Source organism: Cricetulus griseus, chromosome 7 (assembly GCF_003668045.3).
Source record: "Cricetulus griseus strain 17A/GY chromosome 7, alternate assembly CriGri-PICRH-1.0, whole genome shotgun sequence".
Lineage (NCBI taxonomy): Eukaryota > Metazoa > Chordata > Mammalia > Rodentia > Cricetidae > Cricetulus > Cricetulus griseus.
In genome coordinates this window covers 80,741,047-80,885,225 of record NC_048600.1, presented here as the reverse complement: position 1 = coordinate 80,885,225, position 144,179 = coordinate 80,741,047, and the positions used below count along the sequence as shown (strand labels likewise).

Genomic DNA, 144,179 nt, shown 5'->3' with positions numbered 1-144,179 from the left:
TTATTCATCCTAGTGTCCAGGAACAAACAAACAAAAAAAAAGAAGAAGAAGAGGAAGCTGGGGTCCTGCCATCTCCTTCAAGGCCACAACCCTAGATTCAAGACCTCTTATTAGGTCTCACCTTCCAAGTTTTATCGACTCCCCTGCACCACTCAGCTGTGGACTGAGCCTATAACAGGACCTTTTGAGGACATTCCAAATCCAAAATCCAAGCTGTCAGTGCCCCAAGCTCTAGACATTACAACTTTGGATGCGGGGATGGATTAGTTCAACTAGTGAGAGAGGGGCTGGCTGCCCTCTCCTGACTATGTGCTGTGTGAGAAAGAGATCTGGTCTACCCAGAGGAGCCTAAGGATGACTACAGTAGATGAGGTGTGTGTGTGTGTGTGTGTGTGTGTGTGTGTGTGTGTGTGTGTGTGTATGTGGGCATGTGTCAGAAAGAGGGGAGAGAGAGAGAGAGAGAGAGAGAGAGAGAGAGAGAGAGAGAGAGAGAGAGAGAAAATGAGAATGAGAATGCTCTGGATTATGGAGTTTCACTTGAAGGTAGAATTATTTCTGATCCCCTAAGATTTTCAGTGATTACCTTTTGTTAGCCAGTTTTCATTGGGCACCCAATTAGGTCACTTACAACTCAAGAAATTCTGAGACAGCAGCCAGCAACCAGCCAGCTAGCTAACATTTAAAGGGTGAGGGCTCTGTGCTATGTGCCCTAACCTAGATCAGTAGTGAGCTTGGTTGTATGCCTTCATCTTCAGGCTACATCTTACTGGGAAAAGGACTATAAATACAATGATAATATACCATGACCACCCTACTACCATAAGGCTGTAGGAACATTACACTGTGTCTTTATACTGGTATTTACTTATCTTCATATATACCTGTGTATAGGATAGTGTCAGGGGACTGTGACCTGTAGGTGTAGAGATAATATGATCTTCTCAATCCTACACTGTGCTCTATTTTTGCCATGAAACTTAATGACTCTAATGATCAAGAGGGGAAATGCTAGTAAAATAAAAACGATAAGCACCATAGTGGAAGGTTGGAGAGGACTGGATGCTGTTAGGAGCACTTGGCAGGCATAAGGTCTGGGCCTCTGCATGCTTGTGCAGGAAGCAGCTGTAGGGAAGTCTCCTGAGGTTCTTTTGTGCCTGGGGACCCACCTGCCTCTGCCTACACTCACACTCACTTGGAAGGCATAGGGTGTGATGGGGTCAGGGAAGCCAGGTGCAGAGTCTTCCAGGTACTTAACTTTCTCCAGATCCAGTGGGGGACAGCATTTCTGAAGCTCATTTCTCCACCTTAGTGGAGAGCTGGTTACTGGAAACACAGGGCCCTTTGCTCTGAGGCTCCAGGAGCTGAACATTAAGAAACCGTTGCAAATACAGTAATTGCTCAGAATGAACATTAATGTCCTATTAAGAAGAGCACTGAGCAGGCTGCAACCTCTAATTCAGCAGCTGAGCACCATGCTAATGTGATTTGAGCTCCTTTCCTCCCCAGTGCCTGGGGCCCAGGCCAGAACTGTCTCACGTCCCTGCCCTCCCTTTATCTTGGCAGAAGCTCAAAATTCCCAAGTTCCCTCTTTCAGGGCAGGTGTTCTAGAAACATAGGAAGCACAGCCACCACACCACCATTGATTGTTGCCTCTGCATTAGACTTGGTGTCTGTGTGTTGGGGGCGGGGGGAGCTCCAAGAGATTTATTAAATCTGGAGTGCCTTTGGAACTGCTAGTATTTGTCTAAAAACTCAGGATATTCAAAAGATATGAGAGTTGGAGGATTAGCACACTGTCTTAGTTTGCTTTCTGTTACTGTGCTAAAACACTGGCCAAAGCTACTGAAAAATTTCTACACCTGGATAAGCCTCTCTGCCAATGCAGCAATCCAAATCCAACCAAACCAAACCAAACCGAATTAGAAAAAGCCCATGTTTAATGGATACAACGCTCCCAGATGGTCTTCCAGTTCCCCAGAGAAGATACAGGAAAGGGAAATACCTTGTGGGAGTGGTCTTGAGCATCTCTGGGAGATAGGTCATCATTTGGCAGTCTTTCTGAGATGCAGCAGGGTTTGAAGAGAGACAGGAGAGGGGGCTTAGGTGGAACTTCCACCATAACAAACAGCTACTTGGGAAGGAAAGGGTATATTTGGCTTATACATTCTGATCACAGTCCATCAGCTAGGAAAGCCAAGGCAGGAACTCAAGAAGGGCAAGAACCCTACTTTAGCAGTCATGACAAGCTGAAGAAAAGACTCAGCAAGATATAGGCCTTTGACTCAGCAATATGTGCTGAGCTTCCTGACTTTGCCCAACTTCCTAATCACTAGGAGATCAGATACCTTCCATGTGGCAAGGAACCAATCAGAAGTTAACTGTCAGACTCTGGATGTGCTTTACAGTAACAGTGGCATAACAATGACATACAGAGCATGGCAACCGCTCTGGGAGGGCCTATAGGCCATAGCAACCAGGTGACCAATCAACACAGGAAAGGTCGTGCAAGCCCAGATGTGTGCCAGTCCTGAGTTCCTCATCAGTCTGACATGGGGGGTGGAGCAAGAAGGGCCTGGAGGGACCAAGGGGCAGGGAATTTATTGGGGTAGAGCAAGGGGAGTGTCTGGGGTCCACTTTCCCATCCTGCTTTCTTATATAACCCAGGACCACCTGTTCAGGGGCGACATAACTCCCAGTGGGCTGAATTCGCTTACATCAATCATTATTCAAGAATATGCCCCCATAGACTTGCCTACAGGCCAATCTGATAGAGGGACTTTCTCAACTGAGGTTCCTCTCCCAAATAACTCTATCTGTGCTAAATTGAAAAAAGTGGACCAGGACAGCCACACAAAATGCACTCTTGGTTAGCTGTTTCTTTCTGGCGATATACTAGTCACTAAGACAACTCCAGTCCCTCTATTGTGGAGCTCAAATCCCAGTGAGACAGATACGAACTAAATCAGCAGTTACACACTACAAATTTTAACTATGATAGACACATGTGCAACACATAAAACAGGGGTTCCTGATGTTACTGCATTTTTTCATTTGAAAGCTGGGCCCTGGCAATCTCAAGCAAGGTTTGATCACCCATCCTCAATACACCAAATAAAGAGAAAACAGTAAAAATCAGAGAAAGGGGATTTATTCAATGTGGCCACACTGGGAAAAGGAACCAATAAAGAGGTCCAGTGACCCTCCCTGCAAAACCCATCTTGGGAGTACTGACCTAAGGTTTAGATTTTAATATGGGAGCCAGAATGCATCACTAGCAATCCTGGTCAAGGTGTGGCCCCATCCATCACTGACTCGTTATTTTCTTGGCTCCAGTCTCTACTATAAGTGGTCTGATAAACTGCCAGGACTGTGTGGCATATTTTCTCAGAAGACATGTCTCTCCTCTGGTTGGCACCAGGGCTTTAGCTTTTTTCTTCTTCCAGCATGAAATTGCTGGGGAAACTGCACCTTTTGGGAGCCACTGTTTCAATTAGTCTGATTGCTATGGGGAGGGCACAAGTGTCTCTCTTCAGGGTATCTTCTCTCTTCTCGGGGATGAGAGGATAATGGGGTGGGACTGAGCTAGTCTGGGAGTCCAGGAAAGCTTTCTAAGGTAGATAGGTGAATGCTGAGCAGGGATGAGGATCCAAGGGGACTTGGCAGGCTGAGAGAAGAGTTGGTACTGCTGGAGGACACAGGAGGCTTCCTGCAAGACAAGGCTGGGTAGGGCCATTTCCCTGCCTCACTGCCAGGAACAGCCTGGTATGGTGCCCAAGGCCAGAAGTCAGGAGACTTCCAGGGAGACTGGGGTTCTAGTGCCCCTCTCTGTCATTAGCTTTGCATTGATGTACAGTATTCTTATGTGACACTGAGAACTCCCACTTTGCCTGCATGAGTCTCAAGTCCTCCGTTTCACTTTCTTAACATTCTATGTTGAAAAAAAAATATCCAAGTATGTCTTCTCTTCCAGTCTCTTTCATCTTGGTGGAGGAAGCAAGATGATAAAGGGGATCTTACCATTTGAAAGCACCCCCACAATGTGCTATGCTGTGGCTCTAGGGCTTATCACCTTCAGAAGCTGATCTGTAGCAAATGTGGCTGCCCCACTAAGTGCAAGAGAAAGCGTAACTGGAGCGCCAAGACTCAGAGACAAAATACCACCGGGACTGGCTCCTATAAATTATCTGTCCCCTGATTAGCTAAGGTTTCTGTGAAGGAACAACAGCTAAGCCCAAGACGGGTAACTGATGAAGTATCCAGTTCATCTCAAGGGTCTCAGTGATTGGCTGTAAAGGAAAGATGCATCTGTGATATGACTTCTAGGCTCTGGGTTGGGACTAGTAGGTCAGAGGATGAAGTGAAGCCAAGTTACACTACTAGGTTGAGGGGTAAAGGGAAGGGTAACCTACCCCATGACCAGGGGTGAGATCTGTGCTCTTGCAGACCTTGCAGGGCAGGTCTGTAAACTATGGTGGAATTTTTTTTTTTTGTCCGTTCTTCACCCATGCAGTTTCCTAGGTTACCCTGGATGCCTTGGAACCACAATCATGAGCTCACTCAAGTTCTGATTGGCATGAAGGCTGAGGCTTGACAGAGGGAAGGGGCTATGCTGAAACACTGGAGTGGAAAGGGGCTATTTCCAGCTCTGTTCTTCATTAGTGAGTGACTGCCAAATGCTATAACCTATGCCTCAATTCCTCCTCAGGGATGTGGAAGTTATTTGTCCTGTACTATCACAGGTGGCTCTCAGCAGTCAGCCTTGACTTGCCTCATGTGCCCAGCCTGAGGTCATGGCTCCCATAAGGGGCAGTCCATGACAGTGATGATCAAAACCAGGTTCTGAAAGCACAGTTCCTTCTTTCTTGCTTGGGGCAGCCCCCACAGCACTGGTGGAGCCCTTAATTTCAACTACACCATGGTTCCCCTTTTATTCACTTAACATCCCACCCCCATACACTTTGTCTCATGTCTGCCTTCCTGGAATGCCAACCTACCACAATGGCCTTTAGTGAATCTCTCTAAATGGTTAAGTCTGGGCCCCCTGAATTGCAAAAACAGGATATTAAAGTCCATGCCTTAGGTTGTGAGAATTAAAAGCGCTCATCCTTGGTCACACAGATGTGGGAAGACATTTATTTATGGGCTGGGCAAACAGCTCAATGGTTGGTTAAGTCCCTACTGTACAAACATGAAAACCAGTGAAGACCAGAGCTTGTATCTCTAGAACCCATGTGTCTTAGTTAGGGTTACTAGTGCTGTGAGGAAATACCATGACCCAAGCATCTTGGGGAGGAAACGGTTTATTTATTTATTTATTTATTTATTTTTTTATTTGTTTGTTTGTTTGTTTGAGACAGGGTTTCTCTGTATAGCTTTGGAGCCTTTCGTGGCACTTGCTCTGGAGACCAGGCTGGCCTCGAACTCACAGAGATCCGCCTGCCTCTGCCTCTGCCTCCCGAGTGCTGGGATTAAAGGTGAGTGCCACCAATGCCGGGCAGAAACGGTTTATTTTTAATGCTTCCTCATCACTGTCCATCATTGATGGGAGTAAGGACAGGAACTCAAACAGGGCAGGGAAGGAACCTTGAGTCAGCAGCTGATGCCGAGGCCATGAAGGGGCACTGCTTATGAGCTTGCCCTCCTGGTTTGTTCAGTTTGCGTTCTTGTAGCACCAAGGACCACCAGCCCAGGAGCAGCCCCACCCACAATGTACTGAGGCCTTCTCCATCAATTACTAATTAAAAAAATGCCCTACAGACTTGCCTACAGTCTGATCTTATGGAAAATTTTTCTCAATTGAGGTTCCCTCCTCTCTGTTGACTCTAGCTTGTGTAAACGTGACATAAAACTAGCTAGCACACCATGTAAATGTTTGTTGGCTTGCTTGTTAATCCAACCTCAGAAGGCAGAGACAGGGGGATTCCCTGGAGCAAACTGGTTAGGGAGATATCTGTATAGGGGGCTTTGGTTTGGATCGAGGCATCCAGCCTCACTGAATAAGGTAGAAGAGTGATTGAAGATAATTTGTCTCATCAACCTCTGGTATCTACATGCATGCACATTCAATACACACGTGTGCCCACACACATACAAAAATGCATATGTGAGGGCCAGGTGGTGGTGGTACACCCCTTTAATCCCAGAACTCTGGAGGCAGAAGCAGATGGGTCTCTTTGAGTTCGAGGCCAGCCTCATCTATAAAGCTACACAGAGAAACCCTACCTTAAAAAACAAACAAAAAATGCATATATGCACGTGCACAGCACACACACAATGGAAAAAGAACAGAGGCATCTATGTGTGCTATATACATCTTTAGTGCTAACATCAGATGAACACGTGGCCAAGGTGCTGAGTGGCTTCACCTCTCAGTTATGATGGGGTTCACACTCAGGAATGAAAGTAGATTTTCCCCACACTCTGGAGACCACACCCATGTTTTGTCTGGGATATAGAACCCTGTGGTGAGGGAGAGTGAGGCTGGCTTCCTTGAGTCTGTTGAGTACTTGGAGGTCTTACTTTTGGATGAGTACTTGCTCTCTGTCCCTCTTTACTCAGCCCAGGTGGAGGAGGTGGCCATCAGTGTCTGTGGAGAACAAGAACAATGGGGAACCCTTCCTAGTCAAGACTTCATTCCCTGAAGGTTGACTGATGAAACTGGCAGGAGGATCTTGATTGGCAGCCAGACTGGGGTGGAGTGAGGGGGGTTTTGAGGGGAGTTAGACTTGTAGATAGATGACCAGCAGGGTCTGAGACCACCCCCATTTCCCCTAACCTTATTACTTCTTCCCTCCATTGATTCCTGTGTGAACACAACAAAAGCTGTCATGCTGGCTGAGGCTGGATTCTTTCTTATCTTACCCAATAGGAGTGAGTTCCCAGATTCTAGAATTTCTGCTCTGTCTCACCATTTCATAGCTTCCCTTGATGGCAAAGGAAAAGGGGGAGTATGGAGGGACCCAGGACAGTTTTATTATCTGCCCTTTAATAGTGAAGGACTGCAGTGTATCTAGTAGGACTCCTGACACAGTAGGTGCTCAATGGCTGCTCTCTCTTATTTCTTCCTATCCCTGCCTCTGATCCACCGTGGTGATAAGCATGTGTTATGTCTTCCAAGAACTTAGAGATACAAAGTGATGGTACTATAGAGTCTCCCACTTTGATGTAGCTCTATGAGGTTGGTTATATGCCTAAGCCCTGGTCACTCTCAGCCCAGGTGTCTCAGCATTGATGGCATTTTGGGCTAGGTAACTCTTAGCTTTTTTGTTTGTTTGTTTTTCCGTGTGTGGTAGGTTGGTTAGGCAGTCTCACTAGGCGTCAGATGCCAGTAAGATCCCAAACTCATGCTGATCAAAACTGTCTTCAGATGTGGCCAAATGTCCTGGAAGAATGATGGAGTCAAAGTTTAGAAGCTCTGGTGTCAGCTGTTTGGAAGAAGACAGAAAGTATTCCCCCACCTCCTTTGGGAGAACACAGCATGAAAATGGAACCCCCCCCCCACTAAAAAAAATCAAAACTTCTAGATATGTCACCATCTCCACTGTCATCCTAACTTGTATCCACAGCTTTCCATCCTGATCTGGGAAAGACTGGGAGCAGAATGAATCCCTAGGTAATATAAGCGATACCCCAGGTGAGGCACATCTGGTCCCCTCACAACCCTTCCAGGTGCTGCAGCAGGCGGCAGACATATATTCAGACTGCAACTCCAGCTGGTAATGCTCTGGGTTGCCTAGCAACAGCACAGGCCCACAGCAACCCCAGGGAGTACAAACTGTGGACAAAGAGCAGAGGAAACAAAGAGTCATGCCCTGCCCTTTGTGGGCTTTGTATAAAGTGTTTGCACTCATGATCCTCCTGGCCCCATTCTTGCCCCTGGTCACCCTGGCCTTTGTGCCTCTCACAGAACATCAGCCTGAGTTCTGGACTGCAACCCTGAGAAAGGACCTAGGGGAGAGTTTGCCTTAAGTCTCCTTTCAAGCATAAGCTCCGTGTAGACTGAATTCATTCATTTATTCATTTGTCCAATCACTCATTCAGCAGATAAATTTTGTGCTTTGGCTTTGTGTTTATTAGGCCACTCTGTGTGCGTGTGTGTTTCTAAAAATACTGAGATGACTAGGGCATGATCCAATACTCTGTGCAATGGTGAGGAATATATATATATATATATATATATATATATATATATATATATGATTTATTATTAATTATGTGTATGTATCTGAATTGTGTGTGGGTATGTGGATGTGAAGTCCAGGTGCCCATGAAGTCCTGAAGCTTTAGATCTTCCTGATGCTGGAGTTACAAGCAGTTGTGAACTACCTGATATGGGAGCAAGGAACTAACTCAGGTCCTCTGGAAGTATGTGTTCTTGACCACTGAGCCACCTCGATAGCTCCTCCATGCCTGCCACATCCCGAGAGGATTTTAAAATGTAGACCTTGACTCTGAAGAATATTTTAGCCTGACTGAAAACCACACACTCAAAGGAATTGCAGAGGAAATTACAAGGCCACTTTCCATGTAGTCTGGGACACGGGAGGCAGTGGCTTTTTCATGTGCCCATGTGTGGGAGCCACTTAGCATCTGTAATTGTCCCATCTACACAGAAGTGCACATTTCCACTGCGGAAGGCAAAGGGGGCTTTGGTGAGTTGAGTATTTGGTTTCCTTCAGTGTTAGCTCCTCATTGGCTGACTGCAAAAGGTTTCTGGCCAAACCTCACAGTTGTAGGTCATAGTATCAAGGTTTGGATTCAGAACTGCACTTAAGCTTGGGGCTGATGGATTCACTCAGGCCAGTCTGGATGTGCCATATCTTCCTCACATTTGCAGGCTGACCTCCTGATGTGGGCTTGGGTGGAGCTGGGAGGTGTATGAGTCTTCTTGTGGGGGAAAAACAAACTAGAAATGACCTGCTTCAGCACATGGGCCTATTTTAGACCCTCTTTGTCCCCCAAGAAATGCACCAATCCCTCTCTCTGTCCAATAATGTGTGATCCACGCCTGCCCTCCAGTCAGGTTGGGGCTTCCTGAGCAAAGGACAGTACACACTTGGCACTTAATTCTTCCATGAGCAAAAAGCTACCTGTTAAGGAAGCTAGCAATTTCCTCTCACCCAGAAAACAAAGGATAGTCAGGCAACTTGCATCCAATATAGCCTTGTTTCTTGTTAATCCAATACAGTCTACAGTCATGTTTCTTGTTAATCCAATACAGCCTTGTTTCTTGTTAATCCAATACAGTCTACAGTCATGTTTCTTGTTAATCCAATACAGCCTGTTTCTTGTTAAATGAGTCCCAAGGCAGGATGCCTTCATCATTCAGGCAGTGGGGAGGGGTCTTCTTTCTGGTAGTGGGTACTTGCTTCCTGGTAGAGCAGAGCAGTGGGGCATGATCCTTGGGAAGACAGTGACTGGTGATCCATCCTCAGTGCTAATCAGACAACAAACACATTTTGTTGGAGGCACAAAGATAATAATCTTGAGATCTAGCAGAAAGTAGGACAGGGAGTTTTATTTACAGAGAAAGAGTGAGTGAGGGAAGAGTATTTTCTTTTTCTTTTTAATTTATTTTACATACCAACCACAGTTTTCCTTCTCTCCTCTCCTCCCATTCCCCCCACCTCTTTTCTACCTCCCATCCCCGCCCCCATCTACTCCTCGTCTGTCTCCATTCAGAAGGAGTGAGGCCTCCCATGGAAGTCAGCAATGCATGGCATATCCAGTAGAAGGCAGGACCAAGCTAGGGAGGAGCATTTACTAGTCTGGAGAAGGAACATGGGATGACAGGGAGGAGTGGGGAGGGGAGAGGTCGTCTGATCTCTGGCTATAGCCTTGTGAAAGCAAAGACTTGTAAAGGAAGCCTGGTGGGGGAAGTCCTTCTGTGTATGTTTATCTTACTGGTTGTTGAATAAAGCACTGTTGGCCAATAGTGAAGCAAGATAGGTGGGACTACGAGTCAAGGAGGATTCTGAGAAATGTAGTAAAGAGAAGTCTTGTGATCCAGGCAGGAAGTGACATAGCAGGCAGACTCAGAATATAAGCAGGGACAAACAGGAAATGGCTCTTTCCTCCTCCTCTCTTTTCTGTGGAGTCGCCATGTGACCCCGGGAAGAGGACGCATTCCGCTGGCATCCTCGATAAGTATTTATAAATATATAGATTAATGGTTATGGTTGATACTTAAGATTGAGCTAGCCAATAGGAAATCCTAGTCATTGGCCAGCAGCATTGTAATTAATATAAGACTCTGTGTGTTATTTTGGGGGCCCTAAAGCCATGCCAGAACCTAAGCAGCTGAGTTATCATTACACAACCCCCATCTCCAGGGGTCATGCATCTCTGCTACATGTAACAGTGGTTCATCTCAGTAGAATGACCTCCAAGAGAAATAAGAATGGAGATAGGAGAAGGTCAGAGAGGCCACCAAATGCAGGGCTGCTGGAGACACTATGGTCATTGCTACAAATGGATCTATGCCTGCTCATTTCCTGCAGATGAAAGACATCTCTAGGTAGTTCCTGATTTCTAGATGCTTCCATGCTTCAGCAAGGGATAAAATTTCCTTTGTCTCAGAGGATTCTGAATCTAGATTTTGCTGTGTGCCTTTGCAAAGTTAACTACTCATTCCGAGCTCCAGTTCATTGTCCATCAGATGGAGGCAACAGTCAACCCAACCTTTCAGGATCATTGCAACAGGAAACTGAGAGCATGAAGGCTGAACCCTGTGTCCCCTTCCTTCTTTTCATCTGGAGACTCTTCTCCCATTTTCACTGTCCCTCTCCCTATCGGCTTTCTGATACTGTATGTGCGTGTGGTGACTCCATGTCTGATCTGGGCCCCTCTTCTGATATGGTAGCCCAGTGGCTGTCAGTGTCAACTCTACATCCCGTGCCTCATGTGTGGAAGGATGAACAGCCTATCACCCTCTTCAGTATGTTCCTAGAAACCTCTTAATGCCCAGAGGAAATGATTCGAGAACTCTCAAACTCTTCGAGCCATTCCTAGTGTCATCACCAGGGCTGCACATGCCACAGCAAAAATCCTTACCAAGGAGTGTCCTGTGCCTGAGTCCAGGCTGCAGAGAGGACAGGGCATGGGAGGGAGTGAGGGTTTGTCTCACTTAAAAGAGAGGCCCATCCTTGTACAGGTTCAGGCCTGGATAGGTGGAAATCAACAACCTCTTGTTCTTTCCTCTATCAGCTCCCAAAGTTTAAGGCCAAAATGTCACTAGAGTCCCGTGGCAGCTACACACAGCTCTGTTGTGTTTCTGCTTCCAGGTCTTTTCCCCAGGAGACTCCAGGATGCAGGCATATGGCTTCTCTGAGCCTGGATATTCTCATGTACAAATCCTTGCAGATTCTCTGAATAACCACCTAGAAAGGCGCCCCAGAGTCGTATGAGAGAGGAGAATTTTGACCTTCTGTATTGGGCTTCCCTGTCTTTCTCTAGCACTTGCTCCCACCTGCATGGCCACTTCTAAGAATCTTTGCTCTCTTGCTATGATCAGAGTCCCTGAGCTCAGAGCTGGTTACTGGTTTGTTCCAGTCTGCCCTCCTGCCCTTCTTCATGACTCCATCCCCTTGGCCCCCCAGACCTGCTTTTAGCAATGTTTGTCTAGCTGTAGTGAAATCACAATCAACCAGAAGGAAGGCTTGTTAAAATGTAGGTTGCTGGGCAGCACAGAGCTCTGATTCAGTGGGAGGAGTGGTGGCTAATTAGCAATTCTGATAACTACCCGGGTGATGCTGACGCCCGTCCTGGCACTCTGAAGCAGAGCTGTTCAACTTAAACTATTGACACTTGAGCCATGGTACATGCTTGTTATGAGGACGGTCCTGCACATTAGGGGATGTTTCATAGCTTCCTTGGCCTTTTAAGAGGAGAGAAGATAGTTGAAAGAGAGACACAGTGCCTCTCTTTGTTCTTTCCTGACAGGTGAAGCAATGGATGCCAAGAATCTGTCTCTAGGAATCTCATGCTAGGAGAAGGGAAAGCCTGAAGCCTGGTCCAGCCTGGAGGAGCTTGTCTCCAAGAAGCAGTTTCAGAATTCTGAGAACTTATCAGACCACCTTGCAGGACAGACTGAGATTCAGACAGTGATGGGTCAGTGATGGGCAGGGACATAGCTTGACTAGGACTGCTTAGCTATGCAGGACTCCCTTAAATGTAAACCTTGTGTCAGTACTGGGTCACTGGACCTCTTTGTTGACTCCACTTCCCAATGTAACCACATCAAATCAATCTTTTCCCCCTATTTACTGTTACTTGGCTCTTCAATTGGTATATTGAGGATGAGTGAATGAACCTATCTTGTTAAAACTGCCACAGAACAGACTTGTATCCTAAAACCTTCAGTAACAGACCACCTGCTAGATACCAGTAGTAACCTTCCATGACGTGTGATGACTAGAAAAATCTCCAGACATTGCCAAATGTCTCCTACAGAGGTGGCAAAATTACCCTGGTTGAGAACCATTGTTGTAGATCTTAGATGGTGGTAGGGCTTAGAGTGGGTAGTGCCCAGAGGCTTGGCAGGTCTACTAACTACATTCTAAAATACACACCCTGGAGCCTAATTGAGTTAGTTGGAACATGAAGCCCATGCACTGACGTGTTTTATCCATTACGTTTCTGCTGCAAAGGACAGAGCTGAGTGGCTGTGACAGAGACCATCTGGTTTATGAGGTCTGAAGTGATTACTATGTGGTATTTTACACGAAAAGTTCAGGGTCCTCTCTTTAGTCTTCAAAGGGGTCAGGTGGGATAGGCTTGTGTCAGGGGAGACACAGATTCACTGAAAGGAAAGAGTAGATTTTCTTCTCTCTACTCTCCATAGCTTCCTGCATGTGACAACTGGGAGCTGTGGCCAGCAGGTTTGGTGCCAGGCTGGAATTTTCCACTGCTGTCTGGTTCCTGATCAAGCTGTGCCCAGCTCACTTTGACCAGCCCTAGGCTCTACTTATCTCTAGGGTAAACACTCATGCCCTACACAGAGCCCAGGGAGGAACCAGGCACAGGAGTGTGGCAGAGGGTACAGGGTGTCTGAGTCTGATCTGTCAGTGGGAAGAAAGGAAAGGATGATTGATTGACTAAAGGAGGAAGGATTGTTCATTCATTTGGCGTTTACAGAGCACCAGCTGAGTTCTACTCACTATGAAGAACATAGGCAGCAAGATGAGGTCCTTGTCCTTTCAGATTTGATAAGGTTGGGGAGAAAAGCAGGGAAGGCATGAATACCCTGGGGAAGTACAGGGGGATAGGAACATGCAGGAATGAGCTACCCCCAGTCTTATTAGAGGTCAGAAGGGCTTTGAGATAGGACATTTGATGCCCATGTGTGAGCTCCAAGTCTATCCTCTTCCCCTTGTTCTAGCTGGGCAGCCTGGAAGAACCCTAGATCCATAATTGTCAGCTCTCCACCATTCAAGTCTGTGCCTTGATTTTCATGTCCCCTTGTAGTTGAGATCCTAGTCCCCAAGGAAGGGCCTCAGTCATTTCCATTTCTTTTCTACAAACCATGAGACACGCAAGGCTTTGTGACCATGTAGCCCAGTAGAGCAGCCACTTTTAGGACTTGGCTCATGACAGGCCCTCAGCATAGTCAACATCCCTCTGTCTTCCAGGGGAACTCAATAGAAACCCAGCCAGTCTAGCTGAGCCTTTTCACATTCTCTCTCATTGTGTTGGGGGATCATAGGTTATAATGCAAAGTGGGTAATTGTTCTGCAGGCAGCTGCCTTCAGGTCCTGTATTTCATAAGGAGAGCATGGATGAATCTCTGAAGGGCCTCTGGGTGAGGGTGGTGTTGTTGTCAAGCTCCTATTATTCACACCTGTCCGGTGCTTAATAGTTTGCAAAGCAGTTTAAAAGTACCTTATGAATCACACCACAGGAGCTTTATGAGGCCAACAGGGTGAGTGCTATTTATCAGTCAGGCATTTTTCGATGCTGAGAAAATGACTTTTGCTTTATGGGAGTGAGGAAATGGAAATCAACCAAGAGGGCTCCCGAGGAAAGGCTGAGGGAGGCTCACAGCTTCTCTGGGGTCCTAAGAACAAGCTCTTGGGTCTCAGATAAGGGACACAACTTTTCAGGGCCACTTGACAGGGTAGGTTGGTCCTGGGTTTTTCTGTTCAAGGCTTCTTCCTGGGGGACAGTACTGGATGAACCTGGTTTAGGGCAGGTGCACACGTCCAGTAGACAGAGCCCTGGAGATGCCCTTAAGTATTATGTCTGGTCTTATATCTACAAGCTCCATTTCCTTTACAGGCAAATATACACGTCATCCAGGGCCCAGCTCAACTCAGGAACCTTCATCGTCCCATCACACTGGGGATGGAGTCTTTTCCTCTTTGTCTTCTTCCTCTGTCTTCATTGAAGTTGTATGCCTTTCACACCTTTGGCTTCTAGCTCCCCACTCCTCTCTATTAATACAATTATCAGTGGAGTTCAGCCCCTCTGTTAATTCCCAGTTTTTGATGAACAATGCCCCTTGGGCTTATCCCCAAGGACTGTTATATAGTCAGTGGCAGAATGAGGGTTGTATGTTGTAAATCCTATCATACCCTTGTCCAAATGCTTCTTGAAAAACCTTCAGACAGCTCTGTGCTGCCTGTGACATGGCTCTTCACTTCCTGTGCCCTTAACCTACTGTAAAACTCTTTTCAAAGATTGCAGTTGACTTTTCTAATGCACTTATTTATATAAAGGAAGCCAAACTTACATGAATCAATACTTACCTGTGTTTCTGTTATAAATCACATTTGAGAAATGCCTATCGGAATCCACTAAATTGATTTCACTATCTGCTAGTGAGTCATCTGTTTGGAAAATATTGATTCAAGGAATCAAGTTGAATTCCTTTGGAATGATGGAGAAGATCCCATTCACCTCCTGTGCTCACCTGTCTCCAGTGTTTCAGTTTCTTGTCCATCTGTTTCTTTTGTTCCTCTGTATACTGCTGATTATAGGTGAGTTTGCTCACTTCATTCCCTTTCCCTCTGCCTCACTTCCTTCAAGTCTTAGCTCACCTCCTTGGCATAGGTTACAGCATCTTGATGGTCTCAGGGTACCTTGTGTGTGGTGCTGGGGTCTGCTTGGATGTTTATAGTGTGGAGAGATAGAATCATGGATATTCCCAGGCCTGAAAGAACCTATGAAATCCATCTTTTGATGTGGTGTGGTTTTACTTCATGACCCCAATTGACTCTCATGCATGCAAACATTACCACTGAAGACTTCCTGATCATAAACGTGGACAGGCCCTGCTGTGCTACCTTATGGAAATACTGCATCTGTCTCAAGGAAGGGGCTTCTGCAAGGATGTGCACACTATCTCAGACAGGGGATAATTAGTCCTTTCTTAGCCCATCTTCAGGTGAACCAGCTTTCCTGGGGCATGGAGCAGGGTGATTGATATGATAAGCTGGATAAACTCTTAAATAAAGAGTTAAAATAAAGGAGGGGATAACAGTAATGTTCTGCGTAGCTTAGAATGCCAAGTGTCCATCCAAGGCCAAGGGTAAACTTAGACTCTAGTTTTTGACCAGGAGGAAGGAGCTTCTTAATGGGCCTCCACAAAGCACAGACACCTTCACTTTTACAAATGGCGATTTCAGTCCTAAAAAGTGGCAAAGCTGATGTTGGCTTGTCTAGGGTTATGTGTCCTGAAGTGACCATGAGGGGGAAGGGTCATTCTCCATGGCCTCTAAGACTTTTTTTCCTGTAATAATAATATTTGTGTAAAACGAACAGAATTCATTATGATGTTTTCTCACATGTACACAGTATACTCTGATCTCATCCACCCCCACTACCTTCCCTAGTCCCCATTCACATCCCGATGGACTCTCCCTCACTGTCAAAATTAGAACCTGTTGTAGTTTCAGGTATCTCTTTTTTAAAATCTAAATTTCATATATGAGAGAAAATATGTGATATTTGTCTTTCTGGGTTATTTTAATCAATGTGATTATCTCCAGTTATAGACACTTTGCTGCAAATTACATGATTTTGTTCTTTAGAGAACAAAAAGCTTGTGTGTGTCCTCATGAGTGCGTGCATGTGTGCGTGCGTGCGTGAGTGTGTGTGTGTGTGTGTGTGTGTGTGTGTGTAGTACATTTCCTTATTCCTTCACCTGTTTATGAACACAGAGGCTAATCCCATCACTAGGCTATTGTAATAATATCACAATAAACATGGATGTACAAGTTTCTCTATAGAATGCTGACTTTGTTTCCTATGGGTATGCTTGGCAATTTTGTCATGCAACCTAAAACCATTTTTTAAAATTACATTATCTATTTATTTGTATGTGTGTGTCCTAGTTTGGTTTCTGTCACTGTGATGAAACACATATCAAAATCAACTTGGGGAACAAAGGGCTATCTTACAACTCTGGGTCATAAACCATCACTGTGGGCAGTCAGAGTAGAAACCTAGGGCAGTGAGTAAAGCAGAGATGGTGAAGGGTGCTGCTTACTGGCTTGATTCCAGAATCACATTAAGATACTTTCTTGTAAAACCTAGGACCATTTGCCCTGGAGTGAGCCCTCCCTTGTCAATGGGCAATAAGGAAAATGTCCCACAGACATGCCCATTGGCCAGTCTGGTGGAGGCAATTCTTCAACTGAGGTTCCCTACTTTGTGCCAAGTTCACAAAAATAGCAGAGAGAGAGAGAGAGAGAGAGAGAGAGAGAGAGAGAGAGAGAGAGACTGTCTGTCTGTCTGTCTGTGTGAGCCATGGTTCATGGGTAGAGGCCAGAGGATAACTTTAGGGAGTCAGTGCTCTCCTTCTACCATGTGGGTCCTAGGGCTTGAACTCAGGTTGTCAGGCTTGGCGATAAATGCCTTCCTGTTGGACCTTCTTACTGGCCCTGCCCTACATCTTAATGGGAAACATTGTCCATTATCCGTATATGCCCAAAGGTCCAGAGGTCTAGCTACTGCTTTTTCATTTCCTTGGCACAGAGAAATAAGGCAGGTGGTCCAATGTCAGCCACATTGTTTCACACACTTGTGATTTTGAGTCAGGAGCTGGTGACGAGAAGCAGAAGAGATGAGGATTCAGTGACAGTGACATCTGCAGACCACTGAGAAGAATGATAGGGGACCCCTGGGTTTGCCGATAAGATCATTGATGTAATTTTGCTTAGCTTCCCCATTTGCTTTGTGTGTTCAGAAACTGACTCCCCAGTGTTTATGGTCATTAGGGGGACCCACTAAATATACTTTGAATTAATCACTTTCTCCTTAAATCTACCAACGTTGACTCCTTTGCCTCTTGCAAGTACAAACCCTCATGAAAGCACTTTGCAGGGTAAATATTTGCTGACACAGAGGATCAGTCACTCTATGACCCAAATCTTCTTTCCTGGCTTTCACTTAGTTATCTTTCATTCCACCCTTGCCTCCATCCCAAACACCTAGCAACAAGCCCTTGGTCTTGGCTATCTTTTCCACCAGGGAGACCTAATATTGACAGAGACACAGCTGGTGTTCATTCCCTAGGGAGATACAGTCAATCCCTAACTGACTCCAGGGGTGGCGGGGTAGGTGGGTGGGGGCAGGGAGTGCGGCTGCTACTAGGGCAGGGAAAGTAGATTCAGGGTTTTAGTGTGGTAGTGCAAGGCATCACAAAGAAGCTCTCTGGTGCAGGCTTGCTAAGGAAGTGAATGAGCTTGTTTCCAGAGGGCAGGGATTCTTGTGGAGAAGACACATTTGTCCTCACTGCCAATTATCTTCACACTCCGTGTGAGTGACTGGTGGGAAAGCACCAAAAGATGGAACCATGGAGAAGGTTCCCGAAAGGTACTGTCCAACACAGAGGAGCAGGATGACAAGAAACTATGGCTAATGTGCCAGGAGCCACTCACTGCCAACTCTAGACTTGGCAGCAAGAGGATCGAGTTTAAACTTAGAGGCAAGACTGTATGCATGTATGTATGTATGTATGTATGTATGTATGTATGTATGTATGTATATATTTGTGGCCCTTTTGATTACAATACTATAATACCATGGACACCCCATAATAAGCAGATACATTTATAGCAAGAGTCAGGAGATGTGACTGGACAGTCAAGACAGTCCTATCTTTGCCATGTTTCAGAGCTGTGTGTCCTCAGAGTGATTGAGGTCCTAGCATTCTGTGCTACATCAGCTCCCAAGACAACATTCTCAGCTGGACTTAAGTGACCCCCAAATACTTCACATTGACATCAATACACCATCTTGTAAATGCCCATCACTGGTGCAGAAAACGATACTAGTTCTACTCACTGAATAGGTTAGAGATGAAGGTCAGCCCTGTGCAGCCTGTAGGAGGAACCATGCAGAAGGGAACGTGGTTGGTTTCAGATGGTGATATATTTTTATCTTTGTGATTTTTTTGGTATAAATTTCTTTCAGCATAAATTTGGTACAAAATTCGACCAAAGGGGCAGCACAGGATGACCACAATTGGTAAGTCCCGGATTGTCATAAAGCCCCTGGGGTTCTTAAGAGAAGCATAATTCTTCCAGGTGGGCAGGATGACTCTGGGTAACAGTTGTTTGAGAAGCACAACCTTGGTGTACTTAGGGACAGCTCTGATAATATCTTTGTTGTGTAAATCTCCCAAAGGACGAACTTTAAGTCTCCTGTTTCAGTTTAAATTGTTCTAAGTATCATCTGAAAGAGATTTAAAGATGACAGACTATGTGGAAGGTATAAGCCCAGTGTCTGTATAAGACAGTAAACGTTTTTGTTTGCTGCTTCTTCCTCTTTGGGCATTACCATCGTCATCACTGTAATCACCATCATTACAATCATCACCATCATTACAATCATCATCATCACCATCATCATCATCACCATCATCACCATAATCATCACCTGCAGGGGATGCTGTAGCCACGCCTGTGAGGGTGTGGTTAGGATGGTGGAGGGAAGGTTTAAGAGTGAGGGATGCTCAGTTGGCAGCCCCTTCTTTCGCTTTCATCTTCGGCTTGCTGTACTTACTGCTACCCCACTGGCTGGCTAGGTGGCTCTGTAAGTAAAGCTTTTCCCTATTAAATTCCCCTGTATTTTTACCTGGCTCCGTATTGGTAATTTCCTACAGTCACCATCACCATCATTACAATCATCATCTTCACCATCATCATCACCACCACCACCATCACCATCTTCATCATCCTCTACATCATCCTCATCATGGTCATCCTCATCATTATCATCATCCTTATGATCATCCTCCACCTCATCATCATCCTCGTCATCATCATCTTCATCCTCTTCTTCCTCCTCCTCCTCATCCTCATCATATCATCCTCATCATTCTCATCATCCTTATGACCCTCCTCCTACTACTACTCCTCCTCCTCCATCTCCTCATCCTCATAATCATACTCATTGTCATCCTCCTCCTCATCCTCCTCAGCAGCATCATCCTCAGCATCATCACCATCCTCATGATGATGAGGAGGATAAGGATGATAATCATGAGGATGATGAGGACAATGATGATGAGGATGATGAGAATGATGAGGGTGATGATGAGGATGATGAAGATGATGATGAGGATGATGATGTTGATGAGGATGATGATGAGAATAATGAGGGTGATGATGAGGATGATGAAGAAGATGATGATGATGATGATGTTGATGAGGATGATGATGAGGATGATGATGAGAATGATGAGGGTGATGATGAGGATGATGATGATGTTGATGAGGATGGCGATGATGATGATGTTGATGAGGATGACGATGATGAGGTCAATGATGATCAATCATCACCATTTTCACCATTATCACCATTGTCAGTATTAATAAAGAGATTTTTTTTCTTATTTTTCCTGAGTGCATGGAGTGAATTCTCACTGGGGACACATTTCTTTGCTTTACTTCTACTCACAGATACATATGTGTGCACCTAAATACACACACACACACACACACACACACTATGGTGGCCTCAGCTACTGATGACTTTGCTCTCTAAGAAACACTGGCCAACTATTCGTGGGGAGGAAGGTGTGTTTTTAATTGACATATTGTAGTCAGAAACCAGGATGTTGCTAAATATTTCATAATGTGTGATATAGTTCCTCGCAAAGCAACAAAAATCACCTGGTTAAAAATATCAGAGGCTGAGACTCCCCTCAACTTCCTGGATTCCTTCTGGAACCCCCAAAGGCCTCTCTCCCTTGGGTGGCCCAGGGTGGATGTACGGGGGCAACGGTGATCATTGATCAGGTGGCTACTGGGCCACTAGCAGTTGGTAGAAGTAGCTTCCAGTAAAGTGTTACTGTCTCCAAAGGGCACAGAGAGCAGCCTGACTGGCAGTGTAATCTGGGGACAGGCACTTAACCTCTTCATGTCTTCACTGGCACTGGGAGGAAATTCAGTTATATGGAAGAGCAGAGTCCTGCAGGCCTGACTTGCAATCAACAGCCAGAGACAGCAGCTGTCCTAGGAACAAGCCAGAAACCTGGCCTTGACCTCATTGACTGAGTCCTGTTAGTCTCCACAGTCCTACTAGCTACAAGGTCTTGGGCCTGAACTTCAGGTGGTACTAGACTTTTTGTCGGCAGTAGTTCTATCTGAGTGACCTCCTCAGGGTCATATTTGGCCACGTTAGGGCTTTGTAAAGACACTATACATGGATACAGTTCTGTATTGCCCACACATGCAGGCTAAGGAAATGGAGGCTGCTTTTCCAAAGATACAAAGTAACAGGATTAGATTCTAAGCTCCCCTCGGTAACTCTAAAGCACATGATTTTGGAAAAGGTTGCAAGTACTGGGATGCAAGTACAATGCCTGCAAAGCACTCCCTCTTCTGAGTTAGAACCAGAGCATGTTCAAGGGATTGCTAGAGGATCAGTGTCCACTCTCTATAGCACAGAAGAGGTCCTTGATACAGAAGATTTCGGTGGGATTCTGGCCCCTGCAATCTGTCCTGTTGGGCAAAGTGATGTCTTGAGTATTGATCTCTCAAGAGAAGTGCCTTTGCGAGGTGCATGTGCACTTTGGTCCCCGACAGATTTTCTCCTCCTATATGACGCACCATGCTTTCCAAATAGTTCTAAGACCTTAGAAGAACCATTTCCATTCTCACTTTGGCTTCTGGAACCGGGCCATTTCCTCAGTTTAGAGGTGAGGTTTGTGTGCTTGCTCCTTGAGACTGCCTCAATGAATTTTTCTGCAGGAGAGATGCCAGCTGACTTTGAACACTGCTACCATGATGTAAGAAAGCGCAAGTTGCACAAAAGTGACCTGCTGATGCATCAGCTTGGGCCTAAGCCAGCGGGCAGCATCATTCCCCAGTAGCATGAGAGAGTGAGTGTCCAGACCTTTCTAGCCCATATCATCCAGGCTTCATGAAGCAGAGACAAGGTACCTCTGCTGAGCCCTATCAACTGGTAAATCTTTGCATTAAATGATTTCTGTTATTATTAGAAGCCAGTAGAATCTATCTATCTATCTATCTATCTATCTATCTATCTATCTATTTATCTATATCAACTATAAGTGGAAAACCATGGCATTCCTGGGCATGCCCACCCAGCTTGTGTGCCATGGCCCATACAGGTCTGGGCTTTGTTCATGAAGCCTGACACCAGTTCAAGCTTTCACCTGCAGAACATGGCTGTTTTTGGACCTCATATCACTACAGAGCATCTAACTCTGTTTACCTGCCTCCCTGCTCACACTAACTGAAATGCCTAGAATATTTTCTTGGCAATGGCTAAAACCTCTTCATTTAAGTTTCCATTCATTTTTCCTGATTCTATTGTCCGTAGAATTAACCTAGTTTCTTTCTGTTGTTTTGATGGCTATAGAAGTCCCCTAGGATCTTCAGGGACTTTAGCCATCCCCTTGTATGGCTAAAATGTCACCATTATTTTGGTCTTTTATCTTAGAGGAGAATTCTAGATCCTTCTGTGTTACTGCTATCTCATCCTTGGTCTGTGGTGGAGCAGGCTCTGACTTAAGCATCTCTGTCCAGGTAGGATCTAGCCTGCATCTGAAGCACTCAGCAGCTCCATGGGGGTGTTAGTCAGCAGTTTAGAAAGGGCAGTTCAAATAAGGCCTTGACAATTGGCTTCTGCAACTGGAACCCGTGTTGAAGACCTCTTACTGCCCAAAGGACACAGCCACACACCTTGATCTGGGAGAACAGACCAAACATGCACCAAGGTTGCTCTCAGCCACCCACCGTGTCTCTCTCCGTTCCTGGGATTTTAGAGTAGTGGCTATCAGCTGCATCTAGTTTTAAAACATTTCTCTCAGCTCCCGGGGAGACCCTGTGCTTATCCCTTGCTACCGAAGCAGTTGTCTGTCGGTCTATGCATCTTCTTGTTCTGGATATTGCGTGTAAACAGAATCATGGAACAGGTGCCTCTTGTGTCTGGCTTCTTTACTCCATAAGATGGCTTTGAGGTTCATCCACGTTACAGCATCTCATTTCTATGTCTGGCCAGTCAGATATACCAACCCTGGTGAGTGGTGGTTCCTGCCTTCTGCCTTTTGCCCTGGCAGACTTTAGATCTATGACTGGCCTGGGATATGAAGGCTCAGTATTTGTGGATCACTGTCCAAGGGCCAGGCCACCTTCTCTTCTGGGTGAGGAAGATGGGTGGTGGGTACCTTTGATGATATCAGGTCCTCTCTTCATATGTGAGAAGGGATTGCTGGCCTCTGGTTACTCAGACTGGAGCTTGGATAAAGCTTTCTGAGGTCCTGCAGGGGATTGACTGCCACCAGGGCTGTGCTTCAGTCTTTTGTGTGGGTACAGACATTTTACTGGGAATTAAGGGAAATTGCCCTGAACTTGGACTCTGGGAGTTTGGTACTTAACTTCTGTCATCCCATCTTCTTTAGCCTTGATCAGGTTTCTGGGTCTTTTTGATCCTGATGCTATTCTTTGGTAATGCCAGCCCGTGGTTGAAAAGTCCTATGTGCAAAACAGCTTTGTAAATCTCGAAAGGCTATACAACTGCCAGAAAGAAATGGTTAGAATTATATGTGCTAGTCTTTTGTAGAAACCACAAATGGACGTGTGTTCACAGGAAGGCTGTAGTGAAAACAAAGCCATGGTAGGCTCAGTTCAGAGTCAGCTTTTCAAAATTTGTTAAAGCCAGAAAGCAACCATGCTTGTGATTCTACTATTGAACACTAGGTGGCGCAAGCTTAACGGCACAGCCACTAGGTCACGGGTGAGGAGGAGCGATGATTTTTCTGCCTTCCCTTCGTTAAAATGCAATTATTTTCGGAAAGAATTATCTAAATACCAAGATTATAGGTCATGCAGCCTTCTTACGCTATCCACGCCCAGTCAGTTGGCAGATTCCATCTTTTCTAGGCCCTTTCTTCCATTCTCCCTCTCAATATTTCTAGTCAATTGTAATCAAAACTCTCTTTGGCCTGGCGGGTTCATATGCAAGAGCAACATCAAAAAGCTTTGTGTCTGGCAGAGAACCAGGAAGGAGGCCTTTTGGCTCCTCTGAAGACTTAATTAACTCCAGAGCTGTTCCTTCTCTCATTCCAGGCTCTGATGACCTCCTCTGGGCTTTCCGGGGTGAGGGTGGAAGTGTGTTTGAGGCTGTCGCATTTCCTGCCTCCCCCACCTCCCGGGTGGGCCCATTCTTTGCCCATCACTATAGGATGATGTAGATGTCACGGAGGGTAATTGTAAAAGCTGAGTGACACTTTCATTCTGCAATTAAGGAAGCAGAGACTTCTAACTAAAGAAAAACACACACACACACAACACTGCAGCTTATGTTAGTTTTTTTTTTTTTTCCAAGACTAACACTGTTGAGTTTTCCCTGTCTTTCTCTGCTGTTTGAAAGCACATCTGAAATGAGGACATCTCTATGGCTCAACTGGTGTGAGTGCAAACAAGTATTTCAGAGCAGTACACAGCAAACAATTTCCAATGGCTGTCTCTTGTGAGACAGCTATGTGTTGAGCTGGCCCATGTTATCACACAGTCCTCTGTGACAGGGAAAGCTGGAGCTTTCCATTGGCCCCAGTAATGTGCTACTCCTGGCCCTAGAGAGCAGGAAAGGGTGATAAACTGGGGGTCCACTCATATTTCCATCCCACTATCACCCTGGGTCTCCAGATGTCCAATTTTTAGGCTTATGGGGCATGAAAGGTGAGTTTTCTAGATAAGGTACTGAGGCAGAAATACGAGAAAGAAGCCGCTGCACAAACTGCTGGCTAGTGGGGTGATGTGACATCAGCCCAGCCACGTTGAGTGCAAGAACATGAGTAAAGCAGGGAGAGGTATTTGGTTGGAATTAAGGTGGGCTGCACAGTGTTGGTTTCTAGAACAAGGCAGGCCCCTGCTGTGGCTGTGTTTGGATTTTCCTCACTGTGTGCCCTCCCTATTCTTGGGTAAGATTCCCTGGGTTACTCATGCCTCCCCTCTCTTCCTGTCCTGCTTCACAATACCCTTTAACTTCTTTCCTTCCTTTTAGAAACCCCCTTTTCATCTCTAAGGAATCCTTCTTTTCCAGAGGCCTGTGTGCCCTCTTGTTCTTTGTAGATTGTGATGGCCTATTTGACTCAATCCTAAATCAAGTAAACTTTTTTCAGGTGGGCAGGAGTCCATCCCCAATCATTTTAGCAGGACAGACATTCTAGGTAATGAAAGCAAAGTCAGGTCATAGTTCATAAGTCATTTTAGTGAAAGCCACCTGCATATAATAGATGTTTTCAGTCAAGGTAGGTCTGCTTTCTTTTTGTGCCTATCATAGGAAACAGTCGGGAACAGCTTTGGCTGTCCTGCTTCTGCCGTTTCACTTCTCCAAATCTTTCCTTTTTCAGGGTAAATGGTTCATGTCTTCATCCCAGAAGAGCATAACTCTCCAAGTTATTTGTTAGCATTTGGCAAACATCATTTAAGTCATGAATGACATCTGGTGAATTGTTGCAATAGTGGTTCCCCAATTTATTCACACTTCCCTGTGCCCATGCCTTCTGCCTGGCGACCTGATGAGCTTTGTCCATCAGAACAATAAATGAGGTGGAAGCAGAGCATGAGAACAAAAAGGTGTGTATATTTTGTGGACTTGTCTTCACTTGCTGATCTTGGAAACCAGCAACTACCATGTGGAAAGCCTGGGACAGTCAGCTGCTGGAGGACAGAAATACAGAAGCGATTGTCCTCTTGCTCTGGTCAGCAGCTGGCCAAACAGCCCACACAGGGCAAGAACACTGGGCATCCTGGTGCCCTGCTACTTAACTGTAGATGCACAAGCTCCTTTCTTCTGGAGTGCTTTGTCAGACAATGGAAGCCAAAAGAGAACTGGATTATTACAAAGAAAAGTAGCTGGTGCTTTGACACTGTGGAAAACTGGATTTTCCTAGTTAGCTTTAACTGTCAACTTGTTACAACCTAGAGCAGTGGTCTCAACTTGTGGGTCACAGCCCCTTTGGGAGTCAAATGACCCTTTCATAGGGGTCATTTAAGACCATTAGAAAACACAGATATTTACATTAGGATTATAACAGTAGCAAGATTACAGTTAGAAAGTAGCAACAAAAATAATTTTATGGTTGGAGGTCACCACAACAGGAGGAATTGTATCAAAGGGTTGCAGAATTAGGAACCACTGGCCTAAAGTCACCTGAGAAGGGTGTCTCAAGTGAGATAGTTCCTGGATCAGTTTGGCCTGTGAGTATGCCTGTGGGAGATTGTCTTGATTGTTAACGGGTGGAGGAGTCCCCAGCCCTGTAAGTGGCACTGTTCCCTTGGGCATCTGAATCTGGGCTGTATAAGCACCAGCCTTCATTCAACTAAGCAGTATTCCTCCACTGTTTCCACTTGAAGTTCCTGCCTGAGTTCTGACTTCCCACAGTGACAGACTGTGACCTGGAAGTGAAAATAAGCTCTTTCCTCCCCCATGTTGCTTTTGGTCATGTCAGAGTGTTTCGTCACAGCAACAGAGAGGAAACTAGATTGTGGATTTTTATAAAATTAGTGAAAAAGAAACTGCATATGGATGATTGCAAGATAAAGTGTAAAACTAATATGCAATAAAAAGGCATCACCGGTCAACATAGTGGGGTTCTGTCTCAAAAGCAAAAACAAAGAAATAAGAAAGGAAGCAAGCTTTGGAGCTATCTTCTGTCACAGACTCAGATGGAGGCATGCAGGACGTGGAAGAACTAGTTAGCATCAGAGTACCAGGGAGGGAAGTCAGAGTGTTGTTTTGTCCAAGAGAACGCACAGGGTATGTTCAAAAACAAAGAAAAAAAATGCTCCAAGTGTGCAAGCTTGTCAAGTTCATTTACTAGAAGAAAATATAAAGTTTATCACATAAGCACAATCCTATGACCTTTTTACGACAAACTGTCAGCACAGCAAAAAAATAAATAAATAAATAAAAATAAGGATAAAATGGTCACTAGGAACCAACACTTCTTCCATGGCCAGACAGATACTCTATATTTTGTCAATCTTAAGCATGTTAACTCCCAATTTTATGACTTGTCCCCAAACGAGACTTTCTCAGACCAAGATTATATACTCCAAAAGAATTTGATGGCCTGAGTTGGGACTTTCAGAAATGATCTGGTAAGGTCCGTTTGATCCTACAGTGTCTTTTTGTCTTAGAGATAATGTTGGAGATAATTTTCCTAAATAGACTGTCTGATCCACAGCCCAAGGGAGGCATGGCTTTTCCGTGCTGCGTAGACTTCTCCAGACCTCTCATCCCAGCCTGTTCTTAGGTTGTGAATGCCTGCTTGTGGACTGTCCACTACACTCTGACCTCCTTGAGGCAGGGTGTATTTGTTACTCACTGATAGATCATATACTTTACCACAGTATAAACATTTGTTGAATGAGTGTTATCGGGGTGTTTTTTACTCATATGACCAACACCAGAGTTTCCCATATTTGGTAGTGACAACATTTCTTCACTCTGTTGTCTCCCTGTGATAGCTGCACAGTGATTTGGGGCAGGCCAGTCTTGGCTGTCAAGAGCTGACAGTACAGCCTCAGTTCTCAGCTCTGTGCCCAGAAGCAACACAATAGGCACAGTGGGAATATTTACACTGTAGGCATGGGCAAATCGGGGTTATGTTTCTGTTTTCAGACATTGTTTATCAGCACATCATGGGCTTTTACTGTGTTTCTGGTCAATGTTTGAGAATTGTTGACGTGGGGTCAGCCATCTATGGCTTGAGTGTCAAATACAACCTGTTGTTTGCTTTTGTGTTCCCCATGAGCTGTGTGTGTGTGTGTGTGTGTGTGTGTGTGTGTGTGTGTGTCTGTGTGTCTGTGGTCTGTGTGTGTGTGTGTACTTGTCAAAGTTTGGTTAGAAAAAAAGAGGAGGAAGAAAAGACAAGGAAAGGAGGAGGGAGAAAGAAAAAAGGATGGAGAGGAGAGGTGGGAAAGAGATCTAATAATGCAGACAGCCTTTTTTTGCTGACCCCTGACCTAGGGAATCTTCACTTTGGTTGCCAATTAATATCACCACGGAGACCCATTCATTCTTTCTTGGGTCTGTACCCCATGATGTCTGAGATGAGGTTTCATTCTTTTCTGTTTGATGGTTAGGCCTCTTGGCTCTCACCCTTTCTCACTGATCCTCCAAACTTGTCTCTGTCCAGTTCCAGCCTGGTCCCAGACATCATTAAGTCTCTTGTGAGTGAATTTTTTTTTAGAGCTACCATGAATCTGAAAGGGGAAGGAGATAGAATGAGGAGGGGATCTGAGGATTGGGGAGGAGAACGTGAGGGAGCAGGAAGATTGAGTCTGGGGATGAATAGAGAGCAAGAAAAGAGATACCATCAGAGAGGGAGCCATTATAGGTTTAAAGAGAAATCTGGCACTAGGGAAATGACCAGAGATCCACAAGGATGACCCCAACTAACAATCTAAGCAGTAGTGGAGAGGCTACCTTAAATGCCCTTTGACTACCTTAAATGCCATCCTAGAACCTTCATCCAGTAGCTGATGGAAGCAGAAGCATGGATCTACAGCTAAGCACTGAGCCGAACTTCTGGAATCCAGTGATGAAGAGGGTTAAGACCATGCTGGGGAAACCCACAGAAACAGTTGACCAGAGCAAGTGGGAACTCATGTACCCCAGGCTGACAGCTGGGTAACCAGCATAGGGCTGAACCAGACCCCCTGAACATGGGTGTCATCTAGGAGGCCTGGGTAGTCTATAGGGCCTCCGGCAGTGGAACCAGTGTTTATCCCTAGTGCATGAACAGACTTCGGGAGCTCATTCACCATGGAGGCATACTCTCTCAGCCTAGATACACGGGGGAGGGCCTAGGTCCTGCTCCAAATGACTTGACAGATTTTAATGATCCCTCATGAAAGGCCTCACCCTCCCTGGGGAATGGATGGGGGGATGGGATGGCGGGTATTGATGGGGGACATGGGAGGATGGGACGGAGAGGGAACTAGGTTGATATGTAAAATAAGATTGTTCTAATTTAAATAAAATTTATTTTTAAAAAAGAAAGTCATTGCTTAATCTGAAAATAAGTGAGTAGCTCTGGTCAGCTGTTTCTGTGGGTTTCCCCAGCATGGTCTTGACCCTCTTCATCACTCCTCCCTCTCTATAACTGGATTCCAGGAGTTCGGCTCAGTGCTTAGCTGTAGATCCATGCTTCTGCTTCCATTAGCGACTGGATGAAGGCTCTAGGATGGCATTTAAGGTAGTCATCAATCTCATGCAGTGGACATGACTGTGGGTGAGGAGGACAGCTGACAGCTGAGCCATGCTCTGCTCACCTCTCTGGTGGGTGGAGCCCACTGAAGACACTGGATAGAAATATTTCTACATTGGATAAAATCAGATGGGGGACTTTTTAATGTCTTGGGGCTGAGTAGGGAGGAGTGCTTCAGAATCTGGTTTGAGTATGCTTGAGTCAGATATGCATCTCCGGGTGCTCCAGGGAAGGAAGGGGTGGAGGACCCTGGAAGAAGCTCACCTCCTCTGCTTGTTTTGAGAAATGATTATAAAAGAATGTGGTGAATTATTTTTAACCAACGTACCAGAGTCAATTATAGCTCTAGGCATTTAGGTAGAGTACACACTTGGAAGATTGTCATCACTCAAGAATGTGTGATCCCTCCTGGGAGCCACGTCTAAAGCCTGAAGCAAATTCTTTTGAATTTATCTTATGTTGGTAACTTTCCTTTGATGATAGATTACTTTGAATAAATAACCAAAATGTGGTTGGAATGAAACAGATTTTCTTAGTGGTGGGGTAAAAAGATGATGTCATTTTAAAATATGAAATCTGTCATTTCCATGGGCAACATAGCTTAGTAGTTATTGAAATTATGGATTGTGGATCCAGATAGTATGGGTTTCCAGCCAGGTCCATCACCTGCCAGAAGTGAAAATAATCTTGATTTTTTAAAAATTTTTTTTTCTCACATATAGAATGGGTTCATTCAAGTACTTACCTTATTATATTAGGCTGTTGTAAAGATTAGATAAACACACATACAGAACACAGACATACATTCTCATACTCAGCTAAATTCATTATTATTACTGGGGTCCTTGGACAACACAATCTGGCCTGGAGATTATTAAAGAATTCTAAACCAGGTGTGTTGGCATACTCCTGTAATCCCGACACGTCTTAGGTCGAGGCAGGAAGATTACATAGCAAGACCCTCTCTCAAGAAAGAGAATTCTGGAAATGTTTTTGGCTGTTTTGGAGCCTCCTTTAGATTTAAATGTGCTTTGTTAAGGTGGTTTCTAAACCCTGGCTTCCCCATGCCACCAGAAGCACTTACAGGCTTTGCCAATCTGACTCTCCATGCTGAGGGCAGCTCCTACCAAGAATTATAAGGCAGGCTGGGCAGCAAAAAAGGATAGGGGAGGGCGTGGTGGGATCTAGTCTGCTCCAGGATGTCTTTCTGGGAGGGGAAGGGCTGCTGAAGTGGGGTATTTGATGGGAGACTTGTCTGTAGTCAGTGTTGAAGGGGGGGCTGAAGGCTGAAGGGACCGGATCCCCTTTACCACCTGATGGGTGGGGGCTGGGGTGGGGGCTGGAGTGAAGGGTGAGTGGTGTCAAGGTTAGAGTATGTGGATAGACAGCGGAGAAAGGAAACATGAAAGCAGTTTTTCCAGTGACTTACATGAAGAGGCTCATTGGAAGAATTTAGAGATATAAATGGAAAGAACTGAGTTTTTTATTTAATTTTTTAAAAAAATATTTTTAAAGATTATTTTATTTATTATGTATACAGTATTCTGTCTGTATGTTTGCTTACATGTCAGAAGAGGGCATAAGCCACCATGTGGTTGCTGGGAATTGCACTCAATCAATGCTCTTAACCTCTGATCCATCTCTCCAGTCCCCTTAAATTTAATTTTTAAATCAACATACACCTGGCATTATTGAGGTCATACTCGGGTTCTTTGACTCCTCGTCCAAGTACAGACTTAAACACCAGAGTCAGGAGCCAGAGTCCTTCCACCACCCAAAGACCTTCCTTCTGCCATTCATTTGTAATCTCTTCCTTACTCTGCCCCAACCCTAAACCCTGGCACACACTAGCTGTTCTCTGTCACTGGCAAATCTTTTCAAGTTTGTTCTGTGGGCACGAATGGGACTACAGGAGCATACCAACACTCATAACTTATCACAAGTGTAACCTTTAGGACTGGCTTCTTTTACCCCTCTTGAAGCCTTTGGGGTCAATCAAAATCACTGTTTCTATCAAAAGTTCTTCACCTTTTCTTTCTGAATAGTGTGTCATTTGTATGGCTGTACCACAGTTCTTACTGATTCTCTGTAGCAGGATGTTTAGTTTGATTCTTCTTCTTTTTGCAGTTGTAAGTAGAGCTGTTATAAACACTTGTGAGTTTATGTGACTGTGAAACCCCAGGGGATAGATATGCAGGTAGGCATGGGATTCCCAGGACATAAGGTAAGAGGTGGGCTTTTTTTTGTAAGAAGCTGTCAATCCACTTCATGGCCAGCCAGTTCTCTGTTTCTGCCAGTAGTTACTAAGTATTTGCTGTCAGTGTTTTCTTTTAGGCATTCTAGTAAGTACTTAGTGTATTTCAGGGTGTATAAGTGTATAAGTGTATAAGTGATTCAATACTTATGTCTCTAATGGTTAATGATGTTGACCATGTCTGACTTCCACATAGTGAACTTTGGGGAAATGGATATTCAACTATTTTACTCACTTCAAAACTCTGTTACTTAGTGCATATGTCTCTTTTTTGAAAGATTTATTATTTTTAAAATTATGTGTATGCATGCTTATTTGGGTGGGGGTATGGGCATATAAGCACAGGTGCCCATGAAAGTCTGAGGCATTGAATCACCTGGAGCTGGAGCTTTGGGTGGTTGTGAGCAGGCAGCCCTATGTGGGTGCTGGGAACTGAACTCCGGTTCTTTGTAAGAGCAAAGAACTACTTAACTACTTAATCTTAACTATTGCACTATCTCTCCAACTGCTGGCGCATATATACATTTGTGTGTGTGTGTGTGTGTGTGTGTGTGTGTGTGTGTCCCACTCTGTAAGTCAGGCTAGCATGAACATTTTATCCTGTTATTTTAGGTTCTCAGAGTTCTGGGATAACATGTGTGTGCCACCATGCCTAGTCTATTCTCTTTGCTCCTACATTAGCTTTTCATCTTTTTAAAATTCAGCTCGACTTGCCCCAAAAGTTGTAGCAGGGAAGTGACCAAAAACAAAAAACAAAAAACAAAAACAAACAAACAAAAGTGCATCCCAACGGCTGGCTAGGAGTCCAAAGAACGAGGCACTAAATTGAGAGTGGCAGGTGACTGTAATCCTGGATATTCCACAGGTCTAGGCAGGAAAATTGTAGGTGTGAGGCCAGGCTAGGTAGCTTTGTGAGACCTTGTCTCAGAATACAATGTGGGTAAGGGTGGCCTTTGGGATGTAGCTCTTAGCATGAATGAGACCCTGGGTCCCTCCACCTCTAGTATTAGGGGAGGGTGCAAGAAGCACTGATGCCAGGTGATCCGTAGAAAACATCCATGAGAGGAACTAATTTACAGAGTGCTGAACCTTATCCCCATGATTGACCGTGAGGGAAAAGGTTGAGCTACCTAGATATGTCTTCAGTGAGAGGGTCAGTACGTAGAGTTTTGAAAAATTATATATTATTAGTTATTATTAATGTATGTGGGTGCTGTGTATGTGGGGTAGGCACGTGCCACAGAGTGTGTGTAGAGATCAGAGGACACATCTATGGACTTGGTTCTCTCCATCCACCTGTACATGGGATCCACAGATTGAACTTGGGGCTCCAGGCTTGTGCAGCGAGTGCCTTTACCTGCAAAGTCATCTTGCCAGCCTCAGTGTGGAGTTTTTATGAGGACGTAAGGAATATGGGGTCAAGGCTGAGGCCATTGTTTGTTATTTTTTTTTCTCCCAGAGTTTTGGGCAACTGCCTTACCATTTTTATCAGAACCTGGGGAGTTGAAAGCCCTGGTATGGGCTTGCACCTGCTAGGAAAACGCCACAGCTGGCCAAGTCAAAGAATAAAGCCATTAAGCCACCCTGTAATTTTATTCAGGAAACAGAAAATGAGCTCGGCTCCCTCCATCCATTATAATGCAGTCTCCAACTTCCTTTTGGTTATGTTTGCATAGCATATGTTTTCCTATCCATTCACTTTTAACATACCGATATCACTATGTTTGAAGTGAGTTTCTTATAGTTAGCTTGTAGTTAGGCAACTGAAAATATTCTACCCAGATAATCTCTGTCTTATAATTTGTGTGTTGGAGCCAGGCCTATCATTTTACTGTTTGTTCTCTCTTTGTCCTTTGTTCCCCTATTTATTCTCTTTTAGTGAGCTCCTCTGTGTGTGTGTGTGTGTGTGTGTGTGTGTGTGTGTGTGTGTGTGTGTGTGTGTGTGTGTATTTTTCCCCTTGGTGGTTGCCTTACAGGTTACAATGTAAATACTATGTTAACTTATTCTTTATTAATTTAGGATTGAGGACATTTTATCACTTTATGCAAGTGTCCTTGCTCTTCCCCTCCATATGCTGGAGGGTCTTAGATTTTAAGCTCATATCACCAACATGGTGAGTTATTCAGAGTGAGGTTTGTCTGCTCAGCTCTGTTATTTCATTGTTATCTCACACTGAGCCATGACCAAGTTTGTGGCTATAAACAAGACACAAAAATGTGAAAACATTTTTAATTTATTTTATTTCATGTGTATGGGTGTTTTGCCTGCTTGGATGTATGTGTAACATGTGTGTAGCTGGTGCATATAGAGGTCAGAAGAGGGTGTTGGATCCTTCCCCCCCCCAACTGGAGTTACAGATGGTTGTGAGCTACCATGTGGGTGCTGAAGACTGAACCTGGGTCCTCTGCACAAGGGGCCAGTGTTCTTAACCACTGAACCATCTCTCCAGCTCCTCTAGCACAAATTTCAATGGCATTCTTGGAGCAGGTGTCAATAATAAGATACTATAAATTTATAGCTGTTTTTGAACCATCATTAACAGAAATGGGGCACTTAGAGAAGCAGGGGAAATGTTTTCAATGCAGGAGGAATCTGAGGGAATGGGGTGTGTGGAGAAAACTGGGGAGCTGACTACAAGGGGAAAGAACTTTTGAGTGATGGGGTCTTATCAATTGCCTTCTTTTGATACTTAAAGAGTCTGGAGCAGAAATGTGTTTGGGTGACTGACTTTGATTCCCATCTAGGAGCCATGGGACTCTGTAAGAGTCACCTTACCACCTTGGCCTTCATTTCCCTCCGAGACAATGTACATGAAGGAACGCATATACTGCTGGCATGGTGGTAATTGCTCTTGCCATCAAAGTATTCCAGGGTATTCCAGTAGTTTGTGACCACACTGACAACAAAGCAGCTTGTTTTACTCTGGAAAAAAAAAAGACAGAGTAAGACTCAGGGACTGCCCCTTCTTTGTGGCTGTCATCAGTTAGCAGATTCCTGTGGCATGAGTTTATTGCGTGTCTGCAGAGATTCCACCTCAGCTGTCAGCGGAGTGATGGCTAGATAGGTAGAGTCATTGAGAACTATAGAATGCAGTTTTTTTTTTCTCTGTGGATTCCAAATGGAGATAAATACCCACTAACTCTCCCACTTTCAGATCTCCAAGAGGGTAGCTGGGTTATCTCAGATATGCCAAAGAAACTCCTCCTTTCTTCTCTCCATGTGTTTTTTTTTTTCTTTTTAAGGATTAATTTTATTTTATTTTGGGTTTTTTGAGGCAGGGTTTCTCTGTGGCTTTGGAGGCTGTCCTGGAACTAGCTCTTTGTAGACCAGGCTGGTCTCGAACTCACAATGACCTGCCTGTTTCTGCCTCCCAAGTGCTGGGACTACAGGCGTGTGCCACCACCGCCTGGCACTTTTTAAGGATTTAAAAAAGTGAGTAAGTGTATGTGTGTCACATGCACAAGTGTAGGAACTGCTAAGCTATCTTTCTAGGTCCAAATACCTCCTTCTTTAAATTGTTTTTGTTGGGGCTGGAGAGATGGCTCAGCACTTAAGAGCACTGGCTGCCCTTGTACAGGACCCAAGTTTGATACCCAGCTTCTGCATGGCTGCTCACAACCATCTATAACTTCAGTTCCAGGGGAACCTGATGCCCTCTTTGGGCCTCCATGGACACTGCACACATGTTGTACACATACACCCACACTCACACACAGAGAAACTCATAAAATAAAAACAAATATTTGAAAATTGGGCATTTTATCACAGCAACAAGACAGACAGTGAAGACATCATGAACTCATTCATGGTGTTCATCTCAGCCTTTTAGCATTTGTGAAACCTTCAGTATGTCTCTTTTCTCATTCTTTATGTCGATCACTCTATTTCATTTTCCCTCACGAGTCTATCTTTATTCATGTATCAACCATTCAATATGTGGTTATCTTGATCTCATATATATATATATTTCACGTATTTTGTTGGTGCAAGAAGGTAAACCCTGTCCTTGTCACCACATACTGGCAGAAGCTGGGTGTCTGTGCACTCCTTCAAACTCAAGCTCTCTGATTTGGGTGTCGTTGGAATTACTTGATGGAACTTACTAAAACACGATGGTCTGCCCAGCAATATGAAGCTTGGGAAATGGGCAAAATTCTGCCTCTTTGTGGGGCCTGCTGACCACTACTTCCCAAGTGCTGACTCGAGATGTCCTTTCACCGTTCACCTTTGTCTATGTGTGCTTTATGGATCTCAAAGGGCTCTGGCATCAGATTGCCAGGTTCTGTGGCATTTCTCCTCATCACTATCTGCAATCCAGGAAAGTTCCTTAATTTCTCTGGATCATCTATCGTAACCCTTCAAGGTTGTGATAAGTATGAAGGGAGATAAAGCCTGGAAAGCGCTGACGTGTGGTAAAAACTTAAGAGGTGTGGGTTATTACTGCCTTGTGTTATCTTGCCTGATAGCCCCAAGAGCCCATTTTACAGATAGAAGTGGAAAGGGGGCTGTAGTGACAAGCATTTGGCTAGCAAGTTGAAGGGGTAAAGGTGGAATCCAGGTCTCTCATCTCTAGTCCAAAACTTTCTCTTCATCAGCTAACTATGATATCTAGGTGGTTACTGGGCAAGGGGAGAGGGGCTCTCTCTCTCTCTCTCTCTCTCTCTCTCTCTCTCTCTCTCTCTCTCCCTGAGGGGGTGGTTAAAGAGAGGAAACAATCTTTCCCTTTGCATGAGGTTCAAGTCTGCCACTAACTTTCAACTTTGTGGGCATTACTTCCATCATGCCAAGTCTTGGACTTCAGCCTGAATCACAGTCTCTGTAATGGGTCCAATTGATGGCTAGTATTCTGCTTCCAACATTTGGGGAATCATAAATATGTATGAATATGTACAGGGGCAGGGCAGGACCTGATTCTTTTGCTGTGTCCTTTGTTTCAAAGTTTCTTGTCTGTCCTAGTGCAGCACATTCAGAAACCCTTCAAGTGCAAAGCTGTTGATAATACCGAGAAGGATCTGTTCCTGGATAAGGCAAGCTGCAGGCACACAGCCTCAAGCCACTCAGCTTGAGGCCCGATGCACTGAACTGTCCATTCCAAGCAGTGCACCCTTCATTCCCTTTCCAGTCTGTCTGAATTCCTGTGTGAGTATCAGTGCTTGTGGAAAAGCAGGTTATCACTTTTTCATGTGGTTATGCATAAAAGGCAATGAAGACATTTACCATATCAAGTAGAACAGGAGGAATTTGGGATGAAGGACAGTAAAAATGTAGATGTTATCGACTTGATGCAGAATGGCTGCAATGGCTGATAAGTGTGTAATTTATCATCATTCTTCATAGTTGGGATTGGGTGTGAGGAAAGGGTGCGGACAGTGTGGTTTCCAGGTGTTCATCATTATGGCAGCTGGTCTAAGTACACCTGCATAATTGACTCCTGGCACTGGCTTATACCAATGATAAATGATAGCAAAGATAAAGGGGGTTCATTTCAGAAGTCAGCTTCAAGGTCTTGGTGGTAGCCCTTGTCCCTGTGGGGAGGCCAAGATGGCACCCACCAGCATAATTACCTGAACGTGGCTGATACCTTCCAATGGCTTTGGAGTTCAATATAAGTTTTAAGTGGCTATATATAGTTCATGGGCCAGAAGTTTGCTCCTGTAATCCATCTGGCTTACATAAATCCCCATTCCTCACTTTACGTATTTGTGTACAAAGTACAGTAATCAGGAGAGGAGAGGGAAGAAAAAATGTACCGAGGGCCACCCATTTCATTGGTTCTCAACCTGTGGGTCGCAGCCCCCACAGGGGTTACATACTAGATATTTACATTGCAATTCATAGTGGTAGCAAAATTACAGTCATGAAGGGGCAACTAAATAATTTTATGGTTGAGGGGGTCACCACGATGTGATGGACTATATTAAAGAAGAGCTGCAGCATTAAAAAGGTCGACAACCATTGACCTAAGCCTTCCTGAAGCAAGATCAAGGACTGAACTCTACTTTGTCCTATATGTGACCTTTGCTGAAGTCCTTAAACCATGTCACATAGCATGCTTCCATGCCTGTATCCTCTGAAAAATACAGTGCTGGCATCAGCACCGAAAGGCCCCTGACTGTACAACTTTACCTACCTGGCTGGTTGCCTAGGAGATCCCTCATCCATCTCTGAACCTTTACTTTCACCCAGAGAGGAAGAATGGAGTGTCAGGAAGAGCATCAAACCAAGGACCAGGCAGAGTGGGTTTCAGGCCACCTGTGACTCATTCTTGCATGGAAAACATGCAGCTGGGACAAGTGGGATGCTTCTTTCTTTTCCAGGGGCATTAGACATGGCTGGGCTTGCCTGGCAACCTGACAGGCACCCACTTGTAACTAGCAGATAATTGTTGCCTTTGGTGAAATTCCTTCTCAGCTGGGCAAGTGGTCCATGTCACTGGGCTGGGGAAAGGAAACCCACAAGCGAAATGATAGGAATTTTACTTGGAATTTTGGGCATACTTTAGAAGTACTGAACACACACAAATATACCATGAAGTGAAAGTCAACATGCAGGAGGGGTAGAGAGGAATTGGAAGGGAGGAAACAGGGGCAGGGGAGATTTGATCCGAACACCCTATATACATGTATGAATATTAAATAAACCCCTGAAATAATAGAAAGCCAACATTCATACAAATTTATAATAGTGAAAGAAGATTGTAGCATGATAAATAAAAGACCCAGAGACAGATATCGGGGTCTAAGCTGAGGGTCAGATAAACAAAGCAGCGGGTCAGTAGCTCTTACCTTTACCTCAGACCAAAGGGGTTATCCTCAGACTGCTCCTGACTTCACTGCTCCTCAGCTTCACTCAGACTGCTATGCTCTCCTCAATGTGGCTAGAGACTACTCTCAGAATGCAGCTGAGGCACTGGGCTCCTGTCTTTTATTTACCTCTCTAGGACTGGGATCAGAGGCCTGAGCTCGGTTAATCTTCACTCTTGTGTAGACCATGGTGGCCTTGAACTAACAGAAATCCATCCACCTCTTAATCCCTAGTCCTGGGATTAAAGGTGTGTGCCACCTCCGCCTGGCTACATGGCTTGCTAGTATGGCTGCTGGGATTAAAGATGTGTATCACTATTGTCTAACCTCTATGTCTTGTGAAGGACTTGCTTTCTCAATCCTCAGGCAAGCTTTAATAAATCATAAATAATATATCACCACAGACGATGTTGGAATTGTCTGGAGGGAGATCTCTCTCAGCTCCACGTCTGAAGGTTGCTTCTCTCCTGTCACCAAGAAGAATTTGGGGAAACCAACCTATGTTGTTGCGGTCCTGTAAAACCAACCATCAAGAGGCTGAGGCAGGAGGATTGTGGGTTTCAAGTCAGCCTGTGCTACATAGTAAGACCCAAAAGATGTGTTGATTGACATGTGTAACAAGTGAGAGAAGGATGAGGTGGGGCCATCTACACCAAGCAGGAGCAGACACTGGTCCCCACCACTGGGTCTGTCCTCAGCTCCACTTTCTTGAGTGAGGCTTTGCAGGAGGAAGCAGGTAACATCTACTTCCAGCAACTTACATGGCACTGTAGAAGAGCAGCATGCCTTTGAGATTGCTGTGATGGACAGGGACTTTGGGGACTAGTCTGGGCCAGACAACCACATACTTTTTATCTTCAAATGCTTTGAATGAAGAAGACTAAGGGACGACTTTGCAGGAGCTGGAGGTAAGGCCTGTAGGGTGGTCGTTTTGGGAAGGATAGGCAGAGCATCTAGGACAAACTTCTCTGATGCCAAGCTAACGCTGGCCTTGCTTATGAGTTGGCCCTTGAGTAGTTTCCAGAAGTGGAAGGGAAGGTGGGGTCGGCAGAAGGGGTAAAATCCTGAGCTACCCAGTGGTAGTGGGGAGGGCAGAGAGTGGTGAGAAGAGCTAAGAATCATTTAGTCTCCTGCTTTTTCTTTTCACACCACCCTTCTCCACACAGGCAGCCGAGAGCTGGAATCTCTCTCTGGTTTCATTTGTTCTTCACACATCCCAAGGGATTTATGGGGTTATAATGCATTACTTTAAATGTTTCAAAAACGCTAATGGAAATCCTAATACATCTGTTTCTTTTTGCTTTTTGTATACCCAGTTGTGGATGGGTTTGATTAATAAATCATGGGGAAATGAATTAATTATTTCATAATGATTACAGTCTCTTTGGCAGACAACATATTTCAAGGCAAGAAGGATGGGAGAAAAGAATAAAGGAGGATTTTGAGGAGATAATGATTAGGTTGGAAACTGACACAGCACCTGAAGGATGCTTTCCATCTCAGAACATCTTCCAGGATGGGGGACCACAGAGTACTGAGCTGCTTGGCACTGTGGGTGTAGTGGGATGGGAGTGATGGGGGCAGCAGAGGAGGTGCTGTATTCTTTTGTTCCTTTCTCTACAGACTCACAGAGTCATTGGGTGAGAATAAGCAATAGCTCATGTCCTCCTGCACAAAGGGGACCATATTTTAACAGCCCCTCTTTTTGTGTCCCCATTCACTTCTATCTCAGTTTCTTTCTTCCATGATTTTCCATTCCCCACCCACCCTTCTTGGCATCTTCCCCTGAAGCATCTCACCACCCCTTGAAGGCTCTCTCCTTTTCTCTGTCCTTTCCTTGCCAAAGGCCCAGGCGTCTCTCCCACCCTACCTAGCTTTCTGCCCCAGTGAGGAGGAATATTTGTTTTTCTTGAAAATTGGGAAGGCCCTTCCCCCCCCCCCCCCCGCCACTCCTGCCACCAAGGAGACAGTAGAAGCACTCACCCATTCCTCCCATTTTCTGGATGAGAGATCAGATGGGAGTGGTGTGGGGCAGTGGGATGGGAGTGATGGGGCACGAAGGGACATGAGGTTCCCCATGGCTGAAAGAGCAGACAAGGGCAGCCTGGCGTGGACTCCCTGTGACAGAGAGCAGGACAAAGTTTATGCTTCTGTACCCAGGGGGAGTGTAGAAGACATGCAGTCATACACAGGCCAGATCTTGGGCAAATGTCAAGTTGCACACCCCAAACTAATCAGGACAGAAGTTCCCATTAGTGGAGCTAGGGTCAGAGCCTGGGCTCTGGCAGCCCTCACAAGCTGTGTTCACTCACCTGTACTCAATGGTTCAAACAAAGACACTAAATAGTGGAAAGCACAAAAAGGAGATATACTCAATATGGCTTTATAGGGAAGATGAACAAAGAGGTCTAGGAACTCCATCTACTGCTCATCAAGTTCATTTTTCAGGTTCTAACATGAGTTTTAGGTTTAAACAGAAGATCAGAGGTGCACATAACTGACCATCTCCATTATGGCATGCTTCCACCCATCACTATTGTCTCAGCTCCAGTCTCTTCTGCCAAAAGTCTGCCAAACTGTAAATCTCTCTCTAGGAGATTTCCCTTTTGACTCAACCAGGATTCGGCCCTTTTCTTTCTTCCAGAATGAGGTTCCTAGGAAATTCCACTTCCTTGGGAATTCCAATTGTCTCAATAGTCTGACAGCCAAAGAGATGGGCACAAGTGTCTGCAGAATATCTCCATTCCTCTAGTCCTTACCCTCTGTACGTCTTCTCTTTCCAAGTTGCTGGCTTCTCTATGGCCAATTCCTGCCAGCCAATAATTGGCTCCATCCCCTGATTCAAGGTATAACTATATTAGGTAGTCTCAGGAGTGTCAGAGTGCAATCCAACTATGCCACAGCAGACAGGCACCACTGGAATACATTCATTCAGTGCTAGTGCTTGTATATGCACAGAGAGCTTTCTCACAGAGCAAACTTGGGCATCTTAGACTGATAGGCAGACACTGGCATTCTGAGTTTCTCATCCCAGTGTCTCTGACAAAGGGAGTTTGGCTGTCATTCTTGTTTTCCTGGCTGGCCTCCATCCTCGTGTCCCTCCCCTGCCAGTAAAGTTGTGGGAGTCTTGGAACAGACTATTCAACTCATAAACAGATTCAGTTATCTGCTCGTTGGCATTACTGCTACGTTTTTCTGCCAGATGATCACCATGTCTCCTGAACTGATACAACCCAAGTGTATACTGGATGTGGATTCAGTAGTGTCCTTCTCAGAGAATAACACTGATCCTTGATGCAGGAAGAAGCAGAGCAAACTCATAAGACATCTCTTTCTCTAAAGGGTTGAGCTTGTCTTTCTAACTCCATTACCCTCAGGGTTGGTCTTTATTCAGGCTCTTCAGCCCTTCATGCAAATAACATTTCTGAACCCGTCTCAAGCATAATAGAGTCAATTTGCACTGGAGCCGAGAAAGGCTTCCCTGTTTCCACCTACTTAATTTCACTGAGAAGTGAGTTGGTTCTAGGGTGATTTCAGGCAACGGTTTGGGAGTGAACCATCTTTCTCTCTAGTATGTCCATCTCCCCCAGGCTTTGTGGGTCCTGCAGCTGATAAGCCACAAGCATGTGTTTGTGTGAAGAGTTGATGATTAGCAGCAGACTTCTTTAAATAGCTTTTTAAAACGAGGCCTTACAGTCCTAGAGTCATCACAAACTTGATGAGATGACCCAAGGTTTCACTCCTCTAGACTTTGATTTCTACAAAAGGAAGTATTACTGCTTCAGGTATCTGCCCCTTGAGGGTATTATAGAAGTCTCAAAAGACTAATACCAGATCACATTGGATTCTTGGGATTGTGATGTCATTGTTATTATTCCCTTATTGGTGAAGAATACCTATCAAGTCTGCAAGAGGCCGGGGCTACTGAATTCAGATGTATGAAAAAGTCCAGCTGCCCTCCCTAGGAAATCTGTAGTGTGAGCAGTGATGAGATGAGCCAACACGGAGGCAAATGGGACCTCACTTGGCTTAACCCCTGCCCACCCCACCCCACCTCACCCTTGTTTCCTCCTCTCGAAGCCCTGCCCACATGATGAGTGCCCGTGCATTCAGTACTCTGGCATCTGCGGTGACACAGAACGGCGTGCAGTCCTGCTCATTCTCTGGTACAAAGCACAGCCAGGTTGGTGCCTGAGGTGTGAAGGTGTGTGACTCACTTGCAGCATGATTCTGCCTCACTTCCCTTGGCCTGGGCTGATTGCTGGCTTGTGTGTGCCTGAGGCTCTGTGTGGCTGGGGAGAAGCCAGGCAACCATTCCCAGAGGGAAAAGAGTATTTAATTGACAGTGTGGAGACCTGGCCTGCAAACCTGGATCTGCCACTTTCAACTGCTTGAACTTGGGAGAACTGACTCACATGTGGGTTAACCTCTCTCTACAATGACTAGGTCCTTGGGAATCTTTGTTCTTCAGTGTGTCACAGGCACTAATGGCAAGAGGAAGCACCTGAAATCTTATTAGGAAGGCAGAGTCTTAGACACTCTCTAGATGCACTGAGCCTGAAGCTGCATTCAAGAAGACCCACAGACAGTTGAGGGGGTGTGGCTCCAGTCTCCATTAGCCTTTGGCCCTGATCATCTGGGACCTAAGGTGTCTCTGAACTTTGTCCCTGTAGATGTGCAGCTATGGACTGATCTTTGCTCCAGAGGAATTTCCCCCAGTTTCCACATTCTGTGTGTGTGTGTGTGTGTGTGTGTGTGTGTGTGTGTGTGTGTGTGTCCCTTCCCTGCTGTAGCTCTCAAAGTTAGCAACAAGATAATTGATAAAGCCTAGGAGCTCATTCTCTGTGAGCTAAAATTTCCTTCTGTGATGTACATCTAAGGGTTAGGGGTTAACCCACTGGCATCTGTTATCACAGATTGTGGAACACTTGCTCTCCCAGGCCATGGTCTGATGCTCCATCCTGTAGAGCACATCTGTTAGCTGGGGAGATGATTCAGGAGTCAAGCTCATGCCTTCTAAGCAGATCCAGCATGTATGCACCAAGCTGCCTGCATCTTGCCATTATCAGACTAAGAGCAAGAAAAGAGTGCAAATGGCATCCGGGATTCCCTACAGCGAGGGCTTTGTGTGAGGCAGGAATCTCAGCTCTGTCTCTATTTGGTGTGAACATATGCTCCGGACTGAGTGTGAGCCTAGTTTTTCCCTGTGAGTGCAGATGAGGCTGTTTCTGAGTGAGAGCCAGAGACTGTGTTTGGTATTCAGTTTAAAAGAAAAAAAAAAAAAAGAGACTGGTTCCATTTCTGGAATTAAATAACAGCAGCAGCAGTAACAACAACAAACAAAATACCCAGCTTGGCCTCATAAAGAGAAGTTACTAGGACTCTAGCATAGTATCTTCCTATGGACTTGGATTACTTGCCACATTTCCTACTGTGATAATGGCAGCACCTCAAGTAAGAAGAGGTGGTCCCTGCTGGGTATGAGGTCATCTCCCACACACAAATTTCCAACTGGGAAGATTGATAAGGTTACAATGAAGGAGGTAAAGGCAGGTTCTGGATAGGAGGACAATCTCTCAACTGGGATGTTCTTTCATCGTGTCTTTTCAGGTTTCCGAATCCATCCATATAATGAGAAGCTAAGCTGCTAGCTGAGCCTAGAGATGCCAGAAGAATCCATGGGGTGGGGCTAACCCCATGCTCAGTGTATTCCCTTCACTGGCCTTGTACTCAAAGTAGACTCCTGCTGTAAATAAACAGGAAGACTTTGGGCTCTAAAGCCCAAAGGGTACAAGAATGATCCGCCACCATGCAGACTCAGAGTTACATCATGCCACATAAAAACATATCCATTTCTTTATTTAGGCAACCACCCCATACCATAAAAGATATGGGGCAGCTTAAAGGAAACATGTTCATTTAGGGCATAGTATAAATACAAAGTGCAAAACCAGACCATAGGAAATATAAATTAGTGGAGTAGGTCAGTCTGGGTTACAAAACAGCACATCTTTCCAATCAGCCCAGGGATGGAGGTCTTCAGTAGATACTGGAGTAAGGCTGTACTGGACTACAGGTATTTTAGGCTAGAAATACAGTCTTCTTGAAGTCTTGAACATCACACAGACAGCAGAGCAGAGGCCTAGAGTGCTTGTCAAATAAAAAATGCCTGAAGGTTTCAGTCAACCTGAAGCTCAATGTGAGCAGCCCCATGGCTGGCTCCGCACCTAGGTGGGCCTATGTGAACAGTGCCAGCATATTTGTCAGTATGGAGAGTTCCCTTGCATGCACTTTAGCTGTGCATTCATGTTTCAGTATCCATGTTGGAATCTGCTTCTGTGTATCCTGAGTGGTGGGATGAAGAGGAGCCAGGGGCTCAGAGTCCAGTGAGTGTCAGAGGGGCATGGCAGCAGTACTGTATGATGCGTATTCATGGGAAACCCCAGATGGGTGTCTGTATTTGATTCCAATGGGCAGTTCTTAGAAAACACTTTGGTCAGAGGCTTCCTTGGGATCGAACCCTGTAGCAGAGTGGTTCCTATAACAGCCCCACTGGTGGAACTTCATGGCATCTCAATCCCTCACGAACTCCTGGAATGGTGGCAGCAGTCTTAGTGGTTTGGTGCAGGGTAGTTGGGTTATAGATAGAGACGTGGTAGTCACAGTCATTTGTGGTTATTCTTGTGGGTGATGTCAAAGCTTCATCATTGTAGCATCTGGGTCTCTCTTGGATGCTACAAAGGAGGTACTGCAAAGAGAGTGCATCTTGATTTGATTCTTCTGTGTTAGACAGACCTGCAATGGACAAAGGTAAAATAAGACTCAATGGCCACACATGGGTCAAAGTCCCAGTGCCCGAGTCCCTCAGTACCCACAAGCTTTTCTTGGACTACTTGGAACAAATCTGAGACTTGGATTTCTTCTACCTATCAAATGGAGGTTTGAGTCCTTTATTCTGACTAGGTAGTAATGAAAATAAATGATTGATTCAGTTGCTTGCATATAAGGTGCTTATCAAATACTCTTTCAAGACAAAGGTAATGCCTTGTCCCAGGTTTTTGACTCTACTCCTTCCCCAAGTCCCAGAGGGCCATCCTTTTTGTTTGTTGATTTTTGTTTTCAAGACAGGGTTTCTTTGTGTATAGCTTTGGAATGTGTCCTGGAACTCGATCTGTAGACCAGGCTGGCCTCAAACTCCCAGAGATCCACCTGCCTCAGCCTCCCGTGTGCTGGGTGGGATTAAAGGTGTGTGCCACCAATGCCCGGTGAGGTCCATTTTTGTTTAGCACCCTCAAATCCCTTTTCTGTCCTCCACTCTCCATCTCATTCAGTTTCCTGTATCCATCCCCCATAAAGGAATCCTAAACCATTAGGCCATTGTCCTTAATTCCATCACCAAACACTTTGAAGCCGCTCTGCACCCAGGCCTTGTGCATCTCAACAGTCACTCCACAAGTAGCACTTGTCTGATCTTTCCCAGCTGGTTGCTGATAAAGGCTCATTGCTGAGACTCATCACCTTTCCTGAAGCTTCAACATTCCCAGTGGCTCTGACACATACCAAGGCCAGTACCCCGTGCTGGCCATCATGTCTTCCTTTGTCCTCTTTGCCACTTTCATCAGAATGCTCCATTATTACTGGGAACTTTTATTTGGGCTACCCAAGCTGCATTCCCCATCCCATCCTCTAAGTGCAGGCATGGCCCACAGCTCTGACCTTGCCTCCCATGGGAAGCTTCAGTGGCTTGACCAGAGGCTTGGCATACTTTTCATAAAGGGCCAGGTAGTCAATAGTTCAGACTTTTTAGGCTATCTGGTCTCTGTTTGAATTATTCAACCCTTCTATTGTTCCATAAAGCAGCCAGGGGTAATAACAAAAGTCAAAGAACTAGCTGAGAGCCAATAAGAGGCAGGCCAGATTTGACCAGAGCCCATATCCACCAATGCCCAGTCGTGTAGAAAGAATATGAACTAATGCAGATGTACTGGGTTTCACAGTTTAGCTCCATCACTTACTGGCTCTATCACATTGCTCAAGTGGTTTAACCACTCTGAACCTTGTCATCCTTATCTGTGAAAGGGGACTGATGATGATGATGATGAGGAGGAGGAGGAGGAGGAGGAGAGGGAGGAGGAGGAGGAGGAGGAAGAGGAGAAGTTTCATGATACTTTTCTCAGGTTTTGTTAGTATGGTAAAATGGAATAACTGTAGCACCTTGGAGCCTGGCCTGGAGTCTTGGTGATCCCCATGCCTCCTTTCTCTCCCAATCTCTGTAGTCTCCCCTTTCCCCCAGCCTCTTCTCCCTCTACAATCTCATCAACAGTCATATCCTCAACTCTGTCTCCAGCTCCAGGTCTGATCTCTTGCTCTCATTTTTTTTTTTGGTTAAACTCTCCAATTGTATTTCAAACTCTCCGTGCTTGAGAGAAAAATGCATCATTTTAATCAAATACATCTTCTCTTGCTCCCCTCTCCTGTTTTAGGAATGGTGATGCTTTCTGAGCCTTTGCCACAGCCTCCCCACCCCTACCCCACCCCCAGCAGAGCAGGACAGGCTTCTTCTGTTAGGATGTCTCTGTGCTCCCCCAACTCCCACTTTCTAGGCATTGTTTCTCTCCAAACTTTTCTTACTTAGCACTTGCACTTTCTGGGTGTTCTCCACATCTCAGAGCCTCTACCTTCCAACTCATTTCATCCACACTGCTAAGTTACTCTTCCCAAAGAATGGTGGGATATGGCCGTTCTCCAGTCTGTAATGTCAACATCCCCACCCACATGAAGTACCAGGAGGCTCACTAAGTGTTAAGAGTCCGAATGGACTGCATGCAAAACCCCTAAGTCCAATACATCTATTTAACCTACTCCGAGCTCCCTAAATTCTTTAGTCTCTGAGCCTTTCTCTTTCCTTGCCTATGCCATCTCTAGCTGTCAAGTTCTTATCTGTTTCTCAGAGCCAGGCCAGACACCTGAATCCTGCTGTGGCCCGATACACGACCTTGCTTCCAGCCAGGGGCTCTGTGCTCACTCCAGCTTTCAGAGCCTATGCAAGACTGGGCTTATCTCCTGGACTGCACTTTTCTGTGTACTTCTCCAAAGCAGTGTGCACTTGCAATATCTCTCCCCGTAGATTAGAAATCCCTGGGGAAACTTGAGAGATACTTGCCTGTCCACACAACCCCAGAACCGTACCTGTTCTGGGTTTGCTGAATAATTGTGGGTGCCCTTTTGCCCAGATAACCTTTGAGCAGACATAGCAGCAGTGTGGGCAGAAAAGAGAGGCTACCTGCCTGAGAAAGCAAATGCAGAGGAACAAGTTTCACTTTCCAGGGCTTGGGGCCATGAGCCTAGTATATACCCTTTGGCCTTGATAGCAGAGTAGTGAGTATGCTTGTTTCTGAGGGTGATAGTTTCATGATGGGTGTGTGCAAGTGTGAGGGAAGCCATGGGATGGTGTGTGATTGGACTGATGTGTCTATGAGGGAGTTAGACACTAGTATGCACATAGAACATCTGAGTACAGTGAGGAAGGGATGTATCTATGTGTGTGTAATATATTCGTGTGTCGATATGGTGAAGGAGGCAATCTGTGGGCATGTGTGTTTAGTGTATTGCTGGGTTGTAGGATATGTGTTGGAAGAGGAAGCAGATGCCAAGAAGGGAGAGAGAGAGAGAGAGAGAGAGAGAGAGAGAGAGAGAGAGAGAGAGAGAGAGAGAGAGAGTATTTGGGGTGGGAATTATCCTAGATCCTATTTGCAAACAGACAAGAGTCCTCACTTGCCCTTTCCTTGGGACTTATCTTTATGGGATGTGCCCAAGGAGCTTTTTTTTTTTTTTATGGGGGAAGGAGGAAGCAAACAGCCTGGAAACACAGTGGCCATGAGATAAAATCAAAGCAAGGATTTTGTACACAGTTGGGCTATTAAAAAAAAAAAGACAGTCATTTTGAAATTTTCTGGGCAGCCCTCTTGCTTCTGGAGAACTGGCACACTGCAGGCTAAGAGCTGGCAGAGCAGCTGCCAGCTGCTGTCCTGCATCAGACCAGGAATGTGAGCTCCTTAGTCCTGGGGCAGGGTGGAGCAGGTCCTATCAACCTCATCTCACACAGTCTCCAAAGGATGTGAGCAGTGATATGGCATTGGCCTCTGAACTCGGGAATCTGTTTCTTTCCCCTTGACCCTACTCTGATAGCCAAGAACTGGCTAAACCAGTTACAATTGCCATAAATCATAAATAAAGTCGGTGATTATAATGAGGCCAAAAGTTGCAGAAAGCAGGGGAATTGACAGCAATCATCTTGGAGAGACAGTGCTGGCATCAGAGGAAATGTTCAGTGGTAAACCTACTGAAAACCCAGTGTCCTGGATGAGTAGACTGCGTGGGGCCTGGAACTCTGTATTCCTGTCCTCTCGTCCCGCCTTATACCCCTGGTCCCTCTAGGGATCTTCGTCTTGTGCTGCCTGATCAAAGATTCATTGTAAAGGGAAGGGCAACAACTTGTCCAAGATCACAGAAGAGGATGTAGCACCACAGTGAGCGAGCAGCTTCTGGGGCGGTAAGACTATGCTGTTTCTGTGGACCACTCCATTGCCCGGATGGAGAGAAAGGTTGATAGTGACCTGATGGCTTTGAAGGCCTCCCACACACGGACTGGAAAAGTGAAAGTGCTCTTGGAATGACTTGTGCTCCATGGAGAAGACACTGGGTAGCCCTCAAATCTGAAAATCCAACTGATCCTGAGTGAAAGCCTGGCTGTATCCACTCCCATTGCTACTCACAACATGACAAAACTAGAAAAAAAATGAAACACCCTCTTAATACCATGTACTGCCTTAACAATTGATCATGCTGGGATGTTGCTTAAAATGGTACAACACTTTCGTAGCATACATGAGGTCCTGGTTCCTGCCTCAGCACCACAGAGGCAGAACTGGTCATAATCTTTCAAGGGTGTCTATCCGAAAGGAAGGTTCTCCCACTGTCCAGCCCCCCTGTGCTAGCTATCAGCTATGACAGAGGCTGGATGCCCTTTGTGTTGTTTAACCACTATGGAGATCAAGGTTATTACTAATTATTCTATCTCTTATCTCTATAGACTTAGAGACAGGTATGGAGAAGGGAGGCAACAATCCCTAGGTCACACTGATAGCAAGGAACAAAACAGGATTCAAGGTAGATGGTGTAGAACTTTACCCCTGCCCTGGCTATTGAACTAAATTTTTAAAAATAAATTTGAGGGCCTGGAGTGATGGTTCAGCGGTTAAGAGCACAGATTAGGTTAATAGCTCAGAGGACCTGAGCTCAATTCACAGCACCCACATGAAGCTAACAACTGTCTGTAACTCCAAGATCTGACACCCTCACACAGACATCCATGTAGACAAACACCAATGTAATAAGATAAAAAATTGTTTTTGAAACTCACTGAAAAATGAATTTGAAACTACATTATTTAGTGTGTGTGTGTGTGTGTGTGTGTGTGTGTGTGTGTGTGTGTGTGTGTGCTCGTGCGCATGCACATATATGAAAGCGTGCAGATGTCAAGGTCACAGGACAACTTACAGGAGTCAGTATTCCCCTTTTCCCATGTGAGTCTCTGGGGCTGAACTCAGGACATGGGACTTCCTCAGCTGACTTTGTTACTGCACTGTTGTTAGTTTGACTGTGTGGTTAATGTCTGTGTCTCTCTCCTGACAGTGAACTCCCCAACCTGATCCTTACAGCATCTCTGGTACCTTACCCCAGTGCCTGACTCATTCCCAGCAGGCAAACTGAAGCCTTCCTCTCTCTGAAGCTTCATGACATGAATGAAGAATGAATTGATTCTTAGCATGGCCAACTCCAAGGGACAACCACAAATTCCAAGTTCAGATTCCAGGTGGGCTTACTCACCCAGGCTACATGTTTGACAACAACATTAACATTCAGGTGAGCCCAATCATTTGCAAAAAGCCATTCCTGCCTTACCACTTTCTGGCCTATTTAATGAGAGCAGAGAATAGTATCCTCATCTCTAAGGTTCAAAATGCAGAGCTCCGCATGTGATGTGCTTTAGACAAGGTCACCCAGCTAAGGGGTGTGGAAGCCCGGTGTGGGTCCTGTGGGTTTCTGATGTCTCATTTCTCTCCTCATCTACCTTGTACTCAACGCACTGCTCTCTCTATTCCCACAGCTCTGGGGCCAAATGTAGACTCCAATAAAAGATAGAATCGTTATTTCCTTCCTCCATCTCAGCAAGAACCTTTGCTCCCTTCCCTCCTAATCAAAAGGGAGTGTCGAGCTGCACACACCTGCAGGTTCCAACCCACCTGGGGAGGAGGGTAAGAGATCAAACTGACCAGTACTCTCATTTCCGTCCCCTGGTAAGAGCTTCCATCTATCTCTGGGTTGTGAGGTCCATCCCAGTGTTATCTTTTGGCTTTACCCGTGTGTCAAAATCTTACACGTAGCTCTTATGTTGCTCTATGCAGTCACCTGAGCCACTTGCCTGGCTGTGACATATGACTGGGCTGTTAAAAACCCAAAGACAGTTCCTAGACTTCAGGAGCTCAGAGTCTGGTCTGAGCACATGTGATGGATGTATTAATCTTTGTGAGGAGCAGGGCAGGGGCACTTCTGAGGGGAAGCAGGCTCTGTCCTACCTGTCGGGTGCAGGAAGGAAGCAAGAGAGAAAGACCATTCTGGATGGTTCTGCTCTGCTTACTCCCACATGGCCCAGCTCACATCCCTCCAGGCATGTGAGGCCATTAGCAGCTACTGAGGAACTTTCCATACTTTCCTCATGCTAGAACCACCCCTCACCCCTCTGTATAGTGGAGAGTCAAGATGGGCTTTTTTCTCCCATGTTCTATACTGAAGGGATAATTCTCTCTCTCTCTCTCTCTCTTCTCTCTCTCTCTCTCTCTCTCTCTCTCTCTCTCTCCTCTTTGTGTGTGTGTGTGTGTGTGTGTGTGTGTGTGTGTGTGTGTGTGTGTAGAGGAATCATTGAGTCATTGAGGCCTACTAGAAGAAGAAGGAATGTAGAGAAAATGGTCCCTAAAGAGAACGCATCCATTCCACATTGTCCTGGCTCGTCCACCACAACACTGACCTAAGCCTAGACTTACAGAATCCTCATCTGAGGATCAGTCATCCACCCACCTGTCCATGCAGTCCTGGCCTGTCCCTACCTGTCTGAGCGTCTCTCACCACTTTGCTAGTCAGGTCTTGTGTGCACTCACCTGGTCCCAGTGGGGGCATTCTTGGGGAGGGGCTTCATGTCCAGGTGGCCCCAGGTTCACAGCTGCATATGCCACCTGCATCTCTCCTGTCCATGCCACACTAAAAGTCCAGCTTCTCAAGAGGCACCTCGATATTGAAGGAATACCAGGCAAGCCAGAACAGTAGGCTCAGGGCCAGGACCAGAGCCCCTGTGTAGACCAAGAAGTCCCAGTAGTTTAGTGTGGCAAAGATCCCCAGCAGCAAAAGGACCAGGCCCACAGCGTCGCTCAAAAGAGCCACAATGAGGAAAAATACACAGCGCCCGAGATGGCATCTTGTACAAGGTCTGCCCAGGAGCATTGCCCAGGAGCAGCAGGAGGAGCCCAGCTGTGCTCCTGGGGGTGATTTGCATGGGAGGTGGCAGTCCTGTGCTGTCTCTCCCTCTGGGTGTGGGCAAATGCATGAGCTGGTGCGTCTTGGAACAAGAAGGAAGTCCACGTGGGTCCACCTTTATGAGCCTGGCAGCCAGTGGGGCAGGATATTTCTTAACTGTTTCATGGTTCAGGAATGATCCCAACCCAAACAATATGACATCACTGTTCATTGGACTGGGCATTGCTGGGATCAGCGGGGCTATGTGGCTGAGAAGCGTGCCTCGGGTGGATTTGCAGTCAGAGGTCCTGTGACCCTGGAAGAGGATGACTTCCTTGTTCTCTGATGTGACAGCCAGACAGCCTGAAGGCCCTGAATACCTGAGAATGGTGTCCACAACTACTGTGGTAGTGCAGGGTTTTCCTCCTTCCGTGCTTTCTGCCCTACTCTTGCTGGTGGGAAAAATGGGGGATTTAAGAATTAATGCATTTATTCTTTGTTCATGTGTGGGTTTTGTTTGTTTGATTGTTTTTTCCAGATAGAGTTTTTCTGTGTAGTTTTGGCTCTGTAGACCAGGCTAGTAGCCTCGAACTCACAGACGCCCACCTGCCTCTGTCTCCTGTGTGCTGGGATTAAAGGCATGCGCCACCACCGCTCAGCATGTGTTTATAATGCATTCTAAATTCTCAATCCTCTACCTCTGTTATCTCTCCCACTCCTATCACTCCTCCCCCATGTGGACAACAGTCTGTCAACACTTGTAGATTTTGAAGTGATACTGTAAGAATTGCTTGGTCAATATCAGCCCATGCTGTGTTTGCCTTGAAGATTCTCCACTCAAGTTCTGAAGGAGGTAAGTTCCCTAAGATGATGGATAGGAAAGATAAAAGCAGATGGGGGGGGCAGCAGGGAGACAGGGAGAGGATAGGGTGAGAAGGCCTTCTTGCTTCTGTCTACATTGTATTCAGTATGGGCCCAATGCATGTCCCAGGAACGAGGCCAGGGGACTTCGAATGCTCTAGTGACTGTTTTCCACAGCAACTAGTTTTTTTTTTTTTGCTTGTTTCATCTCGTGTGATGGATGATGCCAATCTGCCTATATAGATACTGTGAACATCCCTGAGGAGGTATGGATGCAACAGGTAAGTTTTGTCATGGTGACTATTTATAAGACGGGCAGATGGAGCATTGCAGGAGAAAAATGCTTAGCAATCCCCTCAGCAGAGCTACACAGGGAATCTCTCTGTCCCCATTCAGGGTGAAGCCTCAGATGAGATTCCAAACCTTTCTGAGCTTTGGTTTCCTCAGACAGATGAAGTAAATAATTTCTATTCCCCATCTTCCCCAAAGAATGAGAATAAGCAGGAGGTTCCCATTTAATTCACTTAGTTTCCTATGTATAAAATAAGCTTTGAAGGGAGAGCAACTTGCAGGAAATGTGTTGGGGAAGGAGAGTGGAAGCACAACACAAGCCAGAGGTTTCAGGATCCAAAGAACCTTAAGGTTTGACCCAAGCCATGTAGCCAAGTTGGAGCATCTCAAAGACAGAAGTGTCTGAGTCTGCTTCTGGGCCAGTATTGCATCCCTCCTATTGTATCCTCAGGAACTTTCACCCATGTGGAATGCCTCCTTGCTGAGGGAGCCAAGGTTCTTCCAATTTGTTAGCCAGCTTCGACTATGACAGTCGTGAAAAGATTGGTAACCAGTGATGGCGAGTAGAATCCCCAGCTGTGGCTATGGCTGTGCATGGCATGGCTGATTCCTTCTGATCAGTTTATCTGTATAGAGGTTGAAAACCCTGACTTATTTATAAATAAAAGGAGCAGAATTGAAGACACTGACCACTTGGGAATCCAGATATCGGTAGCATCAATTGGTTGGTAATCACAGTGCAGACTCAGAGCTATCTCTTTCCTTACTCCCAGAGGTAGGTTGTGTTGTCTTCTCGGTTCTGCAGCTTGTCATTCTCTCCTTATGGCCATGGCCACATTGCATATGGCTAACTGCAAGCCAGTGGACTGGCCAGGCCACCAGAAGTTCCTTTACTTTGCCTGGATGGCTTCTGTCCTGTTCCCTGATGTGGCCTCTCCTGTTTGTTAAGTCAGTGTAGGTATTTGCACAGCTAGGAGAGACTGATGGGATGCTTGATGAAAAGCTGGGAGATTGAGAACAAGGGAGAAGGGAGGTTTGGAAAGAGGTGGCAGAAGTCAAGAGCAGGCAGAGAGTGGTGTGAAGTAATGGAAAATGCTTGGGTTCCCCACCCTGGATCTGGGACAACTCATTAGCAAGGAGTGCTCACCTAATCCAACTAAGAACAACTAATGGCACCCTGTTTTAGCAAAGACACTACCTCTCTGCTCCCCCCCCCCCAGATGCATGCCCACTAATGCTACTTCAACAAATAAGCTCAACTCAATGACTTAAATGACAGACATGTGTTGTTTCCCAGCTTGGAGACTGAAAGTCTGTGAACAAGTGTTGGCAGCAGTGGGTCCTCTGATGGTTCCAAGGAGAAGCTGTTCCCTCCTCTCACGGCTTCTGTGGATGGGTAGCATCTCCACTGTTCTTGGGAGGAGGCATTGTGCTGACCTCTGCTTTCATCTTGGCATTGTCCCTGTGCACATGTGTCTGTGGATTGGTGGCCACTCAACTTGAGCTTAATCTCATCTTTATTAATTATGTCTCCAAGGGCTGCATTTCCAAATGTGGTCATGTTTGAGGTTCTGGGGTTTAAGACTTCATTGTATGATGTTGGCAGACATGATTCAATTCACAGCTTAGAAAAACAGCCAGAATGGGCTGGAGAGATGGCTCAGAGGTTAAGAGCTCTGACTGCTCTTCCAGAGGTCCTGAATTCAATTCCCAGCAACCACATGGTGGCTCACAACCACCCGTTATGACATCTGGTGTGCAGATATACATGAAAGCAGAATGTTGTATTCATAATAAATAAATAAAATTAAAAAAAGAAAAACAGCCAGAAGATCTGTTTGGATAGCATCTGATGTCCAGCTGTGATATAGGAAGAACATGTAGGCCTCCAAACCCATTCCTCAGAGACATGGGTAATTATAAAATGTCAGTACTCCATCAAAGGTGGTCTACCATATCACCAGGAGGAAGAAATCGCCAGCCCCAAAGATGCTGAGAATTGACTTGTTGTCCTGGATTCACTGAAAGAAGGGCTAAGAAGGAAGGCCTCATCTTGCTTGGGTTCAGTCTGGCTGCTCTTTCCATCGCCAAGCCAAAGAGATCATAGCCCATGAATAGATAACCCCAAATGACTTCCATGTATGTATAGCCTTGAGATGAAACACATTTTTCCAGGCATTGTGGGACCACCTGCAATACCAGCTCTCAGGAGGCTTAGTCAAGAGAATCATACATTCAAGTTCAGTCTGGGTTAAATAATGATATTCTGCCTCAGAAAATCAAAGGCAAAAATATGCTTAAAATGAATAACAATTTTAAGCATATTATTATTAAAAATATTATTGATTACTCCCTAAGTGTGGAGGATCAAATATGAATCTTATGGCACAGTTAATACATGTTAGCTAATATTTAAGAAGTACATGAATTGGTAATCTCAAATGGTTAATAAATGCTGTGGGATAAACTTAAAACCAGGGAAAGATAGTGTAGGTAGCTGTTATACTATATGGCAGGTTTGTTTCTGCTCCATGAGGTTAGTGTGTATGGCAGGCACAGCTATACACCTGTATAGGTACCTGTACATAGCCTATCCTCCAGGCTTGGTCTTCTAAAGTCCCTCTGTCTCCAGTTTCTTAGGTTTCTCAAGGCTTTAGTCACTCCTGTGGCTCAGAGGGCTTTGTCTTCTTGCTCTTGCCTCAGAACCCTTCCTCTTCTCAGCAGTGGAGACTTTTGTCCTTTGACAAAGCCACCATCACCTGACATCACCCTGTGATGTCACAGAATGACTGCCTCTCCATGACCTTAGATCCTAATAGGCATTTGAAGCTGAGGTAGGGATGGGCCAGCCATGTGCTCAGCTGATCCTGACTCTGTTAATGAGCAAGTCCCAGCTCCTGGGTGGGGCTGGCCCTGCTGTCCTGTACATCAGGCCTCCCTGCCTTGTCACAGTGCAGGAACTTGCAGGGTGCCTGGCTGCCACTTACTGGTTGTGTGATCATGAGCAAGTCACTGACCCTTTCTTCCTCTCAATGTCCTCATTTTAATCCCTGTTTCACAAGGTTATTGAAAAGACTGAGTTCACAGTTGTGAACTCAAGAGCATACACTGTAAACCTTGTCACTCAGATCCCCAGTCTTTCAGCCTTGATGCTTCCAGAAGGAGACAGGAGCTATCTTTAGCCATTTCTCAACCTCCCCTCCTGTCTGGGTGCTGGATTATGGGTGTGCATCAACAAGCCATCCTTAACCCTTTCACGCCAGCCTCCTTGCCTGATCCCTGCTAAGTCCATCAAGATACACCAAGCCCTCTTTCCATCTCTGGGGTAAACACAAATCCCAGGCTCATAACATCCCCTTCCTCAACCCTTCATGCACTTCCATTTTCCTTCCCTTACCAACATGGCTCTCTGTGGTCATCATCCTCATCCCTTGACTTTCCCCATTCCCATAATTAGGGCTCACCAAGCCCCACTTAGACATGTGCCATAGATGTGCATACTTCTACTTATCAAACAACAGTAGTATATCTATCTGTTAATGCTATATGTTTTGCCTTTTCACTAAACTACTTTTAAATATTTCAATTAATGTCACTGAAAAACTCATATTGCCTATAATAGAGAGCATTTAAGTTTACACGTGTGTGTGTGCACCTATGCACATGCGCACCTCGAGCGCGCGCACACACACACACACACACACACACACACACACACACACACACACACACACACAGAGAGAGAGAGAGAGAGAGGGGGGGGAGTGAGGGAGAGAGAGAGAGAGCTGTGTAATTTAGTTAAACTGGGGTCTTCCAAGATTTTTTTGTACTAAATCAGACAGTAACGGGTTTTGTGGGTCAGCCATGCTACACACTGTAGTCACTATTACAACCATTCAAATCTGACATTGTGGCCATAGATGTTATTAAAGTAAATGGGTGTGTCTGTGTTCCAATAAAGGTTTATTTATAAAAGCAGGCAGTGGGCTGTGTTGACTCTTAAACTAGACATTGCTGGTAACTGAAGCTGATGAACCTGAGACCCATTCTCTCAAATAAAGGCCCAAGATACACAAATTTAAGAGGTGTGTAAACATGCCAATATCAATCAGATACTGTCCTGAATTCATAGGAAAGACTGAATGAACACTGAAGTGCCAATGCCTTTCAATGTGAGCCTGTGCACCAGCACATGACCCAGGAGACAGCTCCCGATCAATGATATGAGATCAATCTTCATTTACTTCTCCTTTTCCCAGGCTGAGACTGAGGGTCAGTATTTTCAGCAATGTATTTATTCAACCTGAGTGGCTGTCAATCTTCAAAGCCCGTCCTTCTTCCTCTGTTAGGCTACTGAGGAGCTTGACAGATCCTACAGGCTGCCTGGGTCACTAGAACCCATGCCCAGGACATCCTGCTCCTCTACAACCTCTCCAGCCCTCCCCTGGCCTTCTCCTCTCACTCCTCATAGGCTGATCTAAAGCTTTAAAAGCATTCCCCTCCCCATCACCACCTGCCCTCACGTAGCAGATACTATTTGCAGGAGCTGGGGCTGTGCTTTAAGGTACAGTGGGCATCCATTCATGTTCAGGTTGAGCAGTTGCTGTCCTCCCAGCAGCCCTGCTCCTGTCCAGAGCTGGGGGCAGTGAAGAGCTCTGCTTAGGGTCACTCAGCAGGCAAGTTAGCAGTTGCAGCGAGATGCTTCAGGCGGCTGCTGTGCCTTACATTCAAGCACCATCCTTCCCCTCCATTCTGTCCTCTGCTCATGCGAACTTAGAGGACTAAGTTGTTTTCATTCTTAGTTCTAATTTTAATTAAAAATATTGTAGATTAAAAATAAAATTAAATTAAAATTTTAATTGTGGTAAAATGCACACACACACACACACACACACACACACACAACTCATCGTAGGAACCATTTTCAGGCGTGTGGGTCACATGGATATAGGTAAGCATCACCACCATCTATGTCCAGAACTGTACTATCTTCTCTAGCTGACAGTGAGTTCAATAAACACTCAACTTGTCCTCCTCCCTCTCCCCAGCCCCCAGAAGCCTCCATTTCACATCCTCAACTATGAATTTAACAACTCTAGACAGAAACAAAATCACGCAATGCTGGTCCTTCTGGCTGGCTTACTTAAATTAGCATACCATCCTCGAGTTCCAGTCCTGCCAGAGGATGTCTCAGATAGCCCTTTATCTTAGGGACGAACAGTATTCTTTTGTGTTTTGCGTCTTGTTCATCCGCTGGTCTGTTGATAGACATTTGGGTTCCATCCACCTTTGGCTGTTTACGAATAATGATGCTATAAACATGGGCCCCCAAGTATGTTTTGTACTCCTTCCCCATCCATTTGGATGTACATTCTGAAAGGGAATTGCAGGATCATGTGATGTCCTGTTCTTGATGGGGGGAGGGGTTCTCAGTGTATTTTCCATAGTGGCTGCACCCTTTCCAATTCCCATGGGATCCCTTTCGGATCCTCACCAAGACTTGTTTCCTTCCCTTTTATTTTTTATAGTAACTATCCTACTGTGAAAAGTGGATTGCTATGTTATTCAGCAGTTACCTTGACAGCAGCAATTTTTTGGTTTTCTTCTGTCCTCACTGAGTGGGCCAGCTTGTCAGTCAGGGGGCAGCTCTGCCTTGACCCTAGCAATGTAGAGTTTGGCCTTCTGGGGGATTTGTCTCCTAATGCCTGGGATACTCCAAGATTATTGGAGAGCCTGAGGCTGACCTTCCTCACCAACCCTGTAACTCTAACCAGTTCCACTCTGTGTCCTCCTTCTCTTATTGACTCCCCCATTTTGGAGGACACAGGCTTTACTAATCCTCCAAATCAGACTGCTTCCCACGTAGCACCTTCTCTCATAGAGATTCTGGGTTCTCTCATGCGTGTTTAGTTTTATGGACCCTTTGATGGCACCTGCTCTGAATTCATTGCTGGGCACACAGCAAGAGACAAATAAATACTAACCCTCCTACTAGAGTGTCTGTTGAGTTTGGGGCTAGAACCCATCCTCCTGTCAGCATTTTATAGATCCCCTTGGCTGTACCAGAGTTAGGTGTAGAGCCTGTAAGCAGGGTTCAAGGGTTAAGCCACCACTGGGTTTGGCTGTGTGTGACCTCTTCCTTCTCAGAAGTAGGCCCAGCCAGAGACAAGATCCAGGAACTCTGCTTGAGAACTGCCCACAGTTTCCAGGGCTGTCTGCCCTTGCTTCTTCCAGGGCTCAATAAGCTGTCAAGACATCTTTAGGCATAAAGTAAGGCATGCATGCTTCTCTATTTACAATGAAGTCATACCCCACAATCCTCATTGTAAGCTGAAAATACCCTTAGTGTGGCAAACATCATAACTCAACATCACTTTTAGCTTCAATGTGCTGCATGTATTCTGTAAGTTATTGAATACAAGAATGCTAGTTGCTCAGTGCATCATATATTAGTTTTTCCTCACAGTTGGGGAACTGATCCAGAGCATTCGCCAGGTAAGCAAAGATCAGAACTCAGAATTCCAACTTCTGTCTTTATTGGTCTCTATTGGTTTCATACCGGTTTTTCGCCTTTGTAAAGTTGGGCTGTTTTAAGTTGTGGACTATCTCCATAAACGAGAAAGAGATAAGTGGGGGAAGAGAAAAGAAGGGGAAGAGAAGACATCCCACTAGCCAATCCAGTAAATTACTGCTTATGTGTGACAGCAATCACTGGTCTGAGGTAAACATCTCTGGAGCTAAGGAGCCACTCTGGAATCACACACACACACACACACACACCACCACCACCACCACCACCACCACCATCACCACCACTACCACCAATAACAACAGTGACAACAACAACATGAATTTGAAAGAAAGCAGTGAAGGTATATAGGAGGCTTGGAGGGAGGAAAGAAAAAGGGGAAATGATACAGTCTCAAAAACAAACAAATAAGAACATTTTTAAAGGATCTTGTATTTGAGCTGAGGTGCCCAGGGTGGTCAGGTGAGGCTTCATGGCAAATCTGTGTGATGGCCAGTGGTTCTGCTGGGTGACTGGGTTAGGGAGGATAATAGGGCATGAGCCACATGATCATCTTTCTTCTGGAGTTCAGGATCTGTTGGAGAATGTTTGGTGGAAGGGGCTGGGATCCATGTTCCTGAGGAGGGCCCTGGCTGCTGTAAAAACAGATTGGAAGGGCTCTAAAGCAGGATCATGGGGGCTGGAGAGATAGTCCAGTGGGGGAATTGTGCTTGATGAGCAAGAATAAGGATCTGAATTTAAATCCCTAGAATCCACTTACAAAGCTCAGAATGTTCCCTCAGTACTTGGGGGCATGGAGTCAAAGACAGGAGGATCCATGCTGGCTGCTCACCTTAACTCTGGATGCAGTGAGAGTCCCTGTCTTAAGACAATAATGTAGAAAGTGATCAGAGCAGGAAACTGGAGTCCTTCTCTGGGCTCTGCACACGTGTGCATAACACACACACACACACACACACACACACACACACACACACACACACACACACACACACGTTTTCAAACAGAACAAAAGCATGGTAGTCAGGAGGCATGTTACAGTAAATCAGGTCAGAAGAGCATATCAGGGTGACATCAACACAAGGACATTCACACAACTTATGGTCACCTGAGCCATTTATCAGAAGATCTTAACAATTTTTTAGGTTCACAAAAACCCATTGTTAATTACTGGCACCGTGTTGCACAGTAGATGTCTAGAATGTGTGAATGAAAATTCCTGAAAAGAAACTGTGTCAACAGAGACTGACTGATTAGAAATGCAGTGGTGTGGGGAGGTTGGGATGTCACAGGTCCAGACTCTACTTGCCTTATCTCAGGCTAGTGTTAGCCACACACCATGCCCCCCCCCAATAGCCATTCCTTGTTCACCTCTGTGTCAGAACTAACATTTCATGATTACTAGATAAAAACCTTTGAAGTCTATTAACACAACAGATCACTAGCTTTCACCATCTCCCAAACTAACATCTGAGGCCTATAGCAAAGTTTTCCCCATCTTGCTGTGACCACCTCTGATATACCCACCAAATATTTTAAACTTGCTTTGATTTATGGCATTTTTGTTGTTGTTCTGTAAAACCCATAAAATATTAAAAACTGTTTCCATGTTGCAACATGGAATTGGGGGTAACCCAAATCTGTGTCCTGGGCCATGGTCACTCAACATGGCGTCAAAATAAACTCTCTAATTTTCCTTTTAAAGTAAAAGTTATGGGTTGGTTTTTTGCACTTACAAATGTATTCATTTTATATAACTAGAATTTTGTGATATTTTAAATTATAAAAATTATTTAAAAGCTGTTGTATATCATAAGAAAAAGTCAAAAGATATTTTATGTATTTTTTTATTTCTGTGTATGTGTGTGTCTGTATGAGAACAAGTCTCATGTGTGCAGGTGTGTTTGGAAGCCAGAAGAAGGCACAGGATCTCATGGAGGAGTTATGGGAGCTTGTGCACCTCTGGACATGGGTGCTGGGGACAGAATTCAGGTCCTCTGGAAGAGCAACAGGAGGTGCTATTAACCACAACCATCACTCCAGCTCTGTCATAAAACAAAAATTTAAGGGACTCAATCACATATAGAAAAGGAAGTGATAGAAACAGCCCAAATGCCAAGCAGCCCTCCCCAAGTACCTGATTAGTGTAGAGATGGAGTAGAAGTCAGATTACAGGGGACAGGAGAGAAGAGAGATGGTGTGCTAGCCAGCTTTCCCTTACTGTCACAAATGCCTGACACAACAGGCTTACAAAGAGAAAAGATTCATTTTGGTTCCCACCTTTGAGCATCTCAGTCCGTGGCTGCTTGGCTTTGCTGCCTTTGAGCCTATGGGGAAGCAGCATGTCATGGCAGGAATGTGTGGTGGGCTAAGCTGTTCACATTGTGGTGCCTGGAAAGTAAAGAGGCCTCAGTTTCTCCTTCAAGGACACAGCCTCAATGCCTTCACTCTGTTCCCTAGGTCCTTCCTCTTAAGGGTCCTACATTTCTCAATAGTGACATGTCTGGGGACAAAAGCTCTACCACATGGGGTTTGGGGAGACACTTCTTACATGGAACCTCTGACCAATGCCCCAGCTCTGCAGCTCGCACAGACCTCCTCTGTTCACGCCTTCTCTTCCCTTCTGTTGAAATGTTCCTCTCCAGACCTTCACTTGTTTGCCTCCCCTTCTTCATTTCAGCTCTCACTATAAATGTCCCTTCCCCAGAGAAGACGCCTGTGGCCTCACTATCAGGTGGTACACCCCACTCTTTAACCACTCTGCCTGTGTCTTGACTTCTTAGCACACCCCCCCCCCCATGCTGTAACACCAACTTAACTGAGGTTGTTCTTGTTTATGGCCTGTCTGTTCCTCCCATGGAGAGTGCTCTTGGTCTGTTTGTCCATGCCCTTCCACCCAGTGCCCAGAGCAGCATTCAAAAGTTCTCAGTGGCTGTTTGTTGAGTAAACAACTGAAAGAGTGTTGCCTTCATGGACTATGGAGAAAAGCTTAGCAAGCTATCCCAGGCCCTTCCCACGTGAGCATTATTCCCTGGCCATCTCCTTCCTCCTCCAGAGTGAACAGGTACACACACATTGTTCTCCTGCACCTATCTGACCCTGTGGGGCTACACCCACCATAACCCTACCCACGTTAGCTTGTTCTCTCTCTCTCTCTCTCTCTCTCTCTCTCTCTCTCTCTCTCACACACACACACACACACACACACACACACACACACACACACACTCATACGCATGCACAGGCATGTGCTCTTCCTCAGGGGCTGCCTCCTCTGCTCCTTTTTCATTCTTTCTTTGCACTGAACCTGAAAGCATTGCTTTGACCCTGTCTGTGGCTTGCACTTGGTGCCAGTCCTTATTCTGGTTTCTGAGTTCAGTCCCAGAAAGCAAGCCACACCTCTCCTGCGGGCACATTCAATGGGGCTCTTTCTTTTCTCTTTCCTATGAAGGAGGTTGATGGGGAATGTACTGTGTATGTTTATCTTATTGACTGTTAAATAAAATACTGTTTGGCCAATGAGACAACAAGTTAGATGGGACTAGAAGTCAAAGAGGATTCTGGGAAATGTAGTAGAGAAGTGCTAATCCAGGCAGTAAGTGACATACCAAGGAGACTCATATTTAAGCGAAGGAGAAATAGGAAGGGCTCTCTTTTCCCCTCCGCTCCTGCTCCAGCCGCACAATGTGATCCATCGGCAAGGAAGGACACCAATAAGGTGTACGATAAGATAAGTCTTATAAAATACATAGGTTTATGATAGTTAAGACTGAACTAACAGATGAGAATCCTAGTCATTGGCCAAGCAGCTTTGAACCTAATACCTAAAACCTAAGTTTTTGTGTATTCATTTGGGCCCTAACTTGTGCGATTGGCTGGCGTAAAGAGCACATGTGGCGGTGGGGCTCAGGCGGCTTTTGGCAGAAAGATTTATTGTAACAGGAGGTCAGTTGGGTCTTTCCAAAATGATATGCTTGGGGTTCTCATGTGGATTCTGAGCCAAAGTCTGAGTGGGAATGTGCATATACAAATCTGCCCGAGGCTGAATAGTGTCTCTAATAATCGCAGTAACACATAGGTGAGAGACTGTAAGAGTACCAAGCTGTTCCAGTTCTCTGTTCTGAGTGTTACCTGGATGAATCTATCTATGGCTTCACATGTTCAAGCTAGAATTTATTCCTGAGGATTTAGGAACTTTTATGTTATAGTTGTAGCATGGGGACAAAGGTAACAGGATGCCTTCGTTTTACTGAATGTCTACTGCCTTTCACTAAGATCTCAACATAAATCCAGATACACTGAACCGATTAGAAGACAAAGTGGGAAATACCCTTGAATTAATCGGTACAGGAGACTGCTTCCTGAACATTACACCAGTAGCACAGACACTGAGGTCAACAATTGATAAATGGGACCTCCTGAAACTGAGAAGCTTCTGTAAGGCAAAGGAGGCAGTCAGCAAGACAAAACGGCAGCCCCCAGACTGGGAAAAGATATTCACCAACCCCACATCTGACAGAAGGCTTATCTCCAAAATATGCAAAGAACTCAAGAAGCTAGTCTCCCAAACACCAAACAACCAATTAAAAAGTAGGGTACAGAACTAAATAGACAATTCTCAATAGAGGAATCTAAAATGGCTGAAAGACACATGAGAAAGTGTTCAACATCCTTAGTCATCAGGGAAATGCAAATCAAAACAACTTTGAGATACCATCTTACTCCTGTCAGAATGGCTAAAATAAAAAATACCAATGACAGTTTATGCTGGAGAGGATGCGGAGAAAGAGGAACACTCCTCCACTGCTGGTGGGAGTGCCAACTTGTACAGCCACTGTGGAAATCAGTATGGCAACTCCTCAAGAAAATGGGAATGAGTCTACCACAAGATCCAGCAATTCCACTCCTAGGCATATACCCAAAAGAAGCACATTCATATAACAAGGACATATGTTCAACCATGTTCATAGCAGCATTATTTGTAATAGCCAGAAACTGGAAGCAGCCTAGATGCCCCTCAACCAAAGAATGGATAGAGAAACTGTGGTACATTTACACAATGGAGTACTACTCAGCAGAAAAAAAAAACAATGGAATCTTGAAATTTGCAGGAAAATGGATGGATCTAGAAGAAACCATTCTGAGCAAGGTAACCCAATCACAAAAAGACAAACATGATATGTACTCACTCATATGTGGACCTGCTTTATGATACACAGTAATGACTATGCTTTATCAGAGCTGTTTTTAATGATGTTGCTCAGAATGGTTTCCTCCCAGATGATGACTGAGAAACTAATTAAAAAAAATGATGCCAAGTACCACAAGAATAACAGAACTGTGCTGCCTTCTGGGATTTTGTTTTTTACTTTTTTGTTGTTGTTTGTTTGTTTTTTGTTTTTGTTTGTTTTTTTGTTTTTTTTAAATGGAGTGTGCTGGATGTCTCTACAATTTTGTTCAAAGGACTACAGAACCTGGAAAAGCTGTTGCTGCTATTGATGCATAACATATTGGCATTATTGCTCTTATTATATAAATATAAATATAAATATAAATATAAATATAAATATAAATATAAATATAAATATATATAAACATATATATATATATATATATAACTAATTGAAACTCAAATATGTGATGAATCCAAGGTGCTCCAGTTAGTGCTCACCTGTGCATGCAAATTTGATTTCATCTTTAGTAAGTAGTAAAGTTATATGCTTACCAAAAAAATAAGTGACACACTGGAAGACAAATGTCACACAATTTAAATTTTATGTGTAACCTAGAAATGATGAACTTATGGAAACAGAGAGCAGAATTGTGGTATTAGGCTTCAATGTGGGACTTTTAACAATGGGGAAAGGATTGGTTTAAGGACATAAAACTGCAGTTGGACAAGAGGCATAGACTCTGAAGTCTTGAGGTCTACTGAGAGCATGATAAATATGGTTGATAACAATATGCTATATTTTAAAAGTTGTGAGATAGTATACTTTAAGTGTTCTCAAAACAAAAATGATGATTATGTGTGATATAACATGTTAATTGGTTTAATTTAGCCATGCCATTGTGAACATACTGTATTCTGTATTATAATTGTGCATGACTTTATTTATGAACTAAATAAATGAATGAAAAAAAAAGAAAGGGCCACACACTGAGTGACTTGCAAACAATAGAAAGCTACTTCTCATGAGTCAAAGGCTGAAACACAGGGATGGAGGATGGCATAGCCATAGCATGTGGTGTTGAGGGGCCTCGGGTGGCAGCTGACTGATTATTATCTTGTCTCCTATAGCAACAAGAGAGGGGGTGTTCTGGGGTCTCCGTATGAGGAAACTAATCCACTTCAGGAGAGGTCTTCCCTCATAAACTGATCACTGTTCCAAGTCCCTACCTTCTGATGCTGTCACCTTGGAAACTGGAATTCAACACTTGTTGGGAAGGGGACCAGAGACCTTCCAACCAGGCACTGGCAACACTATGTGAAAATATTCTTCCAGCACCCATTCTTGTCTTATCTAATCCTTGGGTACCTGATGAGGTAACTGCTATTCTCATAGAGAACGTGGGATCTGGGACAGGAAGTCCTGTAGTGGTGATGTAGTTGTTAGAGTCAGGGTTTGAATCCAGGTCTGTTTAGCACCAAAGCCTCCCATGGAAAATAACTGTTTCTCCTCAAGGAAGTGGCTAAGGAATAGTGATGAGCACAGGCAGTTTGGAGGGAGAAAGTACTGTAGGAAGAAAGGAGAAGGGTGGACCAGTGGGGAAGAGCTAGATTAGCTGTGTGAGAAGTGGCGACTTGCTGGCAGACAGAGTAGGCTGAACAAGGGCTGGAACAGAATGGAGCACGGAGTATAGAGCACAGAATGAGGACGTGAAAGAAGTTTGGTGGCTGTCTTAGTGTTCTGTTGCTGTGAAGAGACACCAAGATCATGGAAACTTTTTGTTTTTATAAGATTTATTTATTTATTTATTTATTTATTTATTTATTTATTTATTTATTTATATATGGTGTTCTGTCTGTATGCCTGCACACCAGAAGAGGGCACCAGATCTCATTATGGATGGTTGTGAGCTACTATGTGGTTGCAGGGACTTGATCTCAACACCTCTGGAAGAGCTACTAACCTCGGAACCATCTCTCCAGCTCCACCATGGCAACTCTTTTAAAGGTAAGCATTTAATTGGGGTTTGCTTATAGTTTCAGAAGGTTAGCCCATTATCATCACGGCAGGAAGCATGGTGGAACGCAGACAGACATGGTGCTGGAGTAGTAGTTGAAATTGGCAAGCAGCAGGAAGAGAGAGACACTGGCCTGGTTTGAACATTTGAAACCCCAAAGCCCACCCCCAGTGACACACTTCATCCAACAAGGCCACACCTACTAATCTCTCTCAAGTAGAGCCATTCAAATATATGAGCCTATGGGAGTGATGGGTGGGTCATCTATTCCTATTCAAATCACTTTAGTGGGGATGGAGCCTGGCTTAATGCCATGAAGCTGGTGGTAGGAGATGTGCACTCAAAAGCAGAGTGAGGGACTCAGACCTTACAACAGGACAAGGAGTCAGGGAAGGATTTGACAAAGAAAGAGGATCTCTGTGAATAAAGTACAATGATATATATGTATAAAAAACGCCACAGGTAAGTTGTTATTTTATATGCTAAGATAAACAATGATAATGATGGAATGACAGGAAAGGATTTTGCATTCAGTGTCAGGTGTGATTTTACCCACCTGCAAATCTGGCATTTAGGAGACGGAGGCAAACGCACTGTGAGTTTGATCCCAGCCCAGACTGCTTTAGGAGAGCCTATCACATAAAAAAAAATACATGTATATGTAAAATTGGGGGACATTTTACCCTGGTGCATATAGGGTGAACTGTAAGAGAACAAGTCAAAGGGAGGAGACAGATAAGAAACTGTAGGTAATCGGAAAGAGGTTGCATGGCTCTCATAAACAGTGACAATGGCAGTTAAGTGATCCGTGAGTGGGGCAATGCTAGCTGCTGTAATAAGTAAGCCTCAGCCTTTTAACCATTCAATACAGTTGTTTATTTCAAGCTTCCAGATGGGTCTTCATAGAGCTCTGTGGCCACAGAGAGTAGGACTTCTTACCCACAGTGGTTCTGCATGGAGCTAGACAACAGCAGAGAGAAAGATATGAACCTACAAGGCCCAGCCTACAGCCTTCTGCTTTTCAGAACATAGTCACAGCTTGACGCAAGAGGCTCTGCAACATAGTCTAGCTTAACTGCTGCTCTATTCCTCACTACAGAGAGAGCAATTGATGGAACTTTCTCAGCCCTGAAAGAAGAGGCACCTTTAAGGGTGGTAAATAATGAGGTGCTGTCAGGCATTAGGAAGAGAGGAGTCAGGCGTGACAGAGGAAATCCTTGCTCTGACAAGCTCCCATTGGCCCAAGAACCACAGTGACCATCCCTGTCCCCAAATTCTCTACTTCCAATCAGCTCACAAGTGGTGAGCTTAACATTTTTTTCCCCTGATACAAAATTGTGCAGACCATTCTAATCTTGTCCGTACAGCTGTGGGCAAAGTTTTCTATCAATAACAGCTAGCTTTATTCAGTGTGACATATGAGCCTTTTATGGACTTTCCCAAGTAGTGTGCCAAAGGAAGCAAGCATTTTAAAAAAATTATTAACTAGTGTACAGTTGTGAAGATAAGGGTCATGGAAAAGTAGTTTGGCCAAGATCTGGGAACTGAGAAAGTCCCGGTAGGAGGTGTAGGCTGTCTCCAGGGTCTATATACCCAGCCTTCATATGATACCAGACCATGTGTTCAGTAAGATTAGGCTACTTCAAGTTTCTCTTTTTAAAACTAAAATGTAATTACATCATTTACCACCTTTCCTTTTCTCCCCTCAATCCCTTCCATGCTTTGTACTCCCTCTTAAAATTATGGCCCTTGTCTTTAATTGTTCTTAAATAGATAAATCCAATGTGATTAGTCCATTTAGTGTTACTTGTATGTGTATGATTTCAGGGCTGACAACTACCCCCCTGCATCTCAGGCTTAGGGAACAACTCAGAAGAGGGGAAAAGAAGATTGAGACAGTCAGAGAACCAGGAAATCTGTGACACTGTGTCTCCTAGAAATGACAAAGAAGTTTCACCTATGATACCTCAACAACGTGGCTGCCTAAACAAGCCCTGTATAGGTTCACTAACATGGAAGAGGGCAAACCTCACAGGAACCTACATGGAGACAAAGAACTACAGGCAACTCAGGAATGCTGAGATCAGGAGAACTGTGTTAAAGGGTTATGCTATTTCTTGAAGTAAGAGGCCTAGAAGGGAGAGGGGAGTGAGGTTAGTGCAGGTTGAACGTAACCCATTGGAGGTGTTCAGTGACATTTTCTTTCTCCTATTTTTTTAAACATGTATTTTTTTTACGTGTGTGTGTGTGTGTGTGTGTGTGTGTGTGTGTGTGTGTGTGTGTGTGTGTGTGCCCATGAATGTATGCCACTTGTGTTTGGGGGCCCAAGGAGGCCAGAAGTGATTTTAATAACTGGAGTTACAGGCAGTTGTGACTGCTCCTTACTCCATGTGAGTACTGGGAGCTGAACTTAGATCCTTGGGAAGAGCAATAAGCACCCTTAACCACTGAGACATCTTCCCAGTCCCCAAGTGAATGTCAGACCCTCCCAAAGATGTCTAATCAGAATCCTTGGAACTTGGGGACAGGTTTTTCTACATGGAGAAGGGGACTTTGCCAATGTGACTGAGATTATTAGAGGTTGAACTACATCCCTACCCAATGCACATGTTGTCATCCCTGTCCCCAGGCTTCCAGGATGGGACTCTATTTGAGACAAGGTCTTTCTTTATAGTGGTAATCATGTTAAAGGAGGTCATAATGGTAGCCCTGGACAAATGTGCCTGGTGGCCCTGTAAGGATATGAGATTAGGAAACAGAACTGTATGGATGAGGGATCACATGGGGACACAGAAAGGAGATGGCATCTGCCAGCCAAAGACACTGGCCTCAAAGGAAACTAGCTCTGACTAGCCTTGCCCTCCACCTTCCAGTTTCCACAACCATAAGAACAGATGTCTGTTGTCTAAGCCATCTGTTCTGTGGGATTTTGTCACAGAAGTATTAGCCAACTAGGACCAAGAGCTTGAACTTGAGATCTTTTCCTGGACTACCCCCATGGATTCAACATAAGGTCTCAATAGAAGAGGCCCAAATAAGGTCAAGAATAAAGGTCTTTATAAGAAAGAAAGGTGGCAAGAGGGTCAGAGCAGATGTAATGACATAAGAGGCCAAGTCCTTCAAATTCTTCTTGCTGGAAATAGGAGTCTACAAACAGGAAGGCAGACAGCCGATAGAAACTGCATAAAGCAGGGGGTAGATTCCTCCCTGGATCCTCAGAGGGAACGGCGGTCCTGAATATGCTTTGCTGGAGCCCTCTGAGATGGAACTTCTGACCTCCAAAGATGTAAGACAATACATTTAAACAGTCACCATAGTGACTTAACAGTCAACTAGGAATTGGACATGTGGGGATGGTTTGGGGAAGGCACCCTTCCACAGTGCCACAATAAAACCATTGCCATAGCAGTCACTCACAGAAGTGCTTAATTTTTTCTTAATATTTATTTGCTTTTGTTTTATGTGTGTGGGTGTTTTGCCTGCATGCATGTCTGCATGCATTGCCCACAGAGGCCAAAAGAGGGCATTGGATCCCCTGGAACTAGAGTTATAGATTATTGTGAGTCACCATGTGGGTTGTGGGGATTGGGCTTTCAAGTAGCAGCCAGAGCTCTTAACTATTGAGACATCTCTTAGCTCTAGAGAAGTGTTAGATTAAGGAAAAGGTGGGGATTGGGGAAGGAAAAGTTCGAGAAAAGGGCAGAACCACAGTGCTATTTGTTGAAGGTTAGATCTCCAAACAGTGTAGGCAAGTAGGAGAAATGTGGGGAGCCCTTAATCTTCTAACCCCAAACATATCTTACAAATATGCACCTGCCACAATTTGAAGGCTGGGATGGATGAGTTTCAGAGCAAGACTGCAAAATGGAGCAGCACCAGAGGTCAAGGTGGGGGTTAGTTTCTCCAACTAACCAGTGAGCAGCCTCTTTTCTCTTGCCTCGGTCTCTTCCCTCTGTATCTGATGTTAAAACCCAGCATTTCTGTATTCCAGAGGCACGTTGGGATCAGGCTGGCTTGAGTACCATTATCTGAACATCCCTAATTCCCCCCACCATAATTATACAGTATCACACATGAAGATTCCCTTGTCTTTCTTCTCTAATCCCTTTCTCTGGGAATTAGCCTGATAGCTTTCTGAAAGTCAGAGCCTATGTCTTCATTATGTCATCCAGGTTCTGATGTCTGCTGTGGGCTTGGGTAATTGGCTAATTGGAATGTCAGTTAGAGTTGGTGTATGAACAAAGCAGCAGAGAAAAGGAAATGCCAGAGCCAGAGTCTGAGGAGTGAGTGAAGCAGCTGTGGCTGGAAACACACTTCCCATGCAGCCCAGGAAAAGAGCACAGTTCCCATTGGCATTTTGTCATTTATTGAAGACAATCCCAACTTAGTATTTGTGACTGATTGATAAGGAGCATTGATAATGACTCCCTGCTTTTCTAGAGAAACCCACAGGAGAGTGGGAGATGGTCTTATTTTGGTGGTCTGATGGTCTCACTCACCCTTTAGTGAACCTGTCTTTCCCTTAGCGTAGAGACCTAGACTGTGAGGTGGCCTGGCAACCCTGAACGTTGTACCTGCAGGTTGCAGAATTGAGCATAGTCCCTCAGATATAAGGTCCCTTGCTGGAGACCTAAGGAACCTAGTTATAGAGTGACAGCTCCTATAACCAGCAGAGTCTCTGAGGCTGCCTGTGAGTCTCAGGAGCAAGACTCAGGCATGAACAGCTGTCCTAATAGAGTCTAAGTAGATAGGCTTCTGGAGTGGGAGGTGAAAGGAAGCCCCTACTTTGATTTGTGTTTGGAGGACCTGGTCTCTACCTGCCTCGCCTAGACCACAAATTCATTCTAGAATGTAATTTCTTCAGGTAAAGTTTGGGGTCTCAATACTGGGCTTGTGGGATCCCTCTGTACCACCATCACCCCGGAGTAGAGCCACCAGAGGCAGAGAGGCACCTGAGGAGACATGCATGAAACCCACTCTGTCTCTATTCTCCCTGGCATCCTTCTTGGGAGAGGAAATGTGGCAATGGGGGAACATTTCAGAGGAGGAGGGATTGTGGGTTTCAAATGCCTAGTGAAACAGGATGAACATGGCAGACACTTAAATAGAATACAATTCAACATGACATTGATTCCTTTAGGCTTCAGATTAGATTAAATTCTCCAAAACAGAATAGCTACAGAATGAGCAGGTAATACATTCTGGTGAGATGATGCTGTGGATGCTGGGCCTGTCTTCTGACCAGCGAGATGACCAAAGTCATTGCCCAGGATGCTTTGTTGCAGAAATGTGGCATCCAGCCTGGCTTCACTCACAGACTGTCCTCACCTCAGGGTTTCATGATGCAATAGTCTTTGGCAAAAAGCTCCAAGATGCGCTGCTTTTAGGGTGATTCATCCCATTTCCGGGCCCTCACTTGTGTAGGGGAATCCAGTAGGGGGAGGGAACCAATATTTGGGATTTTTTTCTCAAAGGCTCTTTTTTGTTTCTGTCTACTTGAGGAGGGGGTGATGAGGTGGGGACAGGTACTGATGTGGCTGAAAAAGATGTTTTGAACTTGAAGAATTCCTGATACCATGATTATCCCCAAACTCCCTTCCATATACCACAGTGATGCTTGCAAAGACCCTCCTTCCAGGGCTGTGCCCAGACAATGAGCTCTTGGGATAATGAGGTGTGTGGGGTATGGACTCTGAGCGAACTCATCTGTGTGTGCTCTCTTTCAAGAAAGCACCAAGAAATGAGAGGCTCCATGCCAGGAGAAGGAAAGTGATCTTCAAGGCCCATCACTGAGGCACTAGCACTCAAATTAGTGGCAGCATTGCAATAACCCCAGATGGTCCTGACCTGCGTGCTAGGGATGATGTACTGGAGGATCTGGGCTCATTGATATGAATCTTAATGAAGGACATTATTATCTTAAGTGAGCTTTGAAAGGCCAGAGGCTCCCCAAACTCTCTTTAGTTAAGGAGTTGGTGTGTGTGTGTGTGTGTGTGTGTGTGTGTGTGTGTGTGTGTGTGTGTGTGTGTGTGATCCCATGAAAAAAAAAACACTGCCTCCAGGGATTTCCCATAATGCAACAGGAACAAAGATGGATTCTGACTCTGCCTATGGAAGTTCTGTGAAGGAATGAGACATCTAGAGACCTGTTGGACAGAGGTTGCTATGGTGATTCTAAATGCGTGAAGGTTGAGGGATGTAGGGAGTCAACTGGAACTAATGTAGCTCTTGTCACCCTGTTATCAGGTGCTTTCCCCTGGCCTCTGGCTTGGCACAGCTTGGGGGAGCTGTTATGGGCACCTGGTCTTTCACCTAAAGGCTTCTTGGTGTCTATAAGAAGTTTGGAGGGCACTTACCTCTTGGGTTGTATCTACTTGGTGGGGGCCCTCTGGAGATGCATCTCCCAGTCTCTATAGAACCTGGGAGTTTGCAGGGTACCAAGGAGAAGCTGGATATAAGGCACTTGGGGAAGCAGAAGGGAAGTAGACAGGAGATGATGAAACAGCATCCAGGAGCTATAACTCCACAGGGCCTCATTCCCCCAGCTTTTTCACATGCAAGGCCTTACACAACTTGCCCTTTCCTAACATTTATTTTCCCTTTGTCTTCAGGAGGGATGAGCATGGTCTCCAGAAATATCTCTGTCTTCCTGTAAATTTATGTTAGACCCATGTGTTCACAGAGCCACCCTAAGAACTCAGCATGTGATATTGCCAACTGGTTTGACTATGGCTCCCCACTCTCACTTTTGGAAATAAGATGATATCAGGAACTGGGTCTGGTTGTTCCTAACCTAGGCCCAGAGAAGGAAACTCAATAAATACTCTCCTGTTTGGTGGGGAGGAACAGGGATGATATAGGTTAGAATCTTCTTTGGTGAATCTATCTCTAGAAACCCATGGGGCATTTGGACATGGCATCCCATCTCAGGTTAGGTCTGGACTGAGAGGAAGGGGAGATGACCTTACAGGTCCCATCTGTGACCTTCCATACTTCTGTTCTGGCGATGCATAGAGACAGAGGTGGGGTGGGGGAAGGAGTTAGAACAAGGAGCATTTGTTCTTGGCTAATTGCCAAGTTGAAGGCAGTCTGTGAGAAGGGCATTGGAGGGTCAAGGGGAAACTGTGGCACCACTTAGCCCGCCCTATTGCCTCTGGTGTCAACACTATGGATTTGGGAATGAACTTCCTTGGCTAGCTAACTTCTAGAGCTATGCCTAGAGGAATGACCTGCCCTGGACAGTGTTTCCCCCCTACCCATCCCCCATCACTGTCCAGATTTTGGAATGTGTGACACATGACAATTGTCCTGTCTCTTGTAAAGTCAATGTCTTACCCAAGAAGGGAGCCAAGACTGTTAAACCCAGTAGGTCTGAAGTCACCCTTCCTTCCTTGATCGGTTTTCGTTCCAGAAAGTTGCAGATGTGGAATCCAGCAGAGACACACAAGTATAACACGAAGTTCTTTTTGGGAGCATAGTCAATCCCCCAAGAATTTCTCAGCATGCACTGCCCTTGGCAGGGAGAGTGAGATGGATGATGGCTAAATGCAGCTGCCAGGGATGAGAATATTGAGAATATCTGAGGGAGCATCAACAGGGATGGAGAAACCAGGTGAGACTCAGCCAGCAACACTGTTAGGTTGTGAGAGGGTGAAGCCCTGAGCTCTGTCCTGCCCTCAGGCCAAGAAGAGGGTTTGCCTGGATCAGCTTGGTGGTATCTGACAGAGAAGGTTAGGAGGCCAGATGCTGGTCAGCAGATCTTCTGGTCAGATTGCCATCAGCGGTTCAGGAGGAAGAACTTGAGGCTCTGGAAGAAGTTGGACTTCTGCCTTTGCTTCTGTTTCTTTTTGATGATGGGTACCCACACCAGCCCACACACCAGCATCATGAGTCCCAAGGACAGGAAGGCAGGCCCTATCATCTTGAGGACTGGAACAACCTTATGCTTCTCTTCCAAGATGTAGGCCACACAGGTGATGGCCACACCAAAGAGCAGAATGGCAGCACCCACTGACATGATGATGATAGGCTTGTGGTAGATTTCCCAGTTGCTTCTGGGGGTGGTGGTCCAGACAGACTCACTTCTGGAGCTGATACACAGGGAGCTGGCTGTCTGACTGGGCAGCAGGTCCTTAGACTCTGGAGACCTCTCATCTACCTCCAGGGCCTTGGGGAGCACTTCCATCGTCATGGCTGTTCAAGACCAGGCACCTAGTATTGGCAACAGTTAGAAAGGATGGTGAAGCCAAAGAAATCCTTTCCCATCCATTCTGTACTCAGTGTCTGTCCCTCTCCAGCCTGGCTCTCAGTGGAGTGGAATACAGTATAAGTGTGTGTCTGTGTGTGTCTGTGTGTGTGTGTGTGTGTTGAAGTTAACGGTAAATCTAGGTAAAATATGCATAAATAAAAATCCCCCCAGAGCTGGAGAGATGGCTCAGTAGGTAAAATGCTTGCTATGCAAGTGTTAGAATTGCCATTTGGATCCCCAGCACCCATTTAAAAAGCAGGCATGGCAGCACATTGGGGTGGAGGCTGGAATGGAGACTAGGGAGTCCTGGGAGCTTTCTGGTCAGCTAACCTAGCCAACTAGTAAGTTCCAGGTTCAACAAAAGAGCCTATCTCAAAAATTAAGGTGGAAAGCAATTGAGGACAACTCATATTGTCACTACCTGGCCTCCAACATACATCCACAAATGCTAGTGTGCCCATCCATACTCATGAACATATACATATAGCTTACACACAAACTCAAAGATGTGATACAAGATTGCATTTTTCCCCTCTTGTTTTGTTTTCTAAGACAGAGACTCATTGTGTTATCTAGGTTGACACTGTGCATATGTAATCATCCTGCCTCTACCTCCTGAGTGCTGGGGTTGCAGGCAAGTGCCATTACACTAGGCTAATACCATATCACTCTAATAATTACCTTTCCTATTTAAACCAGCAAACAGTATCATTTAAGAACAAATGAACACCAATCATAGCTTATTGAGTGGTGTGTCATTTTCAAGCCCAACCCTTCTCTAGCTGTGTGATCTCAAGTGAGTTATTAACCTATTAACATATATTTCTGTTTTTTTTTTTAATCTAGAAAATGAGAGTAATAATATTAGCTTCTTCACAGGGGTTCCAAAGGGTTAAAGGAGAGCAGGTGTGGACAGCATTGGATTGATGCCCAGCATGTGCTGGGTGCTCTGTAAGCTGTGTCATTAGCCTGTTGGGATGACAATGCTCTATCTTTACTAGCTTGTGTGTGTGTGTGTGTCTGTTTAACTCTTCTCTTATCAGACTGACACAACACCATAACCCCACACACTGATCATTAGTCCCATTTTACAGATTAGAAAGCTGAGGCTTGGAGCGGTGAAACAGTTTGTAAGAGTTAGGGTTTTTGCCTGCAGGTCAGTGCTGCTTCAAGCACCTGAGATTCCCTGTGTCATGTGATCTTCTATCATGTGAATTCACCACCAACCATGTTGAAACTGTTGTGGCAAAGAGGAATCTTTCCATTCATTTGTTTCAATTTGGAATGTGTCCCTGGTAAGGGTTCCTGGTAAGGTTGGGAGCATGACACCTTAACCTGACTGTGGTGTGCAGGGTGGGACCTTGGAGAGGTGGTTGTTTGGTTGGGGTGTCTGGGATTGGGTCCTTGTGCATTTTTTTTTTCAGAAAAGGAGGAGAGCGAGACACACCTGAGTAATTCCCTGTGCCGACCTGGGGCTTTGCCAACAAGCAGTCACTAAGGATTCAGACCCTTGTACCTTCTAAACTGAGCTATGTAAACACATTTTGTCTATAAAGTAGCCAGATGCAGCTCTTTTATCATGGTAACAGAAGTTGTACAGAAGGAATCCGGCTCAACTGCCTCTTCTAATGTCTCTCTAGACCTCTCAGTCCCTGAGGGCTCTCTCATCTCCCGTTCTCCACTGGGGGGGGGGGGGATGCAGGTTTCTCACTGAGTGAATCACTTCAGACCTGAGAAGCCCTGCCTGCCTGTCAGAAATGGCTCCATCAGATCAGTGCGTTCTCATATTCTTGCAACGTGGGATTGAAGCCTCTCAAACTGCAAATGTATTCTAGGGCAAACGCCCATGTCCCTGCACTAAGGCAACCAGAGATGAATGACTGAAGGAAGATGGTTTCTCCACAGAGGACAGGTTTTGTTTGAGAGGAAGGGAAGGCTAAGAAGGTCCTGAGGTTTGCCCCCCATCACCACAATGTATCTGGTCCTGGGCTTCACACCCACGAGATTCTGCAAACTTTAGCAGAATGAGTGAGCTCGGATCATAACCCTCCCCCGTTTTCTTCCCTCCCTCCCCTCCTTTCTCCTGTTTACTACAACAAACCCAGGTCCACCCTACCTGTGCAGTATGAGTTCCTCTCAGGGCTTCTTGTGCAACAAACTCAGAGCCTTCAGTATTCACACACATGCCAGCCCAGGACTTGGAGACTGTTCCCTGCAGCAGTCAGAATACTGGGGAAGGCGGGCTGTTTATCACAACCATAATGGATTCCTTTTACCCTGCCCAGTTATGGTGCTGGTGGGAGGGCCTGTGGCAGACCCGATGATGAAGGCAGGGTGCATTTGGGGGAAAACAGTGTTGTCAGCTCTGGAGTCAAAGGCAGCTTGGGAGAAAGGAGAACTGTATGGAGCCGGGAACTGCCAAGTCCCTGTGCCCTGGGAATGATCCCTCCTTAATGAGGCCGTTTCACTGACTGCTTTCCTTCTTCAGTCTTCCCACAATGTTGGTTTCAACCCGATCCTCTCCCTTACTCCACCCTCAGCAGCTCAGTCTTGTCTTGATCACCGGGTTATTTTCCAGCACCTCAAAGCACAATGCCTACAGCTTCCACTTTCTAGGTTAAGCAATACAAGACCCCTCCCCACTGACAGGAGGAAATAGGAATCACGAAATTACCAAAGCCATCAGCATTTAGATATTCATATTCAGATGCACTCCACCAAGAGGGGATATTTGGGCGGGCCTCTGCTCTCAAAAACCACCATGGTGTTTTCGTAACCATAGGCACAGGGATGCTTGCTTCCTTTGGGAACGGCAGTGTATTTGCATAAGCTAAACCATCATTTACAAGGTGATCTTTTCTCCTGTGGGGTGGGGGCAGGGAAAAGAGATAGAACATGCTGGAAAACCTTGGGGGTATTTATTGCAGCCTGTGGTCACTGGAGGGTGTTTCCCTGGGTACCGATTCACAGTACTTCTCAGGGAAGAACCAGGGAAGACACACTGGTGTTGGAGAGGCTAAAGTTGGAGGGATTGGTTCTTAGTCCTACCTGGGAAAACAGCTGAGGCAGGACCAGGAAGGGCCTGCTCACGGGGTGTGATAGGGCCTCCTGAACAGAAAGTGCCAGTTGGAGGCAGGAGGATGATTCTTGGCTTCTGAGAAGGGGGTGACACCAACACCAGACTTGTTGGAAGCACGCCACACCTTCTCTTTGGCTCTTCAACTCTTCTTTACTAGCTTAGCTCCACTTTGCAAGGGCTGAGGCTGTGGCCTTACATGTAGGAGCTTGGGTAACACTACTTCTGTGGTTCTGCCCCCTCAGCCTAGCTTCCCTCAATCTGGGGATTCAGGCAGAGGTATTTGAATGCAAAGCTCTTTGTGTTACACAATAGCCAAAGTGCCACAATAATTCTGAGTTCCTCACTGTGAAGCTTCAGCCATCCCTGCAGTGACTTTTTACTGACTATGGGTGGACTCAGGTTTGTAATTCCCTGGCCCTGACCACTTTGTGTGTGGGAAGGAGGGAAAGCACTGTTGGTAGGTTTTTGTTTCTTTACATAGTTATTTACTTTAAATACTTTAAGATCAGACCTTTCCTTCTCTTTTTGACATTGGAACAATCGTCATTTTATGAAATGCCTGTGGTGATGGAAAGTGATTATTGATTTTGTTACTAGTTGTACTTGACAAGGAAAATTTTATGTAGATCTCTCTTTCTCTTACCTATTTTCTCTTGACATTTTCTTCATTATTTACTGTTCTTTTTCATTATTTTCTTTTTATACAGCTATCAATCTGTAATTGAGCTATCATGTATTTATCCATTTGTCATTAATCTGTCATTTACATGTGTGTATATATGTATCATCTGTCATCTATCTTTCTTCTAGATTATAATGGGGCTCACAAAATCCTAAAGAATGGGACCTCTAACTGAGATGACTTACATGGAGGAAGAGTGGATCCTTGGAACTGAAAGGACAGGAGGTAGGTCTTGTTGTTTGTTGGACACTGAAGAAGAGACACACTGAAGGAGTCCCCTGGAGCAAGGACTAGGGTTATGCCCCACCCCATGTGTCTTATTTCTCTGTGACCAGGCATGTGAGAGCTGCAGACAGATGGGACAGGCAGGGCAGGACTATGGATTAGACTTGGTGCTGGGAAGAATTGGGCCCAGTCACTCAGTTCTAGAGAGTCTCTACGCATAAAAAGATTTTGGACTTAGGTCTCAAAGCCCACAGTGGGTTGAGGTAGGGCAGGAATTTATAAGCTGTGGGACCTTGGGCAGGTACTTAAACCTCTAGAAATTTAGTAGCCCTATATACAAAATAGGGATAGTATTGGTCTCACAGCACTCTTTTGATTGTTAAATTCATAAACAAGCACTACTATACCTGTTATGATAAAGGCTCAAGGGGACCTTGCGTGGGGAACCTTGGTGGATTCCATGGCAGGTGGAGGTGACTGAGTCAGAGGACAAGCATGCCAGGCAGACAGAGCTTTAGTGAGAAGTTTTATTAGAAAGGGGACCGAGGGTGAAGGAAAGAGAAAAGAGGTAAGAGACACAGAGACAGAGAGAGAGGACGGAAGAGAAGAGGGAGACAGGAAAAGTCCTGTCTGCCCCAGGGGAAACACGGGGAAGAGAGCAGGAAAGAGAGGGCAGAAAGAGAAGCGGGCAAAGAGAGCTAGAAGAGAGAAGAGAGCTGAAAGAGAGCAGAAAGAGAGCATAACTGCTCTTTCTTTTAAAGGGGTCCTTTGCGCCTGTGTGCAGACTACCGAAACTATGGACCCCTGGGCTGACCAGGGCACTGCCTGAGTACATTCTGCCAGGTGACGGGGCAGGCCAGCATAATGCCTGAATCCTTACAATATCGCCATTTGGAATGTTGTGATGATCAAGGAGCAGCTCCTCTCTTGTCATTAGGGTCACTTTCCCTCTGGGTACCTATTTCCTTATCTGTAAAATGAGGAGTTGGGATTTGTGACTTCTGAAGTTATTTCGAATTGGCCTGCAAATAGCTGATTGATGAACTCTTGAGTATTCCAGTTTCCAAAAAGTCACCGATTTAAGGGCTGTGTTTTTTAATGTTTTACTAAAGTCCTCTAAAGAGTCTGTCTTTTGCCCAGCTCATTTGGGCCACGGTTTCTGAACAGGAGCTCTGTGGGCATTTTGGATTTGGCATTTCACAATTGTGGGATGTTTAGTGGTATCTGGGGCTACTACCTACCAGATGCCAGTGGCAACCACTTAGACCCCACTCATGACAGTTTATAAATGTGACCCCAGGCATGGCCAGATGTCACCTAGGAGCGACATCATTGATGTAAGGCACCATATTGTAGCATGCCAGCTTTTCTTCCTCTCTCCTTGCAAACTGTGGGCATAGGGTTCCTCCTGCGGCCCCAGTGCACCTCGAAGAGCAGCACTTAATCAGAGGAATTGATCTTGATGTCACAGCTCAGAATGGGGTTCACACTCAGGGATCTGGCCTAGAGAGAACAATCCTGTCTAACCTCAATTAAGATACTAGGGTTTAGTTTGTGTGTGCGGGGATCCCTCACTCATTCCGGTGTTATGCTGTGCTCCCTGGAACATACAGAAGAACCCCAGGATGTTACCTAATTTGGAACAAAGATTATTTTTGGAGAGAGAGAGAGAGAGAGAGAGAGAGAGAGAGAGAGAGAGAGAGAGAGAGAGAGAGAGAGAGAGAGAGAACATAAATTTTGGTTGGGGAAGATCTGGGAGGGAGGAGTTTGGGGAGAGGAAACATGATCAAAACATACTTATGAAAAATTCTAATTGAAAAAAATTACTGGAATAGCTGTGCAACAGATGCCTCACCAAAACATTGTGTCATTGGTACCACCGGTAGCACCACAGGGCAGAGACAATGGCAAGAAATTGCAGGGTGATGTCTTACTAAAGAGGGTAGTGAAAACACAAAGAAGGAAAAAAAAATATGGAGACAGCTTGTCCTGGGTCAATGGGATCTGAATCCAATGTCTGGTGTGCTTTTCAGAGGAAGGGGACAGAAAAGTGATACAGAGAGGGAAAGACCTGTGGAGAGAGGTGGTGATTGTTTAATGGCAGCTTTTGAAGTCCTCAACAATGCAGGGGTGGGCCTCGATGCCACTGGTAAAGCTAGTGAAAGGCTACACAGGGCTGGGCCTCAGAACCAACATAGGTTTGAATGTCTGTTGCCTTCAGGGTAGTAATCTGAGAAGGACCTATGGTTCCCAGAGACCAAGTTAGGAAGCCTTAAGTGGGCGGAGCCTCATTTAGGCTCGCAGCTGGGCTGTGGCAGGCCGCTGCTGCCTCCAGAAGGGGAGGGCCTTCATAGAGGGGTTTCACACAGACGCAGTCTTGCTTGGCTCCAAGAGTCCATTTAGGTAGGACTCCAAACCAGATAAAGCTATTTGTGTTAGGAGAGGCCAGGAAAGTGGCCACTTGGGGGGGAGGGGGTTGATACTGGAATTGGGTGCCATGGGAACTTTGGGGCTGCTGGCATTGTTCCTGTGCCTGATCCGGCAGCTGTTCTCAAAGTCAGTTCACAGTGGAATAGTACAGTGGTGATATGACTATGTCCTGTGCGTGTTCTTTCTGGCCCCTGAAATGTTACACCAAGACAATTACAAGGTGTAGTTCAGTGCAATCCTTTCTTAAGGTCCTGTTGAGAACCAATTTGGGATAAGTAGGGAAATCCCATCCTAGGCTGGATGAACCTTCCCCTCCTGACCCTCCCTTCCTTTCTCTGTTTCTGACTCACAGGTGCACCCTTAGAGTCCTGTGGAGGGGATGAAGAGGGATGTTCCTGAAGGGAATAAATACAGCAAGCAAAGGAAGGTAGCCCCTGCCTTCTATTACAGTAGATTCTTCTAGTTAGTGTGTTACAATTTTAATTCACTTATTTAAATAAGAACATTTTAGTCTTTGGTTGACATATATAGTTGAACATACTTTTGAATTACAATGTGAGTTTTTTGTTTTTGTTCATGTGTTTGAGACGGGGTATTACTGTGTGACCCTGACTGGCCTGGAGCTCACTATGTAGACCAAACTCTCCTCAAATTCAGAGAGACCTGCTGGCTTTTGCCTTCCAAGTGTGGTGATTAAAGGCATGAGCCACCCCACCCAGCTTTCCCATGTGATGTTCTGATCTGCATATATAGTTAGATCCCAGTGCCCGAGTTTCCCGTTATGCCCTGTTGGGTGTTATAAGCAGGTATCCAGGGCTACAGGCAAGCAGGGGGAAGAGAGCCAGGAGGCAGACATTTCCCTTGGGACATAGCCTAATGCAATTACGTAGAGAGGACTCAGAACATTTAGACCATACACTTAGCAGTGTGTTCGCTGCTAAGCAGATTTTGCACCATTTTATGTAAGTGTCTTGCATGTCCTTAGATTTAGTATCTATGGGGGTGGTCCTGGAACCAGCTCCCCAACAGGTGCCAGATTAAATCAGAGTAATTAGCACATCTATTCCTTTAAACATTTTGGAACATCACTGTGGTGAGAACATTTAAAATCACTTAGTTTGTACTTAGTTTGTGTGTGTGTGTGTGTGTGTGTGTGTGTGTGTGTGTGTGTGTGTGTGTGTGTTTTCCCTTTCAGAACCTCATGTAGCCTAGGCTGGGGAATTTTCCACATAGTTCCAAGGATGTCCTGGAACTCCTGGCCCTCCTCTTCTCACATCCCAAGTGCTGGGATTACAGCCACGTACCAACACACCTCACCAGTCTAGATATTTTGACAATTGAAAACATTTGTTTGGGCCTTTATGTGCCAGGCATGGAGTGGGGCACCAGACAGATCAAATCCAGGAGAACTCAGGAGGTGGATGTTGATGCTTACAAGCCAGAGAGGAACACTGGTGGGACACATTCCCATAATGAACACTGCAGGACACTGACAGAGTGGTGCTAGTTTTTGGAACCCTCAGAAAAGCTCCTGGAAAAAATAGCTTATGGGAAGAAAGCTAATTGACCCATAAGGGGTTTAGGTAATGGTATGTGGTGGAGAGACTGGTGACACTGAGGGACATGCAAGGGACAGAGTGCAGAATTCAATTCTGTCATAGGCAAGAATGTAATGCTTGTTGAGTGTAATGTAAGGGATTGCTGAATGGTGAGCCTGGGAATGGAGGCAGAAGCCTGAACCCAGAGACAGAGTCACTTAGAGGTGGTTGCTCAGGTGAGAGACAGGGCAGCCTGGTACTTGTCTGTAGCCATGGAGATGGGGAGATGTGTGTAGTTTGGAGGTTTAGTAAGCACTGAGTGGAATGAGAGTATGTGATGGAAGGTGCTGGCTGGCTGTGGTTATCATCTGATTATAAACAGACTGCAGATCAAGAACATTTGTACTTTAACTAATAAATAATTTTTTTGTGGTCCTGGGAATTGAACCTAGGACTTCACACATATTGGGCAAGCAATCTACCATTGAACTACACCTCACCTCCAGTGCGCTTGCTGCACTCTCTTGTTCTCTCTGTGTCTCTATCTCTTTCTTTTGAGACAGAGTCTTGTTGACTTGCCCAGGATAGATTAAAGTTTGCAATGTTCCCGCCTCAGCCTCCCAAACACCTGGAATTATATAGGTGTGCACCACCAAGCCCAGCTAAGCAGTTCAAAGATTTATTTTTTTATTTTCAGACTTACTATTTTTAATTTTATGTATGTGAATGTTCTACCTGCATGTATGTATGTAGATTGTGTGTGTGTGTGCCTGGTATCAGAAGTCAGAAGAGGGTGCCATAGCCCTTGGAACTGGAGTTATGGCTGGTTGTTAGCTGCTATGTGGGTGCTGAGAATAGAACCTAGGTCTTCTGCAAGAACAGTAAGCACCCTTAATTCTGCTAAACAATCTCTCCAGCCCCAAGAGCTCTCCTCACAGTGGTTGAACAGTTCACAAGAATATTTTATATACATTATGATTGCACAAAAGTAGAATTTTGAAATCTGAAACAAGTGGTTAATTTTCTTTTCTTTCATTTTTTTTGACACCGCTAAACTCACTAGTTTATGTGTTGCCCACTGCTACTTCTGCTTTGTAACTCTAGTGGATTTAGTAGCATTCGTAGAGACAGCAAAACCTCAAACATTCACCAGAGCAGTTAGCCTCTGAGAAAGACATCAGGGAGCACATAAAGAGTGGCAGTGGAAAGCAGAGGAGAGTTAGGTAAGAGGAGAGATGTAACTCAATTGCACAATTGCACAGTAGATAGATCACTCAGGCTGCTGGATGGAGAAGTACAAAGGAAGACAAGAAGTGTGGAGAGAAATTTAGAGACCCCCTGCAAGCAGTTCAGGTGGGAAACAGGGCAGCTTGGTGTTTGGTTGTAGCCATGGAGATGGAAGGAGGTACACAGCCAAGAAGCTTATTGAAGAGTGGAGATAGCCATACAAGATGGGAAGATAACTATGAGCCCAAGTGCAAAGTGTTTAGGAAAAACCATTAAGGTTTAGTTGGGTGACCCTAGTTAACAGAGATAAGTGGAATACACAACACACACTGTTGCCAGATTAAAGAAAGGACATTCAGTTGGATTTGAACTTGAGATAGGAAACAAATATTTCTAAAAGTACAAAGTATGCCCTCAGTGTTACACAGGACACTTATACTGTCACAATGCTTATTGTTTTTCTGAAACTCAAATTTAAGTCTGGCCTTGATCTGTTAAATCTGGAAGCTTTTTGACAGATGTACCAAGATTCTCAAATGAGAGAAGATTTCTATTATGAAAGTGGTAAAGCAGAGCCTAGGAGCACTTTGGGGAGCTGGGATGATGTTTCTTAGGGTTTGTGAGAAAAGGAAGGAGTACTCCCTTCCTGGAATTCTCTGGGGGAAGAGCTGTATGACAGAGAGTGGCTTTGTTAATTCACATTTAATTCAAATCAAAGGAAGGAATCAGTATCATCGGAAGCTTGAAAGAGTCAGGGAATTTAGTTATGAGAAACTCTGAGGTCCAGAAGACACTGAGGGGAGGAATTAGGAGAGAACAGAGGGATCTGTGGCATAGGAACATTGTGGGAATATCTTGAAAGCTTCCGCCATTACTGAAAGATTATTGTTTCTTTTGTTTTAGAAACAGATGAGGTCAGTAGGTGGGTCATTATTGTTATTTTTTCACATGTATTTATGTGGGCATGCATCAGCTACACACAGCTAATGTGTTGAAGTCAGATGACAGCTTGTGGAAGCAGGTTCTAGTCCTCCACTGTAAGGATCCCTGGACAGAATGAAGGTCATCAGGCTCTATGACAAGTTTCTTTACTGGTTGAGCCACCATGCTAGCCCTGGGCTATTCTTTCCCTCCCTCCCTCCCTCCCTCCTCCCTCCCTTCTTCCCTCCCTTCTTCCCTCCCTTCCTCCCTCCTCCCCCTCCCTCCCTGTCTTCTTCCTTCCTACAAGGTCTCACTATGTAGCCCCAGCTGGGTGGGAACTCACTATATAGACCAGGCTGGCCTCGAACTCTCAGAGCTTTGCCTGCCTCTGTCTCCTAACAACTTGGGCTATTGTTATCGAAGAAGATTTCACAAGGATTTATGCAACAATTCCCTAGATCATCCAGGACAGATGAAGGCTAGTGTTGTTAAAATTGCCTCTGAGTGAAGGAGTCAGTTCCTTTTCCCAGGGTCCGTTAGCCATGGAGTTAAGGAGTTGCCATTGAAGGGGCTGGAGAGATGGCTCAGTGCTTAAGAACACTGGATGCTCTTCCAGAGGTCCTGAGTTCAATTCCCAGAAACCACATGGTGCTCACAACCATCTGTAATTGGATTTGGTGTCCTCTTCTGGCATGCGGGTAAACATGCAGAATATTCATACATAAAATATAGATAAATAAAAAAATTAAAAAAAGAAGTTTCCATTGACTTTAAAAACTTCAGTTTCTCCCCCAAGGAAATCATCAAAAGGGGTCCTCTCTCCCCAAGAGTGGAATGGCAGAAGTGTGACTGAAGTTAACAGGTGTGTTCAATATGTTCTGGGGAATCTGTCTCTTTCAAATAATTAAAAATGGGCAAGATCATCTCAGATCCATCACAAGACAAAAAATGAACACAAACATCCATGAAAAAGTGATTGACATTGGTGTTCCACAAAGACAGTGCAAAACAAACCCCAAGGAGACACTACCACACATTCACTAGAATAGCTAAAACATTGAAAGCTCCCAACATCTCATTTGTCACTTGGTGTATAGACCAACCAGAGCTTTCCTGCACAGTTGTGCAAACTCGTAGTCTCATGGAGTTAAGCACACACCTGCCCCTTGACCTAGCTGTTCTACTCTTAAATATTAAACACATGTGCAAACAAAAAATCAAGCAAAAATACATGTATAAGAGTATTTGTAGAAGCTTTACATTGGGGGAGGGGAATAAATTTGGCATATTTACACAACAGAATGCTTCAACTTCTGACACACATGACATTTTGCATGAGTCTCAGAGACATACTGGAGACAGAAATCAGTAACTAAAGAGCACAAATACTGTACACTCCCATTTCTATGATGTTCTAGAAGTAGCTAAGAAGCAGCTAAGCTGACAAAGCTCAGAACAGTGCAGAGCAGGTATGGGGAAAGCAATTAGAAGACGCTCAGGGGAGTCTATGTACCTGGAGGAACATAGTGATACCTCTGTGAGACGGGAGAAAACTGGTGAAAGGGAAGTTTGGGCTTTTTCCTCACACATTCATCCTCCAGCCGATGGCTTGGTGTGGAAGATCTGCAGGCTGAGAGTGATATGAGTGGCTAAGATAAGTGGGCAGAATATGTTTTTTTCTGGCAGTAGAGTCCAAAGTGCCTGAAATGAATCCCTTAATGGGAGGAATTGTAAGGTGAAGGAGTGAATCATTGCTCTGAAGATGACTGGCTATGACTACCCTTGTGGTTCCAGAAGCTCTTTCTCCCCTAGTCCCGAGGGACTAGAGCATATTCTCCTCAACTTCCTGTGCTGTTTAGCATTGACTCAGAACTTTGCTAAATGGGTAAATAAATAGAGGAGTCTGGGCAGGATCGGATAGGGCTTTGTAGGTGTCTGCAAGACAGTTTACTCAGAGTTGGTTTTCTATCCAGTTTGGTTCGAGCCATTGAGGGTTGAAACCTGGCTGACTTTGTATTGCTAGATCACTGTTCCTTCCCTCAGGCCTGTTGTAAACCATCGCCTGCCACCTTAGAGCAGCTGGCATAGTGACAGTTGAGAAGCAGCTGAGGACCTGGAGGTGGGAGGTAGGACAAACCTACATCCCCTGCCTTGCCCTTCCTAGCAAGGCTCTCACCTCACTAAGACTGCCTCCTGGTGGCCGAGGTTTATACCAGAATCCATGTCAAAAGATACTACCACTCACTCTCCCTTTCATGGTACACCAGGGATGTGCTGTTTTGCTTTACCAAGTCCTTCTAGTTTATCACCCCCAGCCCCATTTCACAGATGAGAAACTGAAGATCAGAGAGTGTTGAACAATTAGATGAGTGGAAAGATAAAGTTGAAATGTGGGTTTGGGTGTCTGTGGCTCCAGAGCCCAAGTTCAGATTGATGCTACTCTCTGGGTAGCACTTTTATTTTTCATTTTCAAATCGAGGGAATAGTGAGAAATAGTGAGAAGGGGGGACATGTTAATTGGAGCACAGTCAATGAACAGAATTGCCTTGGTGGGCGTTTGGGTGAGGAGTGGGAGGGGGGACTGTGAGGAGCTGAGGAGCCATGGGATGAGATGGTACGTCCTGAGCTGGGGCCAGTGGGGCAGTAAGAGGCCTGTGGCAGAGTGGCCACAAAGTCACCGCCATCACCATGGAGGATACAGTGTCTGGCATCTGGTGCTTTTTTTACCTGGAGAGTCTCCTAATCCTCATAGCACTGGTTGAGGGGGGGTACAGTTAACATCATTCCCATTTTACAGATTAAGAAACTGAGGCTTCCAGATGCTTGACCTCAAATTCTGGTATGTTATATTCTTTCTAGGGGATGGGACTTGACTTTTTCTTCTTCACCATCTTCTTTTCTAGAGCCCTTTCTCTCTGAAGCTGCCTGCCTTTGCTTGGAATTCACTCCCCAGCTGTCTCATGGTGCCACTGCTTTCATCTGAATGAGCTGAAATGTGGGATCGGTATAAATGGGGTTCTCATAGCCATCTAGTAAATGCAAGGACAAAGTGGTTAGCTGAATTTGATTTCCAATCAACGATAGCTACTTTTTAGCATTAAAAGATCTAATGCTGATTTGGATATCACATACCCCAAATGCATCCATTATTTACTGAAAATTCGAGCGGAACTGGGTGCCCCATGCATAACACATTTAGCTACCTTAATGCTAAAAGAGGCCCCACTGTGTTGCTTCATCCAGGCCTGGAGTTATCTGACTCCTCTGTCCCTCCTCCCCAGACCCTTCCACCTACAGAGCTCTGATAGGAACTGGGCTATTCTGGGAATTGCAAGGACCTGGTGACATGGAAGAGAGGAGAGGGCACAGATGACCTCAGAGTAGGGAGGCTGGCCCGGCCAGTAGACTGGTAGCGAGAGCAGAAGGCTTTGCACAGGCTTTGCATAGTGGAATGGCCATGGTTTCATATCCCTGACCCAGTGTGGGTGGGAAGTAGATCTCTGTCTCTCCCTGAATTTCTGCCATCACCCTGCTCAGCTCCAACTGTTTGACGCCCATCCCCAGGGGCTTTATCTCCTCTTGCTGTACTGCCCCACTCCCAGGAGTTCGTTTGGTGATGTCTACTCCCCTGATAAGGTGTGTGTGGCCCTGTGCCTGGCCCGATAGTGTAGAGACTGGAGAGTGTGGAATATGTTGCTGCTGTCAACATGGCCTCGCCACCACCATCTGTCCCCAGCTCACAGCACTCTCAGGAAGGGGACTTTCTTCTCTAAGGTCAGAGCTATCTGGAGGGTGCTACTCACCTTCCTCTTCAGGCCACACAACTGATGCATGGGCCCTGTGGGGCTATAGGGTGGAAAACAGCTCAGGGGATAAGTGTGATTACATTTGGCTTTACTGAGGGGCAGAGTCCCCATGTCCCTCCTCTGCCTGAGCGAGCCATGTCTTTGTCTGGGTTTTTATGTACCTGTCTTGTTCCCTCCTTTCTGAAATGAAGACTGCCCAAGCCAGGGTACTCAACCTTGTTTCCCTGGCACCTGCCCAGGGTGCCGGCCACACCTGCAGGAAGAAGGGACAGATCTGCAGCTGCTGAGGTTAGATATACGATGCCCAGGGGACAGGCAGTAGCTCCCCCCACCCCAGGACTCTGGGGTCTATGGGTGTCTTTGCAATTTGGCACTTTTGATCTTGCCAGGATAGAGGGTCCCTGCTCATTCCTTCCCTTTAATGGCTTCCAAGGATGGAAGGTTAGGAGTTCCCCAAGCACATGGTATCTTTTTCCAGGTGTACAGTAAGAGGCACCCAGCTCACCCTGCTTCTGCCTGTCTTTCAGGGCTACCCCAGCAGCCTGCTTGAAGCTGCCTTCATCCCATCTCGTCTCTGATATTCACACTGCCTTCCAACTCTACTTCAGAGACTCAACATACTCTAAGGCAAACTTCAAACCTTCCTTCTTCCAGGAAGACACAAAAAAAGGGCTGGGGTAGGGGATTGTCTTTTCTGTACTTACTGTGCACAGTGTCCCGGGGGAAGACGGGGAACCTGGGACTCAGTCGGCACTCGCGCAGGGAAGAAGGTGGCAATGAATTTCTGCTCAAGTCCTGCATCCCAGCTGGAGAAAGCCACCCTGGCCACATCCAGAGTCAGTGTGCTGCAAATCCTAGCCACTGAGCAGGCTCCAGCGGCAGGGATGAGCTCACCAGGATGTGGCCTAATGGGTTAACTCTTTGCAAGCTGTTGGCACAGGCACTTGAATGTGGCTTTCTCAGCTCTGCTCAGCCACTATTAGATAAATCTTGTGAAAAATTAATGAGGCTTTTCTGCAGTGTGCCTTTGAGTTTTGGTGGAAGTGTGTACTTGGCTGGTGGTAGATGGGCAGGATGACTCCTGACCTAGGCTCAGCAGGCCTTGGAGGTGCTGGGTTGGTGGAGGCTTAAGGTGCTGGTGCTAGGTTATCTGTTATACCTGGTTCAGAGGCTGCTGAAGCTGTGTTTGGGGTAGGATTGATGTGATCTGGGCCTCTCTACCTGTGTTGGATGTTGGCAGAGTATGTGTAGAGTTAGGGAACAGCTTTAGTTCCAAGATGAGAGGAATGCCTCTGGGAACAGTTCTCACATGCATGATGATTCCCTTCATCACAAAATGCTAGGAGCCCTGTTGTCTCTTGGTGGGAATGGAGCGGGGGTGGGGGGTGGGTGGGAGGGCCCGGGGCGACAAAGCAGTTCCCTCTTGTTTCTCCCAATACTGCCCCCATTGCTTTTTTTGTGAGATGCCAGTTATAATTGTGAAGGTAAGCAAGCAAATCATGGCAAGTGGCAGAAAGGCTTCAGCTGCATAACACCATCAGCCTGTGCTTGGGGAAGCTGGTGCGAGCTGTTGGGTTGCCAGTTTTCAAGATCTCGATGGATATCCTGTGATCAACAATATTCTCTAAGGTTCTGGGGGCCAGACTGACTATCTCCTTTTCCTGACTATCCTGAGATCATGGGAGCATTGCTAGTGGGGCAATGGGGTGGGGTGGGGAGACCTTGCTACTAGCAATGATATATGGGGTGGGGAGAGCTTCCTCTGTGGACTGTAAAATGGTTTTCCCAAGAGTCACCCAGGGAGCTTAAGGTCTAGATCAAAGACATGGGCTCTTCTATTTCAGGTGTCTTGATTTCCTTGAAAAGATGGGAGGAATTCTAGCCGAGGACGACATTGCAGGGAGAGGGGTTGGCTATGTGAGCAAAACTTGGCTCCTCTGTGAAATCTGAACACTTCTGCTTAAGTAGTCAAGGAGGGAACAGCTAGTGGGGAGGGCTCAGGAGAGTTTGACTTTGAAGAATTTAGTGAATGTCACTTCTCTGATGTTGGTGCCTCTTACTTAATACCTAGACTAGCGTATAAAACTAGAGGTATCAAGTGCCAAGGAGCCCTGGGATAAATTGCTCTGCAATGCAGACAAGAACTTATTTTTCTTTAAATTCAGAGTTCTATGCTTTCTTCTGCTTCTGCAGGGTGTGGCTACGTGGCACAGAACTGACCATCAATAAGAGTTAATCCCTAATCAATTTCTTCTTCTATGCTAGTAATTACTCTAGACATTTTATCTATATAATAATTCACTATTTACGACAAAGCCCCATGTGGCAGATAATGAGGTATATTGCTATTCCCTGTTTGGCCTTGCGCAGGTTAGTTCTCTAAGCCTTAATTTATTAATTGACCCATTTATTTATTTATCATGCCTAATTTAAATTTACGTTTATTTACTTTGTGTGTGTATCACGAACATGTGGTGTGTGGGTGTGTGTGTGTGTGTGTGTGTGTGTGTGTGTGTGTGTGTGAGAGAGAGAGAGAGAGAGAGAGAGAGAGAGAGAGAGAGAGAGAGAACATGTGTAGAGATGTCAAAGGTCATCTCATCCTTAATTTAAATTACTTTTATTTATTTTGTGTGCATATCAGGGGTGGTGTATGTGTGTGGGGGAGGTCAAAGAACAGCTTGACAGAGTTGGGAATAGGTTTGATTTTTTTCTTCTACCACTCAGGTCAACTTCCTGGTTGAGGGCTTGGTGGTAAGCACCTTTATCTACTGAGCCATTCTTGGTGGCTGCCACCATGAAGATTTTTTTTTTTTTTACAATGAGTAAATGAGAAGATGCATATTGCGATTGCCTAAAGAATATGTATGTGAAATGTGTATTCACAATGTATGTATGGGGAATTTAGACATAAATTATGTTGAAATTAGGGGTCAGACTCAGACAGCAGCTACGCCATCTGTAGGCTCCCTTTCGAAGAACAGAGGAAATGAGAAGTCAGCTTGCTCTAGGGCAGTAGGCTTTGGGTGTCCTGAGGTGATGAGCTGCTCTTGAGGTTTGGTGTTGATGGGGCAGTAAACACATCCCAGCAATCAGACTGTTTTTCAGACTCATTTCGAAGGCTGTAACTCATAATTCTCTAGCTAAGTTCTGCTGCCCTTTTCCTGATCAATACAACTTTCCACATAGCCATGGGACACTAGGGTGATCAACCCTCCATGTGTGGAGATGGACGGGTTTCCCAAGGAGAGATTTCAAAGCTAAAAGAATGCTCTGAACAAACTACGATGAATTGGTTTCTTTAATAAAAACTAGTGACCAATGCAATGCCACTTAGAGTCTCTCAGCTTGCGCAAATGGACCTGCTCCTTCTGGAATGTTCTTTCTGTTCATCTTCATTTAGTTAACTAAGAATGGCCTCCCTCCCTGGTAACTTCCCTCCTCTGGGCCTTTATAGTTGCTCTTTGATGTATCACACTTGATAACCCTGTCTTATGTCTTCCCTGCTTTTTCTAACTGGCTCTGGAGCTCCTTGGAGGGCTTTTCCTCAACTAAAAAATACGAAACATTTTCAATATATGCCCAATTAACCAATGTGTGTATCACAATGCTCAATACTCATTTTTTTTTTAAAAAACTGTTTCCCTCTTGCCCATTGAAGCAAATGTCACTCATCTCTTCCAAGCATTGTTGCAAGGTGGACATGTTTCTATCACATGGTCAAAGTTTCCCTCCCTCATTTTTCTGCTTTAAAAAACTGTAACCACAAGACTGCTGGAATCATCCATGGAACTGAAATATTCCTTTATTGTATGTTCACTGGGCACTCAGGTGTGTACTACTGTCGTCCCCCCCCTTTTATTTTTTTTGAGACAGGGTGTTTCTGTAGCTCTGGCTGTCCTGGAACTCACTCTGTAGACCAGGCTGGGCTTAAACTCAGAGATCCACCTGCTTCTGCCCCCTGAGTGCTGTGATAAAGGCATGCATGACCACTGCCGGGCTGGACGGTCACCTTCTTACAGGCAGTTTCTTCTGAAATGAATCCACACACAGTGAAGCTGTTGCTCTTAGTACCAGGCATCCTGAGACTTTCCCACCATCAGGAGTCTCTTTCCTTCACCCTGCCTCTTATTTATGGAGGATATCAAGACTTAGGAGACTTCTCACATTATAGCTTTTTTTTTTTCTCTTTAAAGAATTATTTTTTGAAATTACCAAATAAAAAGGTATGTACCTATCATGTACGATACAATGTTTTGGAATACATGTATATGGGAGGGGTGAATTGACCTTACTGGCATATACATTATCCCATGCATTTGCCATTTTCCCCCACAGTCTGGTCTTGGTTGAGTTCTTCCTCTTGAGTCATTTAATGTTTTCCTCCACACTGGAAGGGCTGTGTCTCTAATTCCACTATGGTTTGGCCTCACATTCTCCTTCACTGTCTTGGTCCAGAAGAGCTGCACAGCTCCATGATCATCAGTGATGTTGTGAGCAGTGTCTGTATCTTGCTTGGTCTTTATGGTAGTCTGTGATACAGGTAAGGCTGCTATAGCTCAGTGACAGGTCACCAAGACCAAGACTCGAATGCAGGGATCATTTCTCCCTCCCCATTCTTGCCTCTCAGAAAGACAGACATAAGACACAAGGACTCCTAGACATTTCAGATCTCTGAGCTCTCTTCAGAGGAGGTCCTGTTCACAGGAGTGGTTTCCACAGGCCTTGTTATCCCTTGCCAATGCACTCTAGGGACAGGATGGAGCCTGAGTGGGAGCTTGGGGTTGAGGCCTGCAAGGGTGGGGCATCGTGGCAGTGGAGAAAAACAGCACAATAAAAAAGTACCTATGTCCACAGCCTTGTTTCTCACGCTGCTCCATTATCTGTACATTGTAGTATAATACAACGGCAGAACACCACTATAAAACATCAGAGAACCCCCATAAACACTAGGAAAATATGTCGTGTGTGTGTGTGTGTGTGTGTGTGTGTGTGTGTGTGTGTCTCAGCTCCCACTTCTCTCTTTAAACAGTTCCCGTGTCCCACTCTATCTCTCTTCCTCCTTCTCTGCTTCTGCCTGGCATGCCTGAAGTTGTCAATGTCTCTTAAGTTTCTAGAGAAACACTCCAGGGGATAAAGCCCCTCTCAGCTCTGTGAGTGGAGCAGATGGCCTGAGACGCATCCAGCTGGGCCCTGCCTAGGGAAAAAGGAGCGCAAAAGTGACAAAGGAAATTTTATCACGGGGAGAAGTCCTTTGGGGACAGGAATATAAACCACAGGTAGAACTTGTAAGAAAAGAGGTGGAAGGGCTGGACAGGAACTTATTTTATTACTATTATCTTCGTCGTCGTCGTCGTCATCATCATCATCATTTGAGGAGGGATGCGGGTCCCAGGCCGATCTTATCTGCTAGGACCTGTCCTTTTCAGTGGCTAGGGCCTATCCTCCGGAAAAGGCTGGGCGGGTGGCCTTCCAAGTCGAAAGGCAAGGCCTGGAGGGCCTCGGAGGGCGGAGTTAGCCCGCTCCTGGGGTGTGTCTGCCACCTAGTGGTAAATTCTGGGTAAAGCTGCTTTCTGAAGTCTACTTTGAATATTCTAGGTCAATCTGGTTTAGTAATTCACGCTGGATTTGAAATTAGAAAATCCAGTTTCACGGTCTGTGTCGCTAGATACAACATTGCAGAAATACTTCCCTCAATGTGAAGATTTCAGAGAATTAAGACTTTCTAACCTTTGGACCATTTAAAGGATTTATGTATTTGCGCATTCATCTCACTGTGTGAGGGTGTCTCAATTAAACTGTGAGATTTCATGGAGGGTAGAACATTTTAGTAAGACTATACAAGTTTTAGAGGATGCCGGATGTCAGGATCCAGATGCCTGACTTAACTGAGAGGTGGTTAGCAGGAGGGCATAAAGATGGTCTCAGGAGGAAGCTGGCGTAGTAACCGGCAGCCAGGCCTCCCCGGATCTTATAGACTATGCCGTATTATGAGAATCTTAATAAAAGTTCACGTCCACGCATGTGTAGTAAACTGTTACAAAAGTGTTTCCCCGGGTATAAACTACATTGGTGACAACAGTTCTGCGGGCTTGGGGTAGAGGATTTTAATAGGTGTATCCAGGAAGGAGGGTGGGCTGGGCGAGAGCTGTCTGTATACTTTTGTTGTTCAAGATACCCTGGGTGGACAGAGCTTGATTTAGATGTTTATTGATGTGTCTGGCTCAAGATCTGAACATGCCTCAAGGGCTGAAGATGCTGTTGTGATACAGATGTACTTTGCCTCTAAGGGTTTGTGATCTGGAAACTTGGTCCCCAGTGTAGCAGTGCTAAGAGGTCAGGTCTAGCAGGATGCTGCTAGGTACTTGGGAGCACTGTGCTTGGAAAGGATGAATGCCGTTCTCAGGAGACCATCGTTAGCTCTAGGGAGATGACGGTTTGTGAAAAGCAAGAGTGGCCATTCCTTTCTCTCTGGCTTCCGGTTTGCAGTGTGATCTCTCAAATGTGTTCCTGTCGTTCTTTCTTCTAGCATAGTGTAACATGGCCTTCAACAGAGTCTGAGTTGATGGGGGAACATCCAGAGATCTTGGAGACCATGCCGCAGTGCCTTCTGGGAACTCTATAAGCCATCTCAGAGACAAGCCTTCACCTTCACACCTGCCAATAGATGCTGCACATGCCCAGCTCACTGGATAGTTCCGTGTCTAAGACGTCTGGGGTCCACCCACTGAGTCTTTTCTCTTTCCAACATTACTATTTTGTTTAGGAAAATATTGTTTTATTTGGACAAACAGTCTAACCTGAAGTAAGAAAACAGTCAACGTGTCTGTGACTAAACTTGACTTAGTCAGGATTTCTATTGCTGCCATGAAACACCATGAGCAAAAGCAAGTTGGGAAGAAAAGGGTTTGTTTGGTTTACACTTCTACATTGTAGTCTACCATTGAAGGAAGCCAGGACAGGAACTCAATCAGATTAAGCTCCTGCCTCCTAGAGGCAGGAGCTGACCCAGACGCCATGGAGGAGAACTGCTTACCGCTTGTTCATCACAGCTTGCTCAGCCTGCTTAAAGAGCCCAGGACCACCAGTCCGGGAGGGGCCCCACCCATAGTGAGTTGGGCTCTCCCCCTTCAATCACTAATTAAGAAAATATCCTACAGGTGGATATCATGAAGAAATTTTCTCAATTGAGGTTTCCTCCTTTTTGATGACTTGAGCTTGTGTCAAGTTGCTATAAAACTAGCCAGCATAGATTTTTTTTTTTTTTTTTTTTGAGACAGGGTTTCTCTGTGTAGCCCTAGCTGTCCTGGAACTTGCTTTGTAGACCAGGCTGGCCTTGAACTCACTGAGATCTACCTGCCTCTGCCTCCCAAGTGCTGGAATTAAAGGTGTGTGCCACCACTGCTGGCCCAACTTGGCAAGCATAGAATTCTTTAAGGGGGATGTCTGTTAAATAGAATGTCACTAATGCAGCTGCAGTGTGCCAGGACAGGCTCTGGGGAAGCCCATTTGAATGAGAAGAGTCCTAAGGGTAACAGTCATATATGCTGAGAAGCAGCCAACAGGAAGATACAACACAATACAAAGAACACAATGTTGTACAAGGGACTCAACCTATAGAACGGAAGCCACATAGATGTATGATTTTTAGTTTGTCATTTACACTGCTTTACATGTGTGCCTAGGACAGAGTGGAAGGTAGTAGTCAACAACATGGGTTCAGTGAACAAAACAGCTACAGCATGTCTTCAAGAGGAAGAAAAAGGATTCTAGAAATTCAAGGAGTCTTTTAATGCCTTCTCCAGTTTTTGGCCAGATTGGAGGACAAAGCCGGTTAAGTAGGGCGATTAAGAACTGCACTTAGTAGTTGGAGGTAAGTTGGGTATCATATCATATCCTGTTCCATTATCTTTATTGGTTGTGTTCAAGATGGTCTCTCTTTGTAGCCTAGGCTCTTCCACTTGCTGTCATCCCAAATCTATCTCCCAAGTGCTGGGATTGCAGACGTGCAACACCGCACCTGGCCTGTGTAGTCATCTCTGCAATAGCTTTGAAAGTATGAAGATTGATTTTTTTGGCGTTTAATCTGGTTCAAAAAAATACCTCTCCTGAAAATCAGAAGAGCAATTCAGGACAGCGTGGTGGGAGTGCTAACCTACTTAATTAACGAGGTCATTCGTTTTGCTAAGGATACCATCACTGCTGTGGGTAGCACTTCTTAGAGTGCCTTACAACCCAAAGGATGGGCACTTTCTGCTTAGCTTTTATAGACTTCATCCTACCACACAGGACCATTAGCCAGCGTTAATTGACATTCATGTGTCCTTTCACATAATTTCTCTGTGGACCTATTTGAACCAAGCTGTCTTCCCTGGTGAAGGTTTCAAACTAGATTAGACAATGTCAGCCTGTGGCTGCAGTGTCCCAGACCCTTGCTGTAAGTATAATAATGAAACTAATAGGGACAATGTCCTGAGAACTCCCCCAGATTTATAGAGGATATGATACTGGGACTTGATGGTTATGTTTGCCAAGCCAGTTTCTGTACAGTCCAAGTAGGTAGACTTGGTAATTTGGAGCCATTCTGGAGCCTTTCTTTATGTCTGCAAGGCCCTAAAAAGTCTAACAGAGGGCAAAAAACAATGTTTCTAAAGAGCAGAAAGAAAAATTCACTAAGTCCTACATCTTGCAGGCAACAGGAAGTTGACTGAGACACACTAAGAAAAGCTGAAGCAAAAGAGACCTCAAAGCCCACCCCCACGGTGACACACTTCCTCTAACAAGGCCATACCCACTCCAAAAAAAAAAAAAAAAGCCATATCTCCTAGTAAGTGCTACTCCTGATGAGATTATGGGGGTTTATTAGATTCAAGCTACCACATTCCACTCCCTGGTCCCCATAAGCTTGCAAAATTATCACAATACAAAATACATTGAATCCAACTTCAAAAGTTCCCATACTCTATCATAGTCTCAACATTGTTTAAAAGTTCAAAGTCTCTTCTGAGATTCATGCAATCGCTTAACTGTAATCCCCTATAAAATCAAAATCAGGAAACATTACATACTTCCGACATATAATGGCACAGGACATATGTTACTATTCCAAAATGTATGGAAGGGAGCATAGTGAGGAAATCCTGGACCAAAGCAAGACAGAAAACCAGCTGGGCAAACTCCAAACTCTGCATCTCCATGTCTGATGTCCAAACACTCTTCAGCTCTCCAACTCTCTTCAGCTTTGTTGACTGCAACAGCCTTCTTTCTCTTGGGCTGGTTCTATTCCCTGTTAGTAGCTCTCCCCAGCAGGTATCCCATGACTCCGGCATCTCTAACATCTTGGGTTCTCCAAGGCAATTCAGGCTTCAACTTCATAGCTTCACACAATGGCCTCTCCAGGTCTCCATTCAGAGACACCCCTGTCACATGCCTGGCCTCAGAGGCTTTCTTCCACAACTCCTTTCTTCTGTTCTTAACTCTAAAGCCAGAACCACATGAGTGAAGCTGCCAAGTTCAGTCGCTTGCTGGGACTGGAACATGCCCCCTTCTCAATTACATCTTCATTGACTTTCTGTTTTTCATGGCCTAAGCTTAGCTGTCCTAAGACTTGCTCTATAGAGAAGACTGGCCTCAAACTCAGAGATCTGCCAACCTCTGCCTTCCAAAAGAGTGCTAGGATTAAAGGTGTGCACCACCACACCTGGCTTTTTCTTTAGTTTCTTTTTACAAGCTGGAAATTTAGCTGGGTGGGATTTTGCCCTGAGATCACTACTCCCATTGTTCTATTTTTAAATCTGATTACCTCCTTGAACATAGAATTTAGCTCTGTTCCACTTCCTGGTACTCCTTTTTTCTTTAAAATTCACATTTTGTAATTTACCCTGCTCAGCTTCCTCCTTTTCATTATAAATCTTCATTAGAGTTAACACTAGTAACCACAAAACAGAGTCTATAGTAGGCTGTTTTAAGATTTTCCTCTGCCAACAGAATTAATTCAAAACTCTTCACTTTAGTCTCAGGCAGACTCTTTGGACAAGGGCAAAAGGCAGCCACTTCCTTCACCATAATATCACAAGAATGGTCTCTAGGCAACATACTAAAATTCTTCTCCTCTGAAACCTCTTGAGCCAGCTCTCCACAGTTCAAATAACTGTTAGCAGTGCTTTCTTCCATGTTCCTACTACTGTGGCCCATTAAACAGCGCTTAAAGCAATCAACTGCTTTTCTAATCCATAGTCTCAAAGTCCATATTGCTCCAGACAAAAACATGGTCAGGCCTATCACAGCAATACCCCAGTCCCTGGCACCAAGTTCAAGCAGTCAAAATAAATCCACATTCCTTAAGTTACTTTTGTCAAATCAACAGGGAAGGCAACCAAGGCATACAGTATAGGTAGGTATTCTAGAACTCCCTGGAGGCTCAATGTCTTCTCTGATTTCTGCAACTTTTGTTTCTGCCTGCCTGGTTGATAATCCTCTGGCTTGAGGGACTGAACAAGTTGAATGAAGACAGTGGAGTGAGCGTCCAGGAGTTGCTATTTTTGACCTTCTGTCATTGCTGTGATGAAACATCATGACCAAAGAAACTGGGAAGGAAAGGGTTTATTTGGCTTACATTTCCACATTATCATCAAAGGAAGTCAGGACAGAAACTCAAGCAGAGCAGGAATCTGGAGACAGGAGCTGGTTCACAGGCCACGGAAAGATACTGCTTCCTGGCTTGTCCTCATGGTTTGCTCAGCCTGGACCACCAGCCCAATGATGGTACCACCCACAATGGGCTGAATCCTCCTGAATTGATCACTAATTTTAAAAATGACCTACAGCTGGATTTTATGGAGGCTTTTCTCAATTGAGGCTCCCTCCTTTTTAATGACTCTAGCTGTGTCAAATTGACATAAAACTTGCCAGTACAGGCAGAAATGTCATGTGGACCTCAACAAGGCCAGCAACTTCCCAGAGACCTCCACAGCTGAGGGCTTCAGATTAGCTTTACAATCCTTTAACTATGACTTTTTACTCATAACTTACCCTAAGGTACTTTTGAATTAATACCGTGGCCCCACAATATTTGTCAATTAGTCACACCTGGAATAATGTAGCCTTCACCTTAACACTCCAAGGTGTTTCCCAGAACCAACAACCAATTCTACTGTTCTCCAGGCATCCCTGAGGATCTAGATTTCTTTAATTCTGTGTTAACCACCTTAAAACCTTAGAGTCAGCTCCACAAGACAGTTCCCCCTTATATGCCAACCACAAGTCTGGGCCACTAGTGCTTTGAGTGATTAGTTCTTTATTTTATTTTTTCAATTAAAAGTTGAAATTAAAATATAGTTACAACTATATATCTTGACTGGTCCATTCTAAATTGGGAGTTCCTATTGTTCTCGGACACTTTGCCAGAATGGGCTAAACAACCCAGTGAAACCCTTTATTTACATTTACATAGTTATTGGGAAGGATTCCATTCAGGGGCAGATGGGATAGATGTATAGGTGGGATAATGAAGGAGGCTGAGGGCCTCTGTGACTCAGGGTGTGTCACTCTCTCAGCAATTCCAAGGTCCACCAACTGGAAAGATCTCTGAACCTCACTGTTGAGACATTGTATGTATGTGTGTATGCATGTATGTATGTATGTATGTATGTGTGTGTGTATGTATGTATGTATATATTTGTGGTGTGTGTGTGTGTGTGTGTGTGTGTGTGTGTGTTGCAAAGGAGCCCTAGGACTGTGGCTCTCAAACATCATCCTACATTAAAACAGAGTTGCTGGGGTGGGGTAGGGTAGGGGGCAGCGGGGGTGTGGTTTGTCTACTCAGAAGTCTCTTCCAAAAGGTAAGCCAGATGAAGGTGTAGACGCTCCACTCTCAGGACAAGCCCACAGCCCTAGCCAGTCTTATGTGCTAGTGGTCTAGAGCTTCACCTCCTTTCACAGGAGTTGGTGACACAGTCATTTTGTAGGTAACTGTGGTTGATGGGCCAGCGGAGGGAGAAATCCCATTGTTATACTATGTGCCTTGGAGAGCAGTGGCCAGACGCTGTCATGAGAGAGAAACAATTCTTAAAAGCTCAGCTTCCTCAGGGGCCTGAGACCAGGGAGTGAGAGAAGACCCCGAAAGGCTGTAGCGGAGAAAGGAAGGCCCACTCTGATGGGCCTCCAGAGGCTGGCTCTGAAAAGGAGAGATAGACAGGAGAGACAGATAGACAGCCCAATGGACCAGAACAGGCATCACCCACTGAGAATCACTTGAAGCTTGATGGAGCTGAGCTTGAGGCAGGTGGACCAATCAATTCTGGAATTACTTACCCATCATTCACTATTTTACAGACCGAGAACACGGAAGTTCCTAGGGTGTCCAAGAAGTCCTCCAAAGCTGCATTCCTTCACCTGAGTGATTAAAACCCAGGAGACCTTTAAAGTAGGGAGGCGGGTCCTCTGCCTAAACTGACCTCAGTAGTGAGGTTGCCTCCACACTCCCAGTGCACCCAGGAGACACCTCCAAGCTAAAATAGCCTTCCCTGGGGCGTGGTAGTGGGTGGGTATGATTTGGGGAGTCCGAAGAAGGGCTCAGTTTACAGATGTAAAACTGAGTGTGGCCACGAGAGGGCACTGATCTACTGTAGTAGTAGCAGCAGACATTAGAAACGACTCAATAGCCCACAGTTCATTTTCCTCCCACATCCAAACACAACTATTGTTTGGATACTTCCCCACGCTGCGAGGAAGTAGCTCTTTCAACGTCTCATTTCTTTTAAATCCTACGGGTTCCTTTTGCTTCCATGTGTGGCAGAATTTTTATTCTATCGTACCTTTGAACTTTGATGTCTTATTCCCTTTCATAAGTAACATTCAGGCAATGTTATTTATACATTTTTTTTAATTCTTAGGCAATGTTTTCTGTTCCGTAATAGTTTTCTTCCTTCCCCTATGTATCTTCTCCACCTCAACCATTTTGAATAGCATTTTCACTTTACTTTGGCTCCAAAAAATACCACTATGCTTTTAATTATTCTTTCTTACATTTGTCTAATTTTGATTTTGAACGTTTTTACACTTGGAAAATTTTTAAAAAGATTTACTTATCTTTATTTTATTTAGAGTCTTGCCTGCATAGATCTCTGTGGACCACGCTTATTCAGTACTCTCAGAGTCCAGAAGAGGGCATCAGATCCCCTGGAACTGCAGTTGCAGGCAGTTGTGAGCTACCTTGTGGGGGCTGGGAATTGAATCCAGGTCTTTAGGCATGCTAAGCAACCGCACTAGGACTGAATTACACCCCCCATCCTTGGAAATATTTCATTTTAAAGATTTATTTATTTATTTATATTTTACAGATATGTGTGCAGATGTCTTTGGAGGCCAGAAGAGAGCATCTGTTCCCTCCCAGCTGGGGTTACAGGCAGTTGTGAACCATCTGATGTGGGTGCTGGCAACTGAACCTCGGTCCTTTAGAAGAGCAGACAATGCTCTTCACCACTGAGCCATCTTCCCAGCCCAGAGAAGTATTTTATTGTAGTTGAGATTCTACCAAGCAGAAGGAAAAAAACAAAACAAAACAACAAACAAACAAAAATCAGGGGTAAATTACAGGCTGCAGAAACAATACACCCAAATATTAATATAGAAAAAGTAAATGAGCATGACCATAACATCCAAGAACTCTGGGACAAGACTGAGAGAAGAAACTGAAGAAACCGTGGGACAGAATAAGGTGCTTAAATAAACACTAAAGGCAGAGAGAATCTAGTCAGTGAAATTATGGCAGGAGATTCCATAAATCTAGAGAAAGAAATAGACATTCAAGTGTAAGTAGCATTTAAAACCCCAAATAGATATGAACAGAGAAGAGCCTTCCCTCAACGTGTGATAGTCATGTTGACAAAAATATGACACAAAGAAACAACATCAGAAGCTGCAAGGGGGAAAGCCTACTGTCCACACAGGCAGAAGCAGAAGACTAACATCAGATCGCTTGTTAGCAATCCTCAAAGCCAGGGTGAGACGATGATAATATGTCTATCAGATCCTTAAAGTAAAGAACTATCAACCTGGATTGCTACAAACAGCAAAGCTACCTTTTAAAACTGATGGAGAAATGTGGACATGCCAAGTCAAACACAAGCCCAGGCAGTTCATGACTATCAAGCCGTCACTGCAGACGACACCTACAGGAATGCCATGCACAGAGTAGGAAGACAATCTTGATCACAAGAGCACTGGGAGGAATCCATTATGATCAACACACTAAACTATCAGAGCTCTAATCCTACTGGAGACAGGAGAAAAATCTCACCAACCAGAAAAACAACCAACAAAATTACAGGGACTAGAAATCATCCCTCTGCAGTAACCATAAATGAAAATGGCCTCAACTCATCAGTAAAGAGACACGGTCTTCCTGATTGGGTCAAAGACCTGGGTCCAACCTTTGTTGTCACCAAGACATATACCTTACTAGAAATAGACAAAGGTGGAAAAAAGTCTGTCAAAAGAACCCAAACCAAAATGACAGTGTCTTAGTTAGGGTCTCCATTGCTGTGATGAAAACACCAGGACCATAAGCAACTTGTGAAGAGAAGGTTTACTTCATCCTAAAACTTACAGTCCATTATGAAGGGAAGTCAGGACGAGAACTTAAGGTGGGAACCTGGAGGCAGGAACTGATGCAGAGGTGTGAAGGAGTGCTGTTTATTGGCTTGTTCTCCATGGCTTGCTCAGCTTGATTTCTTAAATATCCAAGGATGCCCAGGACTGTCTAGTGGTGGTACCATCTGCCATGAGCTGGGCCCTCCCACAACAATCATTAGTCAGCAAAATGCCTCACAGACAACCTGATGGAGGTGTTTCCCCAGCTGAGGTTCCCCTTTCTACAGATGACTCTAGCTTATGTCAAGTTGATTAAAAACCTAGCTAGCATACAGAGCTGTTATGATATCTGCTAAAGTCTATTGCAAATCCAAGTCAGCCAGAAGAGATAAAGAACATCATTACATTTTAATAAAGAAACAATTCCTTAAGACACTATAACTAAGCCTGGCAGTGGTGGCGCACACCTTTAATCACAGCACTCAGGAGACAGAGGCAGGTGAATCTCTGTAAGTTCGAGGCCAGCTGACTCGAGGAAAAAAAAGGTTTAACTATTGTAAGTATATCAGCATCAGGTTTTGGGGTTCCGAAAACAAAAAGAAGCCAAAACCACTCATGGATAAAAAAGGTCATAGGTTCTGATACAATAATACTGGGTGATTCCAATACTCCATTCTCATCTCTCTACAGATCATCCAAACTGAAAATCAACAAAGAAACCTCAGAATTAAGCTGCAATATAGGTTCATATGAACTTAAGAAACAGACTATATTTCAGCAACCCATGGGACCTTCTTAAAAATAGATGACATGTAGGTCACAAAATAAGCCTCAATAAGTAGAAAAGAATTGAAATATTCTCAGATCCTAGTTCAAAAAAGCAGACATCAACAGCAAGAAAAATTGTTGGTCAAGAAAAAATTGTTGGTCAAGAAACTAGACCAACACATGGAGACTGAACCACTGTGACATCAAAATCAGGGAATCAGGGAGAAATGTTAAAAGTTCCTAGAATAAATTGAAAATGAAAGCACAATCTACCAGCACCTATTCAACAGAGCTAAAGCAGCTATAGAAGAATAGTTTAGGGGATGAAGAGATGGCTCAGAGAGTAAAAGCATGGTCCTCTTCCAGAGGACCTGGGTTTGATTTTTCAACACTCACATAGGAGATCTGAGAGTTCTAATAGCAAAAGCAGTCCTTAACAGAAGGAGCAATGTTGGAGGTACCATAACACCTGATGCCAAATTATATTACAGAGCCACAGTAACAAAACAGCATGGTACCAGCACCACACAGGCCTGGAGACAAATGGGATAGCATAGAGTTCCCAGAGATAAACCCATACAGTTACAACCACCTAATTAAAAAAATTTAAATAACATTTTATTTATTCTTTGAAATTTCATACATGTATACAGTGTATTTTGATCATATCCATCCTTCTGGCTCCCTCCATCTTTCTTGGAATACTTTAAGCCATCTTTCTCCCAGCCTCATATCCTGTTTTTTTTTTAAAATGTCATTAATAACTCCTAGAGTCCAATTAGTGCTGACCATATGCACATGGGTGAGGCAAAAAGCTGTTAACAACATGTGTTGCAGAAAAGACAACGTCTTTACTAAATGGTTCTGAGAAGCTTGATTTCCACACATTGATGAAGGACACTTGGTATCTTGCTCCTGTGCAGAAGGTTCAACTGAAAAACAGACCAGAGGACATAGCATGAGATCCACAAATCAAATCCGAAACTGCTGAAGGAAAACACAAGAAAAACACTTCAAGATCTAGACTTAGACAAAGCTTTTCTGAACAGGGCTCCCGGCACTACCGGAAATAATCCTAAGAGTTGGCAAATGGGATTATATGAAGTTAGAAGTCTGCTGCCCAGCAAAGGAAGTGGTAACCAGGGTGAAGAGATAGTATACAGAATGTGAGAAAATCTTTACCAACTACGCATCAGACAAGGGATTAATGTCTGTCATATATATAAAACTGTAAAAGTTCAACATCAAAACCACAAAGCATCCAACCAATGTATGAGGCAATGAACTGATTAGACAGTTCTTAAAGCAAGAAATACAAATGGACAACAAATCTTGAAACGGTATTAGGCATCCTTAGCCACCTGGAAAATGGAAACTGCTTTGCGAGTCTGTCTCACCCCAGTCATCAAGAAAACAGATGGCAACAGTTGTGACAAGGTTAGATAGGAGAGAGGAACCCTCAGAGGGCAGGTAGTGTAAATGTTCACAACTACAGTGGACATCAGTATGGAAGTTATTTAAAAAACTGAAAACCCAACTACCATGACTCAGCTATAGCACTCCTGTGTGTATACTTGAAAGATTGGGAGTCAACATACCACAGAGCTATCTCTTCACCCATGTTTATTGCTATACTATCCACAATAGCCAGGAAATGGAACCAGGCAAAATATCCATCAATGGACTGGATGGATAAGGAAAATGTGTTACATACACATTTTCCTTATAGAATTATAGGCATCCATAAAAATAAACGAAATAATGAGATTTGCAGGAAAATAGATGCAACTGAAAATCATTATGTTAAGCAAAATAAGCCAGTCCCAGAGTGACAAACACTGAATGTTTTACTTCACATACAAAACCTAAATTTAAAATTATATATGGCAATGAAAAATTAGATGTTGTGATAATGGAAGAAAGAGGGTTAAAAAAGATGACTCAGTGGATAAGTTTTGTTGCTAAACTTAGGACTTGAGTTCAATCCCCCAGACCCACATGGCGAGAAGAAAGAACCTACTCTTGCAAGTTGTCCTCTGACCTCCTTATTTGTGTCATGGTACATGTGTGCGTATGAATACATACAAATAAACAAGTAAATGAATAAACATAATAAAAACTATATGTGTGTGTGTGTACATCCATGTGTGCTTGTGGGTCACAAAAGTGGAACAGGGGTCGTGAGAGTGGAAGAAGACAAGTAAGGGGAAGAGGAATGTTTCTACAACTCATGTTAAAAGGAGGCAGGAGAGATCAACGGGGGAGAGAGAGATCCAGCTGGAGGTGTGGAATAGGGAGGACAGTGGGGGAGGTAACCAATCGATAACCAAGTTTGATGACTCATATATGAAGATGCCACGTTGAAACCCAGTATTTTCTATGCTAAAGTAAAAGTTTAAAAAATAAAGCAAAAACTAAAATGGATACAAGTCAAACAAACAACAACAACAACTACAACAAACCCATTGAACAGTGCTGGTGCCCATCCTCAGGGTTTCAGTAATGAAAGAATTACCAATACAGAGTCAGGTAAAAATATAAGCGTATTTATTAGGGAGATGCCTTACTTACAGAGCGACCTAGCCAGCCGGCAGGGCAGGAGTAAGTATAGCAAGCCTAGGATGAAAAGGAAGAAGGGAATTCCACATGCGCACCCCTCACTCTTAAACCTTCCCTACATCACCCTGACCACGCCCTCACAGGTGTGGTCAGGCATACCTGTAACCAGCCCCTAGCAGGCATGGTTATGGTGTCCCCTACATTTCAGTTTAGGAGGTCTGAGGGGGGACGGTGCATTTCCAACAAGTATGTTGATACACCAAGAGTGAACAGCCTTCAGAGAGCCTCCCTTTGCTTTTCTTGTATCCACATCCTCAGAGGGGTGTCTATGAGGCCAAGGGCCCATCCCCTCCCTTTGTAGACCATCTCTTTGGTACTTGGGATCCTTGTACAAGCAATCTGGTGTCTTCTCACAGAGCTTGAATGGAGACCATACATGGGATCACTGGAGAACCAACAGGGTTGGTTCAGGCAGGTACAGGCAGGATGCCCACATGCTCTGGGGATCCTTGCAATTCAAGTAGAGCTGGAGTTGGGAAGAATGGGGGGATGGACCAGGGGCCAAATGCTCTTGATTAGGTGGAATCACTATCACTCTACAGTGCCATCTGATCACACACAAGAGACAAAGGCTTTGAGCACTTGAATTCTGGAGTTAGGCACACCTCAGTTCCATCCTTGGCGCTGACATTTCTTTACTGCATTGTCATGGACAAGTTTTTAAACTTCTCTGGGCCTCCTTTCTGCATCAGTAAAGTTAGAATGCAGTAACAGCAAATACTCATATCATTATTAGTGTTTTTGAAAGAGTAACTGCAGTAAGAAAACAAAAACACATTTACCATAAGCCCTTGGATGTGCCCAAAATTAGGTAGTAATGTTCTTTTTGTTGTTATCTGCTATTGCTTTATCAAGTCCTTGGTGGGCCACATGCTTTACTTGACTGTTCCCTTATTGTATCATACCCGAGAAAGCCAGTACCTGCTGAGCAGGATTCTGCTTGCTGTTGATCCCTTCTAACCACAACCCATTGTCCTACCTCTTCCTCTTGCAGAAGTTGAGTAGAGGATATCAGAGTTCAGAAGGTAGCATGCTCTTTTATACACGCAAACAATGTTAGCAATTTTATAAGAGACTAGGATAGTACATTTTTATTCTTCTGTAATTAGAATATCTGTGATGCTATTTGGAGTCTAGACTTGACATTTACAGGAAACAGTGCACCAATAATTATTTGACCCTGCTCTTGCCCAAGTTTCAAATTTATGTTTTCATTGCTTTCACGACTGCAGTAGATGCAATGATGAAATATGCGTGCTCAGACAGCCACATCGCTGCATGCCACTGTGTGGGTGTGCATGATTGCCTCTCCTTGTATGTGAGTATCTGCACCTAGGTTTATTGTTGAAACCAGGGTGGTCTGAGAGAACTGTCTACAATGCTCACAATGTCTCCTATCTTTGTCCAACGCACAGCCATTGGCCACTGTGGTTGTACTTCGAAGGCGGCCAGTGTGAGGGAAGAATTGCATTTTTAATCTTGTCTAATTGCAGTTAATTTAAATAGTCACTCAGCACTGATGGCTGCTGTATTGGATAGCACAGACTGAGCAGGCATTGGCTTGTTTGATTTTTACTATCCATCCGAGAGGAAGGAATGTGTTATTTTATTGATAATGAAATCACATAACTGAAAGGTGATATGGTTTGTTCAAAATCACAGTGCTGTAATGCTATGCCAGTGTCCCCCTAGATCAGAGGCAGGAAGTGTGACACCTCTAGCTCTGCCCCTGGCATCTTCAGCCCTATCTCTCCACTATTGCCAGGCAGTGGTGGCGCACACCTTTAATCCCAGCACTCAGGAGGCAGAGTCAGGGGGATCTCTGAATTCAGGGTCAGCCTGATCTACAGAGCAAGTTCCAGGACAGCCTCCAAATCTACACAGGGTAACCCTGTCTCAAAAAACAAAACAAAACAAAAATTCATTCTTGCTTTTGGGAACAAAATCTTTTGAGCGGTGCACGATTTAAACAGAAGGCAGAAAGCATCAGAATGGGAGGTATTTATATAAACAAGGAAAGCAAAAAGTTGAAATATTTCACATGAGACAATCTCTCTCATAAATTACCTGTGACAAGTAAGTATGCTGCTTTCTGGATTGATTGTCAACATTTGAGAGTGTCTGTCATATTTAAACATTCGGAAGTAGCTCATCCAGTTCACTATGGGCTAGGCCAACAACCTGGGGGTGGGGGTGGGGAGCTTTGAATCCCAGGTAGCACTGGCAATTTCTGGAGACCAGGTAGTTGTCAGAATTTGGAAGAGGTGTGATGGGAGTACACACACACACACACACACACACAAAAAAAAGCAAAACTAAACTAAAATGTGGATAGGAAGCCCAGCTATGAGCCCTTGCTACCCAAAATGTGATTCCTGGACCAGTGTACCAGACACTACCTGGGGACTGGTAAGACTCATAGATTCTTAGCATCCATCCCAGAGCTACTGAATCAAAGCCTGCACTTTGTGCAGTAAGATATTTAGTGGTCTGTATGTGCTTCATAGCTTGGGAAATCCTGGTGTCTTAGTCCTTCTGTGTTGACATAACAAAACACCCAGACTAAGAAGTGTAATGGGCTGAATATGAAATGCTCCCCCACAGACTCGTGTCCTTGGAAGACAAACCACAGCCACACCTTAGCAGTTTGCCTGTATCATGACCCCTGCACTCCAGCACAGCTAGTTGATTAAGGGGCAGTCCACGGGAAAGCTGAAAAACAATTCAGGATTACACACTGAGACCACAAGAGTGACCCTATTGATTGAGGAAAACAGATAGAAGGAAAAAGCTACCCACTTCTCTTTGAGAACCTGGCCACATAACACAAATAGGAACTTCTTAGTCAACAGTGGGAGTGTGGGAATCAAAGGCAGACCCAGATGAGTATGAAGTCTGTGTATCAAATGCCCAAGGTAGAGGCAAACTGGTGGTACCAGAGAGTCCAGGAGATGACAGCAGCAGCATGTAGTACAGAGACTGAGGAACCTACAGCCAAGGGGGCAACTCAGTTAGTCCACTGGAGATGCTTTCAATTTTGAATTTTCTGCCAATTTCTTTTATCCTATAAGGCCATTTCTTTGGCTATTCCTGTGTTTCCTACCTTCTCACCTGTCACTACAGGTAGCCTGTCTCTTAGGAGTTTCCATGTTACTCCCCAGGTCACCTTTGATGGTGAGGATGCTCCTCACAGTGTAGCCCTGACTGTCTGCCTTCTCTGGACACGGATCTTCGTATCTCTCTTCTTTCCCTCTCTTGGATTTCTGGCTCTGTTCCTTGGGTCCAACACTTACAGGGCAGAGAAGCTTTGCATTTGAAGAGATTCTAAGGGGAATGGATCAACTATTTTCAGAAAGTTAGAGCATAAAAACTCTACAAATGCAATAAAGAAAGGAGAGATGTATTCTAGAAACACTGAGACCACATCCCTGTCTTAGTGAGGAGTTCAGAAAAAAAAAAACAAACAAACCATTGAACATCCATTTTATTTATCTTCTCCAGAATTTCTGGACTCTAGAATGAAGGCAGTGTAATTCTGAACACTGTGATTGGTCAGCCTTCCACTCAGAGCCTGTGATGATAGTGTGCGGGGACACATCACTCCACCTGCCTAGACATTCTAAGGTCCTTTCTTGTCCCAATGTCTCAGGAATATAAGCTCAGGAAGAAAAGAAAAATATACTGTAGAACAAATTTTTTACATTGTCCTTGGGAGTCCTGCAGTCTGATAGCTGAGGGAGCAAGAATTAGGTGACAGCCAAGGAGCTGAATTATTGCCTGTTGCTTCATCCATATAATTGGCTTAATGATTAAAATATAACTAATAGGATGAATCATTTTTCTCTTCAGACTTTGGTCACAAAATATTAGAATCACCCATACAAGGTGACTGCTTCAGAGCTGCTTAGCAACCTCAGCTTTAATTGCCACCCAGTTTATCAGAACCCAAAGTTAATATTGTGTCTCATACCTAGAATATTTGGTATGTGAAAAAATCACAGAGGTTGAGGCAGCCTGTTGTAAAAATGAGTCAAATGGATCACCCATCGAGGGGATCCCCCTGGGAGAATGTGTGAGAATTCATTTGCTTTTCCCTTTAACCAGCTTCTTTAGGATAGGTTGTTACGATAAATCTTTCCGCCAAAAGCCGCCGAGCCCCACGGCCACATGTGCACTTTATGCCAGCCGCCCGCCCGAGTTAGGGCCAAATGAATACACAGAAACTTGTATTAGGTTCAAAGCTGCTTGGCCAATGACTAGGACTTCTCATCTGCTAGCTCAGTCTTAATTATCATAAATCTATATATGTTATAAGACTTATCTTATCAGATGCCTTATTGGCATCCCTCCTTGCCGGTGTCTCACATGCCGCCTCTGGAGGAGCAAGGGGAAAAGGGGGCACTTCCTGTTTCCTCGCTTAGATATGAGTCTCCTTGCTATGTCACTTCCTGCCTGGATCACCACTTATCTACTACATTTCCCAGAATCCTCTTTGATTCATAGTCCCGTCTCATTGGCCAAACAGTATTTTATTTAACAATCAACAAGATAAACATACAAAGAAGTACATTCCCCATCAATAGGTAAGTTCATAATAAGAATTATTGAGTTTTAGTGGAGGAATTATCTCACTGTAGCATGTAGGGATGGTTATGGTGGCACTATTGCTCATCAAGTCCTAATTTAGTACTCTCCATTAGGGACAGGTCATGATTTCTCATTATAGTTCTGGAGGAAATTCCTGAATGATGGCATAGAATCCAACAGTGAGTTTGGGAATAAGAAACTTGAGTTCTAGGTCCCCAGGAGGGCTCAGCAGATAAAGGTGCTTGCTCCTACATCCAAAGACACGAGTTCTATTCCAGGAACCCACAAGGTGCAAGGAGATGACAAGCTCCTGCAAGTTGTCCTCTGACCTTCACATGGAAGCTATCACACACACATACATGCATGCAGGCACACACTCACTCATGCACTCAAGCATGCACACATTCATTCACTAAATAAATAAAGAAATGTAATAACATTTAAAAGAGAACCCTAAGTTCTGTTGTCAATTGTGCACTGGCTATGGCCCTTTCTTCCCAGTGTCTCATTCACTAAGCCTTGGTTTCTTCTTCTGTTTAGTAGGACTGTGGTGGGCTGAACTGGTGGCCCTTGCATGGCCGCCCATGGCTGGTAATCATGAAGACGACAGAAGCACAGCACTGCAGAAATAGAGTGAACTCTATGTACCCACAGCTTCTGCATATTTGCTTTCAGTAAACCACTGATCAAAAACATTCAGAAAGTAATTGCTGCTGCACCTAACATGGGCAAACTTCTTGAAATTATTCCCTGAAGAATACATTGAAATTCTTATATAGCAGTTACAATGCATTAGGTGTTATAAGTAACCCAGCAATGACTTAAACTATAAAAGAGGATTTGTTCATACAGGAAGGAGCATGTGCATAGAATACAAGCAAATATTATATGACTATAAGTAAGGATTTGAAACACCTATGGATTTTGGTTTCTGTGGAGAACCCTGGCACTAGTCTCCCATGGACACTAAGGAACTCTTCTGTCCTGACTCCATCCACAGTTTAAAGCCCCTCTGGGCCTACCCATCAGGCAAAGCCCCTGCTCTGGCTTCAGGTGCTTTACCTGGACTTTCCACTACATTCAACATATGTTTAACTGAAACAGAGAAGCTTGCAGCATACATGCCAGTTCTTCATGAAGGTTGTTGATTAGCCTCTCAATGAGGCCAGTGCCCTTTGAAGGGAGGCTTTCTTTCTTGGCACTCTGTATTTCTCCTTGAACTTATCAGCTCCTTGGAGGTGGGAGTCAATAAGGTGGGAGCCCTTAGTGTGTTTCTGGTTGTACTAATGGGTTGGGGAATGCTGGAGGAAGAACATCTGAGTTTGCAAAAAGAGCAAAGGAAAATCTTGCAGAGGAGATGGAATCTGAGCTGAGACTTGAAGGAAAGATAAAGGGATTCACTTAAGGCTCCCATGAACCCAAGGGTATAGATGGAGCTCATGGGGAGGAACCTGGGTTTTCGAGTCAGATGCTCCTCTTAATTATGGGAGTTGGGAAGGCTGTACCCAGAAGGGCTACTGTGAGGGTTAGAAATATCTATGTGCAGAATGTCTGGCACTACACCTTATAGGTGACAACCATTACTGCTTTGTTTAAGTCTGGGCATTGCTGAATGATGTGGGACTTTGCACATAGCCTTTCAAATAGGAGCATCATCATCACAATCTGTGACATTACTTACCTTCTCTACCACACTAAACTGCAAGAGTTGCATTTCTTGAACTGTTATTAGTAATACTTTTATCATTAATGATTGTAAGGGTCAGGATATAGGGCTCACAGTGAGTCTGTGTGATTCCTTCAAGAACTGGCAGTCAGTCTTTTCCTTTGAGAGTTAAACTGTGAAATATGCAAAGTCGCCAAAAATAAACAGGATGGTTCCCAGGCTAGCACCATTTGAATGTAACTTGGTGAATATATTAGCATATTTGAAAAGTGACTGTCAATCAGAGAATGGAAGGTTTGGAAAAAGTAGTCACAGAGGTTAACAGGCTCAATGTGGTCTGTGAGAGGGATGTGGGGGAGAGGAGGGAAGAGAGCAGACTGGCCAACAGAGGGCATGCATTTGTTTCCAAAGATAAGCTACTCTCCAGGGTACAGAGAGGTACCAAAGATGCTATTCATCTTCTCTCTGCTCCTCAATGCCTTAAAGGTCCCACCCAACTTCAAACCTTAGATGGATCAGGTCTTCATGGAAAATGTCCTGGATCCCAGTCCCTCTTCCTTGACCATATCTGATGACATGGTAGTACCTGGCTTATGGAGTTCTCCATGCTCTGACTATTTAAATTAGATGCTGGGAGACTGGGTCAGTTGATTGCAAGGAGAAACAGGCTGGAAGGCTGGAACATCACTGGAACAGAAAGCCACCGTCTGGGTGTGGCCATATTGAAGCCTTATATCAATGAGGAAGAATCAAGTGTCTGTAACAAGAGAAGAATAAATGAGATGTGCATTGAAAAGGTGAGAGAGACATGTGTATATACTGAACAAGTCCTGCTACATTTCTAAATAGCCTCCTCCTTTACTCAAGTTTAATGTGCATGCAACCAAACCATACCACTAAGACAGACTTTTAGTTGCCAGATTTGACTATTTCAGTTTCTTTGGTGGGGTCATCCACTGTGAAAAAGATGGATGGATCAAGCTGTACCAGGCTGCAATTTGAGTCTTTGTCTACATCTAAGGTTCATGGCCTGCCAATAGGACAATGGGAGCTAGCACCTTGGTGCATGGTGATTTGGTTTCCCATTGGATCTGTTAGCTTTCTATTGCTATAGTAACAGATAGGTTCAGTGGCATAAAACATTGTAGCTTTATTATCTTGCAGTTCGGGAGGTTGGGGAATTTGATGTGGGTTTCAGTGAGATAACATTGTGATACTAACAATATATATATATATATATATATATATATATATATATATCTTCTGTCTAGAAAAGAATCTACTTTAAGATTTCATTTATTTGTTGATTGATTGATTAATTAATTTTGCCTTATAGAGCACTCCACATTCTTGATCTTGTGGCCCCTTTCTCCATTTACCCAAATGGGAGACAAATCTCTGATTGACTGATTACCAACCTTAATTTTCTTTTTCCATGTAACTTACAAATACACATCTCCCAGTGATTGGCGTATTCTTGGGGGCAGGCATTATCATACATGGCTTGATAAAAGTGGGGAAAAGAAGACAAATATTAACATATAGACTTGTTTAAAAAGACTCCCTGGAAACCTTGGTGCTTAGTCAGTAAACTTGAAATTTTTCCTTTTCTAATTGGCACATAAAGGAGCCATATATTAGTGAAGACTATTGATTTTCCCCAGGCCTGGGTCTATAACTTACTATAATTTAGGATTACCCATTTCATTTCTCTGAGCTTCCGTTTCTTCCTCCATAAAATGCAGGGCATAGTAATGTTTTTGGAGGACTAAATTAAATTTAAAAAGCCTTTCTAAAAGCTTGATACATGCATTTTCATTCTTTTCTTTTCTGGGTGTTTCTTTCCTGATCTTGGGAGCTTGAACTCCTGATTGGGAGATACCCAGAATGCTTCTAAGCACAGAGGAATGTGTGTGTGGGTTCTACGTGAGGTGCAGAAGTGTTGTGGTACCAGGATAAGAAGTCAGTGTTGCACCACCATGGCAGGCTGCACTTTTGTCTCTTCCAAAACCAATGCTTTGTTTTTGTTTTTAATCACTGGGAATGGGAGCCCTCTAGGGGTTTCTTTTGCCTTTTCTTTTCTTGCAGCTGAAAATGACAAGGATCAGGAAGCCAAGAACACAGTGCTCCCCTGGGCCTCCATGGGGAGCTGCCAGGACAGTGATTTGGGGGTCTGTTGAGTGATGGGAGCAATCAGAAAAACCTCCTTGCATTTCAGGCTGTCCATGGCCTGGAGCTAACTGTGTCCCTGTCCCTTGAACAACTTGTTATTTCTTTAAAGTACCCACTGCCTGAAACTGTGAGTGGATTCTCTGCATGCTGTAACCATAGACACAGGGGATTGAGGGGACTTTGTAATGTTCTTTTATGTTTGAAGGAGCTTGGCATCCTTTGCCATTCTGGTTTTAGTGTCTATGGCGGAACTCTACAGAAGGATCAGTGAAGCTAGTTTGTTGGACTTAAGTGGTGATATTATGGAAAGGCAATGAGTTTGGGTAGCTAAGCCTCTTTGTGACATCCCAGGCGACTGCCGTTTTAGCTGAAAAAGCAGTCTGCTAATTGGGAAGTGTGGCTCCCCAACTCTCCTTTAGTTTTGGATACAGCATCTCAGACCTACTGGCAGCTCACAAAGCAGTCATACACGTCTGCAATTTTCTTGGTTCGTGGGTGCCCAGTGATCTCCAAATCATCCAGGTTTGAGTAGAGACTACAGTTGGCCTAGAACGAGCAGTCCTTCTCCCATTCTGACTTCAGCTCTCCTGACTGTAGAGCAACAGTCTCTAGCACAACATCAGGCCTTTATTAAATGCTTGGAAGCTGATACCCAGTCCTTGTTTTGGGGTTCTCTGCATGCAATCTGTGCCTTTGTCAAAATGCCTCTGTTGTTTGAAAAAGTCTTATATTCAAGTGTAGAAGGATTTGCATCTTTCTTTGCTCCCAGTACACATGTGCCTTTCTAGATTTGGAAATGGAAGAAACAGGGTTCTCAGGAGCTAGACTGTAGGATCACGTGGTGGCTCATGGCAGAGTGAGCTAAAGGAAGAGAATACCATTTCCAGTGGGACAGGGTTCTGCCATCACCAGACTGGATACTTTACTATCATTTACAGATGTGTCCATCAAAGGAAGACAAAGTCAACCCTGAAAGCAAAATAAACTAGCCCTCCAAACACAAATGCTGGCAGGGTCCACCCAGCCCATTCCGGGGAAGAGGAAGAGTTCAGTTCTGGGGTCATATGGACAGCATGGAGCCCACACAGTTTGCTTTGGCAAGCCTATACTTGTGGAATGGAGACTTCTGATTATCTCACGAGGATGATGCCCACATCCTAGGCTTGTCACACTTCTCTTGGTGTGAGCCTATACTCACTGGAAACTTGTTTTTTTTTGTTTTGTTTTGTTTTGTGTGTGTATGCATGGTCTTGTGTGTACACACATGTACACAGTTGCATATGCATGCGGGTATGCTTGTATGTGGAGGAGAGGGGCAGACATTAGATGTCTTCCTATATTGTTGTTCATCTTATATTTTGAGACAGGGTCTTTAAACCTGGAGTTCACCAATTGGATGAAGGTTGCTAAGCAGCAAGCTCCAGGGAACTGCCTGTCTCCACCTCTCCAGTGTGAGGATTAGAGGGGTATACTTCTGTGCCCACTTTTTACATGGGTGTTGAGAATTCAAACTCAGGCCCTCACGCCTGTGAGACAAACACTTTATAGATGAGTTATCTCCCAAGGCCTCACTAGAAATTCGTTCTCTGTGATTTATTCTCTTCTCGTGTTACTTAAAGGGGAAAATGGGCTAATGCTATGAATTTATTTTTAAGATTTGTGTTTGTGTTTGTGTGTGTGTGTGTGTGTGTGTGTGTGTGTGTGTGTGTGTGTGTGTGTGTGTGTGTGTGTGTCTTTATTCAGGTACCCATGGAAATCAAAAGAGGGTATTGGATTCCCTGGAACTGGAGTTACAGGCGGTTTTGAGCCACCTGATAGGGATGAGGGGAACTGAACTCTGATCCCTGCAACAGCTCAGTCTCAACAACCTCCCTCCCACTGTGAATGGAGGCATCAGCATTCTAGCTTTATGCAGAGTGTTGTGTCTGGTTAGTGTCTTCACCAAGATGAATGCCTCTTTAGGTCTGCAATGTCTGAATGTCAGAACTACAGTTCTTCTGAGGTTTGAGACTTCTCTGATATAAGAAGTACCAGCTTCTGAGACAGTCTGTTGGCCTTTCCCTAGCAGGTGAGCAGATGGAATTTTAGACTTACATTTTATTTTGTGACACTAACCATACACTGCTGCATCTTACTTGTGACAACCCATAGTAACTGTCTTCTGTGGTGCAAAGATCTCAGGAACCAGACAGATTTAGGTGTGGCTCTGTTTCTACTGCCGTCTAGTGACATGATCTTGGACCTGCAAGCTAACATTTCTGAACATTAATTTCTCCATATGTAAAATGAAATACTTATTAGGACTGATTCAAGGATGGAAGTGACAAGGCTCAACAAATGTAGTTATGATCACATGTTTATTTGGAGGGACTCCATGCTGTAGAATCATGACTGAGTATGGATCTTTCATTCCAGCATACATGGCTGATCCATATGCTCAGTGCTCTCAGGATGGTCATCACAGACACACCAATACCGTGAGTTCTTACAGTGTGTGCTTCTTAAGGAAGGTGCACGTGACATTACTCTAGAGCTGGGGCTTCAGGGACATCATTGGCTTCTGTTTTCCTCACAAAGGAAGAAAGCCTGCATCTCTCATTTTGGTTTTACTACTCCCAGGGTTATTGGGATTGGGAGGTTTGTAGAGGTTGCCCCTTTCTGGGCTAGAGTGATTTTTGACACTTAGGATCATAATGAGAGATTATTTTTGTACACTCAGAGATGGAAACCATTAGCTTATCTGGGGAGAGGGAATAACAGGAACAGAATAGCATGAACACAACCAGCTACTGAAAGTTGTTCTCTGACCTTCCCATGAATGCCATATCACACACACACACACACACACACACACACACACACACACACACACACACACACACACAAATGTAATAATATTTAAAAGAGAATCCTAAGTTCTGTTGTCAATTGTGCACCGGCTGTGGGCCTTTCCTCTTGATCATGAAAGATTGTTAGGTAGGTATCATGGAAATCATTACCACCAGTGGGCTTCAAAACCCTGCTGTCATCGACTCCACCTCCACTGAGTGTCAGCTGTTTCGTGGAGGTGAACAGTGGTCTAACACAAGCAAAAGGGCCTGGAGCTATACTCCAGAACCTCCAAGGGGGCCTCCACAGCAGCAGTTTTTCTAAACTTGGAGACCTCAACTGAAACTCTGGAATGGGAAAGTTGCATTTCAATAATCTGGGTTCCTCTTTCCTTCACTTCATGGAGATACAAAGACGAATTTCTCCCCAATCTAGATATGAATAAAATCTATCCAAGGACCAGGCCAGCTGCCTCTTGGAGTACCGAGGCTCTCCGCAGGGCTTGCAGGTCATCTGTGTGCCCCTCCCTTGGAAGATACCAGTGCACCTCTTGGTTGCTTTCTTTACTTTGTCTAGAAGATCAGGCAGTGATCGCAGATCTGAATCCTACATTCTCATTCCTGCCAAGGAAAACTGTGACAAGCACCATGAAGACTTGTTGATGTATCACATATACCACCCATGGCTCCTAGAACCCACGCCACAGAGCCAAACATGATGTCACCAAACTTATCCACCCTACAGTCTACAGACTAGATGATAGGATGGCAGCTTAGAGAACAAGGAAGGATATGAGGTGATGAGAAAATTAACATAGCTTCCTTCAGAGACAATCCTTTGAAAAAAAGGCAGCGTGGGGATGATAGGCCATCACCTCTGTTTGCTCTTACCGTCATGGGGCTGGCAGCATGAGAATGAACCAGACATCATTCCAGTCTGTTCACCAGGGTCATGTGTGAACAACTTGAGCGATGTCTTCTCTCAAGTGATGTCTTACTGCTAGATGGAGAGAACTCAAGGAGAGATGAAAAAAGGCAGAACAGTGCCTCACTTTGCAACCTTAGTTCTAAATGTTTTTTGAAAGGTGGGTGCAGAGTGTCAAACCGTCTGTGGGAGAGAGGTGAGATGGAGCAACTTCCCATAGTTGAAAAGGGATATATGCTCCCAGAACTGAAGACCAGTCTTGCAAGGAGTCCAGAAGGGGAGTCTACCTACCGAACAGTCTCTAAGAAAATACAGTGTGTGTGTGTGTGTGGGGGGGGGGGTAACAGATGGCAGAAACTAAGAGTGTGCCTTGCACAAACTCATTCAGCCCTCAAGGTTATCAGGACGCCATTGTCCTTCCCACTAATGACATCAATCATGCAGGGACATTAAGGAGCTACCCAAACACCCAGGAACACTATCCTGCTGGGTCAGCCCAAGCCCCACTCATTCCAGGGAACTCACTGAAATCTCCCGCCTGCCTCTTTAAAACCAGGAACTCTCCAGTGTGCTGAAGACAGGCAGGCATCAGACTCTATTCTGGAGGACCACCACAGGTGATTGCGTTCTGAGTTGAAGGAAGCCACATTTGCCCAGCAATTGTCACCACTTTGATACTCCAGGGAAGTGTTTTTTTTTTTTGTTTTTGTTTTTTTTTTTTTAGCACATGAGAGTGGGCTGCCTGAATGCTCACCTCTCCTGCTGCATTAGAAGTGATTACTGTAGGGGCGACACCTTAGCCATTTTAATATATTTCTCACTTGGACCCAGTTATATGGCCCAGTGCTAAACATTTAGTACATGTTTATTGAATGACGTCGAGGAAGAAACGGATTCTTAATATCTTTTTAAAAAAATCTCATTTCCCCTAAACCCAATTAATTTCAAACTCAGGTATTTCTACATTAGCATGGCAATAATAAAATAATGGTATTAATAACTACAGTTATTATGCGCTGGTACATGCCAGGATTGTGTAAAGAAATTTATGTGTGTGTGTATGTGTGTGTGTGTGTGTGAGAGAGAGAGAGAGAGAGAGAGAGAGAGAGAGAGAGAGAGAGAGAGCGCTCTAGGTTCTGCTAGCAAGCTTCTCCTTACCCCCAAGGAGATGCATAAATCTCAGAAATGCAGAATATGGTTTTATAAGAGTGACCATTAGGTGGCGATATGACATTGATATTATCCCTGCTTCTTGTTGCTAGGACTTAAGAAACTCCCTTAACAATTCTGAGGGGCTGGTGGGATATCTGAAGGCCTCTTGTTGGCCAAGATGGCTTAGATGGGGGCCATCTTGCCTTGTAGTTGGGGTTCAGGTCTTTCCAGGTGTCTGTGGGGTTCTTTTTCCAGGACCCTCCATAAAGCAGGATGCATTTTCTGTCAACTCAGAGTGACTCACTTCATCTTAATTCAGCTCCAGGAGTCATCATTAAATCTCAGTTCTCACCCACACCCCCTCTGTCTTCACACCCTCTATTTTAGACTGGACTGGAATGGGGTAGGCACAGAGGCCATTAGTCTCAGTTCTCACATTTATGAAGGGCATGCTTAGGCATTTACTGTTACAGCCCAAAAAAGGCTGCACACAGGGTTAATCTGCCCTTCCCAATGTTAAAAAGCTCATTGGTCCATGGGAAATATTTAACTTATTGTATGAGAAGCATTTAACTTACATTACATTGTGTCCTCACTTTTAATGCATTTTCATTTGAAAAAAGTTGCTTTTTAAAATTAGATTTATTTATTTTATGAATGTTTTGTCTACATGTATGTACATGTACCATGTGTATGTTTGGTGACCATGAAGCTCAGAAAAGGGATTAGATTCCCTGGAACTGAAGTTACAGATGGTTGTGAGCCACCCTGTGGGTGCTGGGAATCAAATCCGGGTCCTCTGCAAGAGCAGGAAGTGTTCTTAACCACTGAGCAATCCCTGCAGCCCTTGTATCTTTTTTCTTTTTTTTAAATTTAAATTAGAAACAAGCTTTTTTTACATGTCAATCTCAGTTCCCTCTCCCTCCCCTCCTCCTCTGCCTCCCACCGACTCCCCTATCCCAACCCCTTTCTGCTCCCCAGGGAGGATGAGGCCTTCCATGGGGGAATCTTCAAAGTCTGTCATTTCATTTGGAGCAGGGCCTAGACCCTCCCCAGTGTGTCTAGGCTGAGAGAGCATCCTTCTATGTGGAGAAGGCTCCCAAAATTCATTTGTGTACTAGGGGTAAACACTGATCCACTACCAGTGGCCCCATAGATTGTCCAGACCTCCAAACTGACTTCCTCGTCCAGGGGGTTTGGAACAGTCCTATGCTGGTTTCCCAGCTATCAGTCTGGGGTCCATGAGCAACCCCTTGTTCAGGTCAGCTGTTTCTGTCAGCCCTTATATCTTAATGTGTCAGGAACTTTAAACATTGGAAGTGTTTAAGACTTCTCTGTCAGGTTTTGAAAAGTGATCTTTTTTTTTTTTTCTTTTTTGGTTTTTTGAGACAGGGTTTCTCTGTATTGTTTTGGAGGTTGTCCTGGAACTCGCTCTGTAGACCAGGCTGACCTCAAACTCACAGAGATCTGCCTGCCTCTGCCTCCCTAGTGCTGGGATTAAAGGCATGTGCCACCAATGCCGGACGAAAAGTACAAGATCACAGTGATCTTGTACCAGTCACTCAAAATGTGTGAAGTCTTCCCAAAGGGATCACATGACAGTGCTTCTTCTCATTTTGTGCTTGCTCACAATGCTTTTAAAATTCCATATTGTTCATCTATATGATATACAATGATATTTGATAGAAATAACCATAAACCTCAATAGCCTCCCAATGAGTATGTTTTACTTATGTGTCCGGCTTCAGATGGTGCCTAGTCATGGGTTCTATTTGCCTCTCTGGGATTACCTGACTGATGGTCAATTTAGGTTAGCCTTTGCTGAGGTTACCAGCTGAGTCCTCCCTTCTGGACAAGCAGGGTAGTTCAGATTGGCCTAAAGGTGGTAGCAGATGTGTAAATGCCTAACACTACATGAAAGTCCATCCCACAAGCTTCTGCTTGTTTTGTTCCCACCATTATCTTATTTACCGAAGTCAGCTACATGGATAAGCCCAAAGTCAAGTGGGACCTACCACAGTGGGGAGATGCATCCCAGCTACATGGCCAGGGCCATGATACAGAAAAGAGCAAAGTATAGGTCCCACTGATGTTACCCACCTTGTAGTGTATACAAAGATGCTATGAACCTTCCAAAAATATGTGTTAAGACCTTCTCCAGTTTCTTACTGGGAGCTATGTCCACAAAGACCAGTATCATCTAATATAGACACATTCTTGAGTCCAAGGGATTAAGTTTTGTTATTCATATACCTTCAAAGACTACATAGAACACAGAAACTGTGGACATGACTGGGTGCTCATGTTGAGTGAACAGATCTCTCCCATCTGCAGGCCCTCTACTAGGTTCTAGGGAGGAGGAATGGAACCAAATAGGGCTTCTCCTTTCAAGGACATTTTTGCATGTGTGTTTTCTGAAAGCCATTTCTCAGAGGTTGGGTCAAGACGTGGGCAGATGTTCTGCAGGCTCATCTCAAATACGGTTTGCATCATTAGGATGTGCTGGAGGCTGAAAGTCAAGAAGGGACAAGCACTAAAGGAGGCATAATAAATGCAGGAACTCAACTTCTGTAGTTCCCAGTATAGGTTATCCTGAAGAAACCATACACTGCACAAATAAACAGATATGCCACTTTAAAAAATGCATGGAGAGACCTCTTAGTTATTGGTGTCACAAAGTGAATAATGAATTTTCCTAGCTGTTCATTCCAGAATCTCTCTCTGAAAAGGAAATTGCCTTTGTCCTGGAGAATACCTGGATAAGATGCTCAGGGTGGAAGGTCAGACCCTGAAGGCATGGGTGTCCAAGAAAATGAATTGTTGGTTTCCTTCTTGCAAAGAAGGAAGGAGAAAAGAGACAGAGGAGAGTGGAAAAGGAAGAGATAAGACCCGAGGAGCCAACAGGAGACCCATGGAGGAGGACAGAGTGAGATAACCTTGTGAGAACACTTGCGAGAAGTCTGGGTCCTTGGAAGAAACAGTCTAGTACGTGGTTTCCGGTTGATTGGGAGGTGCTGTGTGGGATGTTCCCACATGATCCCAAGGCACACCACCCACATCTGCATCTGCATGTTCTCTGATTTCACTTCATGCTTCTCTTGTTATCTTTCAGGAGAAATGAGAAAAAGGATGGATCCTCAGGATGACTGTGGTCCAAACAGGTATAGCAGAGTTAGAAGGGACTGAGAATTTTAGGTTTGAGGACCAGAGGTGCTAGCAAACAGGCAAAGGTTCTGAGTACTCACAGGGTGTAGAGTGGAGTAGGGTAGTGGTCTGCACCTGAAACCTGCTCTATGACATTCTCAACTTGAGGGATGCTCGGTTAGTTTCTTATGTCCTGTCTCTGTCTCTTAATCTCTATTTGAGGATAATAGTAGCATCTCCTTCATGGGGTCTTGGGAGAGTACCACATGGGTTTATGGGCACAGAGCACAAGGTGTATGCCTGGCACTTGCTCTCATTGATGGGATACCAGCTCTCACTTTTTTCATATCACTGTCCTTATTATTGCTCTTTTGCTGTTATTCATGGCTGATCTCTAAGCAGCCTCAGCCTGGTTTTTGAGAAGTAACTCAGGCCTGAGAATCAGAAAGCTAGGGTGGAGTCTCAGCTGCAAATGACCTTGAGAAATCACTTTGCCCTTCAAGGCTGTAGGCTCCACCTTCCTCTACCATTGCAGAAAATATGGCCAGATTTTTCTCCAATGTTTCTCCCCCATCCCCGAACCCTACTTTGTGGGAGACTCAACAGCTCTGCCTCATGAAGACTGTTGGTCTTGACATTGGAGGAGACAGCCCTGGTTTACAGTCCACAGTCCACTCGGAAATTCATTTTCCTCACTCAGCACAAATGCTGAAGTGAGACCAACTTGGTGTGTTTTGTTTACACCCCTTGGGAAGTTATTTCCCTTTTTACTTAATTACCTAAGACCCAGACATTGCTCTGCAAAATTCCTTTCCACTACATTCTGTAAAGTCATCTAGACTCTCTCATTTGGAGCTTTGATTAAAATGCGAAGTCTTCCCCAGGCTTCAGCACCATGTTAAATAATTGCACCTCCGGTGAGAAAGTCAACAGTACACACAAGGGTTCAGAAGAAAGGAAGATAAATAATAGGCTCCAAAGCCAGCAGGGAGTGAACACCCCAGGCCCAGGCAGAGTTGTGTCCTCCCCTGGCTTTAGGTTACTTTCTTTTCTGAATCTCAAGCATGATCTTGAGGCAGAGGAGAGTTCTCACCGCCCATGCCTTCACAACACCATCTCTGTTTGACTTGTTTTGGGTCCCGGGAAGGAAGGACAGGCCTGGTTGGTAGCTTTCTGGGAGGCAGCACATCTCTTGCCAGTGTCAAACTTGGCCCCCCCACCCCCACAATTCCCTTGGTTGTATTGCACTTGAGCATGTCCTGCATGCAGGGCACCGTTCTTAGGTTCTCAGTGCTGTTCTTGACACAATGGCAACTTGGAATCAGGTCCCACCTTTCTCACTGTTTGGTGACACTATCCTTAAGCATGTTTTAAAAACATTTTCTGGCCTCCATTGCCCTCCCCGCTTCTTCGATAAGATGAATTGATGTGGCAGTTAGCCTTCTGTCGAGCATACCAATGTCATATACTTGCACTGTGACCTTGGACAGGTGCTACCCTCTCACTGAGACTCAGTGTTCTCATCCACAAAAGTGTTTCAGAGTTGCTATGCAAATTAAGCCATTTAAGACGGTATGTCTAACGTCCAACATAAAATGTCAAGATAGAGCTCGCACACTATTTTGGGGCAAATGGTATGAAGGTCTGAAATGATCAGGGGGTGGGGTCCCAATTAGAGTTCCAGTCTTGGATCCCCATCTGCCAACACTGGCTAAGTTACTTATCTTCTGTGTCTCTTGTTCCTGATCTGTAAATAGAGATGATAAATGTCTACCTTGTAAGGTGTTAAGAGGGTGAGATTAAATGTGGCGATCTCTATAACACACATATCAACCTGTCTGGTGTAGAGTGAGAGTTCCCTCCATGCTCATGCTTTGGGTGGCGATAGTCATCTAGGCCTTAATGAGCTGCTTCTAAGTTCCAGAATGGGAAGATCAATTGAAGACGACATGGCATTCTAATGACTGCACATCCTCAGATTGTGAGCCCAGATAAGAGCTGTTTTTTCTAGAGATAGGAAAGGACAATGGAAAGAGCAGAGTTTAAGAAAAAAAAAAGGGACATGACAAAGTGGTGAGAACTCTGTGAAAAGGAGCAGAGAAATAGGGTGGGACAAGAAGGGAGTGAAAGGTTGCTAAGGGGCTCATCCTCTTTAACTGATGTAAAGGTCAAAAAGAAGGAGAATTGATGGTATAGGAGAGAGACTGATTGATTGATGACCTTGGTATTGATAAAGGTGCTGGGGCTCCAGGTTCTCCAGTCCAGGAAATGGCCTTGGAGAGATTTTTCAGCTCATCCATGGTTTGGGTGGGGAGGCACCGCTCTGAGGTGGGGAGAGGTGTTGGTGATAGCCTGAGGAATTCTTATCAGAGAAAGAAGAGAAGGGAAAGGAAGAAGTCATGTAATAATACTTTAATCTCTAAGTTATACCAGGCATAAACATAGATGACTGAGTGACTGGGAAATACATTAGGGCTGGAGGATGACATTTGGGTTCCCTTAAGATAGGTCATTTGAAATAAGGTTGCATGCTTCTTTTCCAAGAAACTCATTGCTTGGGTGAAGGTTCAGAATAGAGAGATTTACTAAGGGTTGGTCCCACCCTCCTGAGGTGGGTCTAAGGGCAAGAGAAGGAAAATAACTGGGAGAGATACTGGGGGGGTGGGTAAGGACAGTAAGATGTACCTGAAGGTAAGCAGGAAGAAAATGTTAGTATTTTAGTACTAGTTAGTGAAAGTCTTGAATGGATTGTATCCAGTCCATGTTAGATGGGATTCGCTTGATTGAAAATCTTGATTGAAATCCTCAACTTGATTGAAGTCAGTACCCATACCTCTGGCCGGAGTGTCAGTTGAAATGGAGCAAGTTGGATCCAGTGCAGTCGAGGAGGTGTGGCCCATTTTCTTTCCAGGGTGTCCAGGGATTGCTGACAGGCAGGTCTTCATTGGCTGTGTGGGACTCAAATATAAACAGTTAGGAGAGAAATGTTTGCTTGTATATGTACACATGCTGGGGAATGCAACCATGAGAGCATAACAATTATGAGAGGATGTACACCTTGAAAGAAGGATCCAAGAAAAGACAAAGACAGTCCCCAAATTCTTCTTTTATTCTGTATTACGTCAATTGGCTTCTTGATAGAATACAGAAACACTAAAGTTTAGTTAAATAACATGCTTGGATTTTAGAGGAGGAAAGTCAAATCCACCTCTAAATCCAGCATTGGTTTAATTGAATAGGGACTTAGGAAATAAAGAGAAATAGAGTTCCCTGAGAGACAGCTGTAAAGTTTACCATATGGCACGTTCCTTTTGTTTGATGGTTATAGCTAACTTTTCTTCTTAAGTATCTACCCATGCAGTGTCCTTTGCCTTCTGGAGATGAGTTTTCCTGTGACGATAAAAGCAAAACACTTCCCTTTCCTTTGGGGGGTTTCTATTTTGTTTATGAGATATACCTTAGTAGAATACCTGTCATTTGTCCTCATTGAGGGGTTTTCCCTTTTCCACTCGAATCTTGATCAACTTTGATGGTATCCAAAGTTTTTCTTCTCCTGTGGAAACCAATGCAAAACCACTAGCCCAATGTAACACATGTCCTGGTTTCCATACAGAGGTTAGTACATCTTTGAAGTATACCGGCTGATTGAATTCAGCAGTTAGCGGGATGGCCCCATGCCCCAAGCTTTCCAGAGAAAGAGGGAAACCTGCAGCCCCAGCCTGCCCTGTCAGGCCCCTGAGAGGCATTGGAGCAGCTTCCATAGGCTCACGCTGTCCCAGCGCTCTTGGGCATTGGACTCGGCACTTTTGAGATGATAAAGACAGATCCAGATAAAGAAAAACCTCTAAAGGTTTACACTGCATTTAAAAATATATGTAGGCTTATGAGAGAAGGAAGCAGAGGCAGGCGGATTTCCACAGAGAAACCCTGTCTTGAAAAAAAAGAAACAAAAGAAACTAAAAATAAAGTAATAAAAAAGCCACATAAAGATGGAAAATACACAGAGAATCTGGATACTATATGCCATATTGTTGTCTTTAAATTGTTTGATTGCCGAGGAAAGACTTACTGCTTCTAAAATATATTTAATTATAAATGCTGCTAAATTAATCCAAGTTATACATTTAAAAAATGCTCTAACTTCAAAATTTAAGTTTAAGGACAGGCTACTTAGAAATAAAGGTTTTGCTTGTATTACCACAGAAAATGAAAAGCTGTGGATTCCTTCCAGACTAATATGATTTGATCAAGCAAGAACCCCTGAAGCTGAGATGATACAGCCTTACAGACTACAAAAACAAGGACTTGGTCAGGTTTCTATGTTTTATCATGATCCCCATGGTATATGAAAATCGCCCTCAATCAGCAGGAAGCAGTTTAGAAAGAATGACGCCCATATTCCCAAATATTGTTGATAAATGTTTGTTTTCATTTAAATGGGGTTAGTTATAAATGATAATGAGCATAGTCAATCTCTTTTTAAAGAAAGAAAAGGGGAATAGGATATAGGAAATACTTTGCATTGGTATAGATTTTCATTTATTGATACAACTTTAAGGTCAATTTTGTGATATGTATATGTCTCCTCTTGTTTAGGTATTGTGTTTATACAGATCTTTTAAAATGATATGCATAATTAAATACAGGTTTTTTGTTACCTATAATAGTCAGAACTTATAATTAGGTTAGGTAGGTTTTTTAGATATAGAGATATATTTGAGATGGTTAGGTATTCTTCAAACCTTTCAAAGACCTACAGAAATATGGCATTTAAGTGGTTTAGGGTTTTTCTTGGCAGTGAGACACAACTGCTCCTGGCACACCAATTATGTCAGAAAGGAGGATGGGCATCAAAGAAACTCATTATGGAGTTTGCTTTCAACATGGCAAGATTAGCCATTTGGGTTAGAAACTGCTCTTGCCTGGACTGTTTGTGGCTGTATAAACTGGACATACAGGACCCACAAGAAAGTGAATGCTGAACTTACAAAATAAGACAGTACTGAAGGGTTCCTGTTGACATGCAGGACCCACAAGAAAGTGAAATGGAGAAGTGTGTCAGACACACTGTGGCCTATGGGCTGAAGATGGATGCCCCAATGTTACAGAGGAACTTTGGGTGACTGTCCAGGTATCGAGATGTCTCTGTCAATTCTAGAGTTTATATATTATCCTTCTGTGGTCTTTGATAGAGTTGAAGATAGATAGTTATGGTTATAGTTTTCTTCAGTTATTATAAAAGATAAGTTATCCTTTTATTTTAGACAGAAAAGAGGAGATGATGAGGGAAGTACTTCTGTGTATGTTTATCCTATTGATTGTTTAATAAAGTTCTGCTTGGCCAATGAAACGCCAAGTTAGGCAGGACTAGAAGTCAAAGAGGATTCTGGGAAATGTAGTAGAGAAGTGATGATCCAGGCAGGAAGTGCCATAGCAAGCATACTCATATTTAAGCAAAGGAGAAATAGGAAGGGCCCTCTTTTCCCCTCCGCTCTTGCTCCAGTGGTAGGATGTGATCCATTGGCAAGGGAGGACACCAACAAGGCATTTGATAAGATAAGTCTTATAAAATATATAGGTTTATGATAGTTAAGACTGAGCTAACAGATGAGAATCCTAGTCATTGGCTAAGCAGCATTGTACCTAATACAAGTTTCTGTGTATTTATTTGGGCCCTAACTCAGGCGGGCGGCTGGCATAAAGCTTTCACGTGGTGATGAGGCTCAGGCGGCTTTTGGTGGAAAGATTTATCGTAACAGCTCACCTCACCCAGGGTCGGGAGGAAAGGTATGATAGTGTGCTGCCAGAGCTGTGTCTTCACTTTCCTGGGCAGATGCTACAGCTGCAGCCATAGCCAGAGATGCTAAAACCCAACCCAGCAGCACATGTTGAGCAGTGTAGCTTTCTTAGAGGACAGCTAGCTCCTTCCTCTTTTGGTTCAGCACTCAAGACAACATCACACATAGGGCTCTCCAGCTGTCCCCATCATCTTAGGTCTCAGACTGTGCTGTTTAACTGTTTGTTAAGTTCATTGAAAACTCATGTGTGTCACAGATAGTAGAAAATTACCCCAGAGGTGTATACCACTCAGTTTACACGATATTTTTCAAGTTGTGGGAAGTTAATGCAAATTTCTAGGCTAATGACTGTTTCTCCCTAATTTCCCCACACCCCTGTCCCCCCATACACAAAATCAGAGGAGTCAGCCATATTGACTCTGGGTCGTTGGCTGGGATTGAGTCACATTTTTGCACTAGGACCCATCATGGACCGCCCCCACTATGCTCCTTGGAAACCTTATCTTTTATATTACCGACTGGCTTCTCAGGGGCATTGAAATCTGGAGTGTAACTCACTCAGCCGAAATAAGGGAATATTTAGAGGCATGAACAGGGTAGAAAGCTTCCTGAATGGTTAATGACTGACTACATGGAATCCAGAGGTGCAGGCTCTGAGCACATCTAAACACCTTCTGGCTATTTGTGAGAATAAACAACTTACATAACCTCAAAGAAGGGAGAGAAAAACAAACAGAAAAGATGAGGGGGGAGAAAAGGAGCTAACTGACACACTGTTCTCCCTGGAAAACTTAAACCAGGGGAGTGGGAGGGCCTTGCTCCCATCTGTACCTTGAGTTTGAGAGTACTGTGATTATTGGGGTAGAAGCACCCAGCTCTTTCCCTGGGTGGGAGAAAGTTTCACTGTTCCTTTAATTTTTCATGCTGTAGCAACACCAATTATCACCTGCTGGACTCTTAATGGTGTATATGTATGCATGTAAGCAGGCTGTGAAATGTTGTGGCTTTTGGCCAGGGAGTGCAAAATACTGAACAGTCACGTGGCAGAGGACATATTTCTTTCCCAGACCAACTCAGCCTCTGACCATCTGTGACCTTGAGTGAGTTATTTAACCAATCTGTGCCTTGGGGTGCACGTCTATAAATCTGAGAGTAACAGTTTTCTTTCACACTCTTTTATGAGGGTTCAATCAGAGACTGTGTGTAGAAGTGCCTGGTGCAGACCTCTGGCTGGGAAGCTATCCTGTGAGTCTTTCTGTTTAAGATGTTCACAGTAAGACCTTTAGTGGAAGGAGCCTTCCGGGGATGCCCACACAGGCAGCCCCAAGAGCCCAGGCTCTGACATGGACCTGCAGTTCCCGGGAAGCCTTCTGTGACCAGACCTCTGGGGAAGATGGCTGTTTATGCTGATGAGAGTTAACTGCTCTGGGGATTCCTTTTCGTCATAGGGTCAGGCTTACACAATTGTGGCTCACAGTCACAATTTCCCATGTGGAACAAACAAAGGAAACTTCTTTGGCCATAATTCTCTGTCTGCTTGGGCCATTTTCCTTAGGGATTAGAGCCAATCAGCCTGCATTTTCTAAAATAGTCCACAGCAAAGCTTTCTTTCTCTCTAGCAAGTCCTTATTGGGCATTTCCCACTTACTGGGCACAGCTTGGGATTTCGTTGTACAAAGGTGGTCAAGACACGTCTCTGTCCCCAGGTAGCTGACAGGGCAGTAGAGGAGATGAAGCAATGATAGAAGCACAGTGTGTTAAATGCTGAGACATCCAGGGAAGCTCAGGAGTTCTTGGGAGCTCAAGGGAAGGACATTGGAACCATTTGGAGGAGGAGTCGGGAATGCTTCTGAAAGAGAGCTGTGGTGTGCATGTTTTCTGTCATCTATAGATGGAAAATGTAGTCCTCAATACCCCAAGAGGCAGAGCTCTTAGGAAAGAGAATAGCAGACTCACCAGTGGGATTAATGCCTTCATAAAAGAGATCCATGCATAGGAGGAGTAAAAGAGACTCCACCTACAGGAAGGCCACCAGTCAGCATGTCTGTAAACAAGAAGGGGACTCTTGCCAGACACTAAATCAGCTGACTCCCTGACCTTTGATGTTCCAGTATCTAGAACACTGAGAAATGGGTTTCTAGTGCTTATAAGTCATCTACTCTTGTTGTAACAGCCAGAACTAAATAAGACAAAACAGAGAGTTCAAACTGAAAGACAAGTAGGGGTACTCAGACCAGTGAAGACGGGGAAGACCATTTAGCACTATACAGGGCTGAGGGGTGGCTCGGGTGTAGAGCATGCACAAAGCCCTGAATTCTATCCTTAAATCCATCACATCGTACACACACACACACACACACACACACACACACACACACACACACACACACGCACCCAGGACAAGAGAATGCAGCACTGTAGAGGCTTGTCAATACTCACCTGGACAATGGTGACATTGCAAAGCCTCAAGGCAGTGGCCAGGAAAGAGGACTCCATCCTCAAGAGATTTGTCACTCTTACTAGAAGTTTAGACTTGACCCCTGAGTTGTTCCAACACCCTAACACTTTGGGTCCCACTGTATGTCTGAGACAGCCCCATACACCAAGAAGTTGTACATTTATCTTTCCAAGTATTTGGTCACTGTATATGCTGTCTATTTATTTAGGACTGGCTGTGCTCTTAATAAAGAAAGAATGTGTCCTAAATATATGCAAGTCTGCAGTGTGATGTTCCTGAGGATACCTGAACAGACGTCTGATCCCCCTAGATAGAGCACAGAGGACAGATCAAAGAAATGGTTCCATTCAAGTGTGTGTAGCTTGGTGAACCAGTGAATTTTTTGGCTTTCTTCCAGGCATATGAATGACTCAAAATCAGTTGCATCACCAAAATGCACAATGAAGCATGGGTGGTGACACTAGAGAGCTTCATCCCCAGGATTCCCTGCCAAATTTGCCAGAAGCTCCACAAATAGAGTCTCTTCCTCTTCCAGATGCTGTTTCCTGGTTATGTAATTACAGGGTGGGGTTGTGTGAATCCTGCAGTTTCTGAAGCTTAAACATCCCATTAGCGTCCTGAGTCTTATGCTCCCCTTCCTCTCTGCAGGAGGGAGTGTTTCAATATGGAAGAAATAGCTGTACAACAATGGTCACATTATTGGAGAGGGGGCTCCTCTTTGCTCTTGCTTCCCAATTTTGATTAGAAAAAAATTGGTGTGTATACATGTAGCATGAAGTGACATGAAGAGCCTGCTTCTCCCTTGGACCTCTCCTCATCTCTGAGTTCAGGAATTAAAAAGATGGCAGCATCATGCCATAGGCCTCAGACTCCCACTGGTCCCATATGCTATCATCTCTGCTCTCCTTTGAGATATTTGACACCTCATATCCGTAAAGGCTACTATTACATGGTGGCCAGGAGACTTCAGGGCTCATTGTCCCTGAAGAATGAATGGTAAACACTTGGCCTTTTACCTTACCATTGGGAGATGAGAGGGTAGGACTGTTTCCCCAGATTCCTCCAACTCCATGATGGGTTGAAGTGAAGATGTCCAAGACATTGAATTTCCTAGCAAGCTCTGGTTCTTTCTACTCTTGGATCCAGGGTTGTTCTAACACTGTGAGCTTGACCTCAGAAAGGTAGGGCACTTCTGTGTCCTGCATGGCTTGGTCCTGGAAACCTGGTCGGGCGGAGGTGGGAATTAAGAAACAACAGATAGACAAACGGAAAGGCTGGAATCGGGTGGGCTGTGATCGAGCAGATGCAGGGCACCCACTGTGAGGCATGGACACTTACCTAATTACTATGTACAGCACAAGAAGGTGGGTTAGCTAGTCTGGGTGGAAAGTCTCTATAGAGGAGCAGCCTCAGACTGCAGTCACCAGGGAGGAGGAAGCTGCAGTTGCTGATTTTTACACACATATGGCCAACTCCCTGACCTCACCGGGGGGAAGGTTTTGCCATTTCCATGGGTCTGAGGCATTGGGGTCCTTTACATGGTTATACTCATGTCAACACACATTCATTCAGGACAGAGAGGCCCTGTGGGGACCATACATAGTTTCCTTCATTTTCCACCTTTGGAATTTAGTAAAGCTGGCTCTAACTTATCTTGGATTCTTTCTGTTAACTTTTGTTTTTAAATAATTTTGTGAGCTGTGTCATGAAACTCCAGTTGCCCTTCCTCTCCAGGTCTTACCTATGCCTGGGTGCAAATATTCTTTTTGAAACAGGCAGGGATGCTGAGCACAGATCCCTTGCTTTACTCTGTAACAACTTTCTCCATGGGCAGCTGGAATAAGATCTCACTGAAGTACTAGAGTAACTGGCAATGGTCTCATAGATGTCCTCTGTCACAGGCAGATCCTTTACAGAAAGTTTCCCACTGTACAGCATAAAACAGGAGGTACTGGCAAATTTTAACAGATTCTGGTAAAACTGAGTGCTGTCCATGGTCTTAAAGACTGGGCACAAATGACCCATTTACTCTCTTCCCTGCTCAACAGGTGTGCCTTGTGTATGGATACAAGTGAGTGGCAGATGAGCTCTGTGAAAAAGCCATCCTAAATGCAAATAAAACAACTCTTTGATACCATGTTATATCTATCAGAATGGCTAAGATAAAATACGTTGATGACAGCTTATGCTGGAGAGGATATGGAGTAAGGGGAACACTCCTCCACTGCTGGTGGGAGTGCAAACTTGTACAGCCACTGTGGAAAGCAGTATGGTGGTTTCTCAGAAAGTTGGGACTCAATCTATCTCAAGAATCAGCAATACCATTCTTGGGTATATACCCAAAGGATGCACAATCACACCACAAGAACATTTGCTCAACTATGTTCATAACAGCATTATTTGTAATAGTCAGAACCTGGAAACAGCCTAGATGCCCCTCAACTGAAGAATGGGTAAAGAAAATGTGGTACATTTACACAATGGAGTATTACTCAGCAGTAAAAAAACAATGACATCTTGAAATTTACAGGCAAATGGATAGAACTAGAAAAAACCATCTGGAGTGAGGTAACCCAGACCCAGAAAGACACAGTATATACTCACTCATAAGTGGATCTTAGATGTAAAGCAAAGGATAGCCAGCCTACAATCCATAACCCCAGAGAAGCTAAGTAAAAAAGAGGGACTAAGAGGGACATACATAGAGGGCCTCAGGAAGGGGAAATAGTTAAGACCTTCTGGGTAAACTGGGAGGGAGGGTAGAAGGGAGGGGATGGGGGATGGGAACATGGTGGACCAAAAAGGTCCAATTGGGGGAGGGACAGAGAGGGAGAGCAATGAAACAGATGCCTTGATAGAGGAAGACACTATGAGGTTAGGGAGAAACCTGGTGCTAGGGAAATTCCCAGGAATCCACAAGGATGACCCTAGCTAACACTTCTAGCAATAGTGGAGAGGGTGACTGAAGGGGCCTTCCACTGTAATCAGATTAGTGACTTCCCTAATTGTCATCATCGAATCTACATCCAGTAACTGATGGAAGCAGATGCAGTGACCCACAGCCAAGCACTAGACTGAGCTCTTGGAGCTCAGTTGAATAGAGGAGTATGGAGCACATGAACAAAGGGGCAGGGTTAAGATCATGGCGGGGTGGGGAAGGGGAGGGGGCCAGAGACAGCTGACCTGAGCTAATGGGAGCTCATGGACTGTAGACTGACAGTTGAGGAACCTGCATGGGACCAAACTAGGCCCTCTGGATGTGGGTGGCAGTTATGTGGCTTGATCTCTTGGGGGTGGGGCTGGCAGTGGGGCCAGGACTTATCCCAAGTGAATGAACTGGTTTTTTGGAGCCCATTCCCTATGATGGAATACTTTGCTCAGCCTTACTACAAGGGGGAGAAGCTTAGTCCTGCTTCAGCTTGGTATGCCAAACTTTGTTGACTTCACAAGAGAGGACTTACCCCCTCTGAGGAGTGGATGGGGTGGGAAGAAGGGAGGTGGTGGGTGGGAGAAGGGGGGGAGGGGAAACTGGGGTTTGTAGGGGAACCTGTAGCCACAGCTGCTTAGGGGCTGGCTACAGGTCGAGGGCATGGTCAGGGTGACGTAGAGTAAGAGTTTCCGTTGGCTGGGTTTTGCTTTCAGTTTTCACCCCTTTCGGCTTGCTGTACAGACTGCTGCCACGCTGGCTGGCTAGGTCACTCTGTAAGTAAGGCTTTTCCCTATTAAATACCCTTATATTTCTACCTGACTCCGTATTGGTAATTTCCCACTATAGGGGTTGTATGGAAAATTAAAAAAAATTTAAATAAAAAATTAAGAAAGAAAAGAAAAAGCCCCCCTACTCTTTGTGTCTCTTGTCTTTGAATCTCTCCGTCTTTAGTTCACATCATTTTAAGCCAATATAACTGAGACAGTGTTTCTCAGTGAGTGCTTCTGTTGCAGAAGGGTTCTGGTGTCAAGTCTGTCCTGAAAGTCCATTGAACAAGTGCATCAAAGCCCTCTACCAACTTCCTGGTTGATTCCTTGGCTAGGTGCTTAGAGGTGAGGTCTAGCTACATCCAAGAACATGTTGTTAGGCCATGGGGTGGAGAAGGCATCTCCTGGCCCTCAATATACTGTTTGGCATATCTTCTGAACTTTCTCTCAGAGGCTGGAATTAGAATTATGTCTCTTCTCCCTTTCCTTCCTCTCAACCCACCTCCCCTTACTTCCAAACTCCATTCCTCTCTCCTGGGATGGCATTGGTCTTCCAAGGCTCCTGGTTGTCAGTGCATCTGCTTCTCACACTGGAATTGATACCATTGTTTTTAGTGTGTGTTCTAGCTTGAAGTCAGGAGGCTGTGACTGCCTAGCTCCCATGACAGTCTGAATGAATTCTTAGGGGTAAATCGTACATCTCTAGCTTGCCTCTATTTCATCTGAGAACCACAACCTTATACCTAAATGCATTCTTTAACATAATTGGCCCCAGAATTTACAGGCTGCTGGCTTTGCTTTTCCTCCTTTCTAGACTGGATTTAATCAGCCATCCCTCCAAGGGCGCTCTCATCCATGCCCTCAGCCTCCTCATTTCTTTCCCCTCCTTTCACAACTGTGCCTCACCACCAGCCACAATGTTGTCAATCTAATGTCTAATTTCTCCCTCCTTGCCCCAAGACTGCTGGACGATGCTGGAGAGAAATCACACAACCACACTGAATTGGTTTCATGATCAATTTATGAGCTTCCAGCCTCAGCTGGACTGTCAGCATTGCTCAGTCAGCTCTGCCTTATCTCTCTTCTCTTTCTCTTCAGTGACTGCCCTGACCTATCTCACTGAGCCCAGCCCACCATCACCATTGTCACTTGAGTGCGTGCCCAGGTAAAAATCGGAGGTGGATTTTTTCCATGTGTGCTCTGCTAATTGTGCACTTCTAAATTTGGCTACGTCTTTACCTATCTGTACTTCCTTCATGATTACAGCTGAAGGAGTCTTATTCATCACCACTGTGAGCCTGTCCATCATGTGCCGACTTTGCTTCCTGTTTTTTTTTTTTTTTTTTTTGTCTCTGAGTGAAATTTAATTCCTTCTTTCTACTTACTGTCTTTCTGAGCTTTTCTCTCAGAGATGGCTGTCTATACTTCCCCCTCTGCTCTTCCCTGCACCTCACCGAGTCTAGTATGGACCCAGGGACAGACCTGACTGGGGTGGCAAGAGAATAAAGATCAGATAGGCAGATAATAGACAGACAGAAATACTGACAGACGGATACACTGTGATAAAGTGACTTGGACTTTCTCCTGGAGAAACCAAAGCACTCTACAAGCTCAGTGTCTATTATATAGAAATGAACAGAGACGAAGGGCTATAGCACACTTCTGAACAAAGAGGGTCATTGTATACATATAAAAAAAGAGGTAGGGTTTGTGGTGTACAGTTGGATCAATGAGACAGGCTTAGCTAATCTTGGTAGGAGCAGACTCTGTAGGGTAGCCATCTTCAGACCATAACTACCCAGGGAGAAATCCACTGTGGACATTTTCTGCACATACTGTCAACGCTTGCAATAGGTTCTCCAAGGAAGGACCAAGGCTATGGGGTCCTTGACATGACCATTCCTATGTCACCAACACCTTCACTCAGGACTTACTCATTCAGGGCTGCCTCCACTCTCTATAGCACTTGGTTGCACTGTGCATCACTTCTTCATTGTCCTCACACATTGTGTTATTTACAAATGATAGGTTTGTGACCGTCCCAACTGGAACTACTCTATTCAGACAATGTTTTTTTCCCCAATAGCTAAATTGATTGTTAGCATTTTTTTAGGAAAAAAATAATTTAACACACACACACACACACACACACACACACGCACGCACGCACGCACGCACGCGCGCGCACACACACACACACACTGTATTTACATACACAATGCCATGACACACTTAACAGATTACAATATAATATAAACTTAACTTTTATATGAACAGAAAAGAAAAACTCGTGGGCTCACTTCATCAGAGCAGCCAGGGACCAAACCTGTAACATCACCCAGACATGTGTGTACCACTTTCCTTTCCTTTCTACTTTGATTCCCTTTCAAGATCTTCCTCTCTTTATCACTGCCCAGTTAGTTTCATACCCACTTTTTATGCTGTGGACTTTGACCTCCACTGTCCAGTGGAATCACTGATAGAGACTTAAAAAATTCTTATGTTTATTCCTTTCCCAGAACAACTGGAGCAGAATCTGTGGACTTGGGATCTAGGTGCTGGTATCTCCAAAGCTTCCCAAGGGCAAGTAATCCTGCTTTATTCTTTCACCTCTCCTGCAGATCTGAGCTTGTGATGCTTCAGCTTCCCCTTGCTACATCTCCACTGACATTGAACTTCCTAAGGTTACAAGAGATTCCTTCATTCCCCAGCTCGGCCATCCCTTCAGGTCTACAGCTACTGGGTGTTTATGGACCATGATGACTGTTTTCTCTCTGGACTCCCATGGCACTGTACCTCCCCCACATACCTACATTCAGTTTTCTCTTTCATTTCCCCATCTGCTTTCTGCTCCTCCTTTGGTATTTCTATGTCTCTACACTCTTCAGTGGTATGACCCATTGCCATCTCTTTCTTCTCTTGCCTTTTCTGATCCCTTTCCATCCATGTGCTCCACATACCTAATCCCACTAAGTTGACTTTGTTAACATAGCTCCCTCCTTCATTCTTTCATCTAATTGGTTAAACATACTTTTGTTAGAAAGCCTCTGCTGAGTCTGTTTACAACAAGACAAAGTCTAAGCCCCTCAGCCTGTGTGAGAAGAGCCCTCACAGTCACAGTCTATTTTTTATTTTGAGACAGTATTTAATGTAGCCCAGACTGGCCTCTAACTCACAGGTAGCTAAGTTTCTTAGTTAGGGTTTCCATTACTGTGCTAAAACACCAAGGCTAAAAGCACCTTGGGGAGGAAAGGGTTTACTTCATCTCATAGCTTGTTGCTCATCAGCCAGGGAAGTCAGTGCAGGAACTCAAGGCAGGAACTTGGAGGTAGGAACTATTGCAGAAGGTTGTGGAGGAGTGCTGCTTTCTGGCTTGCTTGCCAAAGCTTGCTCAACCTGCTTTCTTTTTTCTTAATTGAAAAACATTTCATACAATATACTCTGATCACGCTTTTCCACTCCCCAAACTGCTCTAAGATCTTCCCCACTTCTTCCCCATTCACCGAACTCCATACATATTCTTTCTCTCTTTCAAAACAGGCAAACAAATAAATAACCAAAAACCTACAAGAAACACACACACACACACACACACACACACACACACACACACACACACACACACACACCCCACAAAAACACAAAATCAGAAACAATAATAAATAAGCAAAAGACTAATAAGACAAAAAAAAAAAAAAGCCCAAACAAAGCAATTTGAATGAAAAAAGTCTACAAAAATACTACTGAGTCTGTTTTGTATTGGGCATACACTGCTGGGGATGGGACCTGTCCTGAAGTATGGTTAATATACCCAGTGAGACTTTATTGGAAAGACTAATTTTTTTTTCCTTTGTAAATGGTTGTCAATTGAAGGCAGCTTCTTGGTTAGGGGTGGAGTCTGTGTCCACTTCCTCTCCCCAGCCTGGAGTTCCATCTGGCTTGAACTTGTACAGGACTTCTGCATTCAGCCTGCTTTCTTATACACCACAGGGTCTCCTGCCAGGGGTAACACTACCCACAATGGGCTGGACCCTTCCACACCAATCGATAATTAATAAAATGCCTGCATAGTTTTGCTTACAAAATAGTCTGGTGGGCACATTGTTTCAGTTGAGATTTCTTCTTCCCAAATGACTCCAGCTTGTGTCATACTGACATAAAACTAACCGAAACACTAAGGGTGCCCTTGAACATCTGATGCTCATCTTTCCATCTCTGAAGTGCTAGGGTTATTCCCTGAAGAGTTTTTGGTCATCACATCACCCCTTGTCCCTTAGTTCCACTACACCAAAGCACACTGTTCACAAACATGCTTTATTAATCAATACTTCTGTATTTGTTCCTCTTACCATCTTTTGCATTATTGGTTCATTTGTTTTGAGACAGAGTCTTGCTGTCCTCATGCTGGTCTCTAGTGCTCTCTGTCATCCTGCCTCAGCCTCCCAACAGCTGAGACTGTATATTTTCTTTGGTGAACTGCCTTTGTATCTTCTCCTTACCTGATGGCTGTGACCTTCTACAAGTCAGGTCTTCCTGACACTCATTATTTGATTTTGTTATTGTAGAGTTTAATAACACAATCCAATTACAAAATTTCTTATGGTAATTGATTCAATATTTACGGCTCTTGCTTTGTGATCAAGTCTTTGAGGTTAGAGGTTGTGGTAGTTTGAGTGAGATTGCCCATTATAGGCTCATATATTTGAATACTTGGTCCCCAGTTGGTGGAACTGTTTGGGAAGGATTAGTAAATGTGTCCTTGTTGGAAGAGGTGTGCCACTAGAGGCAGGCTTTGGGTTTAAAAAGCCTGTGCTATTCCCAGTTAGTGCTTTCTCTCTCTGCCTTGTGCTTGTAGATCAAGATGTAAGCTCCCAGTTACTGCATCAGTGCCATGCTTGCCTGCTTGCTATCATGCTTCCCTACATGACGGCTATTGACTCAAACCCCTGGAACCTTAAGTTCATAGTACATTCTTTTCTTCTGTAAGTTACCTTGGGCATGGTGTCATACCACAACCATAGAAAAGCAATTAAGGCAGAGGCTGTGTCACATACATGGTTTTCTTTGTAGTTTCCAATGATGGTCCCAGGACACTTGCAGGAGGATGGTGGGTACATAAAGAGGAGAGCTAGCAGAGGTGCCACATATATGCTTCAGATAGAAAATGACAAGATTTGAGGATGCAAAGAACTTTGTGCAGAGAGAGAGCTACACAGCATCTGTGTCAAGTGGAATAAGCACTGAAACTGTTCACAAGCTATCCTCTGCTCCTGGTGTCAGGACGGAGCCGCACCTAACATGATACATTCTTTATTATGGCTTAGTGCCTGGATGCTGGCACGGAACAGATCGGATTATTTTCTTGCCCCAGGATAGTAAGCAGTAATGGGGTCAAAAAGTGCTGACTGGATTTTTCACAGCCCCTAGGGTGGAAGTTTCTTAGAAGAGAGTATCTCAGAGAGATGCGTGAGCTGCATCCTTGGGTCAAAGAGACCCTTGTCTCTCTGGGAGTTTTCAGGACAGATGGTGGTATGGAGCTCTCAGGCTGTCCCACTCTTCACATGCTTTTCTGAACCAAGGATGCCAAATGAGAGTCTGTCTAGTTTATTAATGGTGTTTCCTTGAAGGTCCTGCAAAGCTTCTTTCCTTCATCCTTCAGCTTCTTTTGTTCATTTCTGCAGCTGAATCCTTGGTCCATACCATCCCCATGGTGACTTCAGCCTCATAACAGATCAGACCCTGCACTGAGGATTTAACACATCAAGATGTAGTTTATGCATCATGTTTTAAAGACGTCTGAAAGATGGTAAATTGTCATCTTGTTAAAGTGCGCATGTGCATGAATTACTCTGTGGTGGGAGGGCTGGGGTTGCAAGGTTAGGGGTCACCTGAAAGTCTTTGTATTTTATTACCACTTTATTTAATTATTTACAAATACTGTTTTTGAGTACCTGCTATGTGCTAACCTGTGTGTGTGTGTGTGTGTGTGTGTGTGTGTGTGTGTGTGTGTGTGTTTCATCCCACTGGTTCAGGTTCTTCAGGGAAGCCTGATTAAATAAATACAGGACTGCACTGGCCAATGAGATAATCCAGCCAACATGGACTACTGGCATCCCTAATTTAGGAACTATTGGCAATTGATAGCTTCTGGGAGAGGAAGAGTCAGTTTTCTTTAAGGCATGGTCTCTGTTAGGTCAACCGTGTTCTACTAGAAGGCCATGCATGCAAAATTATATAAGCAGCACAAACTGTGCTTGACAGGTTAAGAAAAAAGAGAAATGGCACAAAGTTGGATGGGATGGGAATGGGGGATGGGTTTGAGGGAGTTGGGGATCCACTTGATCAAAATGCATTTATGAAATTCTTGAAGAACTAATAAGAACTCTACCTTAGCAAACAGCAGACGCCAAGAGCACAAGGTAAGAATGATCTTGCACCATTTTGTGCTTTTTATTTTGTTCTGAGTGTCAATGAAAGAGTTTAAAAAGAAAATTGACTGTGCTGTCAGAAGGAGTAAAGGGGTCAGGAGTAAAGGGGTCTGAAGTAGCAGTGAATGGGATTAAAAGATTGCAAAGAATGGCTCAGAAAGGCCAAGGGTCTGCTGCTGCTTAGCATGTCTGGCTTCTAGCCAGACTGGGCATCTCCACACCTGAGAGGGTCCTGTTTGTATCCTGTATCTCCTGAACAAGCTGAGGCTGGCAGTGTTAAACTACTGGACAGAAGAACCCTAGTCTAATCCTAGAGCCACCATTAACAAACTGTATGCTATGGGTAGATGGCTCAGCTGAGCCAAAAAATGTAGAATTTGGATGACATTAAAGATAAGAGTGCATGGCATCTACACTCTCCCTCACATATCTGGCAGCAGGGACAGATGGTGTGGGTACCCCAGGCCTAACTGGCCCTGTTTCAAACCAGTATCTTTTACAGACTTATTCAATATTTATTTAGCTGAGGAAAAGGAGAGGTTGAAAGTAAATGATTTTTTATTAATGAGCATGAAATTTGCTAATTTACTTCAACAGGGCAAAGCAGGATGATATAATAATTCTTTTAAAATCACCCCTTTGGCATGTCCTTGGTCTCACCTTAGGCTTGCTAGCTCTATCACACAGGATTTCAAAATGTGAGGTGACCCAGGGAAGCTGTGCTACAAACAAACACACAGGTTCTTCCTCTCCACATGCATATAGGACATGTCCCGAGATCCCGATTGGATGCCTATAGGTACCAAACCCTCTGGGTACTGTTTATTCCTACACACACACACACACACACACACACACGCACACACACACACACACTTATGATAAAGCTTAATTTAGAAAGAAGGCATAGTATGATATCAACACCAGTAATTAACAGTAAAGTAAAACAATCCTGACAATATATTGTAATAAGCTTTACAGGAATGCCATTTTAATCGATTTGGTAAGGGTTGTGTATATAAGGTAGATACACTGAAAAGAGGGTGATTCATATCCCAGGTGAGACAGTGTGGAATTTCTTCACACTGCCCAGAAAAGCAATGTAAAACTCACAAATTATTTATTTCTGAGAACCTTCCATTGATATTTTTCAGATTTTAGTAAACTGGGTCATCGAAACTGTGGAAAAAGAACCCACAGACAAGAGGAGGGAATAAGGACTGCTATATTACACTCCAGTATTTGAACATTTAGGAAATTATACATGCCAAATACAAATCCCTAAACAAAACATATCTAGGTTTAGTTTTACATACAAGCTTCGCTGGTTTGGATCCTCTTCTGTGGGTAACCATGGTGGTTTGAGTTGCTTCCTTTTTCCCCCTTAGTTAAGGACTAACTTTGATTGTCAATTTGGAAAAGGGAAGATCAGGATGTCAATGACCTTAATCCTGTTGGGGAAAGTGGTTTTAGATCTGTGGCCAAAAGGATTTACTGATTTCTGCCTTTTGAATTTGACAAAATCAGGGACACAGGCTCAAGTATGGCTTGTATGCCTCATCCAGAGGGCTGGGCTGCAGTCACTGAGCAGGTTAGGTGGAACTATTTCACCAGGTGATAGGTTTGATCTGAGAAAAATAGGTTTGATCTGAGAAAAGTGGATGGTGCTGAGTTCTGTGGTCAGATCCTTCACTCCTTTGGGAGTACCAGACAAGGTGGACTTTTTTTTTTTTTTTTTTTTTTTTTTTTTTTCCGAGACAGAGTTTCTCTGTGTAGCTTTGGAGCCTATCCTGGCACTCGCTCTGGAGACCAGGCTGGCCTCGAACTCACAGAAATCTGCCTGGCTCTACCTCCAACGCCCAGCATGACAAGGTAGACTTCTAACCATGTGAAGAAATTGGGTTAGGAAGGGAAAGACCGGGGTGGTATTCTCATAGAAAGCCCCACACAGAAGAAAAGGCTGGAGGGTGTTTTTCTTAATAGTAAGCAATGCTTTTTTATCTGGGGGTGGGGGAAGAAATAACCCTCCTTTTGGTTGGAAAAAAATCAGCCTCCTTCTCGGTATCTATTAACAATGTAATCAAGACAGTTCCTGCACCTGGACGTTCATTATGAGCTTGAGTGTCTAACCACAACATCATTTGTACTGCTAGCTGTCCTCCAGCAATCAGGGCTGTGGGAAGGGCCGGTCACTTCCAGGAGCTGAACAGGATGGTGAGTATTGACGACCCAGACCCTCTTCCTAGTCACCGGAGAGGAACTGTTGAAGCAGTCTCTGCTTTATTGTAACATTCATGCACTTATATAGGGTGGAGAAAGAGGGTGGGGACTTTAGGATGGGGTGAGGTGTAAGGGCCAATAACATTCCACCACGTTAGCAGTACCTGGGCAGAGGCAGTTTTGCTGAGTCACTCCTATGTGGAAGTGATAGCTCAGAGACAGGTCTCCAAACTCTAGCCAGGCTCAGGAAATTCCACTAGGCCTTGTGTTCGGGACTTTTTAGGCCCAACAATAAATAGGCTGTTGTTTCTTTCTCGCAACTCAGCTTTGGTTACTGTTTCTGTTCTATTGGTTTTAATCCACTATCTTTTTTAAAATTAAACATTCTTTAAAAACATTCCTTGACAGTTTTGTATTGTATATAATGTATTTTGATCATATTGACTTCTCATTGCCCTCTCTAATCCAACTCCCCCTCCTGATAAATCACCACTTTCCAACATGGTGTGTGTGTGTGTGTGTGTGTGTGTGTGTGTGTGTGTGTGTATGTGCTTGTGTTCCTTAGTTTAATTAGAGTTGATTGCATGGGCATGAAGGAGTTCATTTGTTGGAGCATGATGCAATATTAATCTATTATCTTAGTTATCACAATTTCTCTTTAGTTTTTCAACTTTTTGTTTCAAAAATGCTTTCTTCCTGTTGTGTGAATTGTTTTTGGAAGAAGTCATTTCTGTTCACTCAAGATAGAGAGAGCAATGACAGATTGCCTTAGTTAGGTTTCTAT

At 44.6% G+C, this 144,179-nt stretch overlaps 1 protein-coding gene and 1 long non-coding RNA gene across 4 annotated transcripts; both read right to left on the bottom strand.

The window, feature by feature from the left end:
- Positions 1 to 43,574: 43,574 nt before the first annotated feature.
- Positions 43,575 to 51,882, bottom strand: LOC103159811. The gene is made up of 2 exons (XR_004770716.1): positions 50,969 to 51,882; positions 43,575 to 44,546 (listed from the first exon to the last, which is right to left on the bottom strand). It is a non-coding gene; the product is annotated as an uncharacterized LOC103159811 (long non-coding RNA).
- An 18,650-nt stretch (positions 51,883 to 70,532) lies between these two features.
- Pirt (phosphoinositide interacting regulator of transient receptor potential channels) lies at positions 70,533 to 89,227 on the bottom strand. 3 transcript variants are annotated; one of them, XM_035447414.1, is made up of 3 exons: positions 89,050 to 89,227; positions 88,507 to 88,598; positions 70,533 to 74,400 (listed from the first exon to the last, which is right to left on the bottom strand). In XM_035447414.1, exon 3 carries the CDS (start codon positions 74,378 to 74,380, stop codon positions 73,967 to 73,969), a length of 414 nt encoding a protein of 137 aa, XP_035303305.1. In that variant the 5' UTR covers positions 74,381 to 74,400; positions 88,507 to 88,598; positions 89,050 to 89,227; the 3' UTR covers positions 70,533 to 73,966. The 3 variants fall into 3 exon arrangements, with proteins under 3 accessions (XP_035303305.1, XP_035303306.1, XP_027282930.1); XM_035447415.1 differs by lacking the exon at positions 88,507 to 88,598 and adding an exon at positions 76,554 to 76,666; XM_027427129.2 differs by lacking the exon at positions 88,507 to 88,598 and having other exon boundaries at positions 89,050 to 89,220.
- Positions 89,228 to 144,179: the final 54,952 nt, after the last annotated feature.

Coding starts and splice junctions, on each gene's coding strand:
- Pirt (XM_035447414.1), bottom strand. CDS start 74,380: ATGACGATGGAAGTGCTCCCCAAGGCCCTGGAGGTAGATGAGAGGTCT.